General features: G+C 55.4%; 3 protein-coding genes and 1 long non-coding RNA gene across 25 annotated transcripts in view; 3 read left to right on the top strand and 1 right to left on the bottom strand.

Moving 5' to 3' along the window:
- Positions 1–8,330: 8,330 nt before the first annotated feature.
- On the bottom strand, positions 8,331–43,647 carry P2RX3 (purinergic receptor P2X 3). 6 transcript variants are annotated; one of them, XM_081538942.1, is made up of 12 exons: positions 43,337–43,647; positions 35,622–35,757; positions 35,086–35,157; positions 34,861–34,924; positions 33,830–33,923; positions 33,545–33,622; positions 32,624–32,765; positions 31,772–31,908; positions 10,881–10,974; positions 10,549–10,614; positions 9,873–9,954; positions 8,331–9,460 (listed from the first exon to the last, which is right to left on the bottom strand). In XM_081538942.1, exons 1-12 carry the CDS (start codon positions 43,453–43,455, stop codon positions 9,453–9,455), a joined length of 1,092 nt encoding a protein of 363 aa, XP_081395068.1. In that variant the 5' UTR covers positions 43,456–43,647; the 3' UTR covers positions 8,331–9,452. The 6 variants fall into 6 exon arrangements, with proteins under 6 accessions (XP_081395068.1, XP_081395067.1, XP_081395070.1 ...); XM_081538941.1 differs by having other exon boundaries at positions 9,877–9,954; XM_081538944.1 differs by lacking the exon at positions 43,337–43,647 and adding an exon at positions 36,359–36,505 and having other exon boundaries at positions 9,877–9,954.
- Positions 43,648–45,351: 1,704 nt separating this feature from the next.
- Positions 45,352–55,121, top strand: SSRP1 (structure specific recognition protein 1). Of its 3 annotated transcripts, none has more exons than XM_081538939.1 (17): positions 45,352–45,492; positions 45,920–46,043; positions 46,466–46,651; positions 47,291–47,396; positions 47,690–47,880; positions 47,966–48,196; positions 48,341–48,444; positions 48,536–48,664; positions 48,855–49,076; positions 49,738–49,810; positions 50,204–50,342; positions 50,430–50,475; positions 52,321–52,450; positions 53,046–53,216; positions 53,409–53,497; positions 54,189–54,375; positions 54,623–55,121. In XM_081538939.1, the coding sequence occupies exons 2-17, from the start codon at positions 45,990–45,992 to the stop codon at positions 54,692–54,694; spliced, it is 2,130 nt and encodes a 709-aa protein (XP_081395065.1). In that variant the 5' UTR covers positions 45,352–45,492; positions 45,920–45,989; the 3' UTR covers positions 54,695–55,121. The 3 variants fall into 3 exon arrangements, with proteins under 3 accessions (XP_081395065.1, XP_081395064.1, XP_081395062.1); XM_081538938.1 differs by having other exon boundaries at positions 49,738–49,822; XM_081538936.1 differs by having other exon boundaries at positions 53,046–53,497.
- Positions 55,122–56,239: 1,118 nt separating this feature from the next.
- TNKS1BP1 (tankyrase 1 binding protein 1) lies at positions 56,240–80,074 on the top strand. 15 transcript variants are annotated; one of them, XM_081538927.1, is made up of 14 exons: positions 56,333–56,355; positions 57,413–57,528; positions 58,161–58,389; positions 59,328–59,435; positions 60,464–61,094; positions 62,656–62,725; positions 66,450–67,976; positions 70,077–72,109; positions 76,995–77,337; positions 77,524–77,674; positions 77,780–77,907; positions 78,538–78,695; positions 78,919–78,991; positions 79,656–80,074. In XM_081538927.1, the coding sequence occupies exons 4-13, from the start codon at positions 59,342–59,344 to the stop codon at positions 78,977–78,979; spliced, it is 5,196 nt and encodes a 1,731-aa protein (XP_081395053.1). In that variant the 5' UTR covers positions 56,333–56,355; positions 57,413–57,528; positions 58,161–58,389; positions 59,328–59,341; the 3' UTR covers positions 78,980–78,991; positions 79,656–80,074. The 15 variants fall into 15 exon arrangements, 11 of the variants coding, with proteins under 11 accessions (XP_081395057.1, XP_081395058.1, XP_081395050.1 ...); XR_014068292.1 differs by lacking the exons at positions 57,413–57,528; positions 58,161–58,389 and having other exon boundaries at positions 56,240–56,355; positions 66,450–67,245; positions 67,312–67,976; positions 76,995–77,341; XR_014068293.1 differs by lacking the exons at positions 57,413–57,528; positions 58,161–58,389 and having other exon boundaries at positions 56,240–56,355; positions 66,450–67,311; positions 67,378–67,976; positions 76,995–77,341.
- Positions 80,075–117,348: 37,274 nt separating this feature from the next.
- Positions 117,349–118,158, top strand: part of LOC145525558 (uncharacterized) — a 5,379-nt gene continuing 4,569 nt past the window's right edge. The window contains exon 1 of the long non-coding RNA XR_014068290.1: positions 117,349–117,547. This is a non-coding gene — a long non-coding RNA (uncharacterized LOC145525558). The remainder of the gene's footprint in view (positions 117,548–118,158) is intronic.

Raw genomic sequence — 118,158 nt, 5'->3', positions numbered from 1 at the left:
CTCAGAGAGTGGTCCCTGTTTTCCATGCTCCCACCCACCTGTTGCTGTTCAGTCACTCAGTTGTGTCCGACTCTTTGTGCCAACAAGGACTGCAGCACGCCAGGCCTCCCTGCCCATCACCAACTCCTGGAGTTGACTCAAGCTCATGTCCATTGACTCAGTGATGCCATCCAACCATCTCATCCTCTGTCGTCCCCTTCTCCTCCTGCCTTCAATCTTTCCCAGCATCAGGGTCTTTTCAAATAAGTCAGCCCTTCTCATCAGGTGGCCAAAGTATTGGAGTTTCAGCTTCAACATCAGTCCTTCCAATGAACACCCAGGACTGATTTCTTTTAGGATGGACTGGTGGGATCTCCTTGCAGTCCAAGGGACTCTCAAGGGTCTTCTCCAACACCACAGCTCAAAAGCACCAATTCTTCGGTGCTCAGCTTTCTTCATAGTCCAGTTCTAACATCTGTATATGGCTTCAGGAAAAATCATAGCTTTGATTATACTGATGTTTGTCAGCAAAGTGACAAAGTGCTTTGTAATATGCTGTCTAGGTTGGTCATAGCTTTTCTTCCAAGGAGCAAGCACCTGTGAATTTTGAGGTGGCAGTCACCATCTGCGGTGATTTTGGAGCCCAAGAAAAGAAAATCTATCACTGTTTCCATTTTCCCCCTTCTATTTTGCAGAAAGTTATGGATGCCATGATCTTAGTTTTCTGACTGTTGAGCTTTAAGCCAACTTTTTCACTCTCCTCTTTCACTTTCATCAAGAGGCTCTTTAGTTCTTCTTCAATTTCTGCCATAAGGGTGGTGTCATCTGCATATCTGAGGTTATTGATATTTTTCCGGGCAATCTTTATTCCAGCTCGTGATTCATCCAGCCTGGCATTTCTCATGATATACTCTGTATAAAAGTTATATAAGCAGGGTGACAATATATAGCCTTGACATAATGCTTTCCCGATTTTGAACCAATCCATTGTTCCATGTCCAGTTCCAACTGTTGCTTCCTGACCTGCAGACAGATTCCTTAGGAGGCAAGTCAGGTGGTCTGGTATTCCCATCTCTTTAAGAATTTCCCAGTTTATTGTGATCCATGCAGTCAATGGCTTTAGCAATAAAGCAGATGTTTTTTTCTGGAATGCCCTTGCTTTCTCTATGATCCAACGGATGTTGGCAATTTGATCTCTGGTTCCTCTGCCTTTTCTGAGTCCAACTTATACACTTGGAAGTTCTCTGTTCATGTACTGCTGAAGCCTAGCTTGAAGGCTTTTGTGCATTACCTTGCCAGTATATGAAGTGAGCATAACTGTAGGGTTGGAACATTCTTTGGCATTGCCTTCCTTTGGGACTGGAATGAAAACTGACAATTTCCAGTCCTGTGGCCACTGGTGAGTTTTCCAAATTTGCTGGCATATTGAATGAAGCACTTTAACAGCGTCATCTTTTAGAAGTTTATGTAGCTCAGCTGGAATTCTATCACCTCCATTAACTTTGTTCGTAGAGATCCTTCCTAAGGCCCACTTGACTTCACACTCCAGGATGTCTGGCTCTAGGTGAGTGACCACATCGTCGTGATGATTCAGTCATTAAGATCTTTTTGTATAGTTCTGTGTATTCTTGCCACCTCTTCTTAATCCACTTCTGCTAGGTCCTTGCTGTTTCTGTCCTTGATCGTGCCCATCTTTACATGAAATGTTCCCTTGATCTCTCAATTTTCTTGAAGAGATCGCTAGTCTTTCCCATTCTGTTCTTTTCCTCTATTTCTTTGCACTCATCACTGAGGAAGACTTTCTTATCTCTCCTTGCTGATCTCGGGAACTCTGCATTCAGTTAGGGATATCGTTCCCTTTCTCCTTTCCCTTTTGCTTCTCTTCTTTGCATACCTATTTGTAAATCCTCTTCAGGCAACCTCTTTGCCTTCTTGAATTTCTGTTTCTTTGTGATGGTTTTGGTTACTGCCTCCTGTCCAATGTTACGAACTTCTGTTTATAGTTCTTCAGGTACTCTGTCTGCCAGATAGAATCACTTGAATCTATTTGTCACTTCCACTGTATAGTCATAAGGGATTTGATTGAGGTCATACCTGAATGGCCTAGTGGCTTTCCCTACTTTCCTCAATTTAAGTCTGAATTTGGCAATAAGGAGCTCATGATCTGAGCCAGTCAGTTCCAAGTATTGCTTTTCACTGACTGTATAGAGCTTCTCCATCTTTGGCTGCAAAGAATATAATCAATCTGATTTTGGAGTTGACCATCTGGTGATGTCCATGTGTAGAGTCTTCTCTTGTGTTGTTGGAAGAGGGTGTTTGCTATGACCAATGCGTTCTCTCGGCAAACTCTGTTAGCCTTTGCCCTTTATTCTGTATTCCAAGGCCAAATCTGCCGGTTACTCCAGGTGTTTCCTGACTTCCTGCTTTTGCATTCCAGTCCCCTATGACAAAAAGGATGTCTTTTTTGTGTGTTAGTCCTAGAAATTCTTGTAGGACTTCATAGAAGACAATCGGATTAAAAATTTACTGAGCATGGCCCTGCCCACCAGAGCAAGACCGAGTTTTTCCCACAGCCAGTCTCTCCCATCAGGATGGTTGCACAAGCCTCTTATCCTTACCTGTCAGAAGGCAGACAGACGAAGGAAGAACTACAAACCCAGAGACTCCAGAATGAAAACTCCAATCACAGAATGCTAAGCAAAATGATCACATGGATCATAACCTTGTGTGGCTCAGTGAAGCTATGAGCAGTGCCGTGTAGGGCCACCCAAGTTGGACAGGTCATGGCGGAGAGTTCTGACAAAACGTGGTCCACTGGAGAAGGGAATGGCAAACCACTCCAGTATTATTGCCTTGAGAGCCCCACGAACAGTATGAAAGGCAAAAGGGTAGGACACCGGAAGAAGAGCCCCCCAGGTTGGAAGGGGCCCAATATGCTACAGGGGACTAGCTTCAGAGAGAATGAAGAGGCCGGGCCGAAGTGGAAACGCAGCTCAGTTGTGGATGTGCCTGGTGGTGAAGGTGAAGTCCGATGCTGTAAAGAGCAATGTTGCTTAGGAACCTGGGTTGTCAGGTCCACGAATCAAGGTAAATTGGATGTGGTCAAGCAGGAGATGGCAAGAGTGAACACTGACATTTTAGGAATCCGTGAACTAAAAGGGGCGGGAATGGGTGGCTTTCATTCAGCATTTAATTCAGCCGCCTGTGGGTGAGTCCAAGGCCCAGCCTTCTCCCAGACGGCTCCCCGACCACATCCTCATGGGCGGCTGCCCTCCTCGCTGCCCTCCATCCTGTGTCCCCTCTCTTGTCCCCAGCCTCCCTCCCCTCCCTGGAGGGACCACGGTCTCAGCAGGGAGCTGCTTCGCTCCCCGAGGGCCTTGGGGCCCAAGTCAGGCCGTGTGCAGCCCGGTGCCTCCAGGGCTGGCTCTCCAGCCCCAGGTCTCCCCGGCGTCTCCCCTCTTCTCGGGTCCTGGGGTCACTGAGACAGAACAGTGTTCCCGCTCTTAGCGTCACTGCGGGCTGGGCTCCAGGAAGGATCGGAGCTTGATGAGGGGGGAAGCTCAGACTGCAAACTGGTGTTCAGAGGGCAGAGAGCCCTGGGTGGTGAGGGAGAGAGAGAGAGCCTTCCTGGGGGTGCGGCTCTACGTGGGGCCCGGGAAGCGTGTACAAGGATGTCTGGGGCACACGTGTGCATGTGTGTGTGGGTGTCTTGGTGTTTGCGTGAGTCAGTCTTCAGACACCTGTGTATATCTGTGCACATGTGAATCTGTACTTGTAAATACGCATAAATCTGTGTGAGTCAGCGTGTGTTTATGTGTTGCTTGTATGCACATTTTCTACATCTCTGTTTATGGAGACGCGTGTATGTCTGTGCACATCCTTGAGTGTGTGTTTCTGTGTGACTTTGTACCTTAGACACCTGAATCTGTGTCCGCATACCTCTGTGTGTACCCCTGTGTCTTTGGCCGGCATGTTTGGGAGTGTGTGTGTCTGAACAGATCTGCGTGCAGGTCTACTTGTGTGTGTATCTGTGTGTGTGTGTCTATCTGTACAGGGCTCAGATGAGATGTGGAGTTTTAGGACTCCACAGTCTGGGGGCTTCCCTGGTGGTCTGGAGGGTAAGATGCTGCTCTCCTAAAGCAGGAAGCCCGGGCTCTGTCCCTGGCTGGGGAACTTGACCCCACATGCCTGCTGCAACTCAGAGATGAAAACCCCACGAGCCATGACTAAGACCCAGGGCCGCCAAAAGAAACAAAGAAGCTTAATATTTAAGAAAATCCAGTTTTGCCAGCTGTGCTTTGCTTCTAAACGTGCTGGAGTTGATGGAGCAGACAGGATGGGCGACCCGCAGAGTTAGTGGCTGGTGATGAAGCCGCAGGGTTGAGGCCCTTGAACGTGAGGAGGCCTCTGGCAATGGGAGACCAGGCCTTGGCGTTGCCTTAACTGTACCAGGGTTGGATCCTGGGGACTGGCTGCGGGTGAAGAGGCCTGTCCGCAGTGGAGGGGTCTGTCCATCTGCCTTGGATGGAGACTGGGTCAGCCGGCTCCTAATCACAGTGTCTGAGTCTCTCCAAGGGCAGGGAAGGGGAGCTGCCTTGGGGTCAGGCCCCACCCAGGTCCCTGCACTACAAACAGCAACAACCTAGTCGTTTTGGTGTTTTAGAATTGATTGACTGTGTCTTGGCTGTGCCGTGTCTTCGTTGCTGTGCATGGGCTCTGTCTGGTTGCAGTGAGCAGGGGCCACTCCTCACTGTGGCGCTCCAGCTGCTCACTGCGGGCGCTCCTTTTGTTGCAGAGCACAGGCTTAGGCACTCGGGCTTGAGTTGCTCCACAGCATATGGCATCTTCCTGGCCCAGGGTTCGAACCTGTGTCCCTGCACTGGCAGGCAGATTCTTTTATCTGCTGTGCCACCAGGGAAGTTCAACAAGCTAGTTCTTGAGACTGTCCTTCTTAAAAGAAGCGGAAGCGGTGGGGTGGGGTGGGGGGAGGGCAGGCTGAGCTCTGCACAGGTGGCTCTGGGACTGGTATTCCTGGGACTTGCTGAATGGCAGTGAAAGTGAATGGGTTACTCACAGTTGTGTCCGACTTTGTGCAACCCCAGGGACTATAGCCCACCAGGCTGCTCTCTCCATGGGAATTCTCAGGCAAGAATATTGGGGTGGGTCGCCATTTCCCTCTCCAGGGAATCTTCCCGACCCAGGGACTGAACCCAGATCTCCCACGTTACAGGGAGATGCTTTACCGTCTGAGGCACCAGGGAAGCCAGACTCCCTCCTCTCAGCCTTCACTTATCTCCTTGATGGGGAATGGGCTCTAGCTAATCCCAGTGTCCCAATATACTGCCAGCCAAGGTTAGAGGCAGAGGGAGGGAGGAGAAAGGGATGGCAGGAGGGCTCAGATCCTTCCAGACTGAAGCTTGCTTGAGGTAGGCCAGGGCAGTAGATAAGATGTGCTTCAAGTATCCAGTCCTGTCTGTTATTCACCCTCAAGTTCAACCATTATATATTCATTCCTTTGGCTGTTTAAGACCTTTCAACTTTGAAGTCCTCGACTAAAAAGCAAATATTCTTAGGAGAAAAAAACTCCTGAGTGTGTTGTCTCTTAATATCTCCAGGAGATTGATTGATGACTTGCCAAGAAAAAGGTTTTGTGAGAAGGAACACAGAAGGGAAAAATGTGTGTAACTGTTAGCACATGTGTGCGGGGCGAGGGGCGGGAGGGGTGGCTGTGGAGAAGAAAAGCTATCAAAAAGGAGCCAATGAAGCTGCGAGTGCTGTGTTTACCATTTTCTCTTCCTGGGGACCTAGGAAGGCTCTATTTCCCTGGTATTCTTTGCAGTAAAGCTGGGTTCTGCTGCATAGCACTGAGTCTGACCAGTGAGAAGTGGTTGGAAGTGATACAAAGGCCAGGCCTGGCATTTATTTGTTTACTTATCAATATTTATTTATTTATTTGGCTGCACTGGGTCTCAGCTGCGGTAGGCTGCATGTTCAATCTTCATTGCTCACGCAAACTGTTAGTTGTGGCATGTGGGATTTAGTTCCCTGATCAGGGATCGAACCCAGGCCCCCTGCATTGGGTGACCTGCAGTCCTAGCCACTGGGCCACCAGGGACGTCCCAGGCCTGGCCTTTAAATGACCCTCTGTGGTCACCCATGACCTTCCAGTTCTCACTTCCTTTGCCATAGTGATCTGGGGGTCCACGTGTCTCAGATGGCATAGCTACCAAGTGGAGGGGGCTGTCTGACCTACTTCATTGTACAACATCCTGAGATGTCACAATTTGTTCCTGCAGCAAAATCTGGTTTTGCCTAATGTATAGGAAAGAAGGGGCCAACAAATTTCTTCATTTTCCCTGGCCAGATGTGGCACACAAGTTGAGATCCCAGATTCTGGGGTCCTAAAGGTCTGGGTTCGAGTCCCAGATTTACCGTTTTAGTCTAAAACCTTAGCCTCAATCTCTTCAACAAAATGAAAGTTGAATTAGACAATGCCTATCACTCATTTAACCCACTGCTTGGCGATGGCAGGTTATCACTGAATGTAACCTTTGCTGCTGAACTGTTAGGAATGAGTGTGGGTTCTGGTTCAAATGTCCACGTATTGCAAATTTCTTTTTCTATCAGGATTAATGACAAATTAATCACAGCAAGCTCTTCCCTGTTGGCTCAGATGGTAAAGCGTCTGCCTGCAATGCGGGAGACCTGGGTTCAATCCCTGGGTGAGGAGGATCCCCTGCAGAAGGAAATGGCAACCCATTCCAGTACTCTTGCCTGGAAAATTCCATGGATGGAGGAGCCTGGTATGCTACAGTGCATGGGGTTGAAAAGAGTTGGACATGACTGAGCAACTTCACTGGTTCACAGCAAGCTTGGGCTTCCCAGGTGGCACTAGTGGTAAAGAATCTGCCCGCCAATGTAGGAGATGCAGGAGACGGGGGTTCGATCCCTGGGTCGGGAAGATCCCCTGGAGAAGGAAATGGCCACCCATTCCAGTGGACAGAGGAACCTAGTGGGCTGCAGGCTGTGAGGTCACAGAGAGTTGGACACAGCTGAGCCCAGCACAGCCGTGGATGGGGTAGCAAGCTCACCCGGGCTAGGGGGAGGGGTCACTGACGGGTGTGCTGAGCACACATCCTGCGGCAGAGTTAGCACCCGGACTGCTCCTGAGAGCAGCCCTGAGTCTTGCACAGGGAACCGTGACCTAGTTTGGCCGTGGGGAAGACAACATCAGGGTCACACATCCATGAGTTCAGGCCCGGGACGGGCTGAGGCACCCGTAGGAGGACCGTCGTGGTCTGGAGGGAAGGAAGGAGCTGGAGGAGAGGGTCCCCCCAGGACGGAGCTGCCTCAGTCCCCTTATCAGAGAACAAACATCGCTGTGACCCCAGCCTCGGCCCAGCCTCCTGAGAGCTGGGTTCACCAGGAACACAGGTGCGGCTCCTGGCTGGAGAGGTCAGCTCTGCCTTCACTGATATCTCTACTGTTCAGGTCTCCGGGTGCTGCCTCATCCCCTGGTTGGTCCCTGGGGAGGTGTCACCCCAGCATCCTGGGGATGGAGGCTGGACTGAAGGCAGAGCAGGAAAGGGGGTGACGGGCCCCCTGCGGGGAAGTCATACCCCTTTTCCCCATGGGGTGGGGGTCATGGGGGTCGGGCCTTCCCAAAGGACTCCCCCAGCTGCCCCAACCCCCATTTCCCTGCACCTTCTCTGGAGGGACCAGCCCTCCTCGTATAATCAAGCTCTGCTAAGACCTCATGGTCTGGCCTGGGTGCCCACCATTCTGCGGCATCTACCGTGAAACTGGTGAAACTCCCACTCCAGAGCCGTTCAGCCGTACGAGCCCTTTCCCATGCCTAATTTTGTTAGTATTTTCCAAAACATGGCACACAGAGCTTATGCCTCAGGCTTCATAAGGGCTTCCCAGGGGGCGCTAGTGGTAAAGAACCCACCCGCCAAAGAGGGAGATGTAAGAGACCGTGGTTCCATCCCTGGGTCCGGAAGATGCCCTGGAGGAGGGCGTGGCAACCCACTGAAGGATTCTTGCCTGGAGGGTCCCATGGACAGAGGATCCTGGTGGGCTACATACAGTCCTTGGGGTCTCAAAGAGTTGGACACGACTGAGCGACTCAACACACGCTTCATGACGCTTAGCTGGACCTGCCCCTGGTGACCCTTCTGGGCCCCTACCATGGAAGGACCTAGAGGGGGAGGGGGCGACTGGGCACAGAGAGGCAGGTGGGCTGCCTGCGTCCGCCCCCGGCTCCCCCGCTGAGCACTGTAGGACCACGGACGAGCCATTCCCACGGCCTCGGTTTGCTCATCTGTAAACAAGAGAATCAGACAAGACGGTTCCTAAAGCCCCTTTAGTTTCTGACGTCAGAAGGCCGACCACCTCGTTAGGGCCCCATGGGGACAGTCTTGCTGACCAGCTGCTCACGGGGCGCTGGGTCTCACCCGACCTTTTGGTCCATGTGACAGAGGAGACCCGCTGACCTCCTGGAACAGGGCACCAGGTGGGGAAGCCCACCCCGCCCCGCGTGGAGGGGTGGGCCCCTAGCTGGGCTCCCGAGTGAGGGGCCTGGACGTCTACGACCCTGTGGGGGTCCCAGAGGAAACGAGAAGGTTCCCTTCTCTGGCTTGAGGTGAGGGAAGGAAAAATTCACCAACAGTTACGTCTCCTGTTTGCTTCTGAGTCTGGGATTCATCCAAGTCAGAGAAAGAGACCCTGCACCCCAGTCTGACACCGGGCCTGCCTGAGTTCCTGGGGACTGCAAGGGCCATACTCATTAGGAAGCTGAGACGGACCGTGGTCAAGGTCGGGGAGGCTGAAGCGGAAGGGCGGACGCCTCCTGGTGTCCCCTGGTGGGGGGGGGGTGGAGGAGGTCAGACCCGGGTTCCAATCCCAGCTCTGTCCCTTCCTGGCTGTGTGGCCTGGGGCAAAGTCTTTCTGAGCCTCCATTTATCTTCAGAAGAGGGAACCTAATATCTACCTCGCAGGATTATTCTAAGGAGTAAATGAGCTACCATGTGTGAAGGTGCCTGGCACTTGGTGGGCTCTTGTGGCCCCTGGTCATTCCTATCTTTGTCTCTACTCTTTGGAAGGGGGACGGCCAGGTACCACTGCCCTGGGGGTCCTGGGAAGCAGAGCAGGGGAGGCAAGGGGTGCAGGTGAGACGGGGGTCTTCCTGGGAGCAGGACCCGTCTGCAGGGCGGCGGGTGGTCAGACCCAGGCCTCCGCTGTGGCTCCCTGGGGTGAGGAGCGGAAATGAGAGCCCCTCCCCCTCCCATCCCCCCGCGCCCCACAGGGTCCCCCCTGTCGGGAGGCTGGGAGCCCAAGGCTGAGCGTGTGGCCCGCGGGAGAGGCCCTAGTGGCCGATAGAGTAGGCTCCCGAGTCCGTGGACTGCTTCTCCTCTGTGGTCTGGTCGCTGGCGTCCGCCGGGTGCGCTGAGGCCGGGACCCTCAGCGTGGTCTCACTCACCTGCAGGCAGAAGGGCTGGCGTGAGTGGGCTCCGACCGTGGGCGGGGTCTTCCCGTGGGCACCCCCCCAACTCCCGTGTGGCGGACTCGGCTGTCGGGGCTCACGGCCGGGTCTGAGGGGAGCAAGGGCAGGTGAGTGTGACCCCAAGACTCTTCCCATGCAGCTCAAGGGCAAAGCGAGCCCCGAGCCAAGCCACAGCAGGGTCTGCTCACCCCCGAAGGACGACAAGTGGGTGGGGATGCTGACAGCGATGACCACGCCCGGCGCTTGGCCAAGGTCCGCCCCGTCCGACACCCGACGTGCGCTGAGGCCCAGTGAAAGCCCCTTCATGGACCCGGGGCAGTCCGGGGTCCGGCTCCCTCCCTGCCCCGTTCCCCTGCCTCTCGTGGACATCCCCCCTCGCCCCCACCACTGACCTCCTCGAACTTCCTGGCCTTGTACTGGTCGGCCCCCTTGAGGAAGTTCAACAGGATGATGTCGCAGAGGACAGTGCCCTGGAGGGGACAGAGGGCGGCCCTGAGCGCTGCGGGCGGGGGCAGGGTGGTGGGAGGCTCTGGCAGGGGCAGGCCTGCCCTCAGGGGTGGGGCGCGCCCTCCAGAGCTGCCTGGCTGACCTTCCTTTAGGAAAACGCCCAAGGGCTTTGCTCTGTCTCTGGGACCCACCTCCACAGCTCCGGGGGATGGGCTCACCTTGAAATGCGCCAGGAGAAGCCGAGGGACTGTGGAGGTGGTGGGGGTGCCCGATCCCGGGGAGCAGGGCCCTGGCCCCTGCTCTCGGGTCTGGGAACCCTGGGGTCTCCCCCCCACCCCAAACCCCTCCACCTTCACGGTGATGGGGAGCAGGGACTTGGTAACAGGCGGGCGCTGGCCACATGGGCTCCAGGACAGAAGATGCTGGCCCAGCGGGGAGGGGATGGCAAGGCCCGGCTTGTGCTCCAGTCAGAAGAGGGTCTCCCACCGCCCGCCTTCTCCAGGCTGGCCTGGGGCCCCCCTCTCCCTCCTCCACCCCCACCCCCCTCCCTCCCCCACCCCCCCTCCCCTACCCCCACCCCCCCCATGCCCAACAGAGCCTGGAGGGGCGGCACTCACCACTCCCACCGAGGTAAAGGCTGCCACGGAGCTGATGATGGTGGGGATGATGTTGAACTTGCCAGCCTGGTGCACAAAGACCAAGGTGAGCGCGCAGGTGCCCAGCAGGGACAGGTGAGGTCTGAGGCTAAACTAGGGGCTCCCAGCCAGGGCGGCGGCCGTGGAGCCAGAAGGCTTCTCGGGGGACCAGTGGGCGCCCCCGCGCCCCGCTGCCAAAGTGTGACCAGCGAGGGTCTCTGGGCGGGTCAGCCGCAGGACCCAACCCCCGACGGACCCTCTTGAGGGCCCAGAAAGGGCCTGGACCTCGCCCCGCCCCCCGGCCCGGGACTCACGTCGCCGTACACCAGCACGTCGAAGCGGATGCCGAAAGCCTTCAGCAGGGTGCGGTACTCACTCCCGTTGTCCATCTTGTAGTACTTGGCGAACCTGGAGGCCAGAGGGGAAGGCGCGGGCCTGCTGTGGGCACCTGTCTCTCCTGCTTGGACCCTCAGGGTCCCCTAGAGCCCTGCAGCCTTCGTTCACCGCCCAGTCCTTCCTGATGGTGGGGCGGGGCTCCCGCCACGGTCCTCCCCGTGTGGTCAGCCGGCCGCCCCGCCCGCACAGCCATCACCTTGGGGGGTTTGTTAAGGAGGCAGATTTCCAGCATCTCAGGACTAGGTCCCGGGAGGCTGCCTTCTAAAGGATTCCTCTAAAGGATTCTGAGGAGTAGGAAAGTGTGAGCCCCGAGCAGGCTTCCTCGGCTCTCTTATTCTGGGAGTCCTCTCCCAGGCGGGTGTGCCCCTTGCCGTGGGCTTCTCAGCCTGCTTGGATTCAAAGCCTGCTTCTGCCACTTGCCAGCTGCACACCTTAGGCCAGTCACTTAACTTGTCTGAGACTCGATTTCTTCATCTGTGAGTGAGCATGATACAGAAGCCCTGCTCCAAAGCTCTGCCACGAAAACGGAATGAAATCACACGTGTCAGGGGCTGAGAACAAGAGTCTGGAACAAAGTAAGCCCCGGGAAAGGCTCCCTGGTGCCAATACTGCTGAAGGAATACACTGATTCCTAAAGTGCTCTGTAGAGTGGCTTTAAAAAGTGCTTTTAAGAACTTTCCTGGCGGCCCACTGGTTGGGACCTTGTGCTTCCAATACAGGGGACGCAGGTTTGAACCCTGGTCGGACACTACTGAAGCGACTTAGCAGCAGCAGCAGCAGGGAACTAAGATCCCACATGACAGGAGGCGTGGCCAAGACAATAATAATAATAGATGCTTTTAGACATCGCATCTCACAAGCCAGTGGGATAAGGGTGTGACTGCCCTACTTTTCAAACAAGGCTCTAGGGGTGAAATGACTGGTCCAGGGTGACTCAACTGGCTGAGACCTAGTGCTGGATTTGCCCCCGTTCACGAACTCGCTCTCTGTGCTTTCTCGGCCAGGACTGCCGTGTGCCGGGAACCATGCGGAAGACTGATCAGAGTGATCACGTTTCGTTCTCACTGAACACAGTGAGGTGGGTATTACCCCATTTGGGGGTGCCTGTGGTGGTGAAGGGGTCTCCCTGCCGTCTCACAGTCAGACTTGAGTTGCACTTGTCTTCTGGCTGCTAAAGCCGGCATGTCTCCCTCTGCGTGGCTGTGCCCATTACGGGTGAAACTAACTCTGCATGTGCGTGTGTGCGTGCGTGCCCAGTTGTGTCTGACTCTTTGCAACCCCATGGACTGCAGCCCACCAGGCTCCTCCGTCCATGGGATTTCCCAGGCAAGAACACTGGAGTGGGGTGCCATGCCCTCCTCCAGGGGATCTTCCTGACCCAGGGCTCGAACCCTCATTGGCTGCTGTGTTGACAAGTGCATTCTTTACCACTGGCGCCACCTGGGAAACTAACCCTAGCGAAGCGTAATGTTTCTGGGCTACTGCCCCAAAGCGGTAACGCAGGCTCCCCATGTCAGCATCCCAGGAAGAGGATGAGGATTCGGTGAGTCCTCACCGAGAAGGGACACCGGGAGCTCTGCAGCTGTGTGGCGGCCACACCGGTCTTTCTCTCGGGCGCCTCCCTTTCAGCGTTTCCACTCCCCAGAGGCTCCCAGGCTCGTCCCGGGCCTCTCCCAGAACGGGGGACAGCTGAGAAACTCACAGCCTGGAAGTGTCCGGCGACGGACACGACACCCCTCCCAGGGATGTTTGCCTTCGAAACTGTCCAGCGGGGAGAGTGAAGCCCTGAGCCTGACGGGACAGATAATGAAGGATCACAGCGGGGGGAGAAGGTCACTTGTCGGAGGGAAGAGCCACCTTAAATCGTAAATGTTGGCTACTGTCACCGCTGGCTGGGTGGCTTCACGTGGCTCATCGGAAAAGAATCCACCTGCCAGTGCGGGAGACTCGAGTTCAGTCCCTGGAGCAAGAACTGCCCTGGGTCAGTCCCTGGGTCAGGGAGCTCCCCTGGGGGAAGATCTAGCATCCCGCTCCAGTATTCTTGCCTGGGAAATGCCATGGACAGAGGAGCCTGGCGGGCCACAGTCCGTGTGATCGCAAAGAGTCAGACACGACTGAGTGACGAAGCCAGCACGCGCATCAGCTCTGGGAACTCTGGGGTCAGGCAGAAGCAGGTTTAAATCCTGGCTCCACCACCACAGGCTGGAGGTGTGGGGTCTTTCCTGGGACTCGGCCCCTGGGGTTTTACTTCCTGCGTCTATAACACAGGGGGTGCTGAGGCCTCCTCTGCAGGTCAGTTAGTGAGAGGGGTCCTGCGCCCACCCTTCGAGGCGGGCGCGCTCCTGATCTATGTGGTGGACGTCCTCTCTGACCTTCTCTGCGGGGGCCTGGGAGCCTGGTCTGCAGAGACCACTTCCGCCAAGCCCCCTGCCCTCTGGGTCCGGCTGGTCCAGCCAGTGGGAGGCGCCCGTGGGTGGCCAGAGGGTAAAGGGAAGGCGAGGCAGGGTGTTTTTTGTCTCCTGGCTCCTCTGCAGGGCCTCTAACCGGGCTGGCTTCCTGCCTGAGGCCCAGAGCCCACAGGGCAGCGTGCCCACCTCTGCGAAGAGTGCCTTCGTGCAGTCGCCCCTTTTGAGACCCCTGACTGTTCCTTCCCGGGACTCCGGCCCTCCCCTCCCTCACTTTACAAGCAGGAAGCTCGGGCCTGGACAGCTTTGTCTGGGTCAGGAGGGAGCGCGGGAGGAGGGGGTCCACCTTCGGTTTCTGCCTGTGCCCAAGGGAAGCACCTGTTCCCTGACGGAGGCCTTAGACAGGCTGGAAAGGGTTTGGTGAGAAAATAGTCTCGGGGGGGGGGCGGCGGCTAACCTGGGAATGTGTTTCCTGCGGGGACTCTGCACTTGGAGAGAGAGGCTGGGGAGACAGAAGGGTCCTCCTGACAGTGAGACCCAGAGGTCAAACGAACCCAGGTCTGGGAAGGAGGCTGCAAGAAGGGCACCAACTTAACCCCAAGGGCAAAGCCTCGGTGGGGGAGTTCCCTGGCTGTCCAGAGGTTAGGACTTGGTGCTTTCACTGCTGTGACCCAGGTTCAATCCCTGGTCAGGGAACTAAGATCCTGCAAAGCGTGCAATGTGGCCAAAAAGGAAAAAAAAAAAAAGACTTGGAGGACAAGGAAATACGGCAGCAGCTACCTCATCCTCAAAAGTATGGTAAGTATCGGAACCTCCCTGGTGGTCCAGAGACTATGAGTCCACGCTCCCAGTGCAGGGGGCCTGGGGTTCGATCCTGGGGCAGGGAACTATGTCCTGCATGCCATCACTAAGACCTGGTGCAGTAAGATAAAGAAATATGTAAAAGAAAATTATGGTCAGTATGGTCTGGGTGGAGGCGGCAAAGAGCTTCACAGGGCAAGGCAAAAAGCACCAAACTTGAGTCGTACCAGCTGTAAGAGAATAGGACAAACACCAGAAAGGAAGAATCATTTCTGTAAAGATGAAGAGGCCCCAGAACATAATTCTGCCAGGAGGCCTCGCAGGAGAGTTCAGGAAGTTTGCAGAAGTGTCTGGTGTGGGCAGAAGGCTCCAGAAAGTCCTTGCTGTGGCTTTTTCAGGTTGGCCCAAGGCAACATACGAACCATCTCCATCTCCACACCCACATTTACAGAGCAGCAGAAAAATATGCACGTCTCTTAAGCTTCTCAGGAGATCTCAAGAAAAAGGCACCGTTGGCCCATTTTGCAGATGGAGAGATGGTTGGTAAGGTCGCTTGCCTGAACTGATGCACGCTTACAACTCCTAAATCTGTGCTCTCAACCAGAGCTATCCTGCCTCTGGGCACTAAGTGGCCATAATTATTATTATGGAACCATTCTTTAGTTCTTTCCTTTCTTTCTTTGGGAAGGATACAGCAGCCCTTGAGCTGGATCTGAAAGCCCTTCTGTGTTCTGCGTTCTGCCTCATGTCACTGGAGCATTCAGGGCCTTTGTCTGAACCATGCGGCAGCTGAGGAATGGGGACCGGGCAGGGAGGCGGTGGGGCACAGACGCGCAAGGCCAATACCGGGCCCGCGGTCTTGAGGTCTCCGTCCCTGGCTCACGGCCGCAGCCATGGGAAACTCTCTGACAGGGACGTGGAGAACAAAAAGTCGGTATGCTGGGTACTGCCGCTCGGAGCGGGGCTGGCTAAATTTATCTTGGGAAGGAATGTGAAGGGAACAGAGAGAAGAACCAAAGCGGACTTGGTTCCCCTCCAGCACCTGCCTTCCAAGAGGCAATAAGCACGCTCAGATCATTATCTCATCGCCCACACGCCCTCGGAGGAAGCTTGGCAGGGACTGGTTCTCCTCCAGGGAGGGCGGGAGGAGGAACGGCTTTCGGCCGGGGGGTGGCGGGGAGGCCCCGGCTGCAGATGGGGCAGCGACTCAGGCGTCCTGACTTCTGCACCCGGTGTGGCTGCAGTAGAGGGGGGATCACAGAATCTGGCCCCACCCTGCGGCAGAGACAGGCTCTGTGCATACCAGGCTTGGGGTTATCTTCTGTCTTGACACCGGGCTGGGCTGGGTTTACCAGCCCCCTCGCCTTTACCTGGGCCTCCTGGGACCAGTTCTTGTCAACAGACAGTGAAGGGAAGTGAGGGCTGTTACCGCTGGGCTGGGGTGTGTGAGATCTTCCTCATCCTTCCCACCCTCGCAGCCGGGTGCTCAGGGGCCAGGGGAGAACTCAGGCCCTAGAGGAGGCTGACCCCAGGGTGGCAGGACCCCCAGATGACTGCACACAGCTCTCCTCCCACCCTGACCCACAGGGCGTGGTCCCTCGAGCAAGACGTAAGCCTCTGCGGAGCTCCTGAGCTGCAGGGGCTATTTGTTGCAGCAGTTAGCAATACTTACCCTGACTACTACAAACTCCTCCCTCATAGCTCAGTCAGGAAAGAATCTGCCTGCAGTGCAAGAGACCCGGGTTCGATTCCTGGGTTGGGAAGATCCCCTGGAGAAGGCAATGACAACCCACTCCAGTATTCTTGCCTGGAGGATCCCATGGACAGAGGAGCCTGGCAGGCTGCAGTCCACGGGGTCGCAAGAGTTGGTCATGACTTAGCGAATAAACCACCACCATCATGTCACAGCTCAGCAAACTGAGGCTCAGAGGGAAGAAGTATTTGTGGAAGAACAAAGAATGAGCTAAACCTGGGGAGTCATTCAAGATTAGAGAGAGGGCAAATTCCAAGGACACCACATTGCGAGGAGCAAATCTTCTTAGGAAGTCTAGGAGATTGACGTGAGGCTCCATGGCTGTCGTTAACCAGCCTTTTGACCCTGAGCAAGTCACTCAGCCTCTCTGAGCTTTTCGCTTTGGTCCATAAGTGAGAGTAAAAGGAGCTGCCGGAAGGAGGCTGATGGGAGGGCGCCCAGATATACATCGTAAGTGCTCAAGACATGTCCCTTTCCTTCCTCATCCTGAGAACAGGGCAGAGTGAAACAGTGGAATCTAGGGGACTTCCCTGGCGCTCCAGTGGCTAAGATTTCATGTCCCCAATGCGGTGGCCCCGGATTCAATCCCTGATCAGGGGGAACTAGGTCTCGCATGCTGAAACCAAGAGCTCACCTGCCGCACCTAAAGGTCCCACGCGCCAGAGCTCAGACCCACAGCGGCCGAATGAGTAAGTGACAAATAAAATAAACATTTGCAAAGAGCACAGGAGAGCTGTGAAGCGTCCAAAGCAGGGCCCCGGCTGCCGCATCGAGACAGAAGAGCGTGCGATTCCCTGGTGGTCCAGTGGTTCACACTCGGTGCTCTCATTGCCACGGGCCTGGGCTTTGATCCTTGGTTGGGAACTAAGACCCCACAAGCCGTGTGATGCGGCCAGCAGATAAATAAATAAACGGAAAAATAAACGGAAGGGCTGAGCTACCCTGTATCTGGGTCCTGGCCAAGTCACTTCAGTCGTGTCTGACTCTCTGCGACCCCATGGACTGTAGCCCGGCCAGGCTCTTCTGTCCATGGGATTCTCCAGGCAAGAATACTGCAGTGGGTTGTCATGCCCGCCTCCAGGGGAATCTTCCTGACCCAGGGATCGAACCTGCGTCTCTCATGTCTCCTGCCTTGGCAGGTGGATTCTTTACCACTAGCACTACCCAGGAAGCCCTACGCCATGGCTGAGCCCTGATTTTTCCCAAATCCTCTGATTCCTGCCTCTCTGGCTCTGTTCTTCTTGGCTAGGAAATGGGGTCTGCGAGGACGGTATCTGCATTCAACTCCTCGGCCTGGAATGCCAAGCCTCGGGTCTGCGGTCCCAGCCTCACCCACAGAGGTCCCTCACAGCCTGCATACCACGCTGCCTGCTTTCTGGACTCCCCGAACATGCTTCGTAGACACTGACTTCTGTGCCTCTGCCCCTGATGCCCCTTTTCCTCCCTTTTCCCACCGCACAAACTCCTATTTATCCCTCAGGGCCCCACTCCATGACCTCTCACTTCTACTCACAACAGCTCTTCAGAGCACCCTGCTCCATGCCAGGCATGGTGCTAGGCATCGCTGACGCATTGGCAAGCTGCGCTCTCAGGTGAGGAAGAGAAATAGGAATGAACCATGCAGACCCACACAGGTAAAACTGGACGCAAGAGCACATGGGGTGGAGGCTGGCGGGTCAAGGAAGGCTTTGTGTGAAAGTGACATGAACGCTGAGACTTGAAGCATGGGGAGCTGAGAAGTAAGAATGGCCAGAGCTAGGGCAGCTTTCCTGGCTGAGGGACCTGCAGGCCCCCTTGAGGGCAAGGATGCTGCCTCCTGCAAAGCTCAGAGACCTGGTGGGTGGAGCACAGAGCCCAGCGGAAGCAGCTGGTCCACCTTGCCCCAGCTGCCAGAGCCTGCCTGTGTCTCTCTTCCCACTGCCAAGGTCAGGGACTACATGCTTTGGCTTGAAATTGACCACGGTGGAGAATTTACACCATGGAAATCGGCAAGCACTACAAATCACTGCTCTATTTTGTTTTTTTTTCCAGCGTGCTGGCTTCCCTGGCTTCCCAGGTGGCACTAGTGGTAAAGAACCTGCCTCCCAATGCAGGAGATGCAAGTTCGATCCCTGAGTTGGGACGATCCCCTGGAGGAGGGCATGGCAACCCACTCCAGTATCCTTGCCTGGAGAATCCCACGGACAGAGGAGCCTGGTGAGCTACAGTCCATGCGGTTGCAAAGAGTCCAACACGACGGAAGCGACTTAGCACGCACACACGCACGCTGGCTTACGAGTGCAGCACTGAAGCTGTAACAGCCCTTCGGGCTACCTTTCCCGTCTCTGCTGGGATCCAGGCCTCTACAGAACCTGCCACCCCAGACTGTAGCTAATAATCAGGACTATCAGGACTTCCCTGGCGGTCCAGTGGCTAAGAATCCGCTTTGCAATGCAGGGGATGCGAGTCTGATCCCTGGTCAGAGCAACTAAGCCCGCACTGCAGCTACTGGGCCCGTTCGTCACAACTAGAGAGCCCACGGGCCGCAACGAAGATCCACCGCGGCCACATAAACACAGAAAGAGTTGCTAAAAAAATAACTAGGGACTATTAACTACAAGCCGGATCTCCCCGTCTCTCTTTGCCCAAGGGCCTGCCCAGTTCAGCAAGGAGTCGGGTAAATGCTTGCTGGAGGGCTAAATGGATTTCTGCCATTCTTGACATTTCACAGTGGAGCTTTGCAAGGTTGGCCTCTGAGTTTCCTCCTACCAACTAGGGCATCTGCGTTTCTCCCCATTCGTCAGGTGGAGCTAGGACAAGGCAGGAACAAAAGCTGTCTCTCTCCCCAGCAGAAACATTTAGATCTGACAGCTGGCCGGGTGGGGAAGTAGATGCTGTTGGTGGGAACAGTGCAGGGAAATAATATACGTGCAGCGCTTTCTCCCACTAAGAGCTAGGCCGGAGGCTTCCACACCCATCATTTCATCGTGGCCTCTCACAACAGCAGCTCCACAGAGCAGCTGGTGGCTTAGGGGCCCTGAAATGAGACCGTCCTGGGCTGGGACTCTGGCTTTGCCACTTGGATGAGCTACAAAACCTGGGGCTCAGGACTTCGGCCTCAGTTTCCCCAGATGCACCATGGAAATATAGCAACGGGGCACAGCTGGGATCCGCACGGTGCCTCTGGAATCTACAGCTCCCTGCCCACCCCCTGCCGCTTCCCTGCAAGAAGATGCTTTGAAAGGAGCGTTGGCTGCAGCCTCGGAGCAGGCTGGCAGCTCGTTCAGCTGGTGCCTGCAAAAACACCGCAGCCATGGAGGAAAGCACAGTGCGGCTCTGAGGCGATGCTGCCAGGACTACTGGGGAGAGAAGAGATCCCGACACCTGCCCGTACTGAGCTGGGAAGCAGGGGGACGCCTGGGAGGGGGCACCGACCGGCAGGTCTGGCCCTCGCGGTACAGGGGGCCCCCAGAGCCCAGCTGTTTGAAGGGCCGCCTGTCCCAACACCCAGCCTCTCTCTCTGCTGTTATGACTGCACTGTGAGGCAGGAGGGATATTAGTTCCCTGACCGGGGATTGAACCCACGCCCGCTGCACTGGGAGCTCAGAGTCTTAGTCACTGGACCTCCAGGGAAGCCCCCCAGCACCCGGTCTCCGGTCTCCAACCCCACAGGCTGCCTTCCTGCCCTTGATTCCTCCCTGGTATCCAGTGGGGGGCTGGTGGGTGGGAGGCACCGGCTGGGGGTCGGCGGGAGGGAAGGAGAAGGTGGGGCATTGGTTCCACCCGCTGCTGCCCAGCTTCGCTGGGGTCCTGCCTGGAGCTGGGTTGCCTGCGGCTGTGGCCCCTGGTGGGAACCCTGGCTCCATCCTCTGCCCTGACTGGGGGGCCAGGGGTGGGAGCACTGCGTGAGCTTCTTCACAAACCCCAGCTGAGTCTGCTTTCCCACCAGGCCCCTCGCTGAGACACGTGTTCTGTGGCCAGATAGGATGCCCTCAGCACAGGACTGAATCAGACACTTCTGAGGCCTGACAGTACTGAGAAGCTTGAGAGTGTGTGTGTGTTTGTGCGTGCGCGTGTGCACACACACGTGCTTCCTCCTGCCTCCGGCAGCAACAAAGAATGAGTAAGTTTCAAGCGTCAATTACCATAATAAATCACTTGTCAGAGGTGCTGCTGCAGGGCAGTGTGGAAGCTTCATTCTGGGGGTGCGGGGTACACATCACAAGTCTATAAATAAAGAGTGCATGCTTCAGCAGCCTGAGTCTCCAAAGCCCTTCCCCAGACGCCCACACACACTGAATCAGGCTTAGAGATGCTCACCTGTAGCCAGCCCATTTTACAGAGGGGGAAACTGAGGCTCACAGAGGGAATGACGGCTTGCCAAGAGATCACACTGAGTTTTTGCAGCAAGGCCCGAACCACCGCCTGGACCTTCCTTCTGCTTCCCCTCTAGCTCGTCTTTGTTATTCTTGGCTCGCCCCAGTACCAGATTTTGTGTGTGTGTGTGTGTGTGTGTGTGTGTGTGTAAACATTCTCGTTATTTGAGTGCAGGTTTATCATCTCTACTAGATTAAAGATTCCTTGGTTGGGTCTTCCCCGCGGGTCCCATGGTTGGGAGTCGTCCTGCCCACACAGGGGACGTGGATTTGATCCCTGGTCTGGGAGGATCACACGAGCCACAGGGCAGTAAGCCGGTGCTCCCCAACCACTGAGCCCACCTGGCCTGGAGCCCGTGAGACCACCGCAGCAAGAAGCCCACTCACCGCAGCAAAGAACCAGTGCGGGCAAGAGTAATAAACAGACAAAGTTATCTCAACCTGGGGCTCTGTGACACCCCAGAGGGCTGGATGAGGAGGGAGGCGGGAGGGGGGTTCAAGAGGGAGGTATGTATACCTATGGCTGATTCATGCTGATGTTTGGCAGAAACCAACCCAATACTGTAAAGTAATTATCCTTCAATTAAAAATATATAAAGTTTTTAAAAAGTTAAAAAAAAATACCTTGCTCGTAGGAACTGGTCCTGCTCTCTCCGGGTCAGCCACAAAGCCCAGCACATGCTATAACTGGAGGTTAAAAGAAAGCCTCAAAGCCCTCCCCACTTTAGCCTGGACAGGTCTCCTGCCGCTGCCTGAACACCTCCAGTGAGGGGGAGGCCCTATGGGTGGGCTCTGCCCAGCTCACCTTTGGACAGCTCCAGCCCTGAGTGGCTTCCCCAGGGGCTCAGCTGGTAAAGCATCCGCCTGCAGTGCGGGAGACCCGGGTTTGATCCCTGGGTTGGGAAGATCCCCTGAAGAAGGGAAAGGCTCCCCACTCCAGTATTCTGGCCTGGAGAATTCCATGGACTGTATAGTCCATGGGGTCACAAAGAGTCAGACACGACTGAGTGACTTGCATTCACTTCCCTTCACTTCAACCCTGAGTTGGCGCTTTCCCACGCTGAGTGATATTTGCAGTCCCAGCAGTCACTAAACTGAATGGAGAAGGGTTTTTTATCACCACGTACAAATCCCTTGGAAGCTCTCAGACATCTGTTTAGAAATGATCCATCTCCCAAGGAGTGGTGGAAACTACTTCCCAAAGCAGGGACACATAACTGTTACAACAGCAGGAAAAACAGCAACGAACGTGCGGGATCTGGGTTGAACCTGTGAGGGAAAACCTGGGCCTGGAATTTGGGTGTCTGAGTGAGGGAGGTGGCGTTCTCAGCAAAGCTTCTGCCTGGTGGGAAGTAATTTTGCCAGCCGAAATATACTTTTACAGTTGATTTTTTATACTGACAGGAAATTATCTCCTGGCAGACTTCTTGCATGGGGCTGAGGCAACATCCAGCAGGCAGGGACTCCTCTCCTGCAAGAAGGGTCCCGGGTTACATTGATTTACTCACGTTCTAGGAATCTAATCGACCGCAAAGGCAGACATTTAAATATGGTGTGTTGGATCTTTTTAAAAAATATTACTATCAACTTATTTTTAACAAGGCAGGGAAAGGTCAATGGACACACAGCTGGAAGACATACCAGAGAGCCAAGTTACTAGCTGTCTGATCTGGGAGTGATCTCTGTTTTTTTTTTTGGCCTCAGTTTCCTCATCTGTAAAATGGGGGTGACCATTCCAGTCCTGCCAGCATACTTGTGGCTGTGAGCACGAGCTCGGGGGTCAGCCTGCCAGGGTTCAGATTCCAGCTCCAGCACTATTTGCTGTGTAGTCTGGGGGCAGATAGACACAACCTCTGAGCCTCAGGTTTCCAGTTATAAAATCCTCCCTCTTCGGAGTCGATGGGGTAATGCACAAAGAGCACTTGCCGAGTCCCAGGCTCATGAGTAAGTGCCCAGGGGTGTCGGCCAGTATCCTCTGCCCATCCTGCTGGCTGTTGTGCGGGTGGACAGACACGGGAGTGACAAAGGGCTGGATGAATTCAGGATCGCTCTAACCACCTCACCTCTCACCTAAGCTAAATGAAGCGGAGACGAAGTCGGAGGAGAATTCCAACCCGTACACCCGAGCCAACAGGACCTGCACGTGTTTCTGCAGAAATGATGGAAATGAGTGATTTTATCACACTTTCTACGGCTTTTGGAAGGAGAAAAAATCCAGATTGCAGAAAGAGCGATCAAAGCCAAGGGTGCAGTTCGATTCTGTCTCTGTCAATCGGCCTGAGAGCGTGCTGCTTTGCACGTTGCAACATGGAAGTGAAACACGCGCCAGATTTCAGACTTTCATGAAAGCTGCGGTGGGGACGTTTCCAACACCAAAGGATCGCTAGAGACACCTACGGCACGAGAACATCTCGCAGCTGAGAGAGTGTTTTCTGTTCTCCCAGACTCTGAGAGAGGAAATCCAAAACTGCGTTGCCTTTTAGTATAGCAAAGCTGTCTTGGGAGCTCTCAGGGGAGGAACAAGAAATCCGATGATGCTAAATGCATGATTCTGATTCTGTCATTCCAGCAATCAGGGTGGGGGTGGGGGACTATATCCCTGACAGCTGCTTAGTGGCCACAGATCAGGTCCCTGGGTTTGAGGACTCACGTTCCTCTTCACTGGGCCTTGTAACCTTGGGCAAGCCTCGAAATCTTCCTGAGCCTTCCTTGAGGGTGAGGGGAGGATGATGAGCTGTAAATCCTATCAGAAAGAAGTCTGAGGGCTCTTCCAAATTAACTCTAGGGGCTCCCAATCTGAGGTCCAGGGATAAGCTTTTAAAGGTCTTCAAAGCCCTGGAATTCTATGCTGCATGAATACAAATGCAGAGGAAAAGAGAAAAAAAGATGGCCAAACTGCCCAAGGGGTTAACTTCTAGTAAAAGGAGAAGGACTGGGGGAGGGAAGGGTGCTTCCCTGTCATTACTCTGGCTTGGATTTACTATTCAGAGAGTGGATTTCACCTAATTCGTAGAAATCGAGGATCCTGTACAAAAAGAAATCGCCTGACAAATTGCTCACACGTGTAAATATGTGCATTTTTCTTGGGCAATCAAGGCTTTCATAGGGGTGTGGAAGGCTCAGAGGCCTCCAGAGGTAGGGCAGGACTGTGACCTCATAGAGGAAAGCTGTCAGGCTTGTGCTGGGTGTCTCTTCTGACCTAGCTCCTCCCTACCCAACCTACCCCTCCCTGCCTGACCCCCGCTCCTCCCTACCCAACCCTGCTCCTCCCTTTTCCTCCCTGCCCTACCCCGCTCCTCCCTGCCTGACCCTGCTCCTCCCTACCCAACCTGCTCCTCCCTACTGTGCTCCTCCCTGCCCGGCCCCGCCCTGGGCTGCCCCGGCCTTTGCTTCTCTTGCTTGCTGCTCTGTGTCCTGGGGCCGGGAACTGCTTCCTGCCCTCGTCCCTTCAGACCTGGACAGTAACAGACAGAGCAGTAACGTCCTGTTACTGCCCCCTTTGTGGGCGCTGCACTGTCCTTTGAGGCTTTCCTCTCTGCTTTGAAACAGTCCCTTTGTTCAACTCTCCTCCAGTTACCCAGTTGGCGTGTGCCATCTGTCTCCTGCTGGGACCCTGACTGATGCAGTGTTTTCAATTCATCTTTGTACTGTCTGCCTAGCCACTCACACAGACTCACACGTGTTCCCTGACACACTCTCAGCCTCACCGACTCACACAACAGACGCACACGCTCACTCACATGCACTCACCCACAAACGCACGCACACACCTGTTCACGGGCAGAAGGATACTCGGTGCCCCCACAACACTGCCTGCCCCAGCCCGTTGGGGGTGCAGTTCTCTGGTTAAAATCCTGCCCTGCTGAGCTGTGGGGGCACCCAACACACAGAAGCCTTTCTGCGGGGGTGGCTGTCACCTTGCGCACCCTGGAATGGGTGACTCTTGCCAGTTCTTATTTCTTACATTTTTTTATTAATAATTAAAAAAAAATCTTTTGGCCACGCTGCATGGTCTGTGGGCTCTTAGTTCCCCAGTCGGGGATCAAACCCAAGTCTGCTGCATTGGCAGCATGGAGTCTTAACCTCTGGACCTCCAGGGAAGTCGTGCCAGTTCCTATTTTTAGAAATGCTGCTCTTTGTCTGGGATTGATGTGGACGAATCACCAACTGCACGTTCTCAAGGTACTTGGAAAGAAGCCTCATAAAAACACTAAGTTAAAATGGCCTTTGGAACCTTACACCACACAGAAGAGGCCTGGGAGTAAAAATAAAATCTTTCCACTCAATTTCAGGGAGGGACAGATGGGAACCCTCCGGAGGTCACACAAGGAAAGATTCATTTAGATGGACGGCACCAGGTGCTTTGCACGGGAGTGGAAAAGAGACGCGTTTCAGCTCAATACGAGGTCACCTTCCCAACAACTGGAGCCGTCAGTGATGGACAGACCTCGTCTGGGGCTGCATCGCAGAGACTGCCATAGGAACTGGGAGCAAATGACCTCTAAGGCTCCTCTAACATGCACCTGTGACCTTGGCCTCATCACCTCCCGCTTTGGAGGGTCTACTTCCTTATCTGTTAAATGGTCGCGTTAGTCGAGGTGCCTTCGACAGCTATAAATTCTCTAAGTCTCTGACTTCTGCAGGCAAAGATCCTCAAGATCCTTGGGGTGGGGGCTGGCATTTGGAAAGGAGCTGCAGAAGTAATTAGTGATGGAAACTCGAGTCTCTAGCTGCCTCTGAATGTCTGAGTTTGCAGATTAAAAGAAGGCTGAATCTTGGCTGAATGATTCCATTCCCTCCAGAGCAAATGGCAACAGCAGGACGTTGGGAAAAAAACAAAGTCTAGCCTCTGCTGGAGAGGAAAAAGCAGATGAATTTGTTTGGGAGACAAAAGGCTAGGCTAGGAATGGTGCCTCCAGCAGCAGCAACTAGTTTTTCAGCTTCCCTGGACCTCAGATTCTTTGTCTTTAAAGTGGGGATGCATGGATCAACTGTTACACTGACTGTGCTAAAGGTGAATGTCTCTAACCTCCCTGGTTGGGGTGGAAAGCAGCCAAGAAAACAGGTTTGCATCCAGGCGCCCACGCTTACCGGCTCTGTGACCTGGAGAGAAGTATTTCACTTGTAAGCCTCTGCTTTCTTATCTGTGAAGTGGGGGGAAGGAAGCTCCTCCCCGGCAGGGGGTGAGGAACTTTGAGCAAATGCACATGGGACACGTCACACACTGGCAAGGAGCCGCGTGAGACTCTACAGAGCAGGCGTACAGGATCCGCACCGCGGCCGAGCTGAATGAGCCCGGCCGTAACCCTTGTTCTCTTCTCTGAGGTTTTGGGGCGGCGGACAGGAGCCTCCCCGACAGGCGATCTTCGCTTAGCATTGGGTGTTCGTGTGGTGCCTGCAGTGGCTGGCTCCCCGGGGTGGGGAGTGAGCTTGGGGGGTGCTCTGAGGGGCAGAGCCCCCTGCAGTGCCCAGGTCACGGAGATGCCCCCTGTGCCCTGACTCCTTGGGCTCTCTAGAAACTCTTAAACCATAAGGGTCAAATAGAGCACCTTTCCCTTTTCACACTGGAGCCAAGATCACCATGGACAGTGACTGCAATCATGAAATTAAAAGACGCTTACTCCTTGGAAGAAAAGCTATGACAAACCTAGACACTGTGTTAAAAGGCAGAGACATCAACTGGCTGACAACAGTCCATATCTTCAAAGCTATGGTTTTTCCAGTAGTCATGTACGGATGTGAGAGTTGGACCATAAAGAAGGCTGAGCGCAGAAGAATTGATGCTTTTGAACTGTGGTGTTGGAGAAGACTCTTGAGCGTCCCTTGGACTGCAAGGAGATCCAACCAGTCCATCCTAAAGGAAATCAGTCATGAATATTCTTCGGAAGGACTGATGATGAAGCTGAAACTCCAATACTTTGGCCACCTGATGAAAAGAACTGACTCACTGGAAAAGACCCTGATGCTGGGAAAGATGGAAGATGGGAGGAGAAGGGGACGACAGAGGATGAGATAGTTGGATGGCATCACTGACTCAATGGACATGAGTTTGGCTAAACTCCAGGAGTTGGTGATGGACAGGGAGGCCTGGCTTGCTGCAGTCCATGGGGTTGCAAAGAGTTGAACATGACTCAGCGACTTAACAAAAACAACACTCTAGCCCGGAGGTTTTTGGTGGGAGGGTCAGCTATCTGGGACCCCCACATCTTAGCTTCCCTTGGGCCCCCAGGGATCATGCTCGCAGGGTCCTTAAAGACCCTCTGACCTGTCTCTCCACATTTAACCCAGGCTTATTTAAGACCGGTCTTCCCTTCTTTACCGGCTCAGCTGGTAAAGAATCTGCCTGCAATGCGGGAGACCTGGGTGTGACCCCAGGGTTGGGAAGATCCCCTGGAGAGGGGAAAGGCTCCCCACTCCAGTATTCTGGCCTGGAGAATTCCACGGACTGTATAGCCCATGGGGTCACAAAGAGTCGGACATGACTGAGCGACTTTCATTTCACTTATTTAGGACCAGGTCTAACTCACGTCCTGCTGTGCCTAGGGTGACAGAGGGTAGGGGTGCAGTGTATGTGTGGGTGAGCCCACCACACCCAGCTGAAGATGAGAACTCCAAACCAGTTCTTCTCTGATGAAAGACTTTCTTGTAAAGCTGTATGAGACTGAGAGTCGGGTCTTCGTCCTAGCTCTGTTCTTCATAAGCTCTCCTGCCAGATGAGTCAGCTGGAGGGCGGAAGAATTCCCAGTGGCCAGAGGGAAGTTATGAAGATGAAGACTTGCATTTTAGATCACAAAAATTTTTATTAATATGTTACTATTTTAAGCCACCATACAAATATCCTTTGTATTGATTTCAGTGTGATGTACTGACTGAATAAATATGACAATTTCTGCCAGGGAGCCAAACAGTATTTTTAACCTACTTTAAATTATGTGTTGTTTCCTATGGTTTTTTTTTTTTTTTTAAGTTTAGAGTTGATTATGAAGTCACTTTCAATTTTAAAAAATTCTTCTTTCCAGAGAATACACACATATTTTAAACTATTAATTGTAAAGCTTGTTGTTGTTTAGTCTCTAAGTCGTGTCCAACTTTTTGCAGTCCCATGGACTGTAGCCTGCCAGGCTCCTCTGTCCATAAGGGAGTGGATAATTATTTTTTTAAACTACAAACAAAAATTAAAAAAAGTAAAAATGACTTTTTTGCTTATGGATGCCATTATGTTGGATTATACCATTACAATAGAGGAAATTTGAATATATAATTGAAATACCTTCTTAATCATATTTTTTCCCCTGATTCCTGATTCCTACCTATTTACCTACTTTAGCCTGCTTACAGTATATAACACTGTGTTCTTAATCAGGACCCTGCCAGAAACTTTAGGACCTTAAAAAATTAAGGGAAAACCCCCCCAGAGAGCTGAAGTTTTCCACACATTGTCTGATCAGCTCCTCAAGATAATAAGGTTCATAGATAAGGAAAGGGGGATGGAAGGTCAAGGCCTTTTCAAAGGCTTTCAGCTGGTTCCCAATAGCTCGCCCCACGTTCTTTTCTCTCCCTTTCTTCAAAATGGGGAGAGGGATCCCTTACATCTCAAAGCCATTGGGAATGTAAATGAGATGGTATTTAAAGACTGAGTTCTTGTTTGGAAAGTCACTGAAGAGCTAACAGTAACACTGTAATCATTACTTGTCACTCAGATGAAATCTCTTGGTTACGGACAGAGATACAAAATTTCCACCTTTTGAGAAAAACTATACCAGCTATACAGGGGCTAGGCCGGGCTGGGGGCTGGGGCTGGCGGCGGCAGCGGCGAGGAATTACCCAAGGCCCAAGGTAAGAGAAACCCAAGTAAGACGGTAAGTGTTGCGAGAGGGCATCAGAGGGCAGACACACTGAAACTAAAATTACAGAAAACTAGCTAATCTGATCACGTGGACCACAGCCTTGTCTATCTCAATGAAACTAAGCCATGCCATGTGGGGCCACCCAAGATGGATGGGTCATGGTGGAGAGGTCTGACAGACTGAGGTCCACTGGAGAAGGGCATGGCAAACCACTTCAGTATTCTTGCCTTGAGAACCCCATGAACAGTATGAAAAGGCAAAAGGATAGGACACTGAAAGATGAACTCCCCAGGTCAGTAGGTGCCCAATATGCTAATGGAGATCAGTGGAGAAATAACTCCAGAAAGAATGATGGGATGGAGCCAAAGCAAAAACGATACCCAACTGTGGATGTGACTGGTGATAGACGCAAAGTCTGATGCTGTAAAGAGCAATATTGCATAGGAACCTGGAATGTTAGGTCCATGAATCTAGGCAAATTGGAAGTGGTCAAACAGGAGATGGCAAGAGTGAACGTCGACATTCTAGGAATCAGCGAACTAAGATGGACTGGAATGGGTGAATTTAACTCAGGTGACCATTATATCTACTACTGTGGGCAAGAATCCCTTAGAAGAAATGGAGTAGCCATCATGGTCAACAAAAGAATCCGAAATGCAGTACTTGGATGCAATCTCAAAAACGACAGAATGATCTCTGTTCGTTTCCAAGGTAAACCATTCAGTATCACGGTAATCCAAGTTTATGCCCCGACCAGTAATGCCGAAGAAGCTGAAGTTGAATGGTTCTATGAAGACCTACAAGACCTTCTAGAACTAACACCCAAAAAAGATGTCCTTTTCATTATAGGCAACTGGAATGCAAAAGTAGGAAGTCAAGAAACACCTGGCGTAACAGGCAAGTTTGGCCTTGGAGTACAGAATGAAGCAGGGCAAAGGCTAATAGAGTTTTGCCACGAGAACGCACTGGTAATAGCAAACACCCTATTCCAACAACACAAGAGAAGACTCTACACATGGACATCACCAGATGGTCAACACCGAAATCAGATTGATTATATTCTTTGCAGCCAAAGATGGAGAAGCTCTATACAGTCAGCAAAAACAAGACCAGGAGCAGACTGTGGCTCAGAACATGAACTGCTTATTGCCAAATTCAGACTTAAATTGAAGAAAGTAGGGAAAACCACTAGTCCATTCAGGTATGACCTAGATCAAATCCCTTATGAGTATACAGTGGAAGTGACAAATAGATTTAAGGGACTAGACCTGATAGACAGAGTGCCTGATGAACTATGGACGGAGGTTCGTGACATTGTACAGGAGACAGGGATCAAGACAATCCCCATGGAAAAGAAATGCAAAAAAGCAAAATGGCTGTCTGAGGAGGCCTTACAGATAGCTGGGAAGAGAAGAGAAGCGAAAAGCAAAGGAGAAAAGGAAAGATATTCCCATCTGAATGCAGAGTTCCAAAGAATAGCAAGGAGAGATAAGAAAGCCTTCCTCAGCGATCAGTGCAAACAAATAGAGGAAAACAACAGATTGGGAAAGACTAGAGACCTCTTCAAGAAAATTAGAGATACCAAAGGAACATTTCATGCAAAGATAGGCTCAATAAAGGACAGAAATGGTATGGACCTAACAGAAGCAGAAGATATTAAGAAGAGGTGGCAAGAATATACAGAAGAACTGTACAAAAAAGATCTTCACAACCCAGATAATCATGATGGTGTGATCACTCACCTAGAGCCAGACATCCTGGAATGTGAAGTCAAGTGGGTCTTAGAAAGCATCACTATGAACAAAGCTAGTGGAGGTGATGGAATTCCAGTTGAGCTATTTCAAATCCTCAAAGGTGATGCTGTGAAAGTGCTGCACTCGATATGTCAGCAAATTTGGAAAACTCAGCAGTGGCCACAGGACTGGAAAAGGTCAGTTTTCGTTCCAATCCCAAAGAAAGGCAATGCCAAAGAATGCTCAAACTACCGCACAATTGCACTCATCTCACATGCTAGTAAAGTAATGCTCAAAATTCTCCAAGCCAGAGTTCAGCAATACGTGAACCGTGAACTTCCAGATGTTCAAGCTGGTTTTAGAAAAGGCAGAGGAACCAGAGATCAAATTGCCAATCGCTGGATCATCGAAAAAGCAAGAGAGTTCCAGAAAAACATCTATTTCTGCTTTATTGACTATGCCAAAGCCTTTGACTGTGTGGATCACAATAAACTGTGGAAAATTCTGAAAGAGATGGGAATACCAGACCACCTGACCTGCCTCTTGAGAAACCTGTGTGCAGGTCAGGAAGCAACAGTTAGAACTGGACATGGAACAACAGACTGGTTCCAAATAGGAAAAGGAGTACGTCAAGGCTGTATATTGTCACCCTGCTTATTTAACTTCTATGCAGAGTACATCATGAGAAACGCTGGGCTGGAAGAAACACAAGCTGGAATCAAGATTGCTGGGAGAAATATCAGTAACCTCAGATATGTAGATGACACCACCCTTATGGCAGAAAGCGAAGAAGAACTTAAGAGCATCTTGATGAAGGTGAAGGAGGAGAGTGAAAAAGTTGGCTTCAAGCTCAACGTTCAGAAAACTAAGATCATGGCATCTGGCCCCATCACTCCATGGGAAATAGATGGGGAAACAGTGGAAACAGTGTCAGACTTTATTTTTTGGGGCTCCAGAATCACTGCTGATGGTGATTGCAGCCATGAAATTAAAAGATGCTTACTCCTTGGAAGGAAGGTTATGGCCAACCTAGATAGCATATTTAAAAGCAGAGACATTACTTTGCCAACAAAAGTCCGTCTAGTCAAGGCTATGGTTTTTCCAGTAGTCATGTATGGATGTGAGAGTTGGACGGTGAAGAAAGCTGAGCGCTGCAGAATTGATGCTTTTGAACTGTGGTGTTGGAGAAGACTCTTGAGAGTCCCTTGGACTGCAAGGAGATCCAATCAATCCATCCTAAAAGAGATCAGTCCTGGGTGTTCATTGGAAGGACTGATGTTGAAGCTGAAACTCCAATACTTTGGCCACCTCATGTGAAGAGTTGACTCATTGGAAAAGACCCTAATGCTGGGTAGGATTGGGGGCGGAAGGAGAAGGGGACGACAGAGGATGAGATGGTTGGATGGCATTACCGACTCGATGGACATGGGTTTGGGTAGACTCCGGGAGTTGGTGATGGACAGAGAGGCCTGGCGTGCTGCAGTTCATGGGGTCGCAAAGAGTCGGACATGACTGAGTGACTGAGCTGAGCTGGACTGACACCAGCTATCACCCTTGCTTGGTGAAGCAAGAAACCTCAGAAAATCCTGATGCAGGAGACAAATGGGACAACCCACAGCTTCAGAGCCGGAGGAGCTCAGAATGGGTTCAGAATCACGGAGCTGAACGTTTCAGGAGGGCGTGGTCTCGGGGCCTAACTGCCAGCTGGGAGCGTGAACCCTCTGCAGGGTCCCTGCCCATGATGGCGAGCTCAGAGGATGGCACGGGGTCTCCGAGCGGCCGACGGCTGGAAAGTCCTCCCTGATTTTGAGCTGAAACCTGATGAGGGGACGTGGCACCTTCTCTTCCTAGGGTGCGCTGCAGCCTGAAGTGTCAGGGTCCCCGCCTCGTTTTTGCAAAGTCCCGGGGGGGTTACCTGAAATTGTAGCCCGGGGAGACACTGCTCTTCTCAGAAACGCCGTCCAGCCGGGTGAAGGAGTATCTGGGGATGCACTGGTCCCAGGCCTTGTCCAGATCGCACACCCAGCCGATCTTAATGCCCAGGACTCCACCCTGGATGGACAAGGGGGCGGACTGAGTCCTCCGATGGAGCGGGGTGGGTCCCAGTGGGGGGGGGTGGGGGGGGTCGTGACAAATGGGAGATTTCCTGCCACTCTCCAGGTAGAGGGCAGAGGTTGGGAGAAAGAGGAGAGCTTTGTCACGTGCCGCTTAGTAAAGAAAGCCTGTAGCTGAGGGTCACAGCCCTTGAACCTCTCTGAATCCTGTTTTCATTATTTTTTTTCTCCCCCTGGCGCTGGGTCTTGTTGAGGCCTGCTCTGTAGTTGCGGCATGTGGCCCTAGCTGCCCTACAACAGGTGGGATCTGAGTTCCCAGAGCAGGGATTGACCTGCTGTCTCCGGCATTGCAAGGGGGACTCTGAACCACCGGACCACCAGGGACATCCCTGGTTTTTTTTTGGTTATCTTTAGTCCCTTAGTTCCAACGCAGGGAAGTGACCACAAGTCCACCTTTCTGTGGTGTGGGCGCTCCTGGGAGATCGGAGGCCTCTGCCTGCACGTGGAGCGTGAAGACTGGAGCAGGGAAGGGGGGCTGGGGGTGGGCAGGAGCTAGGGAGGCAGGAGCACTGTGGGCAGGTGAGGGCACAGGGCGGGCACAGGTGTTGGGTGCCCCCACCCAGGGCGTGGCCACACCACAGCTCCCCGCCAGGATCCCCTCCACCGGCCAAAGGGCCCCCCGGGGCCCAAGGCAAGAGCGGCTGGGTCCTCACCGTTTGGGCCAGTTTGGCAAAATCCTGCCCCGCGAACTTGACCACGTCGCCCACCCGCAGGATGGGGCAGAAGGGGGCTCTGTCAGGGTGGAAGCGGCATGTCTTCACGTCTGCGGCCGTCAGGTTGGGGAGGAGGTTGCCCCTGGGGAGCAGAGGGGGGCTGACGGGTGGGTCTCCCTCCAGCATCCCGGGCCTGCAGGCCCCCGCCCCCTCCCTCGCCTCCTCCCCCGCGCCTTTCCAGAGGCCTGCATCGCAGCCCTCCTGTGTGAGGGGGGGCGGCCTTATCCTGGCTCCTCTGTTGTGCTCTGCACGTGGACACCTCCCCAAGAGGGGCTGAACGGGGCACCACTGGAGAGGGGCTGCCCCAAGGGAAAAGGGACATCCCACCCACACGTGGGCCTGAGGTGGGGAGGAGAGGACCCCGCCTTCTTCCGAGGCGTCCCCTGTTCCAAGCCCAGGGCCCACTGTCCCTGCCCCCACGCCCCACTGCCCAGCAAAGCCCTCGTGTGGGTCCTCAGCCCCAGGGCACGAGGCTGGCGGAGAAACTGGTCCCAGAGTCCACCCTGGGGAGGTCTTCCCCTGAGGAGCCGGGGAAGAAGGGGTGTCCCCCTCTGGGGGCGGGGGTGGTGGCTGTGATGATGCTTGGCTTCAGGAAGGAGCTAGGACTCAATCCTTTGGCCACCTGATGCGAAGAGCTGACTCATCTGAAAAGACCCTGATGTTGGGAAAGATTGAGGGCAGGAGGAGAAGGGGACGACAGAGGACGATACGGTGGGATGGCATCACCGACTCAATGGACATGAGTTTGAGTAAACTGTGCGAGTTGGTGATGGACAGGGAGGCCTGGCGTGCTGTGGTCCATGGGGTCGCAAAGAGTCAGACACGACTGAGCAACTGAACTGAACAGGACTGAGGACTCACTTCTCGAAGTTGAAGAGGGGGAAACGGATGCTGTTCTTGATGAAAATCGTGAAGTTCTCGGCTTCCATCATGACAGGCCTGGGGGTGAGAGCAGGAGGCCTGAGCTTGGGAGGAGGAAGGCGTACCCGGGAGGAGGGACCACCTCCTGACAGCCACGTGGTTGTGGCGTCTCGGGATCTGAGGGACAGTGGGGCTGGGGGAGACGCTACTGAGGGCCCCTTCCCCGGCCCGGGAGTGGACAGGCCTGGGGCGCCCAGAGGTGCGGAGCGAGCCCCAGACCCTTACGTCTCCACCGTGTCCACCTCCGCCGGGCACCAGCCCTGGATCTCGCAGGTCCGCAGCGCAGAGCTGTAGTTGACACAGCGGCCGGTGAGGATCCCTGCAGGGGCAGAGTCGCGATCACTGGGTGCACGCCCAGCCCTTCACCCCTCCCCCTTTCCCCATCAGGGACACCCCCCCAACACACACAGGGACCCCGCAGGCAGAGGGAAAGGACAGGCCGAGCCAGGGAGGAGGACTGGGGGCCCCGTGGTCCTCAGAGCTCCTCTCTCCTCACCTCCCCTGGACCGGGCGGAGGGAGGGGACTACCCATCCCTCCAGTGTTCCAAGCCCCTTCACCGCGGAGACCCCTTCACCGCAGAGACCCCTTCACCGCAGAGACCCCTTCACCGCTCACTGCCTCTGAGCCTTGGCTGCCTCTGCTCCTCTTGCCTAGAATGCCCTTCTCGAAGCCTAGTCTGCCAAATCCTGCCCTTTCTTCAGGGCCCCTCTCAAATGTCCCTGCCTCTAGGAAGCCACTCGGGGCCACCCACCAGGAACCAGGGCCTTCCCTGGTGGCTCAGCCGTAAAGCATCTGCCTGCAATGCAGGAGCCACAGGAGACCTGGGTTCGATTCCTGGGATGGGAAGATCCCCTGGAAGAGGGCACGGCAGCCCACCCCAGTGTTCTTGCCTGGAGAATCCCAAGGACAGAGGAGCCTGGTAGGCTACAGTCCGTGGGGTCACAGAGTGGGAGATGACTGAAGTGACTTAGCATGCACACGCCAGGAACCAATCTTTCTCCCTCCCAGCCCCCCGAGTCCCGCTGTGCGTCCGTGACGGCCCTGGCCACCTCGGGCACACCTGTGTGACCCCCATCCCTGGACTGGCAGCTCTGGGGGCAGCTCCCACTGGGGTGGCACATGGTGGGCTTCCATCATAGCGGGCAGCGCCACCCGGGACCCCTGATTCCCACCCTCTCCCCTGGCGGGGACATGCTGCCTTCTGGGGCCCTGACACCGTGGGGCTGGGAGGGGATGGGCAGGGGGCCGCACTCACCTCCCCCCGGGAAGCGCTCGGGCCCACACTGGCTGTCCGACACACAGCGGAACTTCTCCTCACTCTGCGGGGAGACAGGTGGGTAGGATCTGTCACCCTGGGGGACTATGGGGGGGGGCGCTGGAGAGTGGGGGGGTCCCAGGACGCAGCTCCAGGGCTGGACCCTGGGCCTCTGCTTGCACCCTCAACCCCATGCCTTCCCCAACCACACTGCCCTGCCCTCACCTCTGGGCAGAAGCCTTGCATCTGGTTTTCCGTGACGATCAACTTGGTGATGATAACAAAGACAGAGGTGCCCTTGGGAGGAGGAGGAGGGAGAGGGAAAATGCAACAGTGCCAGTTTGAGCAGTGGGTACGACTGTTATCCCCACTGCACAGATGAGAAAACAGTCTTGGACCCAGAGATCTGGCCAAGGTCCCAGGGCTGATGAAAGGCAGAGGTGGGGTCCAAGCCAGACTCTTTCCAGCCATCCTCCCGGCCCTTCTTGCTCCTTTCAGGGTGTTGTCCTTGATTTGAGGACAGGTTGTAGCAGAGCCAGGGAGAAACCCGGCTCCCTGACACCCAGCGCTGCCTGGCAAAGTGGGAAGGCAGGCCCCAGCCCCCAGCACCTCCCAGCTGCTGGGGAAGAGGTCCCCCGGGTCACTGATGCCACGGCATAAGGTCTGGAAATCCCATCGGCGCTGCTTGCCTTGGCCTCTCCCCACCAACCTACCCAGCTTCTGGGCGCCCACAGGGTCCTGGGCTGGGCAGAGGGATGTACCTGGGGTGGGGTCACGTAATCAGACACGTCCATGACTCGGTTGGCATAGCGTCCGAAGCCCTTCACCTTGGTCACCACTGAGGACTCGATGGCTGTGTCCCGTACCTGGTACGCCTTCTCGTGCAAGAAAACCCATCTGGGAGGGGGCGTGGGGGGTAGAGAACAACAGAGGAGGGGTGGACCATCAGACAGAGGCTGGGAGAGGCCCCTTCCTGCCCATCTCCAGAGAACACGGGGCACCTGGGCTGGAGGCCTGGGTGAGACCTGGGCTGGAGGCCTGAGTGAGACCTGGGCTGGCTTACAGTCACGTTTCTCCTCCTTTCTGCACGTCTCCCCTAAAAAGCCCTTTTAGACTTCCTTTTTTCCTAATCGAACCCCTCCTTGAAATTTTAATACTATAGATGCCATTTGTGTACTGTGTTTTGGTTTGTGCCTTTTACATAAAAAGAGTGAGATTTTTGGACTGCCCTGGTGGTCCAGCGGTTAAGCGTCCGCCTGCCAATCGAGAAGTGATGGAAGCTGGAGAAGGGCCCCTGCTCTCTGTAACGAGAGAAAGCCCATGCGCGGCAGCAGCAGCGCAGACGGAGCACAGGCAGGAAGTAATTAATTTAAATTAAAAAAGCATTTTTAAAAGAGTAAGTTTTTTTTTTAAGTTTTCCAAGAATCAGTTTTCAGCCCTGCTGTCTTTCTCTCTCTGGCGGCGTCTGGAGAGAGGGAGAGGGTCACGGGCCTCTGACCCTGGTGCCTCCCAGTCTGTGCTCACGGCTGTATCCTAAGAGCTGGCACACGGCAGGGGTTCAGCAGGCAAGCCAACGCAGGCCTTGGGCGCCGGATGAGACGGACGCAGGAGGAAGGCAGGCCTGCCCAGCCGGCCCCGGGCAGGCAAAGGGGGTGGCTGGGAAGGGAGGCGGGGCCGCTTATTTCTTGGATTGTGCTGCCACCCAGCGGGCGTTTACCTGTACTGCTTGACTCGGAGAAAGAAACTATGGTCCTTGTCCCCAAAAACCTTGAGCCGAAGAATAAGTTTAATGGAGAAGTGCGAAAACGCAGACACGAACGGAAATAGTCAAAGCAGACCAAGTAATAATTTAGCAAAGTCCAGGAGCTTCAGTTCCTGCTCAGGGGCTAGAGATAACACTCTGAGCCTGAATCTTTGAGCTTATAGCTACGGAAACGCCCCACCAGGTGGAAGAATTTAGGTGGTGAGCAGACTGTAGCCACGACATAAACTGCCACAATTCTAATAACTGGCCTTTAAAAAAAAATAAGGAAGCAAACCAACCCTGGAACTGAGGATGAACTGTACTGAAAGCAATCGAGACGCCACTGGTCAGACCACCGATGACCAATTTCAAGACGACGGTCAGAGCTGACGGTGCTGTTTCTGCGTGCAGCTTTGTCCCCATTCAGCCTATAAAAGCTGAAGCTCCCTGATTGTCGAGGAGGGTGCTGGTGGTGGTGTAGGGATCTGCCTTTGGAGAGCATCTGGCATCCCAAAATAGAGCAAACTTTCCCTTCCACTGACCTGGCCTCTTTACGGCTTCTGAGAGGCAAGCAGCTGAGCCCGCTGTCAGTCACGCGGCTTCGCCCCACAGCGTCGGGGCAGAGAGGGGCCACGTGGGTCCAAGAGGATGCCCTGGCCTCCTTCCCTTCCTGCCTCCCTCACGGCCCCCCCCCCAGCCCTCCCCAGCAGGAAGGAGGGCTGTCCCTGGTCCCTTGCTTTCCCCTAGGTTTCAGGGCGGTGCCCGCCTTTTCACAGGAAGTCATCCCCTGCTTTTGGGGCTCAGGCCACGCTCAGCCTCAACACCACTCGAGAAAGTTTCATCTGCTCCTGACTGCACACGGGGAGGTGTCTTCACTGTCCTCACTGTGCAGATGACAGAACCTCAAACACGTTTGGAAAACGCTGCGTATGCTCAGCTCTGGAGACACGCCATGACCTCTCAGGGAATCTAGGGGCGCACTTGGGGAATATGGTGTTAGGGTCATCTTCTGATGCTCACGAGGGTGATATCCTGCAGGGGGAACCCCGTAAGATGAAGACGGGCAGGAGGAATGGAGACTGTGGAGCAGAGAAGGCAAGGCTGGGGGGGATGGTGTTGAGGGCTGGGAGGTGGCTGCAGGCTGAGCCAAGGAGCTTAGAAGCAGGGGTTTGGACTTCAAGCCTGGGAGCTTTCTAATCTCTGGGGTCCCCTGATGTTGGGAGACACAGAGAGGAGCAGCTCGTGGGTTGTGCTGGGGTCCCGGTCACTCATGGGGTCCTACCTATGGGACTGAACTCTAAAAGCGGCTCCTCATTCAGTTTTTAGTAAGAGGGTTCACAGTCATCCCCTAGTGGGGCTTCCCTATGGCCCTCAAATTCTTTTCAAGAAAAGGTACTCAGTTATTTGGCTGTGTAGGGTCTCAGTTGGGTTTCCCCGGTGGCTCAGGGGGTAAAGAATCCGCCTGCAATGCAGGAGATGCAGGTTCAATCCCTGGGTTGGGAAGATTCCCTGGAGGAGGGCATGGCAACCCACTCCAGCGTTCTTGCCTGGAGATTCCCATGGACAGAGAAGCCTGCGGGGCTATAGTCCACAGGGCCGCAAAGAGTTGGACACAACCGAAGTGACTGAGCACGCACGCACACAGGGGCTCAGTTGCAGCACACGGGCGTCTAGCCGTGGTGTTCCACCTTAGCTGCCTCAAGACACTGGGATCTTAATTCCCTGACCAGGGATCGAACCAGTGAACCAGGGTCTCTGCATCTGGAGGCAGGTTCTTAATCACTGGACCGCCAGGGAAGTCACCAGCACCTGAGTTCTGAATGCTGTCTTGAGCGGGAGGGAAAGTGTGGTCACCATCAGCGCTGGCCGAGGGCTCCTCACCTGCGTTGCTGTTCCTGCCTTGTTCCACGCAGCGCCCTGAGTAATGAGCCATTATGAGTTCTCTGCATGCTTGTGAACGGCTCCCCGGAGCACCACGCTTCTGTGGGAGCCTGCAGAGGGGTGAGCTTTACTTCTCTCGCCCTGCCTTCTGTGTTTTGAACTGGGAGGGGGTTTCATCGAGGTCTCCGGAGGGAAGGCGGCTCACGGAGAGGTCCCACCTGCCATCTCATGTCCCAGCAGAAGTGAAGGGAGCAATTATGGAAAATGAGGACGTCGTCCAGAAGAGCTTTATCAGCTCCAGGGCTGCGGCCCTCAGAGGCAAGGCAGGGAGGGAGGTCCCGACTGAGAATCTCTGTGGCTGTGGTGTCCTCGCCCGAGTGAGGGCCACGGTGGCCACACGCCCCCTGGACCCTCCATGTGCCTGGCCGTGGAACGGACACATCTCTGTGTGTCCAGCAGTGAAACGATCGGCCTCTCCTGTCCTTAAGTTCTGGGAACCTTCGGGTGAGAAGCGGAGTTCAGATGGTCACCATCACTGCAGAATCAGCCCAGCACGCTGAGGATGCAAGAATCCTTACTCACGACCCAAGGGGACCGCTGTGTTATCATCCTCACGTTACACACGAAGGAACCCAGGCATGGAGCGGGGCACTGACTTGCGGAGCTGGCAGGCACGCTCTGACCCTGAATCACGTCTCCGGGGTCCCTGGTGGGGTCCCGCCCCCCCCGGACCCCGGTCCTTTGTCCTGCTGGCCTCGCCTCATCAGCCAGGAGAGCGGCCCCCGGCTCAGGAGAAGAGCGCAGGGCCCAGGGGACAATTAAGCGGCCTCTCTCCTTCTCCTCCTGCCTCACGGCTCCTTCCTGTGCCCATCGGGAGGTGAGGCTTCGGCAGGGTTCCCTTTCCGAGTTGAATAACAAGCGGAAGCGCTTCAGTGCCCCCTCGGGGCATGCGGGCAGCTGGAGAAGGGGTGTGTGTGTGTTCATTTCCAGAACAGAGGGGCCGCGTCTGTCTCCAGAGGCCAGGGCTGCGGAGACGGGGCGGCACTGAGCCTCCAGTTCTTGGCAGCGACTCTGCTGCTCTGACTTCTTTTCTCCTGTTCCTGGTTCATTATTTATAGAGCGGGAGGCAGGCGGCAGCTCCCTGGCAGGTGGGATGTGCAGGATGGAAGTCAGGGCAGTATCCCATCCTGTCCACTGCCCGGGAGTCAGGGAGGAGATCAGGGAGGGTATGAGGGTGTGTGTGTGTGTGTGTGTGTGCGCACGCGCGTGCCCGCGGGGATCAGATGGGTCTCTTAGGAAGGAGTGAGCTGGGCCAAGGGAACAGGGGACAGGCCGGGAGCCTGGGAAATCGCAACAGTCACCAGCTAGCCAGGCGCTGCTGTGTCACCTCCTCCCGCCATCGCCTGGATACGGGCGCTGAGACGCGGAGACGGAAAGTGACCTGTTCGAGCTCCACTCCTGTTGGGGTCAGAGCCAGGCTTCTAACTAGGTCTCCCCATCACAGGGCTGTGGTGCTGGGTGTGGGATGGGCAGAAAGAAAGTCACGGGATCCCACGTTCCTGTCTGTAAACTGGATCAGTCCCCACCCGCCTCGCCTTTTAACGGCTTTACACGTTGGACGTCTTTAGAAGCTTTGACCTGAGGCTGAACGTCATGAACCAAAGTGGGTGGCCATGCAGACGGGGGTCTTGGAGTGGGAGAACCAGGGCAAGGCTGTGATGGGCTGGGGGTGCCTGCAAACCTGGCAGGCCCTTCCAGGGGTGGAAGGGGCACCCCAGAAGTGGGAGGCCCTCACTGCTGGTTTCCAGGCTGTGGGCTTCCCACAGGAAGGCCCGGGGAACCAACCCTGGGCCGAGCACTGGCTGGCACGTCTGGGCACTCAAGCCTCAGGGATCGTCTCCTTCTTCCTCCTTAGGTGCCCACGGGATCCAGACAAGGGGTTGGCTCTTAGGAAGTCCCCCACCCCGCCACCGCAGAGGAGACTGCACACTACCAGCTGAGCCCAGAAAAGGCGTGAGAAACACCCAGGAAGTCCTCATGGAGACACCTCGGTGCACCTGCGGTGGGTCAGGAAGCCAGGGATGAAGGGGTGTCACCGCAGGCAAGCAGGCTGGGAGTGTGTGTGTGTGTGTGTGTGTGTGTGTGGAGTCGATCATGCGATGTGTTGCTGTGCATACACAAGAGAAGAAATTAGCTCCTGTCTCTCACGTCTTAGGTAAAGCTGTGCATCTGGTCTACCTGGCAGGGCTAACGTGGAAGAGATTCAAGTCGAGCTTTAACCTCAAAGCACTATAAAAATCCTTTCAAATCCTCCTGCGTCAGAGCCACAGTCACCTCTCTTCGCATGACTGCCTGGCCTCTTAACGGGTTCTCCCCTGTCCACTTCTGCCCACGCCAATCCCTGGAGTGTCAGCCAGGGCTTCCCATCTCCCCCTACACACTCGCACACACACACACACACACACGTTAAAACGCACCAGGAGCTTTTATCACCGTCCATTACTCCTCTGTAGCAGTGAAGAATCGGAGGTCTAGCCTCTGCCTGTGGCCACACCCCCGCTCTCCATCATCCTCTCCTTGGCTCCCTCTGCTCCAGCCAACAAGACCCCTTCTCACCCCACATTCAGCAGGCTCTTCCACTTCGCAGAGCAGGCCTTCTCTGCCTTGAACCCCCTTCCTTCCCTTCCGGCACCTGGTGGCTCTGACTCATCCTTCAGCTCTTGGCTTCACTGTCTCATCTCTAGAAAGCCTTCCCTTACTTCCCTGGCCGGGTCAGAGGCAAACCCCTCCATACCCATGGCCCTCGGGGCACTGGGTGCCCCTTCTTCAACCCTGAGCCACAGCTGCCATTTTATATCTGCTCGTGGAGATGATCTGATTAGTATCCATCTCTGGCCGGGTCAGCTCCATTGGAGTGAGGACCCGTCCTGCTTGGGCCCACTGTTCCCGCCTCTGTGTCAGGAGGACACGCTCGATACATTCCTGCTACCTTCGTGACAATGGACGCGTGTCCGGGCTCATGTGCACAGAGATGGGGCTGAGGCCAGGAGCTGGGCTGAAGAGTGTGCTGATGGAACTGCCAGGCGCTGCTCCATGGGGAGCTGTCAGGCTGGGAGACGGATGGGGCTGGATGTCAAGACGCCAAAGAGCCTCTCCCACCCACCCAGCAGGCCGGCCTGCAGCACTGAGGATGGGGCACCGGGCTGGATCAGGGAGAGACAAGGGCGGTGGGGGGCGGGGGTGATGGAGCCCCCTGGATCTCACCTCCATCAGCCTCCGGCCTGGAGCCCATGGAGCCAGGTCAGGCTGGAAGGTGCTGAAGTAGCTCTGCGCTCACCTGGACCAACAGACCATTCTGTGGCGATGAACAACCACAGCCGTGCACACACAGGCAAACGTGGAACCTTAAGAACCAACTTTGAGCCGGGCACCAGAGATGCTGACAGAGAGCATGTGCAAACATCCTATCTCGTGAAACCTCAGTGTTGGAACAGACCTTCATTTAAAGCCATTTAATCCCATCCCGAAGCTTGAATCCCTCCTCTAATGTCTCCGCGAGGAGATTGCAGGTGCAGCCTGTCTGCACACCACATGAATGAAGCCCGCGGCTGCTCAGCACGCGTGCGGAGCTGCTAAAAATTTCCTTCATCCACGTCCACCCGTCTTTCCACGCGCTACTCCAGCCTGGCGGGCCAGCAGGTCCACTCCCGTGGCCCCAGCCCACACGCACACGGGTCTCCTTTGACCTCCCGGCATGAACTGCTGACGGTCATCGGTGGCTTTCTGTCTCCCACACGCAGACCCGTTGTCTCAAGGAACAGCATGAGGATAGAGACCCGAATGCCAGGAAAAAAGAAACAGACCTCCGAGGTTTCTGTCCTGCTTTCCTGATTCGAACGACCGCGAGAAGGACAGAACCCGTGTTTCCCCCCCGGCCATTGTCTGTTTCGCGAACCTTTGTGTATACATGTATGTGCGTTGTGCGTCGTGCTCCTGCAAGAGGTGGGCGCCGAGGGGGGTGTTCGGACCTCCCTGGCTCTTAAGCAACTCCCAGGGTGGATTCCAGGGCATGAAGCCAGGTGGACGTATGGCATTGATGCTCTCTGACAAAGCGGAGTATTTCTGGTCCTTGAGGGGGGTGGTCCCCTATGTCATGCTCAGAAAAGCCTCCTTTTTCTGCAGTAAATTTTCCCTGGAGGGGTATTTGCACCTGTTTCTGCCCACTGCCCGTCCCCCCACAGGGGCAGGGTCCCACACCCCAACTCCCCACCTCCTTCTGCGCTCAGAGAGCGAGGGCCCCCCTTCCACGTTCTCGCAGCATCTTGCCCAGCCCATCCCTTCTCTGCGCCCTCTCCGCCATCCACCTGGTCAACCTGTCGCCGACTCCCTTGTCTCATCGCCTTCCCCTCCCTTCCCTTTGCTCCCTCATCTTTCCGAGACCCCTGAAGAGTTGACTGAAGGGAATGGGAAGATGTATGTGTGTGTGTGTGTGTGTACGGGGCGGTGAGGGGCGGTGAGGGGGGTCGGCGGCTGGTCTGTTCTCTGGCTGGGGCTGGGGGAGACAAGAGAGGGAAGGGGAAACGGTAGATGGGCAAAAGCTCCCCTCCTCGGGGTGCATGGCCGCAGTCCAGCTCCGGAGGGTTTAGTGGGAAAAAGAACTCCCTGATGATGGCAGCACAGGCCAGTGCCTGGGACGGGGCCCCACAGATGAGGCTGTTGCCCCCCAAAAGGGGAGATGCTTAGGCAGCTGGGCAGCAACACTGAGGGGAGGCGGGGGAGGACGGGACCCCGGGGTGGCCCTCGGGGTCGCTAGGACCTCAGGTTTTTAGGTCCTGGGGGCCAGAGACTCACCCCACGAAGTAAGAGATGATGAGAAGCTGAACCGCTCGGTTGATGATCCCAATGGTCCAGCTCTTCACGACCACCGACTTGGTGGTCTCATAGGTGAAGAAATCTGAGATGCAGTTCATGCTGAGAGAATGACCCCTCAGGAGAGACCCGATGGTGGACTCAGGAGAGAGGGGTCATCCGGATGGAGGCTGGGGGTGGGGGTGGCTTAGAGGGGGCTTGAGGAACGTGGAGCCTGTTCCTTTAAGTCAGGCAACCCTAGCCCGGGGCTCAGTCTTCTCTCTGCTCTCCACCCTCTGGGCTGCTAAGAGTCCAAGGCCAGGGTGGGGGACCCCCTTTTTGTTGGTCTCCACCCCACTCCCCTGTGATGTCACAGCAGGGGTGGGGTCTCCAATCCCAGGCTCCTGATTGCCTGGGATGCAGCTGGATGGGGCCCTCTGGGACTTAGGCTTTATCTGCACTCTGTCTACCGCTTCGGTTCTGTTCTCTTGTGCTGCGTCTTCACCCCAGCTCACCAGCTGCTCCATGCTCTCCTGAAAGCCCCTTGCAATACCCCACCCCACCCACCTAGCAGCCTGCTTGAGCTGAGTTCATTTCTGACTTCCTACAGCGCTCAATTCTACAGCCACCCCCCCTCTTTCCAAGAGCTGCCATCAACAGCGGGGGTTGGGGGAGGGGGGTCTCCTGAACCTTTCTCCTGGTCTCACGGGAGAGGGTGACTAAAGAGTCACTTAGTTTCTATATCCTATTCATCCTGGCAGTGGCTGAAGTTCTACTTCCAGCATTGCATTACAACACCGAGTGTTTTTTTGGGGGGGGTTGTTTTACTGTCAGTGTACTTGTCTGAATCATCTGTTAGATTACATGCTCCTGGAAGGCTGGGGCTGTTTCCATCTTGTTTGCTAGTTTCCTCAAATCCTGCCACCGTGTCGGAGCTCAATGCGTATTTATTGAATCTAGTTGAATTTATGTTGCTACAGAGTGTGGGAACAGCCATCACCCAGAGGGTAAAGCCATGAGTTCAGGGAGCAACGGTGCGTTCATATTGTCTCTTGTCCCAGGATCGAAGCTATTGGTGTAACTGCAGGTCAGATTGTCAGAGAAATGTCGAGTTTCAACATTCTGCCCTAATGTCTCCATGCATGACACGTGTTGTCAGTTATTCTGAATGTAGAGTCACGGTGAAGACGACAGAGGAGAGCTAGACCGTGGTAGGTAGATCTCTCTTCAGCTCTGTCGCCAACTGAGACCCCAGGGCTACTCCCCTAAGGGCCTCCGTTTTCCCCATCTGCAAAAAGAGGTTGGAGCGGACGAACCCAGACATCTCTCCCAAGTCCGGCCGCCTCTGATTTTGCAAGATGCACCCTAGGACTCTAGAAGATGGGGGTGTGGGAGTGGCTGGCTTCCGCAGTCCCAGGGTGATAGGCTTTCAAAGCAGCTGTGGCTCTGTGATGAACCTGACACCAGCGCTTGAACTTGGCACGGCTGCTGGCCAGCCCCTTCCAGGCAGCTCACAATTTGCAGGGGCTGCGGGAGGTTTCGGGGCTGCAGCGACCTCATTTGCAGAAGGACCCAGTCCTCTCTGGACAGGGGAGGGCGGTGCAGTCACAGCGACATCAACGCCTGCATTCTCCTGGAAGCCAGTGGGAGGGGGTCACTTCTCTGCACAACTGTTCCAATCTTTTCCTTCTTGGGTCAGACTCCTTTCTGCTTCACAGAAATCACTATTGTGCAGGAGACACACGCGCATCATTTCAAGGGCCACAAGGGCCACGCGCTTCGGGGCCCAGTCTGATAAAAACACTACGCAAATTTTCTTTGAAAAAGCCCAGGCGTCTTTAGCGTTTAAGGGGCCCCCAGGCTCCGAGCCCGGGATCAGGGGCCGCGCGGTCGGGGCCGGGGTCGGTGGCCCCGCGGGCGGGCGGGCGGGGCCCGCGGGTCCTCCGGCGCCACCGGCGCTCTAGCCGGGCGCCTCGCGGGCGGAGCCTCTCTAGCCGGCCGCCGTCTCTGTGGCCGGCGCTTCCGGTGGCGGGACGCGGGGCCGCGCACGCGGGAAGAGCCTGCCCAGCGCCCCTGCCCGGCCCCCACCCGCGCCGTCCCCCCGCCCCGGCGCGCTCACCGCCCGGGCGCCGGCGGCCGCGAGGCTCCGGCCCGAGGAGGTGGGTGGTCGCCGGCCGCGTGCAGGGCGCGGGCCCGGCTCCCCCGCGGGGTGCGCGCGTTGGGCCGGCCCGCGTTGGAGGCGACCGGCCGCGGGCGAGTCCATTTTGGGGGGCGGGGGAGCTGCGGGTCTGGGGGCGCCGGAGGGGTCGGAGGGGGCGCCCCGCGCGCGCTGAGTGGGCCGGGCCCGGGGAGCTGCGCTGCTCGGTGCCGCGGCGCCCGGTGCAGCGCCCAGGGCGGGTGTCGGGTGGGGGTTGTCAGCACTTATTGGGGCAGGCCCGGCACCCCAGGACTGGGCCCGGGCCCCGGAGCCCGGCCGGTGGATCCCCGGGCGGAGGAGATCGGACGCATGCCCGGCGCAGCGGGGCCCATCCGGGGGCACCGTGAGCGGCTGTCCTTCCTACCCACCTCTCTCCCTCTCGAATCCAGATCCCCAGCGCGCCCTGCATCTGCGCGCCCACCTAGGAGTTTTGGGGGGTACCAACAGGGCTAAGTCAGCATGGCAGAAACCCTGGAGTTCAACGACGTATATCAGGAGGTGAAGGGCTCTATGGTGAGGAGGGCCCCGTGGAGGGAGGGGAGTGGACCTGCAGGGCCACTGATCATGCCCATGCTCTGAATGGGCATGCTGGTTTGGAAAAGGGCTCAGAGTACCCCTGTGTGCTTAGGGTTCCCCCCAACTGAGAAGCAGTACCCAGGGAAAGGACCACAATCAGGTCCGCTTGAAGGGCCCCACAGCTCTACACCCAGTGTCAGAGCCCGGAAACAGAGATGCTGCAAGGGTTGTGGTGCCTGAGCCAGGATTAGAGCCCAAGGGTCCTGGCGGGCTTGTCTCCCTTGACCGGTCCTCAGGGCTCACCACGGCTGCTGCTGCTCCGGTGTGTGGATATCAGGCGGGCCCAGAAGGGGCGCGGGTCTGAACCTGGTCTGCTGCACTGCGGCGTCCCCACGCATTTGGGCCTGTTTCCCTGACAGAATGACGGTCGGCTGAGGCTGAGCCGGCAGGGCATCATCTTTAAGAACAGCAAGACGGGCAAAGTGGACAACATCCAGGCCGGGGAGCTGACCGAAGGCATCTGGCGCCGGGTAGCTCTGGGCCACGGGCTTAAACTGCTCACGAAGAATGGCCACGTCTACAAGTACGACGGCTTCCGGGAATCGGTGAGACACCCTTTTGCCATCGCCCCCTCTTGACTGTGTATCCCCTTTATTTTTAATCTTCTGGAGAGACAGGTGGGGCCCTTTTTTCTGATAACGGTGTGATCACTGGTTTGGGCTCCTTACAGCAGGACCAGTGAAGCCATTAAGCAATCGACGTTCAGTTTTGGGTCGGTCTCAGGAGTTTCTTTGTGCCCTGACTCCAGAAGTTTTTCTACTGTTCTGATTTTTTTTTTTTGGTGGCTTCTGCCTGTTGCCTTTATCCGGGTTCTGGGTCTTGCCTCGTGCTTTAGTTTGGGTTGTGTTTTTCCATTGTGACCTGCACGCATTCAAGACTGTACTTTATCGTCATTCCCACTTTCGCTAAAGCAATACCTGTACAAACTCAGAAGAAACATTGCAAGACCCCTACCTGGGAATGTCAGCCCCTTTTATTCCTCCCCCAGCCTGAGAAATAACCCAGAAATAATCTTTTTCAACAGTCTTTTAAACAGTTTTATAGCTGCGACTCTTAAGTTAGCGTGGATTTCTGATAAAAGGTGTACTGGGACAGCTTCTCAGAAAGTTAATCCTAGAACATCGAAGTTTTGTGTTCAGGCCATCAGGAGTTTACGGGGCTGGTTCTGTTTCCTCTCCCTACAGGAGTTTGAGAAACTCTCTGATTTCTTCAAAACTCACTACCGCTTGGAGCTAATGGAGAAGGACCTATGTGTGAAGGGTTGGAACTGGGGAACCGTGAAGTTTGGTGGTGAGTCCTCCGGGAGATTGAGGTTTTGGGGGAGGAGGAAGGATGCAAGATTTCCCCCTTTAACTTGTTTTGCTCTCTTTCTGCCACTGTCTCTGATCTCCCGTCCATTTGTAAATGATCATGTGTTTATCGAGGACCAATGGTGTATTAGGCACCCTGCCTGGTCCCTGGGGTCTGGGACGAACAGGCAGCCCAGGGCCCTCTCCGTAGGGAACCTGCAGTCCAGTGGGAGCGCAGTTTATGCTGAGCCAGGGGAAGAGCCTATGGATGGATCGTCCGCCTTTTCCCCACAGGGCAGCTGCTTTCCTTCGACATTGGCGACCAGCCAGTCTTTGAGATCCCTCTCAGCAACGTGTCCCAGTGCACCACAGGCAAGAATGAGGTGACGCTGGAATTCCACCAGAACGATGACGCGGAGGTCTCACTCATGGAGGTGCGTTTCTACGTGCCGCCCACCCAGGAGGATGGCGTGGACCCCGTCGAGGTGAGGCCTTCCGCCGTGCTGAGCGGCCCTGGATAGCCCCGCGGCCAGCTCCCAGCAGCTCAGTGACCCGCATGTGCTTCGGCAGGCCTTCGCCCAGAATGTGCTGTCGAAGGCAGACGTGATCCAGGCCACCGGAGATGCCATCTGCATCTTCCGGGAGCTGCAGTGTCTGACGCCCCGAGGCCGCTACGACATCCGCATCTACCCCACCTTCCTGCACCTGCACGGCAAGACCTTCGACTACAAGATCCCCTACACCACGGTGCTGCGGCTTTTCCTGCTGCCCCACAAGGACCAGCGCCAGATGTTCTTTGTGGTAAGCGGGAACCCTCTGGGGCCTGGGGCCCTGGGGCCCGCCCGGGTCTTTGGGAGGCGGATGTCACCCGCGTCCCTCTAGTTCATCGGTTGGTCCTTGCGGAGCCCTGGCTGGCGCTGAACCCGGTTGGTCCTTCCCCTGCAGATCAGCCTGGACCCCCCCATCAAGCAGGGCCAGACCCGCTACCACTTCCTCATCCTCCTCTTCTCCAAGGATGAGGACATCTCCCTGACGCTCAACATGAACGAGTGAGTGAGGCTGTCCCCAGCCTGGGTGGGGGGCGGGCAGGCGGGCGGGCAGAAGGCCACAGCGCCCCCGCCCGCGTCTTGCTGTTCACAGGGAGGAGGTGGAGAAGCGCTTCGAGGGGCGGCTCACCAAGAACATGTCGGGGTCCCTCTACGAGATGGTCAGCCGGGTCATGAAAGCGCTGGTGAACCGCAAGATCACAGTCCCCGGCAACTTCCAAGGGTGAGCGCTCCTGCCTGGGCTGCTGCCTGCCGGCAGGGGGGGATGCGCTTCGAGGTGACCCTGTGCTGGGACCTGGGCGGGCGGTCGCTGGAGGGGGCAGCCTCCTGAGGCTTACGCACCGGAGGCTGGGGGCATGCTGTGTGCCCGCTGCCCAGGCGGCACTGACCGGGCCCCGCGCCCCCTCCCCTAGGCACTCGGGGGCCCAGTGCATCACCTGCTCCTACAAGGCCAGCTCAGGGCTGCTGTACCCCCTGGAGCGGGGCTTCATCTACGTCCACAAGCCACCCGTGCACATCCGCTTCGATGAGATCTCCTTTGTCAACTTTGCCCGCGGGACGACCACCACGCGTTCCTTTGACTTTGAAATTGAGACCAAGCAGGGCACCCAGTACACCTTCAGCAGCATCGAGAGGTGAGCGCCTCTGCCTGCCCTCCCGGGCACCCTGGTCCCGACCCAGCCTCCTCCACCGGGGGGCCCGGCCTCTCCGGGCCTGTGACTCTTCTGATGCGTGGAGCCTTGAGCAGGGTTTTTCTTCTGCTGCCTGGCATTTGGCCCTCCGCCTTGGGGTGCTCAGCCTTTGGCAGCCGCTCCGCTGCTTGCTTTCTGACTTAAAAACACCCGAGTGCCCGTGTGTTGGGTGCTAGTCCTCCCCCTCTCCCCCCACGACGAAATGCCATCTCCCTCTTTCCTGGAACGAGCTCTGTGCCTGAGAACACAGCGGCTGTTTATCGAATGCTGGCTGTGGGCTACACGTTTCACAGATACGTTCACGCTCAACCTTCGTAACAGCCTGAGAAGGATGGGTTACAGACCGGTAAAACGCCAGGCATGTCCCCCAGCCAGCCTCCCCACTGCTTGTGGGGAGGAACAGACCTTCCTGCCTGTTCTTCCCCTGAAATCTTAAGATCCTGTAAGTTTCCTTCAAGATCAGCATGTGACTCTTCTCTGCCTGCCATCCGCCGGGGGTCTCTGAGATCCCCTCCCTCGGTGCCGCCCCCGGGGGGTGTCAGGACAGCCCTCGGCCACCCCGCGTCGGGCCTGCCCGTCGGGTGACGGGCACTTTTCCTCACAGGGAGGAGTACGGCAAGCTGTTCGACTTTGTCAACGCCAAGAAGCTCAACATCAAAAACCGAGGGCTGAAAGAGGTACCTGGGCACGTGTGGGAGGAGCCGCGCCTGCTCTCTCTGTCGGGGAAGGGGCCGGGGTTGGCGCGGCTTCTTTTTCACTCTCTGTTCTCTTCTCGCCCTTGTAGAAAAAAGAGGTGCGTGTGACCCTCCCCTTCCGGGTACAGGTTTCCTGGCATGACCTTAGAGCGGGCTCCGCAGCCCCCCAGGGGCCCCCCGGGGGCTGGGCGCGGGCGGGGCTTGGACTAACCCGGTCGGCAGGGAGTCGGGCAGACGCCCCGCGCTGAGCTGTGTGTGGACACGCGGTCCCCGGGGCTCCGGGCGCGGCTGCTCGGAGCTGCTCACAGGCATGGGGACGGCTTCCGCGGGCGCGGGGCCGGGGGGCTGGCCCTGAGCCCCACGCCCGCCCTGCAGGGCATGAACCCCAGCTACGACGAATACGCCGACTCAGACGAAGACCAGCACGACGCCTACCTGGAGCGGATGAAGGAGGAGGGCAAGATCCGCGAGGAGAACGCCAACGACAGCAGCGACGACTCCGGAGAGGAGACAGGTGTGCGGCCTTGCGGAGCTGGGCCCGGGGCGGAGCTGGGCGGGGGTCCCCGGGGGCGGAGCTCATGCGGCCTGTGCTCTTTTCCAGATGAGTCATTCAACCCGGGTGAAGAGGAGGAGGACGTGGCAGAGGAGTGAGTCCTGGGTCCACCTGGTGGGGTGAGGGGTGGCCCGTCAACTGCAGGGACCGGAATATCTCTGGGCATTCCCAGGTCCCGGGGTTACCTATTGACCGAGGGTAGAAAAGTGACCTCCGGTGAAGTGATAACACGGACATGTTTTAAAGTTGTCAAGATGCTTTGTAACTGCAAAGCACGTCCTGAAACCAGAAAACGACAGTGGAGAGAGAATGGGGGTAGGGGCCAGAGCTTGCCCTCTTCCCAGCTGGGGTCCTCGGATCAGGCGTTGCATCTCCGGGTCCTCCCCTGTGAGATGGTAGTGTATCCCTCCCGCCGTGCCTGTCCATCACGACTCTTTTTAAAAGCTTATTTATTTTTATTTTTGGCTGCGCTGGGCGTTGGTTGCTGCGAGCAGGGGCTGCTCTCTGCTTTCGGCGTGCGGGCTTCTCACTGCAGTGGCCTCTCATTTCGGGGCAGGGGTTTCGGGGCAGGGGCTCTAGGGCACGAGGGGCTTCAGCATTTGTGACTCGGGCTTAGCTGCTCTGCAGCATGTTGGATTCTTCCCAGACCGGGATCAAACCCGTGTCCCACTGGGAAGTTCCTCTACTGAGACTCTTGATTGCCAATGTCAGAAATACGACTCAAACTGACTTTTGTATAAGAGCGCGTTTTATCAGGTTATGTAACGGGAGAGTCTGGTGATAGAATTGGGATCAGGCACCTGAATCCAAAGGCTTCCCTGGTGGCTCAGACGGTAAAGAATCCGCCTGCAATGCAGATGTGGGTTCCATCCCTGGGTGGGGAAGATTCCTGGAGAAGAGGATGGCAACCCACTCCAGTATTCTTGCCTGGAAAAATCCCATGGACGCGGAGATACAACTTAGCGACTAAATCACCACCGCCACCACCCCCTGAATCCAGGTGCTCAAAAGTTGAGGGGAATCTTAATTTTTACTTCTTCTGATTTCTTATTTTTAGATAGGTTCGCCGCATGACCCTGAGAAGCATGGGGCAGGCTCAACCCTATGGTTTAACACTCAGAAGTGCCGCTTTTTCCAGAGCAGCGGTGAATAGTGTGGCTTCCCCTTCCTGAGTCTGAGTTCTGAGATGTGCTCTGATGGGCCAGGACTAAGCCCTGTACCACCTTAGAGCCTGTGGTTGGGGTGAGCTCCCCCTGAATGGGGCTGGGTGGTTCCCATCAGGAATTGGAGCTTTCTTAATCCAAAAGAATTGGGAACAAAGGTCGGGCAGCAAAAAGGAAAAAAAAAAAAATCTGCTGGAGTCCACTAGTTCTGCTTGCCACATACTTGTGAAGGTCAGTGAGCAAACGCTTGTGAAAATGCCTTGGAAACGGCTCCGCACCGTGATTCAGGTGTAAGGGGGCTCCATTTTCTGAGTTGTTCCACGTGTGATGGACAGGATGGCTTATGGGCACTGGGTTGGACTGAAGGTGGTTCCCCCCACTTTTTACATGGTAGCTAATTATCTCTTCATCAGAGAAGACTCCAGGGTTAAAACAGCTCAGAGGAAGCGGAGAAGTGGATCTGGGGCGTGTTCTGGGCAAGATGAGACCGTGGCTTTGTCTCCAGGGGCGTGGGGTCTGGGTTAGGCCGTGACCAAAAAAGGCCGCTGAAGCCCGCTGCGTCATTTGCTTCTCACTGATGGATTCGACGAGGAATCCGCTGCCACGGCTGACTCTGAAGGCACATCAGCGAGAGGAGGATGTGGGCCTGGGGCCTGGTGGCGCTCTGCAGCCCTGCTCTGTCTCTGCTCTCTGGGCAGGGGTCTTCGGGTTCACTGTCCTCCTGTCCTGAGCTGGTGGGGGGCTGTCCTCTCTCTGAGCCCCACTGTCCTCGACAGGTTTGACAGCAATGCCTCCGCCAGCTCCTCCAGTAATGAGGGCGACAGTGACCGGGAAGAGAAGAAACGGAAGCAGCTTAAAAAGGCCAAGATGGCCAAGGACCGCAAGAGCCGCAAGAAGCCCCTGGAGGTGCAGACTCCGCCGGGCGGTGGGGGGAGGCCGTCCTCTTTCCGTCCTCCTGCAGCCCCCGGTAGGGCCTGCGGACTGGTGCTGCAGTGCCGAGTTTTGTAACCACCGGCCATGGCCTTGAGGAGGAGCCTGGAGAATTTTCACTCTGGCCCTTGAGATAATTAGCTTCAGGGAGATCCAAATTGGGAGCAGGCTTCTGTCCCGGGAGCCCAAGGAGAGGGTTCCTCGTGAGCTCAGGCTGGGGTGCAGAGTGGCGGAGGACATGGTCTCCGTCCCTGGGGAGCTCGTGAGCTCAGGCTGGGGTGCAGAGTGGCGGAGGACATGGTCTCCATCCTTGGGTTCCTCGTGAGCTCAGGCTGGGGTGCAGGGCAGCGGAGGACATGGTCTCTGTGCTTGGGTTCCTTTTGAGCTCAGGCTGGGGTGCAGAGTGGCGGAGGACATGGTCTCTGTCCCTGGGGGGCTCTTAGTCTAGCCTGACGCTGTGCATCCTTTTCTCCATTGTGTCCCTCTAAGAAGGAGGTCCAGATAATCTCTTGGGGAGAATGTGGCGCTTTGTGGGCAGTAGGTGGCTGATGGCTTCTGGGTTCCTACACAGGTAAAGAAGGGCAAGGACCCCAACGCCCCCAAGAGGCCCATGTCTGCCTACATGCTGTGGCTGAACGCCAGCCGGGAGAAGATCAAGTCGGACCACCCAGGCATCAGCGTCACGGACCTCTCCAAGAAGGCGGGCGAGATCTGGAAGGGAATGTCCAAGGAGAAGAAGGAGGCAAGGAGCCGCAGACACGAGGCGTCGAGAGCCTGGGAAATGACGGAGGCGGGCAGGAACCAGGGGAGTGGTTCTGTGTTGGTCTTTGCCTGCATCAGGGCAGGGGGGTCTCATTTTTTTTCCCCCGTTTTTTTCATTCCCTGTGTGTGTGTATGTGTGTGTGTCTGTGTGTGGTGTGTCTGTGTGACACAGGAGTGGGATCGCAAGGCTGAGGATGCCAGGAGGGAATATGAAAAAGCCATGAAAGAATATGAAGGGGGCCGCGGAGAGTCCTCCAAGAGGTGAGAATTGGGAACAAAATGACCCAGGAGCTGCTTTTCTGGCAGATATTTTTGCAGTTCAGGTTGAGAATTGGGGTCTTAATAGACACGCTTCTGACTGCAATAGGGCAGTGCGGCTCAGATCGGGGTAGGCAGTTGCCCAGGTATGGGGAATGGGCTAGAGGATTTCTGAAGTTCTCTTGGATAAATACGGCTCATTTTCCTAAGAGCCTTATTTTCCTTCAATTTTATTTGAAGGTGTGGGGGGAATTAATAATTATTATTATGGAGCTAACTCACGTGAATTTTTAAAGATAAAGTAACAGACGTTAGGATGATCCCTTAGAGAAGGAAATGGCAACGGACTCCAGTATTCTTGCCTGGGAAATGCCATGGACAAAGGAGCCTGGCGGGTTATAGTCAGCAGGCTCTCAAGAGTGGGACACAACTTAGTGACTGAACAACAACAGATGTTAAGCAAGTTTTGCATATGGGGCTGCTTCAGGCTGTAGCCTCTGATCCTTCCGGTGATTCAGTTATGATGAGCTCCCCTGGGGCACTCGGGGCTGAGACGCCTGGCTCTGTGTACGTTTCGAGTGAGCTGGGCAGTGTGGCTGAGATTGGGAAAGGCCCCATGAAAGCCAGCAGAGGTTCGGCCCTGACGATGTGGGGAACCTGAGGGCCCAGCCCCCCTTCCCTCTTGCTCATCTAGGGACAAGTCCAAGAAGAAGAAGAAAGTCAAGGTGAAGATGGAGAAGAAATCCACACCCTCCCGGGGCTCATCATCGAAGTCTTCATCAAGGCAGCTGAGCGAGAGCTTCAAGAGCAAAGAGTTTGTGTCCAGTGATGAGAGCTCTTCGGGAGAAAACAAGAGCAAAAAGAAGAGAAGGCGGAGTGAGGTGAGGCGGGGCTTGGGGGGCCGTGGGGCCTGGAAGGGTGGGGGCCTCTGGGCTGGTGGCGGGACAGACACGCTCCTGGACAGAGGGGTAATGAAGGGGCGCGGGTGGGTGGAATCTGTGCTTCTGAAAGCTAATGCTGGGGTGCAGGGAGCATGTAGCCAAGTGGGGGTCCTTCCCTGAAAAGTGGCTGGGGGGAGGGTCGCCTGGACTCTGCCCCTCTCCCCTGTAAGACATCTTTGGCTTTCAGGACTCTGAAGAAGAGGAACTAGCCAGTACTCCCCCCAGCTCAGAAGACTCGGTGTCAGGATCTGATGAATAGAGAGGAAGATTGTGTCTCCTGGGGCTTGCCCTGTCCCAGCCCGTCTCCCCACCTGCGTTTTGGTACCCCTTTTCTCTTATGAAATGCAGTCCTTGGATTCTGTGCCATCTGAACAAGCTTTCCCGCTAGCCTGCACTTCCCTGGGGCCGCAGGGGAGGTGTCTCACCCTGCGGCTTCGGCTTCAGAAGATGGCTCTTTATAATCTGGGGAGACATCGGGTGGGGGGCAGGGCAGGGCCGGATCCCACTGCGCCCCCTGCCTTCCTGGCCTTTGGGGTGTAGCTGCTGCTTGTCCTGTACAAGTTGCTGCAGGCAGGGGTCCTGTGAGGGCAGGTCTGTAGCTCCTAACCGGGGCCTATTTCTACTTTTATTTTGTATTTCTGGTCTGTGAAAAATGAACATTTAATAAAGGGAACTGACTTTGGAAATCACGTCCTTAGACCTTCTCTCTCACCCCGCTGTATGGCTCTCTTGTCGGTGTTTACTGCACTCATCTGACCCTTCAGCTGGGAAGCAAGTCTCCAGGTACAGCCTGTTCTGTTCCCGGCTGGACAAGCATTGGTTTTCAGTCTCTTCTGGTGGGATGGGCCACCTGAGAGTCTAGAAATGAGAGCTGATCTGATTAGGCAGTCTCTCTCACAGCGGCACTCCATTAGCGAAGCTGAGAGGGCAGCTCCGGCTCCAGCCTTAATCACCTACCAGTCCAGGGTCTTGGAAGTCTTTAGATAATGGAATCAGGATTGACCAAGCTTCCCCGCAAACGGGGGGAGGGGGGGGAATGGGAACCTGAGCCCGCAGAATTGGGGAGGAAGAGTGCTGTGTGTTGGGGTGGGGGTGGGGGTGTAGCCTGATAGGGGTTCAGGAAAGAGGTGGAGTATGTGTGAAGCCTTTCTTGTGGAGGAAAGGGGTATGCGGCATTGTTAGGCTAGGAGGAATTTATATTGGGCGGGGCAGGCATGCCTGGGTGTGCGCTAAGCCGCTGCAGTCCGACTCTGTGCAACCCTGTGTGGAATGCTGCCCGCCGGGCTCCTCTGTCCATGGGACTCTCCAGGCAGGGATGCTGGAGAGGGCTGCCGTGCCCCGTGATGTGCCACCTGGGAAGCGCGGGGGCAGGAGCCGCAGGAGACGCACGAGGGTCAGCGGTCATACCCGCGCGCTGCAGACTGAGCCGGCGCGTGCGGAGGGCCCCGGGGCCGGTCCCAGACACTGGCCGGGGAGCCTCTCTCGCGCCCCAGGCGCTGGCCGGGGGAAGCCTCTCCTGCGCGGGCCCCGCGAACCCCTCTCCCGCCCACCGCCGGGGCGCGAGCCGCCTCCTCTCTAGGCCGCCATCTCGGTGGCCTTCCGCCCCAGCGCCGAGTTGCGTCAGCTTCGCGGGGGTCCGAGCCCGGGGCGGGCCCTAGTGGGCCGGGGGCGGCTCCTATTTGCATGCGCCCGGGAAAACTCGGCGGCGCGCGGACACTCGCGAGGCGCCCCAGGGGCGGAGCCCGGAGGGCTGTGGGCGGGGATAGGGGGCGGGGCCCGTCGGGCTAGGGGCGTGGCCGTGGGCGGGCCCAGGCGCGCCCCGCCCGGGCTCCCCCAGACTCGGTCCCGCGGCGGCGGCGGCCGAGACTGACGACGGGGTGCGGAGCGCGGGCCTGGCGGAGCCGGACCCCGGGGGAGCGCGTGAGTGCGCGGGGGCGGGCCCAAGGCGGGGGCGAGGCACGGGGGCGGTGGGCGCTCTCGCGTCGAGACCGCGGCCGAGATTGGGGGCGGGGGCGGTCACGAGGAAAGTTTGCAGGGCCCGGGGGCCGGGGGCTCGGGCGTGCGCGCGGGGGCGCAGGGCCCAGGGCCTGAAGCGCGTGCCGGCCGAGCCCGGGGCGGGGGCCGAGGCTGCAGGCGGAGCCCGCGGCGGGCGGAGCCTGCGGAGGGACCCTCGCCCCCTTCTCCCGGGCTGGCCCCCCGCCCCCGGCACGCCCCCAGCCTCCCCAGCCCGCCCCCGCCCGGCGCGCGTACCCGGGCCCCCGTCCGTCCGTTCGCCGGCGGCGCCCCGTCCCGCGTGCGGGGCCTCCGCCGCCCCCTCCTCCAGCCCGCTGTCCCCTCCCCTCGGCGGCCGCGGCCCCGTGTCCCCGGAGCTCCCCACCGGGCCCCTCCAGACGGCCCCTCGCCCCGGGCTCTCCAGTCTCGCGGTTGGCCCTCCCTCCTGCGGCAGTGTCCTCTCCGGCCCCGAATCCGGCCCGAGGGAGATCGCAGGGCCGGCGGAGGCGGCCCTGCCTGCGGCGAGGCTTCTTTGGGCCTCCGCCCCGGGGCAGGAGCCGCCTGGTGTCTCTCCCCTGGGCCCTCAGGGTCCAGCCGGTCTCCGGACTCTTAGGCGTGGGGGATGCTCGGAGCCGCTGAGGTTTTCACAGCTCTGCTCTCCGGCCCTGGTCACCTGGGTTTGCCCCTGGGCGTCCGAGCTGTTGCGACCCCGTCCACAGTTGTGGGGGCGGGGAGGGCGAGCTCTCCCTCTTGTGTGCCGCAGCTCCCCGCCCGGCTGAGCCTCCAGGTGAAAGGGTTTTTCGGTTCTGGACCAGCTGGTCTCCATTTCTAACCACCCACACCGTGTATCCCTGGTAATAACGTTCAAGGACAAGGAAACAGTTGCGTTTCTTTCTTTTTTTTTTTTAAATTTTATGCCTTCTGCCGTGTGTCCCTCCTCCACGCACTCTCGGGCCGGCTGAGAATGTTACTCACCCACCCCCAGTGCGCCTGCTGCCCCGGACTTGGCTGACTGGACTTGCACGGGCCTGGATGTCTCTCTCCCTCTTGCCTGGTCCCTCCCATCTGGGGAACAAGCTGGGGCAGGGTCAGAAGTGAGAGGTGGGTGGGTTTTCCCGGAAGTTGGGCACCTGAGGTCCTTTCTTTGGATTTGGTGCTGGAGGGGGTGACTTGGGGCAAGGCAGGGCCCCTTGCAGGTTGGAGCGGGTTGGGTTGTCCTCAGGGACCCCATGCACGCCAGGTGATAGGAAACATCCCTTTTCCTTTAGAACAGAGGGCCGGGGGCTCTATCAAGGAGCCGGGGGCGGTGGTCATTCTGGGGGAGGGGGCTCTTGAGGATGGGATGGCACTTCAGGATCCAGGATGGGACCTGAGGAGGTGGTGAAGTGTCTGGAGAACCGGTGACGGGACTGGGTTCTTGGGGAGACAAGGCGTGGTCTGCAGTGCTGGTGGCCTGTGGTTGGGGGAGAGGACGAGATGATTACTCAAGGGTGTTAGCTCGTTGGTGACACTGAATGGAGGCCTCCTAATAGCAGCCACCGTTTAATGGCCACTTACTGGGTGCTGGCCCTTGAGCTCAGCAGCTGCATGGATCATCTCATGTGAGCCTCACACCTCCCAGCATGTTGGACCTCAGTTCCCTGACCAGGGATCGAACCCATGCCGCCTGCGGTGTGCGGTGGAAGCGCAGAGTCTTAACCGCTGTGTTAAGTCTCACTGTGTTCTTCATACAGGGAAACAAGTTTAGAGCAGTGAGGAACGTGCCTAAGGTCACAGAGCTGGAAGGCAGGAGATCCACCCAGCATTTGAATCCTGGTGGAGCAGACCCAGAGCTCCAGTTACAGGCCGAGAGGAGGGGCACCAGTTTGCTCTGGGCCATAGGCTGTGTCACGTGGTTTAAAATCTATTCCACGGCCCCCCTCGAAAGTCCCCAAGTGCCCCCCTGGGGTCAGGCCCAGGCTGGTGAGTGATGCCCACGTAGCTCCTTCTGGTGGGCTGTGGACCCTCCCACGGTGACGGGCCCAGGAGGGGAGCCCTAGGGAGTTTTCCCCCAGGCCACCCCGCCCCCCGGATGTTCTCAAGCCCGGTCCCATTCTCCCAGCCCCGGGCCTGGGCCGGCTCCTCCTTCCTCTTGGCGAGGCTCTGGAAATCCAGTGGGAGGCCATTGCTATGGCAACAGGACTAGGCCCTGACTTTACCTCATCAAATTCCTAGCTGAAGCCAAAGCGATTGAGAAATTAAAGGAAAAAAAATGTATTCCAGATGTTTACTTTTTATTCCTTATTTTTCCGTGTTTGGATGAGAGGGCTCTGGAGGAGGCGGGAGGCGGGAGTCGGGGTAGGGGGGCGGGGAGGGAACCGCTCCCTGCAGCGGCGGCCGGGGAGCGGGAAGGGGAGGCCCGCGGGGCAGGCGGGCGGTGGGGCGGGGCCCAGGTTGGGGAGGAGCAGGTTTTTCCCGTCTCCCGCGAGGTGATTCACCGGGAGACTTCAGACTTGGCAGCCCTCTTGCCCCGGCCCTGAGTCGATCCCGCGAGCGGGCCCCCCGGACCCAAGGAGTGGGGAGGGTGGTGCCTTGGGAGCGGTAAGTGGGGTGCCCTGGACAGCTGGCCGGAGGAGGGAGCAGGGGGCGGCTCCTCGGACCTGAAGGACTTTAGGGTTAGGAGACCGGAGCTGGAGAGCCGTCGGGGGGCGGGGGAGGGGAGGACGTGGCCGCCGGGGACCTCCCGTGACCTCCCCCAGCCCCCCTCCTGAAGCGCCCGCTTCCTGTCCCGCACCGGCCTCGGCCAGAACTCGGAGACTCCCTCTCCGAGCAGGCTGCCAGGGCCCAGCCTTCTGGCTCTCTCTATTTTTCCTGGGTCCTCCGCCGCCCCCAGCTCACAGCCCTCTGCCTCCCACTCCCAGGTCCCCCGCATGTGATGCAAGCGTCTGCTCCCAGGGAAGGCGCAGCCATGGCTTCCCCGGCACCCCGGGAGCCGGACGAGGAGCTGGTATCCGCTGGCTCCGAGCCAGGTACCTGTGGGTGCGGGGTGCAGCGGGCTGGCTGGGAGGGGGGCCGGTGGGCGAAGGCTGACCCCATTGGGGAGGGAGGGAGGAGTCCTGAGGACAGGCGGATGAGCCTGAGAGGTCCTGTGCTCTGGTGGAGACCCTTCGGAACTGTCTGAGGTCACAGCTCTCCAGCAGAGAACACGCCACCCTTGGAGATGATGTGGATCAAACCACGCGTTTGACAGAGGAGGAAACTGAGGCCTGGGCGTGGGGGGTTGGGGAAGGGCATGCACCTATGAGCTTGAACCCAGGCCTCCTGGTTCCCTGTCTAGACGCCTTTCTTACGCTGAGTGGAATGAGTGCGTGATAAAGGATCCTATTAGCAGGGCTGTGACCATGAGTAATTCAAGGTCTTTTATTTGGCATTGAAATGCCTTATATAGAAGGTAGGTTTCTGGTCTTTTTTTTTTTCCTTCTGTAGCAGATTTCCTTCTGTTTGGCTTAGGTCAATAGTGAGTTTGCGTCTCTGGTCACACAGCGGATGACGGCGGGGAGGTGGCCTGGGTGTGCCCCGGAGGAGGGGGGTGCGGCAGGGTGGCAGGGTAGGGAAGCTGAGCTGGGAGAACGAGTTTGCTGTGGATGTAGTTTAGCAGTGTCATGCTCAGGGGAAGGACCAGACTGGGGAGATGGTGGGCTGACTGCCTGGTGTGGGCAGGCAGGCGTTCATTTATTAGCTTGTTTCCTCATCTCGTCATTCACTCGGTGAGAATGTGTACTAGGTGTAAAGTGGGTGCAGGGAGAAATAGCTGCCATCTGGGCCCTGAAATGGCTTTTTGCTTGTAAGGGTGACTGGCTAGACGTTTTGGGAATTTGGAGATGGGGGAAGATGTTTCTAGGATGTGTCTGGAAAATCCAGGAAGGCTTCGTGGACAGGGTGGCATTTGACTTGTATCTGGAAGGGTGTGGGAACATTCTGAGTCTGTAGGGTGGGAGGTGAAGTTCTGCTTCCTGTTCCTCTGACACCGGCTCAACCAGCCCTTTCCTTTTGGTAGGCGACCCTCGGGCCAAACCCCCTGTCAAGCCCAAACCACGAGCCCTGCCTGCCAAGCCAGCCCTGCCTGCCAAGCCCAGCCTGCTGGTGCCCATTGGGCCTCGGCCTCCCCGCGGTCCTCTGGCGGAGCTGCCCTCTGCCCGCAAGATGAACATGCTGGCCGGACCCCAGCCCTATGGCGGCAACAAGCGGCCCCTTCCGTTCGCACCAAGGCCTGCGGCCGAGGCCCCGGTCGGGGGCGAAGGCCCCCGGGGGCCCGGGAGAGAGGAGCCTGGGAGAGAGGAGACGCCCCCCTTGACACCTCCGGCCCGCTGCGCCGCCCCCGGGGGCGTGCGCAAGGCGCCTCTCCCCTTCCGCCCGGTGTCGGAGCGCTTTGCTGCGCCCACCGTGGAGGAGATCCTGGCCAAGATGGACCAGCCCAGGAAGGAGGGCCTGGCCAGCCCCGACCGCCTCTGGGGCTCCCGCCTCACGTTCAACCACGACGGCAGCTCCAGATACGGCCCCAGGAGCTATGGCGTGGCCCCAGGCCCCAGGGACAACGCTGGGACCCTCTCCAGGGAATGGTCCCAGGAGGGGCCCGCAGAGTCTCCCGCCGACTGCCCGGAGGAGCCCAGCAAGACCCCCAAGCAGAGGTGAGGGGTGGGGGTGCTGTGTGTCTGGTTGCAGCCAGCCTGGAGGACAGGGTGGGTAGTCTACTGTGAGATGGTGACCTTCCCTTGGAGCTTAGCTGTGCTGCGGGCATGCGGGCCAACCCTGGACGGAGTCACGGACCATTCCCCCCGCAGACCGAGTTAGTGTGTTCTTTATTCTGTGGTAGTTCTCTGTACAGAGTCCGTATGTGTTTGTAGGAGAATTCAGATGTACAGCTTGGAAGTTTATTTTCAGCGCTTTTTTAATACTGAGAGCTGAGCTCTGCCTCACTTAATCCACAGCCATGTTATATAGTGAAGGGAATATTAGGCCCATTTTAGAGATGAGGAAACTGAGGCTCAAAAGTGACTTCCCCTGGTCCCTTAGCAAGTGACAGACAGAGCTGGGGTGAGAATTAGGGTCTCTCTGATTCCAGTGTGTGCTCTTAACTGCTGTCTGTACTGTGGGTGCAGCAGTGTGCCAGGTGCTGGAGGCTGTTTGTCTGTGTTAGGGTGTGTGTGTGTCTGTGCTGGGTTGTGTGTCGGTGTGTGGGGGTGTGTATCTGTGCTGGATTGTGTGTGTGTGTGTGTCTGTGTGTGTCTATGCTGGGGTGTGTGTGTGTGTCTATGTGTGTGTGTGTGTGTGCTGGGTGTGTGTGTGTGTGGAGGGCACAGCCTGGACGTGAAGGGGAGTCTGATGGGAGAGGAAAGCCGTGGACGCCCCTGACGCCAGGCCAGCACGTGTGAGCGCGCAGGCCGCACAGCTGGGTTGCAGACCTCGCGTGCGTTCTCCACTTTCCCAGAGCTGGTGCCAGCGTGTCCTGGGGGCTCCTGACCTGGACGTGTCCCTGGGCCCCGGGGAGGAGGCTGAGGATCCCAGCTCCCTGGAGCATCTCAGGGCAGGGAGCGCCAGCTCGGCTGGTTGCCCCCGGGGCCCTGCAGCTCTCTGGCCCGGCTGACCCCGCTCCTGCTGCGGAGAAGGGCCTGCTGCAGTTTGAGCTGAGCTGGAAGCCCAGAGCCTTGCCTGCCAGTCTCTCCTGGGAGCGTGGGCGCCTGAGGCCTCCTGTCCCCCTGGGCTCCCGGGAGGCCAGCGCTATCCAGGCTGAGTTCTGCCCTCCTTCCCCTCCTTTGCTCCACGCCGGGCTTCAAAGGAGCAACCTCGACCTTGGAAACTCCCTCTGGTCGTCTCCCTCCCCCTGCAGTCCTCAAGAAGCGTTGGCTGGGGACAGGCCAGCTGCCCTGGGTGGGGAGAACCATAACCCCTCAAGGGCTTGGGGGCTTGGCGATCTTACCGGGAGCCCGGAGGGCTCTGGGCCAGCCACAGGCTTTCCCGGAGGGGTTGGGGGGACTTACCCCCGACGTGCAGGTGGGACACGTGCTGTGTCTGGGGTGCTCTCTCTGGGAGCCGCCCGGGGTCTTTGTCCCCTGGGAGGATGTGCCCCCGGCGGGGTTACCTCGGGTGCTGTTCTGGTCATCGGGCAGACCCCCTATCACCCCTCCCTGCTCCACCCCGCGCCAGGCTTCTCTGATCTTTGCCTGAGTCTCCCCTCTTTCTCCCTCATAGGAAGCCCCCCTCGGACCTGGCCTTCAACGGGGACCTGGTCCAGCCGGCCGTCTCTGAGGCCCCTACGGATGTGAGTTCCCCGCCCGCGACGATGCAGAATCGGGCTGTTTCTGAGCTGGAAGGGTCTCGTGCGTGCATCTCTCCCACCTCCCTTAGTTTAGCTGGGGAAACAGAGGCCGTGGAGGAGGTTTATGTGACTTGCCCCAGGACTCAGATTTCTCAACTTCCAGGCCTCCCTGGCTAAGTGTGGCTGAGGCCCTGAGGCTCCTACAGCGTCCGGGATGACTGCCCTTGACGGCCTGCTGTCTGCTGGGCAACCTCGGGGAGATTGACTGACGTAACCTGGGTCATAACCCTGGCCTAGTGTAGGCCCCTCCGGTCCCACACGAGAGGTGCAGACTTAAGGGTTTGAAATGCCAAGTAACTTTCCCAGGGGCTGAAGGCAGGATCCGAGTCCAGCACGGTCCCTGGCCAGGTCTGCCCTCTCGCAGAAGCGGAGAAGCGACGTTTCAGGGGGGGTCTCCTGTTATAGCCCCTCTGCCCACCATGTGCTTGAGGGTGGACCATCTGCGTTCCCGAGTAAAGGATTACAAACGATGGTCCGTCTTGCTCCAAGAGCCCTTGCTAGCCGGAGGCTGCCCCGTCCGCCAGTGAGGAAGACCTGACTGTGTGCATTTGTCCAAGTGTATTTATCGAGCATCCCCTGTGATCCCGGTGCTGGGGAGACAGCCACGAGCAAAGCATCCACAGGCCCCCTGCATCCAGGGAAGCGCGTGTCCGTGGCTCAGTCGTATCTGACTCTTTGCAACACCGGGGACTGTAGCCCGCCAGGCTCTTCTGTCCATGGAGTTCTCTAGGCAGGCATATTGGAGCAGGTAGCCATTCCCTTCTCTCAGGGAGCTTCCTGACCCAGGGATCGAACCCGGGTCTTCTGCCTTGTAGGCTGATACTTTACCGTCTGAGCCACCAGGGAAGCCCTTGCTCCCGGGGAATGCGCCTTCTAATGCAGGCGGGCAGACTCCAACACCGAGAGCTCTGTGAACTGGCAGACGGGTGGAGCATCAGACAGGCACCTGGGACACCTACCTGGATGGTTCCTGGGCGAGGGTGACTGGGGAAGGCCTTGCCAGGAAGTGGGGGATGGGGTGAGCTCTTGGATGTTTGGGGAACAGCTTTCTTGGCAGAGGGAGCTGCAGCTATGAAGGACTTGGGCTCCTCCCAGCGAGGAAGCTGGGGTGTCTGGGTCACAGAGAGAGCCAGAGCTGGGCGGTGGTGAGGACCCAGCAGTGATGGGCCACTTCGGGGGGCGCTGGTTTGCAGGAGGGGAAGAGGCCATTGAGGGGCTGGAGGAGAGGCGTGACCTCTGTTGGTGCAGTTGCAAGGAGTCTCCCTGCCCAGGATCTTGGCTAGGAGCCAAGGGCAGTGGCAGGGGCCAGTCGGGGGGCCCTTGGGGTCACCCCGGTGAGAGACGATGGTGCCATGGATCCTGGAGGCAGTGCCTGGGGGAGACGGGGGGGGCGGTTCTCTGATGTGAAGGTGGAGTGGGGGGTTGCAGCTGAACTTGGCCAGAGTGGCAGGGGAGGCGAAGTGAAGAAGGGAGCCCGTTTGGAGGGGGTTCAGCGGAGGCTGGGCCCAAGGTGCTGTGGTGAGGGGTGCTGAACGCAGAGCCCCGGGTTTTAGGAAAGGGGTGTAGCTGGAGACGGGAGGGGTGGACAGCAGTGTGTGTGGGTTTTTTTTTTTTTTTTTGTAAGCCAGAAGAAATGAGAGCAGTTTGTGTGCTGATGGAAACGGTCCAGTAGAGAAGGAAAAAAATCCGTGATGCTGGACAGAGGGAGGAGGGCTTGGCCTGAGCTCCAAGCAGGGACAGCTTGCGATCGAGGCGGGGAGCGGGACGCCCGGGTAGGAGTCCCTGAGTCCTCGCTGAGGGAGAGCAAGGCCCTCAGCTGGGAGAGCCTGGGCAGCGGTGGGGAGGTCGCTGGGAGGTTGGGGTACGTGGAAGGCGGATGTCGTGGGATTGCTGGGCTGTTCTGGGGCCCATCTGAGCCCGGGGTGCCTGCGGCTGCAGGGAACCCACCATCCCAGCGGCGGGCTCGTCTCCAGCTGCCCAGGTGCAGCCCCGAGCTGGGGCAGAGCTGTGTTGAATCACGTTAAACTGGGGTGAGGGAGGGAATACAGGGAGCTGTGTGAACAAAGTGGTGGAGAGAGAGGAGTCGGGATGGGGAGAAGGGAGGAGACTCAGTGACTGCGCTTCTTAGGCGGGCGGAGGGGAGGGAGAGGGGGCGCTGGATGGAAGAGGGTGGACACGGGCGAGCAGGACCCCTAGCATGGCGCTCCGGAGGGGCTCTGGTTGAGGACGAGGTCTAGGGTGGGCCCTCAGAGAGGTGGGCCGCGGGGAAGTCGGGGGGAGGAGGTCAGGGTATGGAGCCAGGATGCTGGACAGGTCAGTCGCAGGGCTTCGGGTACCGCTGTGAGCTCTTTTACACCGGGGGCAGCGCTCGGGAAGGCCGCCGTGGTCCAGGAGCTCTGCTTTGGGGGTGCGGAGGGTTCCCGGGGGGCGTGGTTTAAGGGCACGGGCTCTAAATTAACCTGAGATTGGCAGAGAGTACGCAGGCTGGGAGGATCGGAGGCTGGCCTTGACGCGGAAGCAGGACGCCCCCCACTTCTCTGGCCCAGGGGTCAGGTGGTGATGGGGCAGACAGCCCCCCATGGGAGAGGGCGGCGGTGGGGGCGGGGAGCGTGACCTCTGGGGAGGGCAGAGGTCGGATAGAGCGAGACTCAGCTCACGGCCTGGGGGCAGGCCGGTGCAGGGGTGAAGGAGGGCCAGCTGCTGCGGTTCCCAGGGCCCCAGAGCGTCCGGTCTTGCCCTGAGCCTTGTCCCCAGAGGCCGGGTGCGCAGAGCTTGCTGAATCCTCTCCTGACCGCGAGGTGGATGATGTTGCCCCCGCCCCAGGGTGCAGGTGGGGACACCGGGGCTCAGAGTGACCCCGCGTGGGAAGGCGTCCAGCTGACGGGGGAGGTGCCGGTGTCCCTGACCAGGGCTTTCATGGCCCCTGGGACCTTCTGGCCTGAACCCCGGGGCCCGCTGCCCCTCGGGCGGCGCTGGGACCGTGGATGCTCAGAGCAGAGGGTGGCAAGCTGCTCCCGGGCGCTGGTCTGAAGCCGCCCTGAGGCCGTGTACCCAGACAGCCAGACTCTCAAGTTTCCCTTTCCCTTTGCAAAGCCAGTTTTTAAAAAAATATTTTATTTCTGTACTCTGCTGTGCTGGGTCTCAGTTGTGGCATGCAGGATCTTTGATCTTCACTGTAGCTTGCAGGATCTCCAGTTATGGCGTGCAAACTCTTAGTTTCTGCCCTTGGGGTATAGTTCCCTGGCCAGGGATTGAACCTGTGCCCCCTGCATTGGGAGAGTGGAGCCTTAGCCCCTGGACCACCGAGGAAGGGCGCCGAAAGCCAGTGTTCTTGACCCATGAACCTTGGACCCTTAGGAAATCCTCACATGAGCTTTGGGCTTGGTGCGGGTGGGCGTGGCCTGAGTGATCCCGTGGGAATAAAGTGTCATGCATTTCGTGGGGGAAGGGCCTTGCGGGAGGGGTCTGCGGGCCCTAGCAGTCTCCGATGTCCAAGGTCATTCCAGAGCCTCTGGCGGCTGTCCTGTGGGGCTGTTCCTTTGAGCCCCAGCTTCCCCCGTGGAGTGAGAGTGTCAGGCAGTCAGCCGCTGACTTGGGGTCTCTCAGGGGTGGGCAGGGGCCTCCCCGAGCCAGCCGAGTACTGATAGCTCCTGACTTTCTCTTGCAGGTTCTCAAGCCCCGGGAGCCCCCCGGTCCAGGCCCCATCTTGGAGAACGGAGGCGCCCCCCGCCCCGGACTCCCAGCTGAAGCCTCGGGCTCCGCCCCCGAGTCTCCCCACCTTGACTCCCTAGAGGGGGACTCTCCCCGCCACCCCCAACGTCCAGAGGCCCAGAGCCCTGCCACTCCTGGGCCTTCCCCCCGGCTCCCCGAGACTCTGGGCTCCCCAGCCGCGGTCCCCCCTGACGAAGGCTCCCGCCACCCGCCCCCGAGCCCAGGGGTCCCAGCCGTGGCCACCTCGGAGGCCCCCAGACCCGGCAGCCCCCTCATGTGGGAGCTCGCGGGGCACCCCAGCCTGGAGCAGCCCCTGATGGGAGCGGGTGAGCTGCCGGACCTGCCTCGGACGTTTGCATCTGGGGACGGGGTGGCCCCGGGGGACGAGGACCGCCCTGCCGGCGGCCTGGCCCAGCGGCGGTTTTCTGAAGGCGTGCTGCGGTCTCCCGGCCCAGACCGGGAGCAGCTGGGGGGTTCCCTGGCTGCCCTGCCCCAGGCCCAGGGGGGCCCGTCCACCCTGGACCACCCCTTGGGGAGCGAGACCGAGTCCAGCTGGAGCTTGTCTCAGTCCTTTGAATGGACCTTCCCCACGCGGCCTGCGGGCCTCGGGGTGTGGCGGCTGGACTCCCCGCCGCCCTCCCCCATCACCGAAGCCGCGGAGGCTGCAGAGGCCGCGGAGGCTGGAGACGGGGCTGCGTCCACCTGCGAGGAGCCCGGAGGCGGGGCCGCGTCCACCCGCGAGGAGCGCCGAGGCGGGGCCGTGTCCACCCGCGAGGAGCCCAGAGGCGGGGCCGCGTCCACCCGCGAGGAGCCCGGAGGCGGGGCCGCGTCCACCCGCGAGGAGCCCCGAGGCGGGGCCGCGTCCACCCGCGAGGAGCCCGGAGGCTGGGCCGCGTCCACCCACGAGGACGCCAGGGACTGGCCCGCATCCACCCAGGAGGAAGGCGCCTCCCAGCCAGGGCCAGGGGTCGAGTCGTCTGCAGAGGGACCAGGAAGACCTGCTTCCTGGGAGCCGGGAGACGACCCGGGCTCCTTCCTGAGCCCGACGGGTGGTGGGGACCATCCTCTGGAGTCCCCGCCAACAGCAGAGGACCCACCTGGACCAGCCTTGCCCCAAGTGGACGAGACAGGCGCGGAACAGGAGCCTCCTCCACCTGTCCGGGAGGCCGCCCTGCGCGTCCTGGAGCCGGTCCTGGGGCAGGAGCAGCCAGCGCCCCCAGACCAGCCCTGCGTCCTGTTCGTTGATGCCCCTGAGCCCGGGCAGGCACTGTCTGCTGAGGAGGACCCCGTGGCCCTGGCCCTGGCCGAGACCACCCGACCTAGGACAGCAGTTCAAGACCCCCGCCGGGCGTCCCCTGAGCCCGCGGGGCCCGAGAGCGGCTCCCAATGGCTGGACGACCTGCTGGCCTCGCCCCCGCCCTGCGCCCGGCGCGGCGCTGCGTCTGAGCTGAAGGACGTCGAGCCCTCCAGTGCCTGCTCCGAGGTGAGCGGGGGCCCCGGGTGGGGTTCCGGATGGAAGCCAGGGGCTTTGGGGGGCCTCGTTTCAACACGGATGCCCTGTGTCGAGAGTTTGGGATCCAGCCGTGAGCAGGGCACCTCTGCCCCTGCCCCGCAGGGTCTATACCGGCTGCTAAGCTGGTGGAGCAGAGGGTGTGGGCTGCTGCTTAGAGTCTAGTCTGAGTCCACATCTGACCCCGGCATCCACCAGCTGAGTGGTCTTGGGAACGTACGCAGCAGACCTCCAAGCTTCAGAGTCCTTTCACAACCATGACATTTGCCTCATAGGCTTGGGGGCTTCCCAGGTGGTGCTGGTGGTCGAGAATCTGCCTGCCAGTGCAGGAGAAGGGTTCAATCCCTGCCCTGGGGATACCCCTGGAGGAGGGCATGGCAACCCACTCCAGTACTCTTTGCCTGGAAAATTCCATGGACAGAGGAGCCTGGCAGGCTACAGTCCGTGGGGCCTCAAAGAGTTGGACGCGACTGAGCGACTGAGGACAGTTAGGTTTGTGTTGTGGGTAAGACAGACGTGGGAAGCTCTGGGTGCAGGGCTTGGCACTCCTGAGCGTTCAGTCCGTGAGGACGGGTGGTTTCATGAAGGGCGCCAGCAGAGCCAGTTAGACGCGGGCCCTGGACCCAGACTGCCGAGTTGCGGTCTTGGCCCTGCTCCTGGCCCACGTGTGAGCTTGAACAAGTGATTTTTTTGCCCACACCTCAGTTTCTGCATCTGTAAAATGGGGAGAATGGTGCTGAGCTCTACCTCATAGGGTGATGGCTGCAGTGCCTGTGAAGGACTCAGTGCCTGGCCCAAGTGGTTGGGAGTGTTGCCTTTTGTGTTTTTACTCTGAAGCACAGACTTGCTTTCGTAGAGGCCCAGAGGAGGCAGAGCCTTGTACAAAGGTTACCCAGCAAGCTGGCGGCCGGGCCAGGGCCAGAGCACCAATTCCAGGGCCGGTGGCCTTTCTCCTACCGGGCTGCCCAAGTAGTCTCAGGGCCGGGGTCCACAGGACTTTTGAAACGTAGTTTTCACGCCCAGCCCGGGGCTGACTGGGGCGGGGCTGACAGGGGCGGGGCTGGGAGGAGGGAGGAGCCGGGGGCCTCTGGGCGGGGCCTGGGGGGACGAGCAGGAAGGAGTTAAGGCTCCCGCGGTAGGTGTGTCCCTCCCGGGATGCGGTGACTCAACGGGCTCCCAGGCGGGGGCGAGAGCTGCAGCTGCTCTGCAGGGAGCGGGGCCAGGGCCGTCGGACAGGTCCGGGCGGGCGAGGGGAGCGGCCCAGCCCCATCCCAGCGGGCCCCGGGGCGGGCGGGGACCGGAGGCCGGGACCATGGCCGGACCCGGGGACCGGGAGCCCAGCGTGTCCGTCCTGGAGAGGCTGCTGGCCAACGCCGCGCTGCGGGACGAGGCCGGCCGGCTCCGCAGCCCCGAGCCTGGGGTTCCCCCGGCCGCACGAGTGAGTCAGGGAGTTCCGGACGGGGTGGGGAGCCCAGAGACCTGGCTGGGTCTTCTCCCTGAACCGGAGGAGGCCGTCCCTTCTGGGCAGGCGGTGAGGACCCAGAGGTCTTCCCAGCGCGGCCGCTGGCAGGAGGGAGCTTCCCCTGGAGAGGTCGGGGCTGGGGCTTCACGCGGGCTGGAAGGGCAAAGGGTGCCTTGGGGAGCTTGCCTTGGAGAGGGGGCCGTGGAGGGACACAGGGTCTTGACTGCTCCTGGCTGAGGGCACACCCGCCCCCACGACCCCAGGAAGACTCCTCTGCCAGGCAGCCGTGCTCCTGGCGCCTCGCCAGTTGTTGCCCAAGGGCGGAGGCCCCGCGGAGTGCCAGGACCTTTGCTGCGCCCTCGGCTTCAGTGATTCCGTTTAGCCCTCCCGTCCTACCCCGTGCTGTAGGAACTGAGCTCGTTTAACGATGGGGACCCTGGGGACCCAGAGCCGTTAAGTGATTTGCCCAAGGTCACACAGCCCACATCCAAACCTAGTCTCTCTGTAGCCAGAGTTGGGCACTAGGCAGTGCTCTCACTCCGGACTGATCGCCGCCTGGATAATTCCAAGCCCTGTTTCATTGTGTGTGTGTGTCTCTCTCTGATTCCCAGGGACTCCTTGGCTGGGCCCAGAAGGACCTGCAGAGTGAATTTGGGATTTCAGGAGGCCCACGTCCCGGCGGTTTCCGGCCTTCCACCTGGTCCCCGGACGCATCTCGGGACTACAGCCTGGGGGGTGCAAGCCCTCTAGGGGACCCAGGCCTCGGAGACAGGGACTGGACCTGCGAGTGTGGGCATGGAGTCGGGGAGGGGCGCCCCGGGGAGTGGGCTGGCAGCTGTGCCCTCAACCGCGAGGAGGGTGAGGTCGGCGGTCAGGACGGGCATGGAGCGGGTGCCCCCGGGGGCCTTGGCGCCCAGGACCGGGCGATCGGGAAGCTTGGCACTCCTCAGAGCCACGAGGTGGACCGTCAGCACTGGGAGTTCGGGAAGAGGGATTCCCAGGGCACCTACTCCAGCCAGGACGTGGAGCTCCAGGACCAGGAGTTCGGGAAGAGGGATTCTCTGGGGACCTACAGCAGTCGGGACGTGAGCCTTCAGGACTGGGACTTTGGGAAGAGAGACGCCCTGGGCACCTACGTGAGCCAGGACGAAGAAGGGCAGGGCCCGGAATCAGGGCAGAAGGACCCGCTCGGCAGGTACAGCAGCAGCCAGGATGCAGGGCAGCAGGACCAGGGGTTTGGGAGCAGTGACGCTGCACGGAGCGCCTACCGCCCCCGTGGCACAGAAGGGCCCGGCCAGGACTTCGGCAGGAGCGCCTGGGTACCGGACTTCAGCGCCGGCCTCCCCCGGGACTTGGGAGCTAGAGCCCCGCGTGCCGGGTTCAGCCTCGAGGAGGCCCAGCGGCAGGACACGGAGTTTGAGAAGAAGACCCCAGGCCGAGCAAGCCCCGGGGCGGCCGGCAGGGATGCGGGCTGGCCTGAGACCCCCGAGGCGAGGGGCGTGTTCCCCGCCAGCGGCCCCCAGCCACAGGACGGGGCTCAGGGGCAGAGGGACCCAGGCGGCTGGCAAGGCGGCACTGCCTCCCGGGAGGTTGGAGGGCCGCAGGCGAGACAGCAGGTGGGGGGCTCCCGGAGCCCGGGGGATGCTGACCGGGAGGATAGGGAGGGGGTGCGGCGGGGCTGGTCCGGAGACTTAAGCCTCAGCGTGGGCCCCCAGCCAGAGGCGGCCTTCGGCCCAGGGCAGCAGGGCTGGGGCGGCCGCTTCTGCGCAGAGGCCGTGGAGCAGAGCCCCCAGTTTGGGATAATCGGCAACGACAGGGTGGGCGGGGCTGGCCTGAGCCCTCGTGGCCAGCTGGGAGGCAGCCCCTTCCTGCCCCCCGAGGGGACCGGGGCCGTGGACTGGACTGACCAGCTGGGCCTCCGGAATCTGGAGGTATCCAGCTGTGTGCATGCCGGGGGCTCCAGCGAAGCCAGGGAAGATGGCGTGGGACAGACAGGCTGGGCAGACTGCGGGGGCATGAAGGACGCAGGGCTGGCCGGCCGTCTGCAGGGCGGAGGGGCAGAGGCCCCCGGGGGGCTTGGAGTCGGGGACCAGGACTGGGCGTCCGAGGTCGGAGGCCCCAGCCAGCCCAGAGAGGGTGGCGTGGGGCAGACCGACTGGTCAGGCACAGAGGCAGGAGAGTTCCTTAAATCAAGGGAGTGCGGAGTGGGTCAGGCAGACTGGACGCCCGACCCAAGAGCCCGGGAGCTCGGGCCAGGCGGGGTGGACTGGGGCGACAGTCTAGGCCTGAGGCATCTGGAGGTGCCCTGTGAGCTAGACTTGGAAAGTTCTCAGGGGCCACGGGGACATGGGCTGGACCAGGTGGACTGGGCCCAGGACTCGGAGCTCCGGGATGTGGAGCTCCCGCGTGAAGCCAGGGAGTGTGGGGTGGGGGACGTCAGCCAGTACCCGGAACCAGGTGTGGGGAACAACGGCCTTTCAGTCCCCGGCCTGGAGGCCCAAGACCCCTCGGAGGCCAGGGAGCTAGGGGTCGGCGAGACGAGCGGGCTGGACGCCGAGGACGCAGACCGCTTCCTGCCGCCCGTGGTCATCTGCCCGGAGGAAGACGGCTATGGGCTTCAGGAGTCCCCGGCCTTCGGACCCAGGTAAGGGAGCCCCACCCCAGGGCGGGAGGGCGTGACGGCCCCCTGGAAACGGCCCCCTTTCTACTCTGGGTCGAAGCTTCTCTTCCCCCAAAACTTTTAAGTATTGGGAAAACTGGGATGGTTCGGAGTGTGAATTTTTCTTTCATTTATTTATTTCTTAAACACCGACACACACACAGGTGAGTTTCTGGTTTTGAAGCGATGACTGTGGTGGTTGAGGTGTGATTTTTGCAGCGTGATTGTGTGGGTGCTGGAGGAAGCATCCTGTGCTGGATGGTTTCTGGCAGGCCCCAGGTGCTCTGGGCCTGGGGGGCACGATGCATTCCTAGTCCTGTGGGGGGAGGCCTGGCATGATCCTGGCCTGGGCAGGTCCAGCATGGAGCAGGCAGTGGCGCTCATCTCTGGTGGCAAGGAGGACTTCCGTGCTTCTTGCCTGCCCTGTCTTAAGGCCCCGAAGGGCAAGACTTCCCTGACAGTCCGCTGCTTCAGACTCTGCGCTTTGACTGCTTGTAGGCCCGAGTTCAGTCCCTGGTCGGGGGACTGAGATCTGCACGCAGACCGTGCAGCGTGGCCAATAAATAAATAAAAAACAGCCACACCTGCAGAGAACAAACCCTGGTTCAAAAAGGAACCCGAAGGACATTGGGACCTGGTTCCAGGCCCGGTGGGTGACCTTTTGGCCTCCACGCCCAGGGTGGCTGAAAAAGAACTTTCCAAAAAAAAAAAAAAAACAGTTTTATGAGTCAACCGTAGTCTGTCTCTGAGATTTTTCTGTTCTAAAACCAACTGGGGTGATGTCTCACCCCAGTTAAGGGTGCTCAAAAGGCATTGTGTTTATTTTGCCGTCACTTCCATCCGTTGAGGTCGGGTTTAATTCCCTTGACTTGAGGCGCGGTGGGACCTTTGCCAGACCAGGGGTGGGGCTTCTCACATGTTGTGAAGGGGAGCCGGTGCTGGTTGAGAGCTGTGTTTGCAGTGGAGGAGGGGCTGGCTGGTAGCTGGGGGGCCGGAGGCACCAGGAAGGCTCTAGAGGGGATTGGGGTGTCGGAGGGGTCAGGGATTGGGAGAGGCATTGGGGGCTGAGGACGGGGTCGTGGCGGGGGGGGGGGGAGGTGTGCAGAGCCTGGGGCCAGGGCGAGGCCCTGGGGGGCATCCCCGGGGTCAGACCACTGCGGGGAGCTGGAGGGGCACTGGCCAGGGTGAAGCCTGCAGGGAGGGGCGTGAGTGCCCAGACCTGTCTGAGCTGTGACTTTCCGGGTGAGGGGGAGCACAGGCCACCTGAGGTTGCCCCCAGTTCCTCTTCCCAGGGCGCTCAGAACTCCACCGCCCTGCACACCTCCCCTGATCTTCACACCTGCCCTGTGAAGCAGGAAAGGGGATTTTTTAATCACCTCCAATTTGCAGGAGTGGTGTGACCCGCCTAAGGTCACCGAGTCAGCAGTGCCACTTTCTGACTTTTGGGTCTTAAACGCCTTCAAGGCTTTTGGACTTGCAGGCAGTGGGACCCACCGCCCTCCACGTGTTCCTGAAGGATGGGGAGGGGGAGAGAGAGGCTGGCTGGGGGACTGGATTGGCGAAGGGGCAGGGTTCTGGCAGAGAAGCTCAGCTGTCTGAGCTCCAGCCTCTGTCACACCTTGAAAACACCAGGGTTTTTCAGGCCGTGTTGTACATTTGGCAAACACCGTGTGCTCGGTGGACATACGGGAGACTTAGAAAGTAGGGCTCTTGGCACCGAAAATACAGCAGTAATGGAAACCTGTTTACCTTTCTCCAGTGCGATGTTTCTTGAGCTTATTTGATTAATATCCACGGGCCTGGTGTTCTGAGCTTCTGACTCGGGGAAATTCTACACTCGGGAAAGTTGCTCTCTGGAGGGAGTTTTGCAGGTTCTCCCAGTAACGAGAAGTCCTTGAGGACGTGAGCTGTTGGCTTTGGGCCCATCCGCCAGGTTTGGGGCCTGATTCTGCCACTGCCTCCGTGACCCTGGGCAGGTCCCGTCTCTGCTCTAGCTTCCCGTCTGTGATGAGTGGGTGTCATTGACTACCGACACCCATGAGGCCGTTGGCCTCGGGGTCTGTGTGCGGGGAGTGTCAGGCCTGCCAGACACGTGGTCAGCCCCGACCAGGTGCTCACTGCCATTGTCCACGCCTGCTTGGCAGATGTGGACGGATGTGAGCTGCCTGGGAAGTGAGGCCCTGGGGGACGTTTCTGGCCATTGTCCTGCGTGGGACAGAGGACCCCCGGCTGGCCACCATCGGCTGGACTGCTGTCTATACAGTTGGGACGAGAGCGGCCTGGGCGCTCGGCCTGTCCCTCCGGCGTCTCGGGCACTTTGTCCTGGGTGAGAGGCACTCCTGGCCGCCCCACCCCAGAACTGCTGCACCGCCCCCTTCCCCTGTCTGGCCTCCTGGTCCTCTCCTGCCCTGGCCCCCAGACCCCAGGGATACAGCTGCCTCCCAGCCATCTGGGGGGGTCTTCACGGACCCAGAGAGGACCCTCAGGGCTTCTGAGGCCGGCCCCCTCGTTCTGTGAGTGGGGGAAGCAGCCCCCGAGAGGCAGCGGGACTTTCTCAAGGGCCCACGGCTTGTGAACGCTGCCCCTTGGCGTTCCCTCAGGCCCCTGCTTGTGGTTGGGATTCTCTTCCTGTCTCTCGGGGGTCAAGGTCGGCTGCTGCCTGTATACACACATCATTTCAGCTTCCGTCCAGACCGTGCTCATTTTGGGTCTTGGATCCTTGAGCAGGAGGAAGCAAGTCTGTTACACACTGCCCCCTGTGTTTGTACCTCTAATGCCCCTGGGGGTGGGGTTGGATCCAGTCCAGGCCCTCGGGATCCTCAGAGTCCTGACGGGCCAGGGGCAGAGCTGGTGTCACGTGAGACTAAAAGTGCATGCGTGCCTGCTGAGTCGCTTCAGTCCTATCCGACTCTTGGCAGCCCCGGGGACTGTGGCCCTCCAGGCTCCTCTGTCCGTGGGATTCTCTGGGCAGGAATCCTGGAGGGGGTTGGCAGGCCCGTGTCCACCCAGCAAAGTATAGGTACTTACGTTATCCCCATTTTACAGATGAAGAAGCTGAGACTCGGGATGGATAGGTACTTTGGCCACGGCTGCCGGCGTGGGATGCGGCCTGTGTGGGCGCAGTGGGCCAGCTCGGGACAGACCCCGCCCTGCCTCCCGGCCAGGGCAAGGCTCAGGCTGTAGGGTCCTGGGTGCGTGGCAGTAGGACAGCCTCCCCTGGGCGGGACAGTGGGCAGGTTGTGTGCTCCCCACCCACCCCCGCAGGGCCTCCCCCAGGGCCTCCCCCAGGGCCCACGGGGCTGCGGGCTGGCTGGGTCCCCTCTGGTGTGGACGTCTCCGGCCACCCATCCATGCCTCCGCAGCCCCTTGGCCCTGGCCCGCCCCCAGCGTCCCCTCTGCCCCACCTGGGAGATGCTAGTGGGAACGGCTGCCCCTCCCTCCCTCCAGGGTGCTCCTGATTCCCAGGCTCTTCTGTGGCCTCCGCCCCCTCCCTCCCCGCTCCCAGTTACTTTAGTTTCCACCAGTTACTTTAGTTTCCATCTGTCGGCAGCCTGGGGAAGGACAGACTGATACGCGGTCCCCTGCCTTCCCTGCTTCCGGCCTGGTGCTGACTCACCTGCCTCACGCTCTTCCCCTCCAGTCTGGGATCCCGGGCTCTTACCCTGGCTTCCGGGCACTGCTGGCCTTTCCCACGCCCGTGTGCATGGGGTGTGTGTGTGTGAGAGAGGTGTGCTCTGTGCGTGTGTGTCTCAGGTGCTTGTCTGCCTTTCCCACGCCCATGTGCAGTGTGTGTGTGTGTACACTGTGTCAGGGTGTGTGTGTGTGAGAGGTGTGTGTGTCTGTGTGTCAGGTGTGGCTCTGCGGTGCTTGTGCCATTGTGTGGAAGGAGTGACCGGTGCCCACTTCCCCGCAGGAGACGGGCCGTGAGTGTGTGCAGGTGTGTCTGTCTCCGGGGCAGACAGGCAGCTGGGCCACACACAGGCTCCCCGGTGTGGAGCGCGAGCTGCTGAGCGCGGTGCGTGCCGGGTGGAACGGGTCGTGTCTCGAGGGCGCAGCGGGCAGCAGACGCAGTTCGGGGATAAGGTGGCGTCCCCGCCCCTCGGCAGACGTCCGCTCCGTCCCAGGCCCTGGGCGACGCGGGGAATGCAGGCGGCCGGGGCCCCGAGTTGCTCGCCAAGGGGCCGTGGGGACAGAGCACCTGGACTTGCGGTGGGCTGGCAGCTCGAGCCCAGGGTGTGCAGGGCGAGGGGGCGGGCCCAGGGGCAATCCAGGCTGACCGAGGGCGCGGGGGTGCCTGTCCGGGAAGCAGCTTGTCCAGGCGTGCCGTCGGGTACACGTCGGGTACGCGGCCGTCCACGAGGGCCGCGTGTGCGGAGAGGCGCGTGCAAGGAGGACTGAGCTGGAGGGGAGGGGCTGAGAGTCTGGCTGGGCAGGCCGACCGCACCCTCGGAGGGTGCAGCAGGACAGCGGCGGTAAAGATCGCGTTGGTGGGCACGCCCCCTGCGCGGCTCCGTGCGAGGCGTTCAGTCTCACTCCGCCCCCGCAGAGACTCTGTACTTAGCAGACCCCAAGGCTCTTGGGGTCCCCCGTGTGCGGCACTAAGCTAGGTGTCTAGGGTTTCACTCCGCGTCCCCAGTGACTGTACTTAGCAGACCCCTTAGGGCTGAAGGGGCGTCCCCGTCGTCTCAGAAAGCCGGGAGCCTGGCATCTGAACATGCCGGGCTGGCCCAGCTCGCACCCGGCATGCTGTCGGAGGGAGGGAGGCGTGGACGGGCCGCAGGAAAACAGGCCGAGAAAGGCGCCCTGAGCAGGGGCTTTGGGCGGGGCGCGCGGCCCCGCGTAACCTCAGCGTCTGCTCTGTCCCCCGCAGCCCTGGCGATCACCCGGCCCGCTCCCCGCCCGCGGGCTCCCAAGGCCAGCCAGGGGAGAGGCTGGCCGCCCACAGCCCTGAGGCCACGTCCCCGCAGGAGTCAGCATCTCCGGCGCCCAGGCCCCCGTCGGAGGAGGAAGTGGCCGCGGCAGGTGCGGACCGAGGGGCGCCCAGGGAGCCTGACCGGGACCCTCTGCCCTCCTGGAGGCCGCAGCCGGACGGGGAGGCCAGCTGGACAGACGCGGTCGACGGCACCCGGGAGGCCGCAGGGGCCCGGCAGGGTGAGCAGACCCCCCAGGGCCCGCCGGCCAGCGCCCCCAGCCAGGATTTCTCCTTCATCGAGGTCAGTGGGTGGGCTCTCGTCGGGGTGAGGGTGGAGGGGTGCATGGGTGCTGCAGCTCGGGTCTCACCCCAGGACCTCCCTCGTCGCGGGGCGGTCTCAGCCCGGGGGGCGGGGAGCTGGACCTGGGACTGGGACGGGGCGGCCCCGCGAAGGTGATGGCAGTGGCGTGGCCCTCGTCCCCCGCAGGACACCGAGATCCTCGACAGCGCCATGCATCGGAGCCGTGCCAACCTGGGGCGCAAGCGCGGGCACCGCGCCCCGGCCATCCGTCCCGGGGGCACGCTGGGCCTGTCGGAGGCCGCAGCGTCAGACGCGAGGCTGTTCCAGGACTCCACGGGTAGGGCCGCGCCGTCGTGACAACATCCGTGTCGCTGCCACGGGGGCGGTGGACGGGGGTCTGGGGTCGCCGCCCCATGCTGAGCCCCTGCCTGGGCCCTTGCAGAGCCACGGGCTTCGCAGGCACCATCCTCGGACGAGGAGGTGGTCGAGGAGCCTCAGAACCGCCGGATGCGGGTGACCAAGGGACTGAAAGTCAGCCTGTTCCCCGGCCTGAGCCCGTCGGCCCTGAAGGTACCCTCTGGCTGTGCCGCACCCTTGCCCCTTCGTGTCCAGCCTGCCCCCCATCCATCCGTCCAGTCAGCCCCAATGCCCTGTCCAACTTCTTCGCCTGCTGTGCCCGTGGTGGGCGTGAAGCGGGATGGAGGGAAGAACGGGGAGGGTCTGGGCCCCAGAACCCCACGGGCTGCAGTGGGGTGGAGGTTCAGTGTCCCTGGGGGTGCCAGGCAGGGGCGGGCCACTCAGAGACAGTGGGGAGGCGGGGTGCGGGACGGGATGGAGCGGGATTTGGGGAGGCCTCGGGTGAGCATCCGATTGCAGCTTTGAGGCGCCAGCAGTGGGGAGATGTTGCAGGCAGAGGGCACAGGGTGTGCAGAGCCTCGGGGGCATCCCCGCTGGCTCCGTCCAGCCCGCTCCTGCTTGATTCAGGTCAGCAGTGCCTCCCCGAGGGCCTGTGGGGTGCCAGGCACAGCCTGCTCTTGAGGGAGGTCATTGCTAAGCGACTTCCTCTCCGCGGGGTAAGAGGACCATGGAGGGTGTTCAGACCTGGGCCGGGGTACCGCGGTTCCGGGAGAAGGCCTGGCCCTCTGTGAGCACCCCTCGCCTACCCCGCTGACCTCGGTCCGTGCCCTGGCTTCGTCTCAGGCCAAGCTGCGCTCGCGGAACCGCTCGGCTGACGAGGGGGAGCCCTCAGAGGGCAAGGTGGGCCAGAAGGAGGCAGCGATCCAGCGCTCCAAGTCCTGCAAGGTCCCCGGGCTGGGCAAGCCCCACGCGCTCCCGCCCAAGCCAGACAAGTCCTCAGGGTAGGTGACCTGTGTGCCGGGAACTGGCCAGCCGCATCATCCCGGCTTTAAAAGGAAAGCCCTGCTTTACAGGGGGACGGAGGCTTGGAGGGGGTGGCATGCCGCGGGCCGGCGCTCTTCAGTTGATGCCAGGGTGCTGGTCTCTGCGGCCAAGCCCGACGCCACCCTTCTTGGTGGGAGGGAGTTTCTGACTCCCTTCCGACCTCTGCCCCCTGCCCTCTAGGTCAGAAGGATCATCGCCCAACTGGCTGCAAGCCCTGAAGTTGAAGAAGAAGAAGGTCTAAGAAGTCACCGAGGTGTGGGCAGGAGCTGGACTTGTCCTGTCTGGGGTTGGAGGCTGGTTCTGGTTCAGGGCCATTGAGGGCCCTGCCCGGAGGCCTCCGGAGGCTCCAAATCTACTTTTATGGCCCTTCTCTGCGAGGCTGGAGGAGGGATAGGCTACCCACTCCAGTATTTTGGGGCTTCCCTGGTGGCTCAGCTAGTAAAGAATCCGCCTGCAATCCCTGCAATCCACCGGGAGACCTGGGTTCGATCCCTGGGTCAGGAAGGTCCCCTGGAGAAGGGAATGGTTACCCACTCGAGTACTCCTGCCTGGAGAATCCCGGGGACAGAGGAGCCTGGTGGGCTGCAGTCCGTGGGGTCGCAAAGTCGGACACGACTGAGCCACTCACGCTGCAAGGCTGGAAGCAGACGGCTGAGGCCAAGCTCCAGAGTCCTGGGGTCCCTCGGCTTGGGAGGGGCATCCATCCCCGCCTTCCTCCTAGGGCTCAAGGATGGTGGCCTGAGTGTGGTCTGCCTGCCCTTCTGGTCTGGCACCCCTGGGGGGCACTCACTAGGCTGGAGGTCCCCAGCAGGGCCTTCCTCACGCTGGGCCTTGAAGAGGGGCGCCCGGGCGGGGAGGTGAAGTGTCCCCTCTGCTCCCTTGTCCCCATCCAACCTCTTCTCTTCCCTCCGTTGCAGGTCCTTCCCATCTGGCAGTCTCAGGCAGTGCCCGTCCCTGTGGGGTCCCCGGCGGGGAGACGGCCGAGCGCCCCCCGCCCCAGGCCACAGCCCCTGCCCGTCCACCTCTGGGGGCGTCGGGGGAGGCTCCGATATGCACTTTGTATCAGCGTCCCAGCTCCCCCCCACCCCTCCCAGCCGGGCTTCCGTGGTCCACGGTGCTGGTCCGTCCCTGTCTTCCTGCCCCCCTCTCTGCTTCCTCCTGCAGCCCCCCTTGGGTTTTCTTTTGATACCGGTTTATAGCCTTTTTTATAAAAGCCTTTGATTTTTGTAACGGGCGGAGCCCAGCCCCACCCCATGTCTCCCTCTGCCCTGCCAGGGGCCCCACAGAAACCGATGACGTTTTGCCACTTGAAACAATAAAGTTTTTTGGGAATTGGTGCTGCCCCAGCTATGGGGTGTGGGCGTGGCGTGTCCCCCCGTCCGAAGCTGAACCCAAGAGGTGCTGGCTCCCGCCCTGGCTCAGCTTGGAGCCTGCGCTGACACCTAGCTTGTCTCTTCCCTAGCACTTCCTGGGCTCAGGGACCTGGAGGAGGGTGTCTTGGTTACAGTAGGTGATTCCCGATTTGGACAACCCCCAAATCTACATAGCTTAGCATACAAAACTTTCTTTACCAATCATAGTGCCATCTGGGGTGGGTTAACTCTCAAATTATATTAATAGCCCCCACACTCCCTAAAAATTAAAAGGCTTAAGAAGCTCCAGTGGATGGGATGATTCCAAGTTCAGCTTTATCTACAGCTCAAGTGGTTCTGTTTGGCCTCTGTCTTCCCTGGTGGCTCAGACGGTGAAGAATCCGCCTGCAACACAGGAGTCCTAGGTTCCATCCTGGGGTCAGGACGATCTCCTGGAGGAGGGTTCTGTACCTCAGTCATGCAGAACCCAAGCTCCTTCCCTGTTGTGGCTCAGCTGTGGTCGTGGGCCCCAGAGTATAGCATCCAGTGGAGAGAGGGGTCAATCTTGGGAGACCCATGGTCCACTGACCAAAATTCAATTCATGCCCCCTGCTAACAACTGCGAGGGAGACTGGGAAATGTAGTTTAGATGTTTGTAGAGAGAGAGAACCAGATATTGGTAAAAATTCATCCTTCTCACGGGAGCAGGGCATTGGTTCCTGTGATTCCCAAAGGGTCCTTGGAACCCGTATATTCTAGAATGTCTCCCCAGCCCTGGTGTTTCCCACTTTAACCGCAGACCATCGGCATCCTGCTGCCCCTCAGCCTATTTCTCTGTCTTCTCTGTCACCTGAGAGGTGCCAGCCTGTTTCAGGGCTGGCATCATCTCTCCCTGAGCTTTGGGGAAAGGAGAGACTTGTGTAGACTCACCTTGAAAGTGCAAATGTTAGTCGTGTCTGGCTCTTCGCGGGCCCACAGACTGTAGCCCACCAGGCTCCTCTGTCTATGGAATTCTCCCAACAAGAATACTGGAGCGGGTTGCCATGCCCTCCGCCAGGGGATTTTCCCCACCCTGGGGTCGAACCCAGGCCTCAGAGCCGGATTCTTCAGTCTGAGCCACCAAGGAAGATGGGGACGGAACAGAACCACTTGAACTGTAGCTAAAACTGAACTTAGAAATCCTCCCATCCACTGGAGCTTCTTAGCCTTTTGGTTTTCATTTTTTATTTTTAGGGAGCGTGGGGGGTCTTAATGTAACTTGAGAGTCTGACCAACACTGTGGACCCTAGAGATATGCACGAACCAGCCCGGAATTCCCATCCCTGGCGTCCTAGGGCTGTGGTCCTTAGCCTCCTAGCATGCTTAGTAAACATGTGCGTTCCAGGACGGCGGTCTAGTAGGTGTGCCCGGGAACCTGCGTTTGGGGAAGCCCCTGAAGCGGAGGGGAGAGACGGGCCCTCCCGTGGGTGCCTGGCCGTGCCCGGGGGACGTCTGTGCCGCGCGGCCCCTGCCAGCCCTCCTGGAGCCGGCGGAACCGGGGTGGCTCCCACCCCTCCCCCGTCCTCCTCGCAGGAGTAGGACTGGCAGGGGCCCAAGCCAAACACTTAAGACTCATTAGTGGGGAGAAGGGAGCCGGGGCCGGTCCCAGCGCCCGGCGCTGCTTCCGGAGAAGGCGGGGCCAGGTCTGGGGGCGGGGGCGGCCCGCAGCCTGCCTTTGCCCGAGGACCGCCAGAGCGGGGCCCGCGTCGGGAGTCGGAGAGAGGGGAGAGCAGCGTGCACAAGCTCTGCGCTGAGCGGCGAGTGTCTGAGGACCGTCGGAAAAGCGAGTTCCTACCGCGCAGCCGTTTCTCAGGCCGGGCCGGGATTCCTGGGAGGGGCCTCGGAGGGGCAGGTCTGTGGAACCTGGCTTGGAGTTTTGGAAACTGAGCGTCACTTGGATGCCTGGAGTGGGAAATTCCTTGGGCAGTTAGGCAGGCTCATCCATTTTGGTTAAAGGTAACTCTGAAGGCAATTTCTGAAAAGTTCAGTGAGCTTTAGAAGCGTCATTAGAATAAAGATACAGACTTTGAGGGCATCACTTTTTTGTTTTTTAATCGCCAGTCCTCTGATATCTTAAAATATTAATATTTCTTTATCTGGCTGCTCTGGGCATGCGGGGTTTCCCTTGCAGCTCAGTCGGTAAAGAAGTTGCCTGCCAGTGCAGGAGCCATAAGAGGCACTGATTCAATTCCTGGGTCGGGAAGATCCCCTGGAGAAGGGAATGGCAACCCACTCCAGTTTTCTTGCCTGGAGAATCCCATGGACAGAGGAGCCTGGCGGGCTACAGTCCATCAGGTTGCAAGAGTCGGACACGGCTAAGCGACTAAACCACCACACCGGGCACGCAGGATCTTAGCTCTCCCTTGGGGCACGTGAGGTGTTGTAGTTGCGGCAGGCAGATCTAGTTTCTCTACCAAGGAGAGAACCTAGGGCCCTTGCGCTGGGAGCACTGAGTCTTAGCCACTCGACCACCAGGGAAGGTCCCGAGGGCTGCCCTTTAAAGGCAACAAGTCAAATGTGTTTCTGAAGGAATCAAACCCTTTCCTACACATTCGAAAGCTGAGCTGTCCCGTTCTGGGATTTTTGTTGATAACGCCCAGAGAATCTGGTCCCAGTCTCGTTATGATTAGAAACATCTCAGCGCTGTCTCTCCCCCTGGTTCCTTGCTTCCGAGGCCCTCAATGAGAGCCTGGGCCACATGTGGACTGGATCACAGAAGATGGAGGAGGAAGCCTTTGGGAACTGAACAAGGGTGGTGCGTAGGGGACTGTCCCACGTTCCCAGCAGCCCAAGGTTGGGATTCACGTTGGGCTGAGTCTGAGAACAAGCTGATGGCTGCCCATGGTGCCCTGGGTACTTGGGTGGTGGTGGTGGGTGTTGTGGGAAGTCTACCCACTAGTGATGCCTGCTGTCCTTCCTCCAGCATCCTGCCCCCCCCCCAAAGTGGTCCAGCCATCGCTATGGACACAGCCCATCCCCGAGAAGCTTAGAGATGGGCAGTCCCAGTGGAGGAGTAAAGCAGCTCAGACTTTATCTTCTTCTTTTGACCATCAGGGACCCTTCCTGAGCCTCAGTTTTATTATTTGTGGCTCAGACGGTAAACCGTCTGCCTGCAATGTGGGAGACCCGGGTTCAATCCCTGAGTCGGGAAGATCCCCTGGAGAAGGAAATGGCAGTATTCTTGCCTGAAAAATTCCATGGATGGAGGAGCCTGGTGGGCTATAGCCCATGAGGTTGCAAAGAGTCGGACACGACTGAGAGACTTCACTTTCACTTTCAAATTAAATGTATTTAAAGTAATTCCGAGCCTCAGCTTTGTAAAATAGAGCATCTGCTCTACAGAACTGTTCAAGGTCTAAATGGTGGCAAATGAACGTACCTGAGACAGAGAAAGTGGTCCTGGCTGGTTTTGCCTTCTTTCTTTTGTTTATTTAGGCGAGGGGAAACAGAGGAGCTTTTTTGGATCCGTCTCAACTCAGAGGCCTGGAGCCTGCTGACACTGGGCCTGGAAGCTGGTGATGGACAGGGTTTCCCAAGGGCTGGTTTGCCTCTGGGGCCTCGCGGAGCCAGACATGTAGTTCATCTGTGACAGGCCTTTGGCCCCTGAGCAGCTGTGCTGCCTCCCCGCCCCTCCTCTGCCAGAGGAAACAGGCTGGCCAGTTTCAGGGACGCAGCACTCCACCCCAGGGAGAGGGCCAGGCCCTCGTGGGCAGCCTCCCGCGTGCAGAACGACAAAGCGGATTTTAACCGCTGCCCAAAGACTGACTCTAATTATGCTTTTATTTAAACGACACTCTGTCTCCAAAGAGCCAAACACCCATTCATTCATTTTTTTTTCTGAAAGACTTAAATGTTTTGAATTCTTCTTTCTGATGAGAAAAGCAAAACATATTCATGGTAGACCACTTAGGAAATACAGAGAAGTATCAATACAATGCAAATTGCCTGTCACTTTACCACCCAGCTATACTATTCTTTAAAAAGACTCGTTTTTATTTTAGAATAGATTAAAATTGCGTAGAGTACAGACTTCCTCTCAAGCCACACCCAGTTTTCCTTAATGTTAATATCTGACATTAGCGTGGTACTTGGATTACAGCAAATGAATCTTAGTCTTTACCTAAGGCTCCTTTTCTGCTCCAGGAACGCACTCAGGATCCCAGGTTACGCTTTGTTGTCACGTTTCTTGAGGCTTTGTGTGGCCGTGACAGTGTCTGAGAGTTGCCTGATTTTGGATGACCCGGCAGTTTTGAGGAGTGCTTGTAGAATGTCCTTTAAAGCTTGCGTTTGTGTGATGTTTTTCCTGATTAGACAGCAGTGACAGGTTTTTTAGGAGATAGAAGTGCAGTGCCAGGGGACTTCCCTGCTGGTCCAGTGGCTAAGACTCTGAGCTCCCAATGCAGGGGGCCCAAGTTCGATCCCTTGTCAGATTTCTACAGTGTGAAAGTGAAAGTGAGTCGCTCAGTTGTGTCCGACTCTGTGACCCCAGGGACTAGCCCACCAGTCTCCTCTGTCCATGGAATTCTCCAGGCAAGAACACTGGAGCGGGTTGCCATGCCCTCCTCCAGGGGATCTTCCTGACCCAGGGATGGAACCCAGGTCTCCTGCATCGCAGGTGGGTTCTTTACTGTTGGAGCCACCAGGGAAGACTTCTCCACTGTGAAGTGTCTTCATAGCTCATTGCAGTCATGGCAGAATCCTCCAACCATTGTTCATACCCCACCTCAAAATTGTGGTCGTTACTGGACCTACCTCTAGATCTTGTTTAATGCGTTAACAAACATACACACCACCATGGCACAGATCTGGTTTTCAGTCTTTTGGTAACTGCTATGTCCTAGTGAGAGTCCTAGGTCCTCCTATTTCTACTGTGGTTTGATGTCTGTGTTCGCTGTAGAAAGAAACACTGCGCTTTGGTTGGCCTTATTAAACACTTAGTGAACATTTTTCCCCCTCACTCCGAGTTCACAGATGGCTGAGTTCCTAACAAGGACCTCAGGTTAAGAAGGAGCTGGTGGATGCCTGCGGAGATCCAGCTCTTACAATGTGTGATTGGAGTCTGCTCCCAAGGGGCCGAGGGGGTGGAGAGAGAGGAGCCCTGTGTTCCGCAGGTATTGACCCCAGCCCAGGCGCACCGCGGGGCCTTGGGAGCCTCAACCTGGCTTTCCGATCGCACTGTTCTAGCGGTTTCAGAGAAGCTGGCTGGCAGCTCCCCATGGAGACTTTGCCCTCACTGATGAAGGGCTGCTGCAGCTCGTCTATTGACCGGGCCCTTTGTTTTCAAGAAGCAACCTGCCTTTCTCCTGTTAACCCCTGCCGGCCTGGCTCTGAACAGGATGCCTTCTGTGCTCCAGGCTTGGCACCAGGGCGAGAGAGGTCAGGAGAAGGGGAAGATCGGAGATGCACCCGCCAAAGGCCAGGCACTCTGCAGAGCCCTCTCATCCAAGTGTTCGGCTCGTTTCATCTCCTGGCAGGGCAGGAGCAAGACTTCAAACCCTGGGTCTGTCTGAACTTCAAATGCTGTGCTCTCTCCGGGGTTCCAGAAGCTTTTAGCCTTGCTTCGCCACCCGGGTGAGTCTGGGGTCTTCTTAACTTCAAGATACACACATAGCCACCCCTTCCTGTCTCTCTCTCTCACACACACACACAGACACACAGACATACACGCTTCCTCAGGTTCACAGCCAGTTTGGGAATGATTGCACCCAGCAGGAGAAGGAGCCGTTGACTCAAGCTCTGGGGTTCTAGGAAGACGAGAAAGCAGCCTCCGTCCCCAAGTCTGCTAGTTTCCAGCCCTGGCAGCCAGGATCGTCATCATTAGCAACCCATATCTGTGAGTCAAGCACTGTCCTCCCTGGGGCTCTTGGTTTAGAACATGCACTGTGTATGAGCGAGTGTGTATGCTAGTCACTTCAGTTGTCTCTGACTCTATGCGACCCCATGGGCTGTAGCCTGCCAGACTCCTCTGTCCACAGTTTTCTCCAGGCAAGGATACTGGAAGGGGTTGCCACGCCCTCCTCCAGGGGATCGTCCCGACTCAGGGATCGAACCCACGTCTCTTACATCTGCTGCATTGGCAGTTGGGTTCTTTACCACTAGTGTCTCCTGGGAAGCCCCTCAGTTCGGTTCAGTTCAGTTCAGTCGCTCAGTCGTGTCCGACTCTTTGCGACCCCATGAATCGCAGCTCACCAGGCCTCCCTGTCCATCACCAGCTCCTGGAGTTTACCCAAACCCATGTCCATTGAGTCGGTGATGCCATCCAACCATCTCATCCTCTGTCATCCCCTTCTCCTCCTGCCCCCAATCCTTCCCAGCATCAGGGTCTTTTCCAGTGAGTCAACTCTTCACATGAGGTGGCCAAAGTATTGGAGTTTCAGCTTGAACATCAGTCCTTCCAATGAACACCCAGGACTGATCGCCTTTAGGATGGTCTGGTTGGATCTTCTTGCAGTCCAAGGGACTCTCAAGAGTCTTCTCCAACACCACAGTTCAAAAGCATCAATTCTTTGGCGCTCAGCTTTCTTCACCATCCAACTCTCACATCCATACATGACCACTGGAAAAACCATAGCCTTGACTAGATGGACCTTTGTTGGCAAAGTTATGTCTCTGCTTTTAAATACACTATCTAAGTTGGTCATAACCTTCCTTCCAAGGAGTAAGCGTCTTTTAATTTCATGGCTGCAATCACCATTAGCAGTGATTTTGGAACCCAAAAAAATAAAGTCTGACACTGTTTCCACTCTTTCCCCATCTATTTCCCATGAAGTGATGGGACCGGATGCCATGATCCTAGTTTTCTGTATGTTGAGCTGTAAGCCGACTTTTTCACTCTCCTCTTTCACTTTCATCAAGAGGCTCTTTAGTTCTTCACTTTCTGCCATAAGGGTGGTGTCATCTGCATATCTGAGGTTACTGATATTTCTCCTGGCAATCTTGATTCCAGCTTGTGTTTCTTCCAGCCCAGCGTTTCTCATGATGTACTCTGCACAGAAGTTAAATAAGCAGGGTGACAATATACAGCCTTGATGTACTCCTTTTCCTATTTGGAACCAGTCTGTTGTTCCATGTCCAATTCTAACTGTTGCTTCCTGACCTGCATACAGGTTTCTCAAGAGACGGGTCAGATGGTCTGGTATTCCCATCTCTTTCAGAATTTTCCACAGTTTATTGTGATCCACACAGTCAAAGGCTTTGGCATAGTCAATAAAGCAGAAATAGATGTGTTTCTGGAACTCTCTTGCTTTTTCGATGATCCATCGGATGTTGGCAATTTGATCTCTGGTTCCTCTTCCTTTTCTAAAACCAGCTTGAACATCTGGAAGTTCACGGTTCACGTATTGCTGAAGCCTGGCTTGGAGAATTTTGAGCATTAATTTACTAGCGTGTGAGATGAGTGCAATTGTGCGGTAGTTCGAGCTCTCTTTGGCATTGTCTTTCTTCGGGATTGGAATGAAAACTGACCTTTTCCAGTCCTGTGGCCACTGCTGAGTTTTCCAGATTTGCTGGCATATTGAGTGCAGCACTTTCACAGCATCATCTTTCAGGATTTGAAATAGCTCAACTGGAATTCTATCACCTCCACTAGCTTTGTTCGTAGTGATGCTTTCTAAGGCCTACTTGACTTCACATTCCAGGATGTCTGGCTCTAGGTGAGTGATCACACCATCGTGATTATCTGGGTCATGAAGATCTTTTTTGTACAGTTCTTCTGTGTATTCTTGCCACCTCTTCTTAATATCTTCTGCTTCTGTTAGGTCCATACCATTTCTGTCCTTTATCGAGCCCATCTTTGCATGAAATGTTCCCTTGGTATCTCTAATTTTCTTGAAGAAATCTTTAGTCTTTCCCATTCTGTTGTTTTCCTCTATTTCTTTGCATTGATCACTGAGGAAGGCTTTCTTATCTCTCCTTGCTATTCTTTGGAACTCTGCATTCAGATGGGAATATCTTTCCTTTTCTCCTTTGCTTTTCGTTTCTCTTCTTTTCCCAGCTATTTGTAAGGCCTCCTCAGACAGCCATTTTGCTTTTTTGCATTTCTTTTCCATGGGGATGGTCTTGATCCGTGTCTCCTGTACAATGTCACGAACCTCTGTCCGTAGTTCGTCAGGCACTCTGTCTGATGAACTATGGCACTATGCCCTAAGGCACTGTAATTCCTCTGACTTTAGTCTTCCCTGAGTGTCTGTGAAGGGTGCAGGGCAGAGGCACAGAATGGGAAGTCATGAGCTCTGAGGGCCCGGGACCCAGCCAGGGCTATGCTGAGATACTCCACAGACTTCTCCATGCAGTGCAATCCAACAGACGTTTATTGGGCCATCTGTTACTCATGCTGGGGATGTGGAGATGAGTCAGGAATAAATAGCCTGCATCTCAGAGTCAAGAGAGATGACTACAGGAGATAAACTGAAATCCGGTGTCATAGAGACAGTAATGGTGACTAGGTTCAGGGCAAGACAGGGCAGAGTGCTGTGCTGACCTGGGGGAGCTTGAAGGGGAATATCGTTAACCACTTAGCAAAGCGTGCAAGGTGGAGCTTGTCGGTGGCGGGTGGGGGGGAAGAGTGAAGGAACAGCACTCCAGGTGGGTGGGTGGATTGGGGGTGGTCAGCCTGGGCAAAGTCAGGGTGAAAATGTGTGATGCTGACGATGGGAGCTGTCCTAGTCTGCCCCAGCTGCTATAACAAAACACCACGGCCGGGGAGCTTAAGCAACAGGCCTCTCTCCTTGGCTCATAGATGGCCACCATCTCCTATGTCTTCCTTCTGTGCATGTCTCTGTCCTAAAATCTTCTTCTTCTTCTTTTTATAAATATGTATTTATTTATTTGGCAGCACCAAGTCTTGTGGCATTCGGGATCTATTCCCTGACTGGGGATTGAACCTGGGCCTCCTGTGTTGGGAGCATGGAGTCTTAGCCACTGGACCACCAGGGAAGTCCCTCCTCTTCTTATAAGGACACTAATCATATTGGCTTGGGGCCCACCCACATGCCCTCGTTTTCACAGAAGCCTCTCTAAGGACGTCGTCTGCAAACGCGGTCACAGTCCCAGGTGCTTCTACATGTGACTGCGGGGTGGAGGGCACAGTTCAGGCTGTGGGAACAGGAGTTGCCTGTGGAACACGGAGGACCTCTGGGGGTGGGCGTGGACAGAGCTGGGTCAGCAGAGGCCTTGGCTGTCAGCGTTAAGCTCTACCTTACAGGACTTGGAGGTGCCGGCACCTGGTCCTAAGCTGGACAGTGAAAGTAGCTCATCTGTTCCTGTTCCCAGCGCCCTAGAAATTCTGGGCGGGGCGCGATCTCACAGGCTTACTGCTACCTGCAGGGCTGGTCATCGGGACCCCGCCCCAAGGAGGGCCCAGCCCACCCCCCACCGCACCCCGGTCCTGGGCGTGTGGGAGCCCCGCCTCGCCCCGCTGTGGGAGTCTCAGATGCCTGTCTTGTAGGAAACCTTCCTGCTGTCCAGGAAGTCCCATCTGGATGGGCAGGGTTGGACGAAGACCTCTGCAAGTAGCGCCCGATGGACAGTGAGCGCTCAGGCCTGCTCCCCAACCACAGGAAGCCGGGCAGAGCTCTGCCTGGAGGGCATTGGCCACCCCAGGGCGTGGGCCCCGAGGAGGTGTGAGGTCCCACATTCAGATCCCTCCATCTCTCTGTTTCCTGCTTCCTCCTCCTTAACAAGAGGGCCCGGCCCTTTGGCCACTAGCTTTAGGATTCCGAAACGGAGAAGGAAATGGGGGTCGGTTGAGGGCATGAAACAGGTGCCCGCCTCTAGTGAGAGCCTTTTTGAGCCACCTCCCACCCAGGCCTGGGGAGGTGCCGGAAGCTGGCTGGCCAGGGACAGAGGGTGAGGTGAAGGCTTCTGCTGGATGGTTAAAGGAAAAAAACCATTTGTTGACCTTAAGCACAGAGCTTTGATGAATGTTTACGTACAAATAAGTTTGTGTAACCACCACTCAGATCAAGATACAGAATGTGCAGAGCCCAGAAGACTCCCTCCCTTGTCGCCTTTGCACCCCACCCCCAGGTGACCACTATTCTGACTGTAGATTAGTTTTGTCCTTGAAAGCCCGTCAGTGAGCTTTCCGGGTGGCTCAGTGATAAAGAATTCGCCTGCCAATGCAGGAGATGCAGGTTTGAGCTCTGGGTCAGGGAGATCCCCTGGAAAAGGGCATGATGACCCACGCCAGTATTCTTGCCTGAAAATTCCTTGGGCAGAGAAGCCTGGTGGACATGGAGTCCCAAAGAGTCAGCCACGACTGACCACTGAGCATGCACACACATCACATAAAGGGGATCTCAGGGGACATGCACTCTTAGCTCTGTCTTCTGTCGACACTCATTGCTACATCCCAGAGACTCTCCCACTGGATTCTGCAGGAAACAGGGTGAATCCTCCTCAGTCTCTTCCTTATATGCCCCTGGACTTGGCCCCTAAATTCCTTGGCATTTTTCCTGGCAAAGTGTCCCTGCCCTTGAATCTGGGTGACTTGTGACTGCTTTGACCAAGAGTGTGGAGAATGACGCTGGATTTCCCAGGCTGAGGCCTAAGAGATGATGCAGCTTCTGCCCGATTTGCTGGAACGCTGCTGGTTGGAGTGCTGGGTCCCCAAGGAAGAAGTCTCACCACCTGAGGCCGCCGTGTTGTGGGGAAGCAAACCGTAGGGGAGACCACACGTGGGTGCTCTGTCCGTCTCTGAGTCTATGCAGCCCAGGCATCCGGCAGGTGGGTGAACGGGTCCCTGAGGGTTGCAGCCCCGAGGTGTCCGTCAGTCTCTGCCTTTTTGGCCCCATGGAGCCCCTGGACGTCATGGAACAAAGACAAGTCATCGCCCTGATTGACCTGTTTCCCAGATCCCTGACTCACGGAATGCATAATTAAATGGCTGTTTTAAGTTGCCAGGTTTGGGAGTCATTAGTTACCCCGATAATAACTGGAATATGGCGTGAGAAGTGGCTGGATTTGGGAAAGCTGAGTTTAGCCTTCTCCCTGGATGGAAAACGGCAAGAAACTCCGCTTTCTGGAGCCTACGGGCTGCTTCAGAGCCCTGCTGCGCTCTCATCCTGTGGGCTGCTCTGCAGACCTCGTCTTACTGGTTTTAGACCAGTTGTCCACTGATTCTCTGCTTTCCCCACCTGAGAAGCCAAAGGCTTCTCCTAGTAAGGATGTGATTCCCCTCATCAGAAACTCCTGAAGAGGGGCGTGCGTGGAATACTGGGGGAGTGCCGACAACCTCTGAGGTGTGCAAGACACCACAGAACACAGTTCCAGGCACAAAGTGCTCAAGAGAGGAGGGTGTTCGTTACTCAGTCTTATTTGACCCTTTGCGACTCCATGGATGGTATCCCGCCAGGCTCCTCTGTCCGTGGAATTCTCCAGGCAAGGATACTGGAGTGGGTTGCCATTTCCTTCTCCAGGGAGTGCTCAAGAGACCTGTGTATCAAAAGCACCATTATCTGCCCCCCCCACCTCGAGGGGTCCTCTCGGTGGCCACTGGTTGGACACCCTGCTCCAGGAGCAGGACTTCAGTATCCCACTCTTGGAACTCTCTTCTGAGAGTGCAGCTCTGGGTCACGCTCATTACCGACACTGCGAACAGCATCCTTGCTGGGGGATGGAGCGTAGGATGGCACTTCAAGAGACAGAACAGATGTGGTACAATGGCTCTTCCTCCTATTGGCTGTGTGACAACGGAGAAGCTGTCTGACCTCTCTGAGCCTCCAGTCCCCAATTTTGTAAAAAGGGCATAGTAATAAATAGCCCTGGCTTTGTCCAGGACTGCAGAGAAGACTAAGCGAGATAATAGTGCGTGGACAGCATCGGCTTGGTGCAGAGTAAGCCTTCCATAAACGTCAGCCCAACCAAACAAAAGGAAATGGAGTGGGGAGGAGGGGAGTGTATATGATAGGAATTATTATTGAATTTTTTCAAGCTAAGAAAAGGCCTAAGGTCGTGGAACTAATAAAAGGAAACAGTGTGGTGCCAAGTCGGGTCTGACTGTTGCGGATGCCCACGCTGCTTTCACTCTGTGCGTTTGTCGTCAGAGCAGGTTCCTGAAGGTCTGGAGCCCATGCATGACCTTGCAGGATTTCATGACCCGCCCAGGCTCGCAGCCGTGTCCAAGGTCAGCAGAGCTGGGTTGCTCTCTCGGCGGTGTGGTGGGCAGCCCACTGCAGTGCGTCCTCCAGCCCCAGTGAGCTAGGCCCTGCCGGGCGGCAGCCACTGAGGAGCCCTCTGGGTCTGGAAGGTTGCACGGCAATGCAGCTGTCCTGCCTTGCAGAAGGCCCTGGTTGTTTTTTTTCGTGGCGTGGACTGAATGCAGGTGCTTAGAGGTTGTGCTTGGTTCAAGCAGGGGCACCAGGAAGAGCCCGACTGGCACCAGGAAGAGCCCGACTGGCACCAGGAAGAGCCCGGCTGACATTATCATTTACATGTACAAATCACCCCTTTAAAGTGTACAATTCAACGGCATTTAGGGTATTCACAGAATGGCACAGGCTTCATCAGTTTTAGAACATTTGTGGCATCTCATAAAGATACATCGCACCCCTTGGCCATAACTGTTTGCCCTCCCCTGACCCTCCAGCCCCAGGCAACCACGAATCTACTTTCTGCCTCTACAGATATGTCTCTTCTAGACATTTCATATAAATGCAATCATATGTGGTCTTTTGTGTCTGGCTTCTTTTACTTAGCATGTTTTCAAGGTTCATCCATGTTGTGGCAGGTACCTTTCCTTTTTTATTGCCAAGTGATATTTCTTGTAGGACTACACTCCATTCTCTTTGATAGGCTTGGATTGTTTTCACTCTTCGGTTGTTCTGAATAGTGGTTTTATAAATATTTGTGGAACAGGAGGGAAAGGGGCCAGGGCACAACCTCTGAAAGGGTGACATAGCCTGAGGACACGACACGAACTGATTAGAACCAAGCAGGTCCACGATGGTGAACAAACTGACTTCCACTAGACCTCGAGCCTCAGTGTATGCTCACTGTAACATATCAGCGAGCTAAGTGACGCACCCACAGGTGCCATGACAGTTGCCAGTCTGACAATAAAGGTCAAAAAGTGCGCAGTAGCCCAATTCCTGGAAATCCCTACCCTTTCCCCCAAATAGCTGGAATACTTCTCCCACTCATTAGTCTATGAAATTACCCACTCCTACAAAACTGACAGCCTCATCCCCTGGTGCCTCTCTCACCTTCTGAGACGGTCCAGGCTTTGTGGAGTGTGTTTTTCTCTAAATAAATCCACTTCTTACCTGGCGGTTGTTTCCCACTGAATTCTTTCTGCGATGAGACATCAAGAACCTGAGCTTCATTGAGTCCTGAGACCAGGGGTGTGTGTGACCTCAGTTAAAAGACCATGCGTTCAAGTCTCAATCTGAGTTTCACAGTTTCACTTGTGCACATATTTCTGTGTGGACATATGTTTTCATTTCTGTTGGGTACATACCCAGGGATGGAATGCCTGGTTACACGGTAACTCGATGTTTAACCTTTTGGGAAACTGCCAGGCTGTTTTCCAAGCAGTTGCACCCTTCTACATTCCCACCAGCCATGTAGGAAGGTTCTGATTTCTCCACCTCCTCGCCAACACCCTTTTTGATTCCAAGTGTCCTTCTGGGTGTGAAGTGGTGTATGTTTGTAGTTTTGCTTTGCATTTCCTTGATGGGTAACGAGGATGATCACCTTTTATTTGCATATTGACCTTTTGTATATTTTCTTTGGAGAAATGTCTCTTCAGACCCTTTTCCGATTTGCCTTTTTGTTACTGGGTTATAAGAGTTCTCTATGTATTCTCCATACAAGTTTCTTATTCTGGTTGATTTGGAAGAATCTTTAGGAAAGGCCATTTCATAACTTCCCCGATCCTGTGTTTACTGGCCGGAGAATTGCATCAGAAACAAAACATTGCTTCACTCCTGGGGCAGAGCTGACACCTCTTGGAAGCAATATTCATTCCTAGCGCTGAAAACTGATGAGATTGTCCTGCTTTTCATTTTTCTTTTCTTGAGCTTCGCTTAGATCTGTGAGTCTCATATGGTATAGAGGAGAGGTACATGTCAGAAGCACCTGTAGGACTTTTTCCTTTCTTTTTTTGTTAGAGAATTAAAAATAATTGCTTTATTTATTTGGTTGTGCCAGCTCTTAGCTGCAGCATGTGGGATCTAGTTCCCTGACCAAGGATCCAACGCAGGCCCCCTGGATTGAGAGTGCAGAGTCTCAACCACTGGGCCACCAGGGGAGTCTTTGTGGGACTCTTTCAATCCTCACAAGCCTCAGCTTCCCCCGAAAGTTAGATATGCTTTCATCTTTCCTCCAGTCTCCATTAGCTTTTTGAGAACCACTGTCCTAAAAGAAATGCTTTGAGGTTAACACTGGTATGGCATGAGTCGGCCCCTGTGTTGGCTGCTGTTCAGTCGCTCAGTCGTGTGTAACTTTGTGACTCCATGAACGGCAGCACGCCAGGCTTCCCTGCCCTTCACTCTCTCCCAGAGTTTGCTCAAACTCTTGTCCATTGAATCGGTGATGCCATTCAGCCATCTCATCCTCTGTCACCCCCTTCTTCTCCTGCCTGAAATCTTTCCCAGCATCAGGGTCTTTTCCAATGAGTTGGCTCTTTGCATCAGGTGGCCAAAGTATTGGAGTTTCTGCTTCAACATCAGACCTTCCAATGAACACCCAGGACTGATCTCCTTTAGGATGGACTGGTTGGATCTCCTTGCAGTCCAAGGGACTCTCAAGAGTCTTCTCCAACACCACAGTTCAAAAGCATCAATTCTTCGGTGCTCAGCTTTCTTTATAGTCCAACTCTCACATCCATACATGACTACTGGGAAAACCATAACTTTGACTGTATGGACCTTTGTCTGCAAACTGATGTCTTTGCTTCTTAATACATTGTCTAGGTTTGTCATAACTTTCCTTCCAAGGAGCAAGCGTCTTTTACTTTCATGGCTGCCCGCACTGTCCACAGTGATTTTGGAGCCCAAGAAAATTAAATCTGTCACTGTTTCCACAGCTTCTGATTTCCTTGCCATGAAGTAATGGGACTGGATGCCATGATCTTAGTTTTTCTGAATGTTGAGTTAAAAAAAAATGTATTTGTCTGTGTCAAGTCTTAGTTGTGGCACTTGGTATCTTCATTGCATTACGAGAAATCTTTCATTGAGATGCATGGACTTTGTAGTTGTGGCATGCAGGCTTAGTTGATCCAAGGCATGTGGGATCTTAGTTCCCTGACCAGGGATCAAACCAATGTACCCTGCATAACAAGTCAGATTCTTAACCCCAGGGCCCCTGGGGAAGTCCTGAATGTTGACTTTTAAGCCAGCCTTTTCACTCTCCTCCATCACATTCATGAAGAGGTTCTTTAGTTCCTCTTTGCTTTCTGCCATTGGAGTGGTGTCATCTGCATATATGAGATTGTGGATATTTCTCCCAGCAATCTTGATTCCAGCTTGTGCTTCGTCCAGCCCAGCATTTCTCATGATATACTTTTCATAGAAGTTAAATAAGCAGGGTGACAATATATAGCCTTGACATACTCCTTTCCCAATTTTGAACCAGTCTGTTGTCCCATATCCGGTCCTAACTTTTGCTTCTTGTCCTGCATACAGATTTCTCAGGAGACAGCTAAGGTGGCCTGGTATTCCCATCTCTTAAAGAATTTTCCAGTTTGTTGTGATCCACACATTTAAAGGCTTTAACGTAGTCAATGAGGCAGAAGTAGATTTTTTCTGGAATTCCCTTGCTTTTTCGATGATCCAACAGATGTTGGCAATTTGACTCTGGTTCCTCTGCCTTCTTTAAATCCAGCTTGTACACCTACAAGTTCATGGTTCACCTACTGTTGAAGTCTAGCTTGAGGATTTTGAGCATTATCTTGCTAACATATGAATGAACTGAGCACAACTGTTTGAGCACTCGTTGGCATTGCCTTTCCTGGGGATTGGAATGAAAACTGACCTTTTCCAGTCCTGTGGCCACTGCTGAGTTTTCCAAATTTGCTGGCATATTAACCGCAACACTTTAACAGCATCATCTTTTAGGATTTGAAATAGCTCACCTGGAATTCCGTCACCTCCACTTGCTTTGTTCATAGTGTTGTTTCCTAAGGCCCACTTGACCTCATACTCCAGGATGTCTGGCTCTAAGTGAGTGACCACACCACTGTGGTTATCTGGGTCATTAAGACCTTTTTTGTATAGTCCATCCATGTATTCCTGTCACCTCTTCTTAACCCCTTCTGCTTCTGTTAGATCCTTGCTGTTTCTGTCCTTTATTGTGCCCATCTTTGCATGAAATGTTCCCTTGGTATCTCTGATTTTCTTGAAGAGATCTCTAGTTTTTCCCATTCTGTTGTTTTCCTTTATTTCCTTGCATTGTTCACTTAAGAAGGCCTTCTTATCTCTCCTTGCTATTCTCTGGAACTCTGCATTCAGTTGGGGATATCTTTCCCTTTCACTTCTCTTCTTTTCATAGCTATTTGTAAGGCCTCCTCAGACAACTGCTTTGTTTCTTGTATTTCTTTTCCTTGGGGATGGTTTTGGTCACTGCCTCCTGTACAATGTCATGAACCTCTGTCCATAATTCTTCAGGCACTCTGTCTATCAGATGCAATCCCTTGAATCTATGAATCTATTTGTCACTTCCATTGTATAATCATAAGGGGTTTGATTGAGATCATACCTGAATGCTCTAGTGGTTTTCCCTACTTTCTTCAATTTAAGTCTGATTTTGGCAATAAGGAGTTCATGATCTGAGCCATAGTCAGCTTCCAGTCTTGTTTTTTCTGACTGTATAGAGCTTCTCCATCTTTGGCTGCAAAGAATGTAACCAATCTGATTTTGGTATTGACCATCTGGTGATGTCCATGTGTAGAGTCTTCTCTTGTATTGTTGGAAGCGGGTGTTTGTTATGACCAGTGCATTCTCTTGTCAAAACTCTGTTAACCTTTGCCCTGCTTCATTCTGTACTCCAAGGCCAAACTTGCCTGTTACTCCAGGGATCTCTGAGTGGCAGAAAAACTGAGATGAAGACTCAGGGATTGGCAGCAATGGCCAGTGCTGATCCTGAGGCAAAGAAAAGAGTATGGAGTTTCCTCCAAAAATTAAAAAATAGAACTACTCTATTTTTCAGCCATCCCACTTTTGGGTGTACAGACAAAGGAATTGAAATCAGGATGTAGCAGAGATACCTGAACCCCATGTCCACGGCAGCCTTGTTCACAACAGCCCAGACATGCAATATGCATTTGCTGTCGTTCACTCATTCAGCCATGTGTGACTCCTTGCGACCCCATGGGACTGCAGACGCCAGACTTCCCCGGCCTTCACCAATGGAATATTATTCAGCTGTGAAAAATAAGGAATTCCTGCCATTTGCAACAACATGGATGAACCTGAGGACATTTATGCTCAGTGAAATAAGCCCATCACAGAAGAAAAATACTACTTGCTATCACTTACATAACCAATCTAAAATAGTCAAACTCATAGCTGCAGAGGGTAGACTGGTGGTTGACAGCAGTTGGTGGGGAAATGAGGAGATGTTAATCAAGAGGTACAAAGTTTAGGTTTTACAAGATTAGTAATGGCTAGGAGCTACTGGATGGCGTTGTGTCTATCGTTAATAATAGCGTATCATATACTTAAAAATTTGCTAAGAGGGTAGATTTGTTATTAAGTGTTCTTATCGCACACACGATGATGAGGACAGGAGGAAGCCTTTGGAGGCTATGGAGAGACATAGCGATGGCACAGCAGAGATGACGGCAATAGTCTCATGGGTATACACTTACCTCCAAACTCAGCAAGCTGTATTAACTAAATATGTACAGTATTTTATGCACCAAGTATACCTCAGTGAAGTGGTGTAAACAACAGCAACAACAACAGAAAAAGAAAGAACATTCCCTTTTTTTGCAGACAGCTGCTTAGGGGTCAGATTGTTCTGTGATTGAAGCCAAGAATGTAGCAAAGTAGGCACCATCATGCCCTGGGGAGGAAGGAGGGGGACTAGGGCCATCATTTTGTCTCCAAGAAGGATCTCAGCAGCAGCACCCGATATTCATTAAGCTCTCACACTGAGCCAGGCATTGTAGTCAATTAAGTTCAGTCGCTCAGTCGTGTCCGACTCTTTGCAACCCCATGGACTGCAGCACGCCAGGCTTCCCTGCCCGTCATCAACTTCTGGAGCTTGCTCAAACTCATGTCCATCCTGTCAATGATGCCATACAACCATCTCATCCTCTGTCATCCCTTTCTCCTCCCGTCTTCCATCTTTCCCAGCATCAGGGTCTTTTCAAATGAGCCAGTTCTTCACATCAGGTGGCCAAAGTATTGGAGTTTCAGCTTCATCATCAGTCCTTCCAATGGATATTCGGGACTGATTTCCTTTAGGATGGACTGGTTGATCTCCTTGCAGTCCAAGGGACTCTCAAGAGTCTTCTTCAACACCACAGTTCAAAAACATCAATTCTTCCGTGCTCAGCTTTCTTTATAGTCCAACTCTCACATCCATACATGACCACTGGAAGAACCATAGCTTTGACAAGTCGGACGTTGTACTAAGCGTTTTATGTTCGTTATCCCCCTAGGTCCCCACCGTGGCCTTCCGGGTTAGGCACAGTTTCATCCTTGTTTTCCAAATGGGGGAAGTGAGCCCGGATGGGTGGACTCGCCAACCCTCAGCCAGACAGCCAGTGGCAGAGCTGGGATTCAAACGCAGGCTGTCTGCCTTCAACCCCTGCACGCTGAAACTCCTCCTTCTCAAATTTGAGAGTGACCAGGCTCTGGAATCCAAATCCTGCTGATGTTCGTTTTCACATTGTCAATTTGCATAGAAGTTTGCCTGGGAGGTGGTTGAGCTGTAGTAGGATCTCTGAGCATGGGTTCAGAAAACTGGCTCTGAGAACTACCTTCGCATGCTCATGTTTTGTGTGGTTTTGGTCCATGACATCATCTCCCTACAAATTTCCTTACTCTACAATGGAGATAACACACCCACGTCATAGGGTTATTGTGAGGGTCAGATGAGATTATGGCTGTGAGAACGCTTTGTAAATGCTTAAGTCTGAAAAGTCAGGAATTGTTATCCTTATTACATTGTTCCCTTAATTCAGGTCAAATCCTGTAATTAGCAGCCCCAAATCTAGATAACAAGCGTTCCGAGTCTTAGCCAAGAAGTTCAGCACTGGCTCACTCCTTGCAGAGCAATATTCAAGACAATAGCAACGGGCCCCGCCCAAGCACTGGAGTTTGGGGCTTGCGGTACTCGGTCAAACCTTGACTCCGACCCATCGCTGCCTACTTCCCAACCACCATCCTGAATCTTGGTCCTTTTGCCGTCATCCCCTTACTCCCATCTGCACTGGTGGGCTGAGCCGGTTATCTTGACCTTTCTTCTTGCCCCTTGGCAGGAGCTGTGTGGTTCTTTGCGGCAGAGACAGAATGTGTTTATCGAATGTCCACACGCTAATTGGTCGGGACCAATGAAATATAAGCAGAAAGGACACATGTTCCTTCCAGACTGAGGCAGTTAAGTTCCCATGTTCCCCTTCCATCTCTTTTTCCCTCTGTTGGAAGCCATCTCTAATAAATACATTTTGTTGTGATGAACCACTGAGACTGGGAATCATTTGGTAAGCATTATGGCCTGGCATGGCCCCGACAAATGTATTTTCTGCTATCAGTGTACCTAGAGGGGAGGAGGGAAAATCCTACTCCAGGCAGAGCAGCGTGAGTAAGATATGCCTTGTTAAAGGAAGAATGAAAACAATTGGTGTGGATGGAGCTGAGGTTTCCTCACACACAGGGCGGTACAACGTAGTTGAAGTCATGTGCGTGGAGTCCTGGCTGTGTGTCTTGGGCAAATTACTACTAAATCTTGGTTTCCTTAAAACCATAAATTTAAGACAATAACAGAGACAATAACAGCTCCTCGACCAGCCCATGGATGTGTGGTGAACAGTCTGTGAGTGCCTTACTCAGTGCCTGGTAAGAATTAGCCATGGTAAATATCAGTCATTGTTACAAAGGAGGAATGTGAACCGATTGCAGGACAAAGAAAAGGGTGTTCTAGTCTTATAGGAATCTGGAGCCTAAGATGGTAAGTAGGAAAAGACATGGAGATAGAGTGTCCTGAAGGCACCTAGAACTGATTCATCCAGCCTGCGTTCCATCCATCTATCCACACATCCATCCATCCATCCATCCACACAATGATCTCAACAAAATTTTAAAAAATCACTCTCTGGATTTTGCAAGAGTGTCTCTAACCAACAGGGAGTTGAAGCCTGAAATTACTAGGGTTATTGGAGAAACTCTCTTACAGTTCTGGTGTCTCCTTAGTATGAACTAGAAAAACAGAAATATCTGGAAGGAAGCCAAGGCCAATGACGTCTTGGTGGAAAGGGCAGCAACAGGAAACCAGCATCAAGGCTAAGCACCTCTCCTGGGGCTGAGTTCTCCCCTGTGTGAAGAGCTGCATGGGGAGGGGTGACAGACTGTCCACCTTGGGGCACCACACTTGAGGGTCCTGGCTTGGAATCCACCAGTTTCTGGGCTGGTGTAAGGAGAGCAGGATGGTGGGAAGCTGGGAGGTGCTTCACTGAGGTTATATCTCAGAGGCAAGGAGAAGGGGGAGTACTGCCATCTGCAGCAGCATTGCTGGCAGCCTTGTAGGAGTGTTAGGAGCCTTCACTCCCAAGGGAAGAATGAAAACAATTGCTGTGGATAGAGCTGAGTTGTAAACATCAGTCAGAATGAACATAGTGGGTCTTTTCTGCCCTGTCTCCTGGTTACTGAGCAGCTCTAAACCCATAGGCTGAGCAGAGCTAGGCAAGTGACCTGAACCTGACCGATTCCAGCATCACTTCTTTTGGGCCACTGTGGTTGGTTCAGGGGTGACCGGATTGGTCAGATGGGATTTGATTTCTGAACTTTTGTTTGAACTGTGGGGCAATAGAATCTCTCTTTTCACTGGACTCATGGCTGGGAGAATATGAGTCTGGAACTTCTGGAAGCTAGTAAGTACAGGGAGAAACTCTCCCTAAGGCTAACCCAGCAGAACGTAGTGTTGACAGAAGGACAGAGGCCACATCCTGATGCTATTGTATGTGAGCTCCTGGATCAAACCATACCTGAAGGCTGAATGAATTTTTCAGTGATTTAAGAGTCCTGATTGATGCACTGGTTCTCCAAAATACATATATGGCTCTCTGAACAATAGTGATGGGGGATATCTCTCCACCAGAATGTATTTTCACTCTCCTCATTTTCTGTCCATTCACAATGGATTGCTTACTCTGCAGCAGCTTATGGGCTGGGTTCCTGGCATAAAAAAGAAATACGACCTGGGTTTCATCTTCAAAGAGTCATGATCTAGAAAGAGGGACAAAGATAACTAGAAGAGCTCATTGTAAGTTGTGCTGAGATAAAAATTAACTGTCATAAGGACTAAAAGGAGAAAAGAAGCCTGGATCTCAGAGGGGCAGGGGTGTTAATTAAGGTGTGGAGAGGACGTAATACTCATTCACTTCAGTGGCTTATTTATTTAGCTGCACCGAGTCTTATCTGTGCCATGTGGGGTCTAGTTCCCTGACCTGTGTTGGGAACGTGGCATCTTGGGCACTGACCCGCCAGGGAAGTCCCTGAATAGGTACTGACTGAGCATCTGCTCTGTGTTATATGCTGCGCTCAGTGCTGCAGATATACAAACAGATATTTATGAACAGATACGGTCCCTGACCTCAAGGAGCTGATAGTGTAGTGGAAACAGGGTGACTCGACTTCCCAGAATAAGGTATAAGGGTAGGAGGATCATGGTGCAATGAGAACAAATCACCGAAGAACTTTGGGATTTAGGGGCGGCTTCTCCAAAGAGGAAACACTTGAGCGCGTAGTTGAAGGAGGAGCCGGAATGAACTAAGATCCAACGGAATGGATCCTTGGTAGAAGGGAAGACATCCTTGCAGCTTCCGTGGTTGGAGAAGGTGAGGCAACCAAACAAACAGAACAAAGCATTTGGCTGTTTTACTGAGAAGTTAGGACCCATGATTCTTAAGTCCATGTCTTTCTCACTCACGATTTTTTTTTCAGTCACCTTGAGTATTGTTTTCTTCATCTATGAAATGGGATAACAGCACCCACTTGCAAGGACTTCCCAGGTGGTCCAAAGGCTAAGACTCTGCGTTTCCAGCATAGGGGGTCTGGGTTTGATCCCTGGTCAGAGAACTAGATCTTACATTCCGCAACTGAAAAAAAAGATCCTGCATGCTACAGCTAAGGCCTAATGCGGCCAAAACAAAACAATCCAAGAAAACCCACTCTGCAGGCTTGCTCAGGGGGTTGAATGAGACAATGCATTAAAGGGCCTGGCAGAGAGAAGGTGGGCAGCAAATAACTTTTCCTCCCCCGTAGGTCCTGTCCCCTCATCCTTGGTGAGGGGTGACTGGAGCTGTCCCTTGGTTCCCAGAATGTTCGCTTTCCTTCCAGACCCCGCCTCCAAATTCACCCTCTCCCACAGCTCTCTGCCCACAGCCCTGCTCTCGTTGGCTCCTCCACATGCCAAGGACTGGGTCGGGCAGTGTGTGCAGAGACGGGCGTGTTCTGGGTGGAACTGTGTTCCCTGGCTCCTAAATTCCCGTGTTGGAGTCGTAACCCCTGGACCTCAGAATGCGATGGTATTTGAGATCGGGGTCTTTAAGGAGGTCATTAAAGTGAAAATGAGGTCGGGTGGATGTGTGTGCAGGTGTGCTGAGTCGCTCAGTCGTGTCTGAGTCTGTGTGACCCCATGGACTGCAGCTCGCTGGACTGCCCTGTCCGTGCGATTCTCCAGGCAAGGATACTGGAGTGGGCTGCCATGCCCTCCTCCAGAGGATCTTCCCGACCCAGGGATCGAACCTTTTCTCCTATGTCTCCTGCCTTGGCGGGCAGGGTTCTTTACCACGAGCGCCCCCTGGGAAGCCCACTAGAGTGGATGCTAACCCAATATGTCTGGCGTCCTCATGAGAAGAGGAAATTAGGATTTTGAAACCTGCAGAGGGAAGGCCCTGTGAAGACACAGATGGGCATCTGTGAGCCAAGGAGAGAGACCTGAAATAAACCCTTCTCTCACAGCGCTAAGGAGGTGCTAACCTTGTGGACACCTTGGTCCTGGATTTTGAGGTTCCCAAGCTGAGAAAACACATCTGCGTAGCTTAAGCCGCCCAGTCGGTAGACCTGGTTTCAGCTGCCGGAGCAGACTGACAGAGGGTGACGGTGACAGGCGGGGAGAGCACCGGGACTACGGGCCACTGCCCTGCCCCTGAGGCTGGGAGAGCCGCCTGCACTCTCCCCTCCCTGGACACAGAAAAGGAAAGAGAGAGGCCCCGGGGACAAAGGGGCTTTGTCCTCCACCTGTACTGGGGTGTGGGTGAGCGAAGCGGAAGATCTCTAACCAGGCTGGAGTCAGGCTGGCTGGTGTTTTCACATCCTGACTCCTGGCTGTGTGACTTTGCAAAAGTTACTTACCGTCTCTGAGCTTCACCTCCCTTATTACTCCTCAGTGTCCCTACTTGCATGGAGTTGTGGAGATGAGATTCACATTTAGGACGGTGCCTGCCCCAGAGTAAATTCTGTGTGCATGCCAGTGAGCGTTAGGACTGCTTCCCTCTAGAGCCTCACTCTTAAAATGGCAGGAATGTTCCTGACCTCATGGGATTAGGCTGAGGCTGAAATCTGACATTTCAGGCTGTTTCAGGACATCAGGCAGGAAAGAATCCACAGATGTTAGCAGCTGAATTATTAACCCAGTGCAGGTCCCAGTTCTGCCAGGCATTTGAGAGGTTGGGTAACCTCCGGGTCTCGGTGTGCCTGTCTGTAAAATGGCTCAGCTGGCTCTTCATGCCCCGTGCCTGCCTCACAGAGCCGTTGGGAAATGCAAATGAGGCAATGATTGTGAAATCGCTTTGTAAAATGAAAGACTCGCGTCAGTGGGAATATACGCCCCCACAGACATAATAGGAGCTAACATTTAAATGCTCACCATTATCTGGCATTCTTCTAAGCATCTTTCATCTATTTCTCATTTAGTCTTTACAAGAACTCTATGAGCTGGGCGCTATGATCCCCTATTTTGTAGGCGAGAAAGATTACCAGTAAGGGGCGAGGCTGCAGTTTGCATCCACGAGTCAAATGTGGGTGCTGATACCTTCATCAGAGGGCAGAGCTGTCCAGTAGAACATTCTGTGATGATGGAGATGTCTCAGAGCTGCCCCATTCACTGCAGCAGTCCTCCTGAACGCTTACATGTAGCTAGTGTGACAGAGAAACTGAAATTTTAATCTAATTTTTTTTTTTTTAGGCTTTTGGGATCTTAGTTCCCCAACCAGGGACAGAACCCACACCTGGTGTGGTGGAAGCGAGGACTCTTACCCACTGGACCACCAGGGAAGTCCCTAATTTAATTTTAATTAATTAAAATGAACATAGCTCTTATAATCCGTGTGGGCACACGGTGCTGTGCTGCGTGGGCACAGCGACTAGGCTGTAGTGCCTCCTAACTGATGCGCTAAAGCTGATTTCAGACAGCCTGCCGACGAGAAAAAGGAGATTCTGCGGATTCTCACGGCTACTGAGCCAGGTTGCTGAGGCTGCGACTCACTGCTCCTGGCTTTCACCCCAAGCCAGTCCTGACTCTTCCTTGCTGAACCTACAGGGAGCAGGCTGTCCACTCCCTAGAGAGGACAAAGGTCCATTTTCCGTGGGAGGGACCAGACCTCCTGTTTCTCCCTGATGGGAGGTGCTGGGGGGGGTGTTGAGAGCCCCTGCCTGGTCCCCAGCACCCCTGGTCCTTACAAACCACCAGCTATGACTGCTTCCCAACCCCCTCAACCCTCCATCTCCACCCCCCACCCCCACCCCCCAAGAGAAGAGCTGGAGACAAGCTCCTGCACATCCTCTCTGAGTTGGAAGCCGAGCTGGCTGGCGCTCAAGGCTTAATTAGCTGAAGTAACTGTGAATAATCATCTTTAAAATGAGAGTGGTTAACGCTCAGGCCGCGCTGCTTCTGATTATTCAGCCACCCCGCGGGAGCATCACGTTGCCAGCTCAGTCGTGCCAAGTCCGCCAGGCTGTGCGGGATGACCCAGGTGCCCCGTGGAAGCACTTCTCTGCCCGCCCTGCCTTGATGTGAGAGGCAAGGCTCAAGGTCGTGGGGGAGCCTGGCTCTGCGCCAGCGAGATGAAGACCGCACCCAAGCAAGACGGTAGTGAGGGGTCGGCGAGATGGTGGCAACCCGGAAGATTCCCTTGGAGAACGCCCATTAGATAGGCTGCAGGGACGTCATGGACAAGGGCACACTAGTGCTTGCCGCTGAGTGACCGTGAACTTGGCTCTTCCTGTCTCTGAGCCTGTTTTCTTTTATAGAAAACCCGGGACACCCACTTTTAAAGGTGGTCCTGCAGGAGTAAATGTGCATGCGTCCATCCTGCACGCTGCAGATGGTCAGCAAAAACCGATTTGCTCTCCTTTTTGGTTTTCTCTTGTCTTTCTGCTGCATCTTGGGAAGTATTCCTAGTGCAGGATAAGAGGGCAGGGCTTGGTCAGGAGCTTGAAAGAAGCTAACGTTCCAGAAGCAAGATCTCTCCTAACATCCACCAACACCCTCTGAGGCAGGTGGATGTCACGGCAAGCTGGGACTTCCAGGTTTCGGACCAGAGCAGAAGAAGCAGCGTGTGGCACCCTGGTGTGGACAGGTTGTGTATGTTCTGCTTCAGAGCCAGCCCTCCAGAGCCAACAGATCATGTTTCATACTAGATCAGTTGAACCACAGGAGATTGCCATATTTCTAGGTCAAATGTTGGTTGAACTTAAGTCTTGTAAGATAACTAAGGCTTGACTTTGAGTCTTTAGAAAGCCATGTGATGTTTCTGCATGCCTATTTAAGGACAAGACAAAATACACAAATCTTTTAATAATGAGACTTAACTAGCCCTGCAAAGCACAACAGAGACAGACCACCAGGCAGGATATAACTAATTGCCAAGCTATTTGCGAGAAAGTGACTGGTGCAGGAGTTGAGAGGAGGGGCAGTATGCTCTGGAGTAAGTGGGGTAATGGGCAGGTTAGCAGAAGGAAGTAGTATCTGAGTTGTGTCTGGAAGAATGGTTAGCTGCTGAAATAAGCAGTAAGCGGTGAAAATGATGCTCTGGGCAGAGAGAAACGGTGTGACCAAATTCTGGGACTCTGAGAATCACCAGGGCAGAGAGACCATGTCTGGTGAACATTTCTGCACCCAGCACAATCCCCAGGAAAGAGTGGGTACCACTGTATATTGGGTAAAAGAATGAATGCATGAAAAAATGAAAAGGATGTGGAGATGAGTGAGCAAATTTAGCTGTTCTGGGGGTAGTGGGAGATAAAGCTGTAAAGATTGATCGTGGAGGGTTCTGAATACAGACAGAGGAGTCTGGGTATTATGCTGAGGAAACAGGATTCTCCGACTATGAATTCAGCAAATACATATGTATTCAGTCAGGTTCTAGAGGTCAGAGAAAAGCCATCTAGGATCTCAAGATTTGCAAATTTTAAGTTGATGTGGTCCTGGAAAACAGAGGCTGTTCTGTGTTAGTCTGGGTAAATTGATTATGTTGCAGTAACAAATGACCTTAGAATTCCAGTGGCTTAAAGCAACAAAGATTCATCTCTTGGTCACTTCACAGTTTCACTCACCATAGCATTGTGTGTGTGTGCTCAGTCATGTCTGATTCTTTGCAACCCCACAGACTGTAGCCCACCAGGCTCCTCAGTCCATGGGGTTCTCCAAGCAAGAATACTGGAGTGGGTTGCCATGCCCTCCTCCAGGGGATCTTCCCGAACCAGGGATCGGACCCTGGTCTCCTGCATTGTCAGGCAGGTTCCTTACCACTAATGCCACCTGGGAAGCCCACTACAGCTTTGCATGTTAAATTGCTTCAGTTGTGTCTGACTTTATGCAACACAATGGACTGTAACCCGCCAGGCTCCTCTGTCCATGGGTTTCTCCAGGCAAGAATACTGGAGTGGGTTGCTGTGCCCTGCTCCAGGGGATGTCCCTGAGCCAGGGATGGAACCCCTGCCTCTTATGTCGCCTGCATTGGCAGGTAGGTTCTTTACCACTAGCACCATCTGGGAAGCCCATTGTATCATTACTTTATGGTTTTTCACTCCAAAATCAGCTGATGGGGCACCCCTATGTTAGGGGCACTACTGCTCTTACAATAGAAGAAAAGTAATACATGGTATTACTTTCTGGGTCTAACATTCTGGTCATACTTTCTGGTCTATACATTCTGGGTCTAACAGCTTCTGCCTAGAAGTCACACATTTCCTTGACTAAAGCAAACCCTGTGACCCAGCCAGATGTCAGTGGGGTGGGAAGACATAATTCACCCCTCCCAGAAAGCCAGCAGTAAATGTTTCTGAACAGCAAAATTACCCCAGGTCCTCCCTGAAATTTTGTGTAAAGTAAGGGTAGGAGAAGGCAATGGCACCCCACTCCAGTACTCTTGCCTGGAAAATCCCATGGACGGAGAAGCCTGGTAGGCTACAGTCCATGGGGTCGCTAAGACTGGTCGTGTCTAGGGGTCGGACACGACTGAGTGACTTCACTTTCACTTTTCCCTTTCATGCACTGGAGAAGGAAATGGCAACCCACTCCAGTATTCTTGCCTGGAGAATCCCAGGGACGGCAGAGCCTGGTGGGCTGCCGTCTATGGGGTCGCACAGAGTCGGACACGACTGAAGCGACTTAGCAGCAGTAGCAGCAGCAAGGGTAAGTAGGCTAGGGAGATAGGGAGATGCATAGATAGTAGGGAGATAGGTGGTCTGATCAGAGGATTCTTTCTTGGGTTAATATAAGTCTAAGCTTTATAATCTTTCCCTCTAGCTATACAGAAGTCATTTTTAGGCTAGGGTAGCCATTCTTGGCCCAGATCTGGATGGATGAGTTTTCTTTACCGGGCAGGATAATTCGGGGCGGGGGGGGGATTACAAAATGAAAATGTGGAGTCCCTTGTTCAAAAATTATTAAGAATTTCAAGACAGGGACAGTAAAGCAGCTAACCAAGCATGGAGCTCCTTTCAGTCCGGGTGCCGTGCAGCTGGACAGGGTGGCTGCCCAGGAAGCTGGTCCTGTGCGTGGGTGTCTCCTTGTTCACAACATTCCAGGTGGCTAGCACTTCCCTCTCCTCCTCTTCTTTTTTAAAAATGCTTCATTAATTTACTTTTCGGCTTCGGCACACGGCGTGTGGGAGCTTAGTTTCCCGATCAGGAATCCAACCCTCACCCCTTGCCCTGGAAGTGCAGAATCTTTCCTTTTTTGAACTGTTGATTTTGTACTGGGGTGTAGCCGATTAACAATGTTGTGATGGTTTCAGGAGACCAGTGAAGGGATTCGGCCATACGTATATACATGTATCCGCTCTCCCCTAAGAAAGTGCAGAGTCTTGGTTGTTGGACCATCAGGGGAGTCCCGTCTCTGCTTTCCACTCGGAATTCCTCCTCCCCTTTGGGCGCCTCCCCACTCGCTGCATTGCTCGTTAGCCGGTTCACAATTTCCCTCCACCTGCTAAGAAGCGCCTGTGCTTGAGAAGCCCTTGAATTGTGTGAGGACCGCAGCGAGCTGCAGGAAAGGGGAGTCAGTCTTCCCAGCAGTCCTTGTCTCCTGTCCGCAACGGCGCTTCTGACCCTCTTTGTTTTCCTCAGGCCCCTGTCTTCCGGTTCACCGGCAGACGAGAGCGGCATTTTCTAAGCCTCTGACCTCTCGATGGCTCACTGAGCAGATGAGAGCGGCCATCTTCTCAAGCCTCTGGCCTCCCGATGGCTCACTGAGCAGATGATAGCAGCCATCTTCTCAAACCTCTGACCTCCCGACGGTTCACCCGGCAGACCAGAGCGGCCACCTTCTCAAACCTCTGACCTCCCGACGGTTCACCCGGCAGACCAGAGCGGCCACCTTCTCAAACCTCTGACTTCCTGATGGCTCACTGGGCAGACGAGAGCGGCCACCTTCTCAAACCTCTGACCTCCTGACGGTTCACCCGGCAGACGAGAGCGGCCGTCTTCTCAAACCTCTGACCTCCCGATGGTTCACCCCGCAGACGAGAGTGGCTGTCTTCTCAAACCTCTGACCTCCCGACGGTTCACCCGGCAGACGAGAGCGGCCATATTCTCAAACCTCTGACCAGCCAACGTGTTCATCCACCCCAACCCTCTGAGGAACTAGGGTCCAGCCTCCCACCTCAGCCTCGGACCCTCTCCTGCTTAATTATCTTTTAGGCCTTTTTGCCTTCATCTGTTTTGCTTTCCTTCAACAGAATCCTTCCCATTGACTTTTATTTTTAAAATAACAGCTTTAAAAAAAAAATGAAAGTTTTTTTTTTGGAAATATAATTCATACACTATCAGTTCAGTTCAGTCCAGTTGCTCAGTCATGTCCGACTCTTTGTGACCCCATGAATCGCAGCACGCCAGGCCTCCCTGTCCATCACCAACTCCCGGAGTCTACCCAAACCCACGTCCATCGAGTTGGTGATGCCATCCAGCCATCTCATCCTCTGTCGTCCCCTTCTCCTCCTGCCCCCAACCCTTCCCAGCATTAGGGTCTTTTCCAATGAGTCAACTCTTCACCAAAGTATTGGAGTTTCAGCTTCAACATCAGTCCTTCCAATGAACACCCAGGGCTGATCTCCTTTACGATGGACTATTGGATCTTCTTGCAGTCCAAGGGACTCTCAAGAGTCTTCTCCAACACCACAGTTCAAAAGCATCAATTCTGCAGCGCTCAGCTTTCTTCACAGTCCAACTCTCACATTCATACATGACTACTGGAAAAACCATAGCCTTGACTAGACGGACCTTTGTTGGCAGAGTAATGTCTCTGCTTTTCAATATGCTATCTAGGTTGGTCATAACCTTCCTTCCAAGGAATAAGCATCTTTTAATTTCATGGCTGCGATCACCATCAGCAGTGATTTTGGAGCCCCCCAAAATAAAGTCTGACACTGTTTCCACTGTTTTCCCATCTATTTCCAATGAAGTGATGGGACCAAATGCCATGATCTTAGTTTTCTGAATGTTGAGCTTTAAGCCAACTTTTTCACTCTCCTCTTTCATTTCATCAAGAGGCTCTTGAGTTCTTCTTCGCTTTCTGCCATAAGGGTGGTGTCATCTGCATATCTGAGGTTATTGATATTTCTCCTGGCAATCTTGATTCCAGCTTGTGTTTCTTCCAGCCCAGCGTTTCTCATGATGTACTCTGCATAGAAGTTAAATAAGCGGAGTGACAATATACAGCCTTGATGTACTCCTTTTCCTATTTGGAACCTGTCTGTTGTTCCATGTCCAGTTCTAACTGTTGCTTTCTGACCTGCATACAGGTTTCTCAAGAGATGGGTCAGATGGTCTGGTACTCCCATCTCTTTCAGAATTTTCCACAGTTTATTGTGATCCACACAATCAAAGGCTTTGGCATAGTCAATAAAGCAGAAATAGATGTTTTTCTGGAACTCTCTTGCTTTTTCGATGATCCATTGGATGTTGGCAATTTGATCTCTGGTTCCTCTGCCTTTTCTAAAACCAGCTTGAACATCTGGAAGTTCACGGTTCACGTATTGCTGAAGCCTTGCTTGGAGAATTTTGAGCATTACTTTACTAGCGTGTGAGATGAGTGCAATTGTGTGGTAGTTCGAGCACTCTTTGGCATTGTCTTTCTTTGGGATTGGAATGAAAACTGACCTTTTCCAGTCCTGTGGCCACTGCTGAGTTTTCCAGATTTGCTGGCATATTGAGTGCAGCACTTTCACAGCATCATCTTTCAGGATTTGAAATAGCTCAACTGGAACTCCATCACCTCCACTAGCTTTGTTTGTAGTGATGCTTTCTAAGGCCCGTTTGACTTCACATTCCAGGATGTCTGGCTCTAGGTGAGTGATCACACCATCGTGATTATCTGGATTGTGAAGATCTTTTTTGTACAGTTCTTCTGTGTATTCTTGCCACCTCTTCTTAATATCTTCTGCTTCTGTTAAGTCCATACCATTTCTGTCCTTTATCGAGCCCATCTTTGCATGAAATGTTCCCTTGGTATCTCTAATTTTCTTGAAGAGATCTCTAGTCTTTCCCATTCTGTTGTTTTCCTCTGTTTCTTTTCACTGATCGCTGAGGAAGGCTTTCTTATCTGTCCTTGCTATTCTTTAGTTTACCTATTTAAGTGTACAACTCAATAATTCCTAGTGTATTCAGTTATGCAATCATCATTACAGTTTTTTTTTTTAAAGAGAATTAAAAATTTTTTTTTTCCTTCCAGTTTTACTGAGATATAATTGACATACAGCATTATATACATGTAAGGTATTCCCTGGTAGCTCAGCTGGTAAAGAATCTGCCTGCAAAGCAGGAGACCCCTGTTCGATTCCTGGGTTGGCAAGATCCCCTGGAGGAGGGCGTGAGAATGCACTCCAGTATTCTTGCCTGAAGAATCCGCATGGACAGAGGAGCCTGATGGGCTACCGTCCACGGGGTAACAAAAAGTCCGACATGACTGAGCAACTAAGCACAGCAGATATAGCATAAGAGTTTAGTGAATATCCATCATCTTATATAGATATTGATACAACATTAAGGAAATAGAAAAAATGCAAGTCTGATCTCTTTTTCTATGAGTTCTTTTGTTTGTTTATTTGGCTCATTGATTGGTTTTGAAGTATGATCAACCTACAACAGTATGTTTCTTCCTGTTATACAACATAGTGATCAGTTTTATTTTATTTACTTAATTTTTATTTTTTCCGATTTTGCAGATAAAATTTATTTTACAGAAGAGACTATTTAGAATGAGAACAAGTCACAACAGATTACAGAGTTTAAAAACATGGCAAATGCTACAAACTCACAAAATCCAGAAAAGTAACACTGCAACCAATTTTAGAACATTTCATCACCCTGAAAAAACTCTCATACCCGTTAGGAATTATTTCCTTTTGTACCTCCTCTGCCCCACAGCCCTAGGCAACCACTAATATACTTTGTTTCTATAGATTTGCCTATTCTGGACATTTTAAGTAAATGGACTCATACACCTTGTGATTCTTTGTTACTGACTTCTTTCAAGTAGTAAAAAGAAGCTTTTGATCTTAATGCTTTAAACAGTCAGCCATGTTGGACCACGTATTGTGCTTAGTTGCTCAGTCGAGTCTGACTTTTTGCAGCCCCAGGGACTGTAGCCTGTCAGGCTCCTCTGTCCACGGGGGTTCTCCAGGCAAGAATACTGGAGCGGGTTGCCATGCTCTCCTCTAGGGTCTTCCCAACCCAGGGATCGAACCCAGGTCTCCCGCATTGCAGGTGGATTCTTTATCATCTGAGCCACAAGGGAAGCCCAAGAATACTGGAGTGGGTAACCTAACCCTTTTCCAGGGGATCTTCCTGACCCAGGAATCAAACCGGGATCTCCTGCACTGCAGGCAGATTCTTTACCAGTTGAGCTACCAGGGAAGCCATGTATTAATACTTTATTATTTTAAAAAAATTGCCAAATAATAATCCACCGTATGGCTGTACCACATTTTACTTGATGGGTATTTGGGTTGTTTCCACTTTTTGGTCATTATGAATAATGCCTGTATGAACATTTCTGTACATGTTTTTGTGTGGAAATATAGTTTCATTTCTGCTGGGTACATGCTGAAGAGTGGAATTGCTGGGTCATATGGTAACTCTAGGCCTTCTCCGGTCACTCAGCCAAAAGGAATCCACCTGCAATGCAGGAGACACAGGTTCAATGCCTGGGTTGGGAAGATCCCCTGGAGAAGGGCATGGTAACCCACTCTAGGATTCTTGCCTGGAGAATCTCAGGGGAGCCTGGTGGGCCACAGTCCAGAGAGTCACAGAGTTGGACACAGCTGAAGCTACTTAGTATGTATGCACACGGTAACTCTATCATTAACATTTTGAGGAACTGCCAGATAGCTTTCCAAAGTGGCTGCATTATTTTACATTCCCACCAACAGTCCGTGAGGTTTTCAATTTCTCCACATCCTTGCCAACACTTGTTATCATCTCCCTGTTTGATTACAGCCCTCCTTGTGAGTGTGAAATGGCATCTCATTGTGGTTTTGCTTTGCATTTTCTTGATGGATAATGAGGTTGATTATCTTTTTACCTGCTTATTGGCCATTTCTATGTCTTCTTTGGAAAAATGCCTGTGAAGATCCTTTGCCAGTTTTTAATTGGGTCATTTGTCTTTTCATTATTGAGTTGTAATAATTTTTTATTATACTCTAGATACAAGCCCCTTATCAGAAATATGACTGTAAACATTTTCTCCTATTCTAGGGGTTGTCTTTTTGCTTTCTTGATGGTGATTTTTTTTTTTTTTTGCATGGATAAAAACATGCAAGGAAGTTTTTAATTTTGCATGAAGCCCAATTTATCCATTTTGGGGCTCTGTTGATGTTGCAGTTTGTGCTTTGGTGTCATATTAAGAAACTGTTGCCTAACCCAATGTCATGAGGTTTACTCCTATGTTTTCTAAACAACATTATAGATTTAGCTCTTAGATTTAGATATTGGTCCATTGTGAGTTGGCTTCCCAGGTGGCTCAGTGGTAAAGACTCCTTGTGCCAATGTAGGAGAATCAGGAGGTGGGAGTTTGATCCCTGGGTTGGGAAGATCCCCAGGAGGAGGAAATGGCAAACCCATTCCAGTATTCTTGCCTGGAAAATCGCATGGATAGAGGAGCCTGGTGGGCTACAGACCCTGGGGTCACAAAGAGTTGGACATGACTGAAGCAACTAAGTGTGCATGCACACACACACCTCTGTGAGTTCGTTTTTCTATATGGCCTAAGATAAGGATTCAACATCGTTCCTTTGTACCATTCTCTAACACTATTTTTCTTTCTCCATTGAATTGTCTTGGCATGCTTGCCAAAAATCAATTGACTGTAAATGTGAGGGTTTATTTGTGGAGGCTGTATTCTATCCACTGAAATACATGTCAATGCTGTCTGTCTTTATGGAGCTCTCCATTTCTTACTAACTGCCTTTCCTCTTGGGTGAAATCTCAGAAGCCTTTCTCCAGAGCTGGGGACAGGGACTGTGGTCCACTGTTTCAGAGGGCACTCCTGGTTTATGAGAAGAGCACTGAGCGAAGAGGGTGGTCTCGAGTCAGTTCATCTCACTTTTTTTCATGTAATTGTATTTATTAATTTTTTGGGCTGTGCTGGGTCTTTGATGCTGCTGCCGCTTTTTCGGTAGCTGTGGGGGGCGGGGACCACTCTCTAGTTGCAGTGCCCAGGCTTCTCACTGTGGTGGCTTCTCTTGTTGCAGAGCACGGGCTCTAGGGCACTCAGGGTTCAGTCATTTCGGACATGGGCCCTGTAATTGTGGCTCCGAGGCTCAAGAGCGCAGGCTCTGTAGTTGTGGCACACAGGCTTAGTGGCTCTGTGGCATGCGGAATGTTCCCGGACCAGGGATCGAACCTATGTCCCCTGCATTGGCAGGTGGGTTCTTATCCACTCCACCACCAGGGAAGTCCTCAGCTTGTCTCTCTTGACATGAACTTGGGTGAGGGCAGTCAGGGTCCCCATCTTCTTGGCTGGCAGTGCCTGGCATGGAGCCTCTCTCTGATCATGATGAAGACTTGGTGGGGGTAAGTGTGCCCTGATATTTTGGTTGCTTTTGCCAAGAGTGGCTCAGTGGGCAAGAACCTGCCTGAAATGCAGGAGTCACAGGAGATGCCTGGGTCATCCCTGCGTCATGCATCTCCTGGAGGAGGGCATGGCAACCCACGCCAGTACTCTTGCCTGGAGAATCCCACGGACAGAGGAGCCTGGCGGGCTACAGTCCATGGGGTCACAGAGTCGGACACAACTGAAGTAATTTAGCACGATCGCATAGGCCAGGAGTTTAGATTCTGCAACTTGGAGTTTGGGGAAATGAGAAATGACAGTGGTTTGCCTTTCACAGTGAAATGCTTTACCCCTTGACTGGGAACTTAGGGGATAGGAAGGCTCATTTTTTAACCGCAGCTGTTCAGATTGGAGCTGCCATTGTTTTGTTGAGACGCGGAAGGAGGGAACATCTTATGGTTCAAGTTTCACAGATGCTTACTCTTCTCCATGAGGTTTAGTTCTTGAATAACTGTTTTCTTTGTTTGCTGTCCTCCCGGAGGACAATTCCCAGTGACTTGAAGTGGCTGGGTTTAATACCTGTCATTAGTTAAGCTTGTTTCCTGGGGGGCAGGCAGAACCCCTCATCCTGTAATCTGGAAAGTCCCCACTGGCTTTTAAATTCAAGTTTTTGCCACTAAAAAAAAAATTCTATCCAGCTCCAGTGGCTGCTCTGTGTCTTTTTGCTTTCACTGCCAGAGTTTTAGGAAAAGTTCTGGACCTTTCGAACTTTCTCCTCAGTGACCGTAAAGAGGTTTTCCACACCCATTCGTCCTGAGAGAGCAGCTTATTTCTAAGGTCAGCAGTGATTTCCGTGTCTCGATGTCCGCCAGGTATTTTTCTCTCATCTTACTTCATCTGGCAGCAGCATCCCACCATCACTGACTGTTCCCTCCTCCTTGAACTGTCTTCTGCTCCTGGATGCGGTGACTGGACATCCACCTGGACCACCTCCTTTTCCTCCTTTGCAGGTCCGTTCCTCTCTGCCAGCTACTGAAGAGAGGGAGCCTCAAGACTCTGGCCTGGACTCTGCCTTAATTTTCAGTTGCTGAGAAACAAAGGAACCTCAAACTTAGCAGCTTAGAAAGCGAGCTTTCATTATCCGTTTCTCTGGGTCAGGAATCTGGCTCTTGCACAGCTAGGTGTCTCCTCACAGGGTCTCACAAAGCTGCCATGAAGATGTTGCCTGGAGCTGAGTCATCGCCTGAAAGCTGGACCAAGACCATAGAAGCTGCTTTCACTCTCCTCCACGTGGTTACTGGCAGGATTCATTTTTTCACAGGATGTTGGATGGAGGGCGTCAGGCTCCCATCGGCTGTTGGTTAGAGGTCTCCTTGGGTCCTTGCCACGTGGGTCTATCTATAGGGCAGCTTGCACCATGGAGGGCATCCCTCCGAGCAAGTGATTGGGGGAAAGGACAGCCAAGGTGGAAGCCAGACTTGGTAGTCTAATCTTGGCAATGACAACCCATCACTTTTACTATACTTTGCTTTTTAGAAGCAAGTCAGTAGGTCCAGTCCACATTTAAGAGATATTGTTTGCGTGCTAAGTCACTTCGGTCGTGTCTTTTCGACTCTATGGACTGTACCCCGCCAGGCTCCTCTGTCCATGGGATTCTCCAGGCAAGGATACTGGAGGGGTTGCCATGGCCTCCTCTAGGGGATCTTCCCGACCCAGGGATTGAACCCAGGTCCCCGCATTGTAGGCAGACGCTATTATAAATAAAAGAGATGACTAGTGAGAACCTACCCTATAGCACGGGCCACCCTGCTCAGTGCTCTGCAGTGACCTAAAAGGGAGGGGCATCAAGGGACGGGGATATGTGTGTACGTCCGGCTGATTGACTTTGCTGTACAACAGAAAGTAAAACTACTTTGTAAAGCAACTATACTCCAATAAAAATTAAAAAAAAAAAATGTGACCCAGAAAAAGTGTATCACGTCTACCTCTGTCCTGTGGACGTGTCCGGAGGCTGCAGTTAGGGAGTGGGCTGTATCGGGGGAGGCTGGGCGCTCCATCTCCAGTCTTGCAGTCGTGTCCCCAGTTACAATTTGCGGGGTTACATTACCGCCTAGACCGGGGTCCCCTAGGAGAAAGATCTGAGGCAGGGGACTTCTGTGCTCTTATTTTATTAGGGAATAAAATCCCAGATAAAAGATAGAAATATGTAATAAGAAGCAAGTAGAAGTAAGTAATAAATAAGTGATAGAATATCACTTATTCTATTACATTCTAATAAGGGGTAGAAGTAAGTAATAAGAAGCGTGAAGCAGGAAGAAGGGAATGTTAAGAAGACGGTGCATATTATGAATTGGCCCACGTTGTAGGAAGACTACTCTGAGTTATATAAACTTCCTGCGCGGACAAGCCCTCTGGGAGAGAATGCCTGAAGAATTTTTCCACTGGCTTCTGTCTCCCAGCGGTCAAAAGTTGGTCCCCTGGGGTGCTAACCCTTTTGTTTTTCTGACTCTGAATTCGAGGATGCCAGGCAGCAGCCATATCAACAGGAAGCCCCAGCTTGGGCGGGGAGGAGGCGTGGTCTGCGCCGGCGGTCGGGAGCCGTCCGCACGTCCACACGTCCACCCGTCCACCTGTCCACACGTCCGTCCATCCAGCGGTGCCTGCAGGCCCTTCAGAGCCCTGGCGGAGCTGGAGCCAAAGGGAGAGAAGCCGGAGCGGGTCTGAAGTGGCCATACGGGGACTCGATGCAATCACCGGAGGAGGTAGGAGAAAAGAGACACCAGGGTTCACTTGCCACTTCCTGACACACCCTGTTTCCATGAATGACACCCGTATTCATTTAGTTCCAGCAAGTGAGAAACCAAGAGGCGCCCTGACAGCTCCCTTGTCCTTAGACCTGATCCCAAATATCTCCGCAATGTACTCGCTTCTCTCCATTCGGACCCCTGTGCTCTTAATCAAGGCCCCTCTCATCTTCTCTGGGGACAAGTGTCTCTTTATTGAACTCCTTCCTCTCCATTTCCCACATACAACCCAAGCAGCTTTTCTGTAAAACACCCACTGGATCTTGTCACACTCCCTGCCAACTTCAGCCCTTTGACAGCTTTCCACGGCTTGGAGGACAAAGATGAAATGCCCCCAGGTGGCCCACGAAACCGTGTGTGGCCTGGCTCCTGGCCTCCTCGTGGGACACGGTCCCCATTGTCTTCTGTTCCGGCTCACCCACTGACTTTTGGCTTCAGCTCGCTGAAGCTGCAGGCTGCCACAGGACCTTGGCACATGCTCTGCCCAGTGCTGGCCAGCCTTTTCTCCTATCTGCCTTCTCATCTTGGTGCTCCCAGAGAAGTTACCCTTTTCTCAGGGAAGTCTTTCT

Source organism: Giraffa tippelskirchi, chromosome 11 (assembly GCF_054371585.1).
Source record: "Giraffa tippelskirchi isolate mGirTip1 chromosome 11, T2T-mGirTip1v1.2.pri, whole genome shotgun sequence".
In the NCBI taxonomy this organism is placed as follows: Eukaryota; Metazoa; Chordata; class Mammalia; order Artiodactyla; family Giraffidae; genus Giraffa; species Giraffa tippelskirchi.
Note: the sequence above shows the minus strand (reverse complement) of the source record. Positions and strands in the feature narration are given on the sequence as shown.

What these genes read in the sequence shown, in the direction of transcription:
- P2RX3 (XM_081538940.1), bottom strand. Translation starts at nt 43,455, where the DNA reads ATGAACTGCATCTCAGATTTCTTCACCTATGAGACCACCAAGTCGGTG. An exon ending in GAGGTGGACACGGTGGAGAC is followed by an intron (nt 33,623 to 33,829) that starts GTAAGGGTCTGG and finishes TCTCACCCCCAG; the next exon opens with GCCTGTCATGATGGAAGCCG. An exon ending in TCCCCGGGCTACAATTTCAG is followed by an intron (nt 27,051 to 31,771) that starts GTAACCCCCCCG and finishes CTAAAATGCAAG; the next exon opens with TCTTCATCTTCATAACTTCC.
- SSRP1 (XM_081538936.1), top strand. Translation starts at nt 45,990, where the DNA reads ATGGCAGAAACCCTGGAGTTCAACGACGTATATCAGGAGGTGAAGGGC. An exon ending in GGGAACCGTGAAGTTTGGTG is followed by an intron (nt 47,397 to 47,689) that starts GTGAGTCCTCCG and finishes TTTTCCCCACAG; the next exon opens with GGCAGCTGCTTTCCTTCGAC. An exon ending in GAGGAGGACGTGGCAGAGGA is followed by an intron (nt 50,476 to 52,320) that starts GTGAGTCCTGGG and finishes TGTCCTCGACAG; the next exon opens with GTTTGACAGCAATGCCTCCG.
- TNKS1BP1 (XM_081538924.1), top strand. Translation starts at nt 59,342, where the DNA reads ATGCAAGCGTCTGCTCCCAGGGAAGGCGCAGCCATGGCTTCCCCGGCA. An exon ending in ATCCGCTGGCTCCGAGCCAG is followed by an intron (nt 59,436 to 60,463) that starts GTACCTGTGGGT and finishes TCCTTTTGGTAG; the next exon opens with GCGACCCTCGGGCCAAACCC. An exon ending in TGAGCCCGTCGGCCCTGAAG is followed by an intron (nt 77,908 to 78,537) that starts GTACCCTCTGGC and finishes GCTTCGTCTCAG; the next exon opens with GCCAAGCTGCGCTCGCGGAA.